Here is a 142,770-nt window from a genome sequence, read left to right on the forward strand (position 1 = left end):
TTTTTTTTTAAGTTCATTTATTTTGAGAAAGGGAGAGAGTGTCCACGTGCGTGTGAGTGGGGGAAGGGCAGAGAGAGAGAGAGAGAGAGGGAGAGAGAATCCCAAACAGGTTTAAAAAATTTTTTTTAACTTTTTAATTTATTTTTGAGAGACAGAGAGAGACAGACAAAGCATGAATGGGGGAGGAGCAGAGAGAGAGGCAGACACAGAATACGGAACAGGCTCCAGGCTCTGAGCTGTCAGCACAGAGCCCGACGCGGGGCTCGAACTCACAGACCGTGAAATCAGGTGCTTAACCGACTGAGCCACCCAGGGCCCCTGAATTTTTTATGTATACAGGACATTTTGAAATCGGAGCTAAAGTAGGAGATTCATGTAGAATCACTACCAAGGTGGCTCAAAAATATTCACTCTATCCCTGCGCCTCCATGGGAGAGGCGATTACTCTTACTTTTCACTCCTCGATGTTGGGCTCGCTAATGTAGCCCACTTTGGCCGAGTGGAATAACAGCAGGCTAGACTGAAATAAGGCTTGAAGTGTGCTGTGCAGGGGGGGCTTGGCCCCTTGCACCCCTGCCATTATCATGAGGTGAGATTCTCCCAGCCACCTGCCGTCCCTGCAGCCTGGCTCCCTGGTGAGACACATGCAGACGACCTGAGCCCAACCCAAGCAAGGAGCCCAGCCCACCTGACCAAGTTTGGAGCAGAACCGCCCAGCTGAGCCCAGCCTAGATCAGTCAACAACCCCCCCCTGCCCCACCCCCCGCTCACCCAAGATTCGTGGGGGAGAATGCTGTTTTAAGCCACGTTTTTCTGGACTGGCTTGCTCACCAGAAATTGCTGACAGATACAACCAGGACGACTGTGATGGCTATAAAGGCAGATACAGATGGGTTGTTTGGGGGACTCAGATACTCAGATAACATGGGCCACGTTGCTATAGGTCATGTGGGTTTCCCACAATGGTGCTCCAATCCTGCTTTTCCTTCTGGACAAAGCATAGTTTCCCCTTGATATACACAGCAGTGCATTCCTGGCATATTCAGATATTTTAAAATTCTATGCAAACACTTTGTGTTTGTGTAAATCAAAAAGTCTGGGTTCAAATAAGTATAGATTATTCGCCCACATAAATGTCTTTCTGGACTCGAAAAAAGCTGTGCGACCTTTAGTACAATTAATTCCTTTTGCAATTAATTCTTCATTGCACAGGACTGTTCTGTTACAGGCTATTTGGCATCTAACTCCTACCCTCCATATTCCAATAGGGCCCCTCAAACCCTGTGACAACGGAAGACACCTCTGCCCATTTCCAAAATGCTCCCTGGAAGGTGGTTTGGCCCTTACTGGAATCACCAGATGAGGTGACTCAGTGGTCCTTCCAGTCCAAATAGTCTCAGATTTTCTGAGTCTGATTTTGGTTGTCATTTAATCAGTAAATACGTATTAAATGTCTGTTACGCATCAACACTATGGGTATAAGAATTACATGGGGCACCTGGGTGGCTCAGTCGATTAAGTGTCTGACTTCAGCTCAGGTCATGATCTCACAGTTCATGGGTTTGAGCCCTAATTCAGGCTCTGTGCTGACAGCTCGGAGCCTGGAGCCTGCTTCAGAGTCTGTGTCTCCCTCTCTCTCTGCTCCTCCCCCGCTCATGTTCTGTCTGTCTTGCAAAAATAAATAAACACTGAAAAAAAATTAAAACAACAGCAACAACAACAACAAACCCCTGACGTGCATTCGAGCTGCTACAGGAACACGTAAGAAGAGCATCTGACCTAATCTTGGGGGCTCCTTGGAGGAGGTGATGGCTAAGCATTGCTGACGGAGGAACAGGCTCCCATGAGCAAACGGGTAAGAGGGAACAGGGGTAAGAGGGAACAGAGGAGAAGAGCAGGCGGCAGCCCCCCCCCCCCGAAACCGAGACTGTGGAAGGAGCTTGAGCACTGGGCTCCCACAGACCTTAGTTCAAACCCCACCTCAGCTCTCATCCGGAGACGTTAGAATAACAGCTTTACTAATTGTTCATTACATCCCAGGCACTCCAGTGAGTGCCCTACAAGGATTCTTTCCTTTAATCCTCCCGAGCGTCTTATTAGCCATCCCTCTGTTACAGAACGAGAAACTGAGGCACAGCAAGGTTAAGGTTGCCCGAATTAAAAGGCAGTGGAGCCAGATTAGAACTCAGACAATGTGACTCCAGGACTAACATTCCTCACTCCCACCTGCATGATCTGACCCCTGACCCTACTGCCTCCTGTGCAAAAGGAATACAACAATAATTCCTGCGAACTGGCAGATGGATGAAATATTTACATATTGAAGGCACCAGGCCCATTTGTGGGATGTTTTGAAAGTTATCATCCAAGTTCAATCTTTCCCTTTTTTAAGTGAGAAGCATCGTAATCCAGAGAGTATACAGTGTATATAATTTTAGTTACAAATCACATTAAAAAAAATTTTTTTTTTAGTATTTATTTATTTTTGAGAGAGAGAGAGACAGAGCACAAGTGGGGGAGGGGCAGAGAGAGAGGGAGACACAGAATCTGAGCTGTCAGCACAGAGCCCCACACAGGGCTCGATCGAACGCACGAACCGGAGATCATGACCTGAGCCGAAGTCGGACGTTTAACCCACTGAGCCCCCCGGGCATCCCACAAATCACATTTCTGAAACCTGAAGTGCCATATTCAAAAAGCCTATGTGAAGTTCAAGTTGGGTTACACAAACGAGAAAACATGAAACCCAAGTAGCTTAAATAAACAAGGGTTTATTCTCACATCAAAGACGTGTAGTTAGGTTGGTGGGAAAGCAAACCGGCACAGCCACTCTGGAAATTGGTGTGGAGGTTCCTCAAAAAAAAATAAATAGAAAATAGAGCTACCAGCGATTCAGTGACTGCACTGGTAAGTATTTATCCAAAGGGTACAAAAATGCTGATTCGAAGGGGCACGTGCCCCCCCGATGTTTATAGCAGCACTATTGACAATAGCCAAAGCATGGAAAGAGCCCAAATGTCCATCGATGGACGAATGGATAAAGAAGATGTGGTATATATATTCAATGGAGTATTACTCGGCAATCGAAAAGAATGAAATCTTGCCATTTGCAACTACGTGGATGGAACTGGAGGGTATAATGCTAAGCAAAACTAGTCAGAGAAAGACAAATATCATATGACTTCACTCATATGTGGAATTTAAGAAACAAAACATGAACATCGGGGAGGCGAAGGAAAAATGAGATGAAAAAAGAGAAGGAGGCAAACCATAAGAGACTCTTAAATACAGAGAACAAACTGGGGGTTGCTGGAGGGGGGGGTGCTCAATGGGTGAGGGGCATTAAGGAGGGTACTTGGGATGAGCACTGGGTGTCAAATATCAGAGATGAATCACTGGGTTCTACTCCTGAAAGCAATACTACACTGTATGTTAACTTAGTTGAACTTAAATAAATAAAGTTTTTTAAAAAGAAGTATATTTCGACCAGTTCCTCCTATCTTTTTGCCTTCTGTCTCACAGTTACCTCAAGGCCCAAGATGGCTGCTGGAGCTTCAGCCATTACATCTGCTTTCCACCAGAAGGGAGGACGAAAGATGAAGAATAAGGAGATACATTGTCCAGCGGAGTCAGTCCCTTGAAGGGCCTTCTGTGAAGTCCCACGGAGGATTTCAATTTAGTCTGGGATTAGGACTGACCGATGGTAGGGTACAGAAGGGCACCCCGAGACCAGGCAATGCCTCGGGACGGGTCACATGCCAGAGCTCCCTGTGCATCAGGCTGAGGACCCACTCTGGCTGAAGCATGTCTGCCTCGGCTCTACCCCTGCCCTTTCCTGCTCCTCTGACCTCTTTACAAGTTTCTCCTTCCAAACACCACTTGCAAAAGGATCTGCACCCCAGGCTCCATGTGTAGGAACCCCATGTTCTTTCTTAGCCCAAATCTGTCTTTTTATAATCTCATCTGGGGCTGGCCATGTTGAATAATCCAGAATAAATGGATTCTCTTCCTTAGAGTGGCCCCCTGACCTACTTGAAGGCAGCCGTAAAGGAATAACGCGACGACTAACGTGTACACGTCACTGGGCTGGTGACAAAGTGCTCTGTGAGTTTTTGCTCACGTACGCTGACCCTCCCAGTCCTTGAGGGTAGACGTGGTTATTTTTACAGGTGAGGACACCGAAGTTCAGAGAGTGACTTCTCCAAGGTCACTTGGAAGATAAAATAAAGAGCTGGGCTCTCCGGGAGGAGGATGTCAAACCCAGATGAGGCGTATGTTTGCGAGGGCTGCTGTGACAAAGTGCGACAGACCAGGAGGCTTCAAACAACAGAAATGTATCCTCTCTCAGCTCTGGCGGGGTCAGCAGCGTGAGGCTCCCGTCCAAGGCTCGAGGGCAGCATCTTTCCTCGTCTCTTCCTAGATCCTAGGGACCCCAGGCGTTGCCTGGCTCGTGGCGTCTCCATGTGGCTTTCTGTGTGTGTGTGTCTGTGTCCTCTCCTCTCCCCAAAAGGACACTCCCGTCGGATGTAGGGTTCACCCGAATCCAGCATGATATCTCCTCTATCCTTAACCGATTCTACCTGCAAAGACCCTATTTCGAGATCGACATTCTGAGGTTGCGGGGGGATATCAATCTTTGGGGGACACTACGGAACCCAGGGAACTTTGCTTTTAGTGGATTTATTGATCTCTGGGTTTCATTTCTATGTGAAGGAACAGTCACCTTCATGCACATAAATGCACGTTCTCTTCTGCACCTTGTTCCCAGCTCTCACACTGGAGGGGCAAACGCGGGCAGCATATTGACCGGGGGGGGGGGAGGGGGCGCGGCAGGGAGAATGGAGAGAGGGGTTAGCTGGTCTTGACCGGAAAGGAGCTTCAAGGCAAATTAGTAGAAGGTACATCCGTGCCATATTATGGCTGTGGCCATAGAGCCTCAGTTGGCATTCTTGTTGAAGTTTATTTATTTTGAGAGAGAGCGAGAGAGTGTGGGGGAGGGGCAGAGAGAGAGAGAGAGAGAGAGAGAGACAGATTCCCAAGCAGGCTCCATGTTGTCAGCACAGAGCCTGATGCAAGGCTCAAACTCACAAATTGAGAGATCGTGACCTGAGCCGAAATCAAGAGCGGAATGCCTAACGGACTGAACCACCCAGGAGCCCCAGTTGACATTCTTGGGTGTGACTGACAGAACGCATCTCATCTCAAACTGGCTTAAGGAGAAACTTATATGACCCACATAAGCGAAAGCTTCAGGCATGGCTGGATCTAGGTGCTCATGTGGTATCCTCATACGTTCCCATTTCCTAATTCTGCTGCTCTCCTCTTATTGACTTTTGGGCCAAGGCAGGTGCTCCTTAAGGGGTGGGAAACTGCAAAACCCATAACTACCACAAATACCAACAGCTACCTGGTTGCTCCAGTGAAGAGCGCTTCAGTGACAGATTGTGTCACTGGCTCCCCTTCTTCACCCCCTTCTGACCCACTGCCCTTTGCCATGTAACTTCGCAATGCTTGGCCGTGCAACTTGCCCGAACCAAAAGCCTACGGTGGAAGTAACAGTGGCAGCCCCAAGCCCAGGCTTCCCGAAGCTTGTCCCTTTGTCCTAACTCTTGAGCTCCGGCTGTTTCCATGAGAAAGACATGTCCAGACTGGCCCGCTGGATCCAGGAGGAGCACGAGAGCCACATGGAACAGAGCCGAATTAGCTCGGCCAACGCGACCCTAGACAAGCCAGTCACCTACCCCAGGCGAGATGGGAAAGCTGAACCTGTGCGGCACACGAGAAATCAACATCACGGATGCCACTAAGACGGCAACATTGAACTACTGTAGTTTCTTTCCCAACCATTCTAGCAGAAGCGCCCGGGCATTTGCCCAAACCCAAGCCAGTCCCCGTGGTTCTTCCTACCTCTCCAATCACGTGAGCTAAAGTTGGGGAGGGTTGCCGAGGGAAACTGGGGTTCTGGTACAGAAGACAGGGAAGTCGGTCAGGCATCACTACAAAACGCTCCTCTGCCTTCAACCCTTTTCTCTGCGGTAGATTTGGAGATTGGAGAGCTTCCATCCTACTGGCAAAGTGAGGAGTAAGACTTCCGGGTCCCATAGGAAGCTGGGCGGTTTGCCCGTGTCCTCTGGTGTGGGGGAGTCGCTGAACTGGACCCGTCTTAGTGGCCTGGTGTCAGAGACTATGCTCTGCGAGCCCAGGGTCCGGCTCTGCGCTCAGGGCTCAGGAGACCCACCTCCAGCTCTGCCACTGGTTTCCTTTTGAGCATCCTTCTCTGTCCCTCGGCTTTCTTCCACCCAAGGATTTTCCTGTACAGATTAGACGATAAGAAGAAACATCCCCAGCTTATTGTTGTGAAGTCAGAGTCTCGCCCCTCTCAGCAAATATTCAACACGCACGACTTTTACCAGCTATGTCTGAATATAAGGTGAGGGTTTTTTTTTTTTTTTTTTCCTTCCCAAAATTTTCCCCCGGAAAAGGGGGAACTGCCTTAATTTTGAAACCTTCCGATTCTCTCACACTAAAGGGTACTTTACCTTATTTGGGTCGACCTTTGTCATACTTGTACTGTTTGGGGAAGCTTACCCGTTAAGGCTGGAAATCCATACTGTCTTCGGCTGCTTAGAGAGGTCACCCCACAGAGTCGGGAGTTAAAGGGAGAATTAGAAAAATACGGATTCAGTGACTATTTTTGGTGATAGGAGTTCATGAATCCAACTGCAAATTTTGTAAAGAAGTGTTTTTAATATATATTTTTTTTTATTTTATTTTTGGGACAGAGAGAGACAGAGCATAAACGGGGGAGGGGCAGAGAGAGAGGGAGACACAGAATCAGAAACAGGCTCCAGGCTCCGAGCCATCAGCCCAGAGCCTGACGCGGGGCTCGAACTCACGGACCGCGAGATCGTGACCTGCCTGAAGTCGGACGCTTAACCGACTGCGCCACCCAGGCGCCCCAAGAAGTGTTTTTAAAGATCACAAATCTGTACCTGGAAGAAAAGTTTTTCCAATAAAAGTGTTAGTGTTAATGAAAATGGGTAGTTAGGTCTTGAGATGAAATTTCTCAAAGTATCGTCATGTTTGGATCTAGAGGGTTTTTTAAAATTTTTTTAAAGTTTATTTATTTATGTTGAGAGAGACAGAGACAGCGCAAGTTGTGGAGGGGCAGAGAGAGACAGAGAGAGGGAAAGAAAGAGAATCCTGATATGGGGCTTGAATCCACGAAACCATGAGATCATGACCTGAGCTGAAACCAAGAGTCAGACCCTAACTGACTGAGCCACAGGCACCCCTGGGTCTAGAATTTTCTATCCAAATGACATATAAGTGCAGATAACGTGCACTGGCAACCAGTGCTGGACAGCTTGAACAGGGACATCGTTATGTCAAAGTCCAGATGCTGAAGGTGCAGGTGAGAGAATCGAGTGAAACCGCTGTATGAAATGTGCATGAAACAGAGCAATATTTCTAAATTAATATGGCGTAGGACTAAATGTGTGATGTTAGATATGTGTATGTAAATCAATTCTTTAGAACTATAAGGAGAATTTTACTTTCCCACCCATAACCGTGCGTATGTGCGTGTGTATGCTATAATGTCTTGAAATTGGATAGACTGATTCTTCCTTCTTTATTATTTTTCAAAGTTCCTTTAGCTACTCTAGTTCCCTTGCTTTTCCTATAAACTTCAGAATAATGTCTTTACCTGCAAAAGTCTGGCTGGGATTTTGATAGAAATGGTGTTAAACGTGTACATGCACTAAACCTGGGGAGAACTGACATCCCTGCTATGTTGACTCTTAACATAGTGACACAGTCTCTACATTTATTTAGACCTCTGATTTTGTCATTAGCATTTTGTAGTGTTCCACATACAAGTTCTGGACATGTTTGTTAGATTTACACCTAAGTATTTCATTTATCTCAGCAGTTGTAAGTGGTATTTCATTTCTAATTTGGGCGTTCACGTGATCATTCCTAGAATATGGAAGTAGGATGGGTTTTGTATGTTTCCTGATCTCATATCTTGCAACCTTGCTGACCTCAATTTCAGCTGGAATTATTTTTGCAGATTCCTTGGCATTTTCTATGTAGACAATCATGTCGTATGCAAAGAGGGACAGGTTTATTTCTCTCTCTCTGATGTATAGATGTCGATGCATATGCAACGATAACGTTCAACTGTTAACAGTTGCCCAAGAGGTAGAAGATGACAGCGTGACTCTCACTTTGGGGAAGAAAGAAGAGGATGTTTCCCTCAAACGCGGTTGCTGCAGCTATTTCTATTGTCAGCTACTGGTGGTGGTGATGCTGCCTTTTGGTCTTAAAACCCCACCAAATCTTTGCTCCAAAGAGTCATCTCATCTTTTGGCTTTATTCTTATGAGAGGATGGTGCTTGGGGTGCTAAGGGTAGAGCAGATAATAGGTGAGCTTATTGCACAGGTCCAATAAATTGCGTGCAAATATCCTCACCCCCCCCCCCCCATTTCCCCAAACCCTTACCCTGGTCTGCCCGCCAGGGACCCCTTTGGGGGCAGCCAGGGGCAGAAGAGACTGCCTTTCGGGGCGTAGCCTCAGCCCCGGCGGTCTCAGCTCCTCCTAGACGCGCGGGGGCGCTGTGAGTTCCCCGTGCCGCGTGGCGGCACTCTTTCTCAGACTCCTTTGTTTGCACGGAGGCTTTCGGGACGGTGGCGGGAAGATGGCGGCCCCCAGGGACTGGCTGGGAGCGGTGGAGGAAGAGGGGAACTCGGGTCTTCAGGGGAGCTCGGGAGTGGAGGTGGTTTTTCCTTCTGATCCCGCCACGCCTGCCCCGCTGTGCCCTCACGGTGGGTGCGCGTTTGGGCTCTGCCGAGCTTTCGGGCGCAAGGGGCGGGGGTTAGCCTGAGGATGCCATGGGCTTCTTACGGCTCCCAGATTTTCATGCTCTCTACCACCATGTGTGATCCCTAGAAAACGCCCTTTCTTCGGGACGTAGTGTTTTCAGCTTATTTAAGACACTGTCATAGGAAGTCCTCACTGTTGCGGTTTTGGCTCCGTGGCTGTTACATTCCCTTCCCCCCCTCCCCGCCAAGGGAAGAGACAGTCTAAGCAAAGGGGATGCATGTTATTGAGTAAATCCGTTGCCAAGTACTTGTGGATTTCATTGGTTGTTTTGATATCTTTATTTTAAAAAGTTAGAAAGAGGGGCGTAGCTAGTCGACTGAGCCACAGACTCTTGATTTCCGCTCAGGTCTCGATTCCAGCGTGGTGGGATCGAGCCTCCCCGCCCCTCCCTCCGTGCGCTGATCATGGAACCTGTTGAGGAGTGTCTGTGTCCGTGTCTCTCTCCCTCCGTCCTTTCCCCCGTCTCGCGCGCTCTCCCTCTCTAAAATAAAAGATACAAATTTAAAAAGAAAGGGAGAAGAATAGCGTGAATTATTGCTTAGAAACCAGACCTAGTTTTTCTCTAACTTATGGAGAGAGGATGTGCCCAACTCCAAAAGTCCAAATTTTCACTGAAAGGATAACTGGGTGGAGGTGGCAAAATACTCAGTTCTTTGGACCCTGGCCATGTTTTAGTCTCAGGAGCCAGGTCATTCATCATGTAGACAGCAACTGACTACGGCATTTTCTTTCTGGAGAGACTAGTTTGTAAAAGCCATTTCTTCAGTCATCACTGTCTAAACATTGTGACGGGGAAAAAAAAGTAATTAAACAGAGTGTAGGTTTAATTATGACAAATTGTGCGTAAAACCAAATCAAGCTTTATTTAAGGGCAGTGAAAACGAAGAACTTGATGTAGATGACGATTGTTGATATGTTTTGTCCCTTTCTGGAACTAGGACCCACTCTTCTGTTTGTAAAGGTGAACCAAGGGAAAGAAGAATCACGGAGGTTTTATGCCTGCTCAGCCTGTAGAGATAGAAAAGACTGTAATTTTTTTCAATGGGAAGATGAAAAGGTATATCAACTTTGTGGACATATATGTTTTTATTTTTGATGTATGTGACAATTTGTTTGAGAATGTGTGAACCAATAAAAACGCAGTTTGAGCATTAAATGAGATAAATCTCTTTGGATAGATGAAGATATGGTTTTTGGGTCAAGGGACTGGAGTTTAGACCTACTCTCAACTCTGATTACTGATATTGTAAATAACTGTCTCAAAGACAGTTCCCTTTAAGATTCAGAGGTGTTAGTATAGATTTCTCCCTAACGAGTCTAGGTTGTGATCATTTCAGGCAGTGTTTTAGAAAAACTTTTTTTTTTTTTAAACATTTGAGTGAGCATCCTTTATACAGTTACTATATGACTGATGAAGGCACCTAGGGATGTAGTTATCAGCTTGGTATCTTCTTGGACTCAGCTCCAGTTGAAGTTTCTGAAAATTTTGTCTAGAAAAATTCCAGCTTTGTTGGGTTTCTTGGAACACAGTCTTGTATACGACTCTCCCGCACGTCTGTTAAAATCACTGTGAGATAATCCTGCAGGGCTTTAATATGTTAGGTATTGCTTCGTACTACTCTAGAACTTTACCAGTTTAATGTGCTTTGTTTTGTTTTCCCCTGAAACAGATGCTTGTTTACAACATTGAGCTGCTCTAATTGGCCTCTTAATGTCAGAATGTGATACCGGGTTTTCTAGGATGGTAGGAAGTTTGGTAGTTTATTAAATGTTTTTTTAATTCTTTTCCAGTTGTCAGAAGCTAGACTTGCTGCCCGAGAAGCTCATAACCGAAGATGTCAGCCTCCTCTATCCCGAACGCAGTGTGCAGAAAGGTGCTGATGTGGTGGCATTTCTATTTATTATTTTTGTTTTGTTTTTTTTCCTGGGTCCTTAAATTTACTTTCATTTTTTAAAAAGTTTTTATTATGGTAGAATATATATAACATAACATTTGCCATTTTAATAATTTTAAATGTACAGTTCAGTGGCAATTGTAGTCACAGTGTTATGCGATTGTCACCATTATATATTTCCAAAACCTTTTCGTCACCCCAAACAGAAACTCTCTGATCATTAAGCAGTAACTTCCCATTCCAGTTCTTCCCAAACCCTGGTAGGCTCTCATGTAATTTATGTCTCTATGAATTTGACTGTTCTAGTTACCCTATGTAAGTGGAATTATGTATTTCTGATTTGGCTTTTTTTGTGCCTGGTTTATTTCACTTAGCGTGTTTTCAGGGTTCATTCGTGTTGTGGCTTGTGTCAGAACCTCATCCTTTTTATGGCTGAGCAATACTGCATCACACACACACACACACATACACACACACACACACCCCACATTTTGTTGATCTATTCATTCATCAGTGAACACCATTTCCACCTTTTGGCTGTTGTGACGAATGCTGCAGAGAACATTGGCATACGAATGTCTGCTTGAGTCTCTGTTTTCAAGTCTTTTCTATATATACCTAGGAGTGGGATTATTGGATCATACGATATTTCTGTGTTTAGTGTTTTGGTGAACCACCAAACTCTTACCCACAGTGGCTGCACCATTTTACATCCCTACCAGCAACGTACAAGGATTCCAGTTTCTCCACATCCTTGTCGATACTTACTGTTTTGTGTGTGTGTGTGTGTGTGTGTGTGTGTGTGTGTGTGTGTATGTTTTAATTATCTTAGTACTTGTGAGGTGATGTGTCATTGTGGTGTTGAATTTTAGGTCCCTAATGAGTAATGATGTTGATTATCTTTTCATGTGCTTGTTGGCCATTTGTATATCTTCTTTGGAGAAATGTCTATTCAAGTCCCTCGTTCATCTTTAATAGGGTTGTAATTCTTGTTGTTGAATTGCAGGAATTCTTTATATGTTAAGGGACATCAGACCCTTATCAGATACAGGATTTTTACACACTTTTTCCTATTCTGTAAATAGCCTTTTCACTTTCTTGATGATGTTCTTTGATGCACAAGAGTTTTTAAATTTGATCAAGTCCAATTTATCAAATGTTTGCTTTTGTTTTCTTTGCTTTTTGATGATATAGCTAGGAATCCATGACCCTATCCACTGTTATGAAGATTTACCATAATGTTTCTATTTTGCAGCACTAAAAGAAACAAAACACTTTTCGAAAACTGTGGACATTTATTTTTAAAAATCTACATTGTTGAAATGTTTTATTGAGTGACTGGAAGTTGAATCCTGGATTTAATTCTTTGGAGATCTGTGAAAGGCCACTTCCTTCTGTGTCACAGGCCTTGTTCCTGTGTGCTGGGAGAAGCTCCTTGCGAAGCCCCTGGTCTGGGCTGCTGGTGACAAATAGGTTTTTACTCTCACAGCAAGTGCGCTGGCTCCCTGGGCTGCTGTGTTCAGAAGGATTCTGAGGTCTTATCTAGGCTAAGTGGAAAGGAGAACTAGGCTCTATTAAAAACATCTTTCTTGAGCTTCTTGGATTTTGAAGTCCTTTGATGGAGGAGGCTTTTCACAGGATAACTTGATCACCCCTAACCAAAGTACTTAATCAGTGATGACCATTTACTATATGAGAATCCAGTCAACAGTACAAAATATTTAAAAGGAAGTTAATGTAAATTGAGCACTACTGTGAGCGGGCTAGTGGGCTAAGTGTTTCACATGAGAATTATTTAATCTTGCTGAGGCAGTTTATTTACTTAGATGAGAAAATTGAGGCCTGGCGCAGATGAGGAACTTCATTAAAGCCATTACTACTGGAATGGCTTAGCAGTGACGCAGACTTATGCCCCTGATTCTAAAACATTTTTAAACATGAAAGCAGACGCAGATTAACATATGGTATGTGCTGATTTGATTTAAGGAGATCTAAGTAGATAAAACATGAGTTCTATAGAGATCTATCGTAATGACATAGAATACCAAAGATGCAGAAAGTACAAAGTAGAAAAATATCACCTGTGATTTCTCCCCTTGAGCCCCTCATTTTGTTCATTTTGTAGTATTTTCTCTCAGCCTTTTTGACCTGTGCTAAAGCTTGTTTTACAAGGTTGTCATCATAATGTATACATAGTCTCTTATACTTTGCCATTTCAATTTTACCTGATAAGCATCTTTTTTATATTATTACATAAGGATATTGGTGATTCAGTTAAACTATAAGAACATCTTGGTGACCTTGTTTCCTTGTATAAGAACATTTCAGTCTGGAGCTAAACCACTGTTCTGTCTTTGTGCTGCCAGAATATGGCTTTTTGATAATAATTTTTGAAATTCATATTTCATGTTAATTGGAATATAAAAGCATTGGCTAAAATATGAAGAATTAAAGAATTTTCAAAAGGTTATTTCTCAGAGGTCATGCTGTCGTTTGTAATCTAGTGCTGATTCTTTAGAACATGTCTTTTTAAATTTTATTATTTTTTTTAATGTTTATTTTTGAGAGAGAGACAGAGCCCGAGTAGGGGCGGAGCAGAGAGAGAGGAGACACAGAATCCAAAGCAGGCTCCAGGCTCCAGGCTCCAAGCTGTCAGCAGAGAGCCTGACACGGGGCTTAAACCCATGAACCATGAGATCGTGACCTGAGCCGAAATCAGACGCTTAACTGACAGAGCAACCCAGGTGCCCTGAGAACATGTCTTAATAAAATAATTTTCAACATCTGAGATCATCTGTAACCCATAACCTTGGATTTTGTTGCCCAAGCTTGCTTTCTTGTTTGCTTTTTTCCTTCTTTCCTTCCTCTTCCTTCCCCTTCCTTCCTTCCATCCATCCATCCATCCATCCATGCATGCATCCATATATTCATTCTTTGTTGAGGTCTCAAAAAGAACTTAAAATGCAAGTAATGGAGTTGAGATACACAAAGATAACATCGTGCTGAGAAGAATGTGTTAAATGTAGACAGTATTTATAGGAAAAAAAGCTGGGTGTTCTGGGAGGTCAGCAGTGATACAGCTACCTTGTGCCTTAGCTGATCAGTACCGTTGAAGGACATGGGACTGGAACAGGTTTTGGAGGATGGGTAGAAGTTGAAGCTTTTTGAAATGCACTGGCATTGATTTCACTGCCTCGTTCTGTCTGTGATTGATGCTGCATGCTTTCTTATATGCTTTCTGTGGAGTAAAGCATTTGAAATCAGTCATTCCTCTAAACATGTAAAATTTTGGCTTTTTAAAATCAAAGGCTTACTAAGTTAATTATTCTATGTTATTAAGTACCTGTTCTCTTAGAGTGTCTTCAGCTGGAAACTCGCAGTTCGTTCCTGTGTGTAAATGACCCAAAGGATGATGTACTGTTACTTGACGTTGTAATTGTTTTCTAAGTGAACTTTCTACAACTCATTTACAAATGGTCTTAGGAAATAACTACACCATTTGAAAGTATTAAAATGCATTTAAATGTGATTCCTATTCTATAAAGCAAACTTTTATCTGTTACTGTGGAGTAACAATAGCTTTTCATTGGCAATTTCTTTTCCAAATTGCTAGAAAAGAAATATGTAGCTAGCCATATAAATTAGCTTGTTATACTTGATTTTTATTACGGAACTGGCTGTCCTGCACAGATGGCTAGGTGCTACAGAAGAGGATTGGATATTTGTTTTTTTAACCTCACTCTTTGAGCCATGCTTTTGATTTCATGTGTTCAGTTGACAGATTTACATTTTGTGTCTGAGATTTGACTTTCCTTATAGTTTCTAGCTGCCTGTCATGCCCTGAAATGTTATTCTATTATGTAGTGTGCTGGCACCTTTATTGTGACCTATGAAGTCTTAGAGAAGATATATTTTAATGCTAAAATAAGCAATAATTTATGTGCATCCATATGGTTTTGTTTAGTTGATAACTTCATTTGGTTACGTTTTTTTCAGAGCTCATTTAAACTCAGATTTTCAAGGTCTGCTATTAGGGAAATGCCATAAACGTAATTTGTCTACTCCAGGAAAGGCAAATGGAACATCAAATGGAGATCAATAAAAATGACATTTGAAATGCTAGCCTGCAATTTGTGAATCATGCTGAGCCATGCAGCAGAATGAATTTCCTCTGCACCCCCCACCCCCAGTATGTGTAGAAAGTACCAATAAGGAGGGAGAGCTGAGTAATCTTCAGTTCTCATGTTCTCATGTTCTTCCTACCAAACCTCTAAAAAGCCTTGTGTCTGAATATTAAATTTAAAGCAGTATACTTGAATGATTATGATGTGATTTTGAATAGAAAGAAAAACGCACAAGATCTCAGTTTATCTTTTGTCAAGGAAAGGTTAACAAACCAGCAGTAAAACTTTCCGAAGAGCAATTTTGACAGGGCACAAAGATCTCGAGGTGGAGGTTCACTTAACAGTATTCTTCTTTTCCTTTGTTTACAAGTAATTAAACTCAGTGTCCTCAGTGCCTTCAGAGAGTCCTGTGTCATGAGCAAATTGTACACCGGTCATTCATGGTGTTTTTAAACTTTCATCTCTTCCTGGTGAATTTGTGTCTTCCTCCTTCAGTGGGCATCGCTTGGTGAGTGACAGGTGGTCCTTTGGACTGGGTTTAAGTAACAGACCCTGACACAGCTCTAGCTGTGGGGATCTTCCTTCTCTTTGTTCCCATAAAGCCCTCGATTGTAGTCGTCATTCTTTCAAGGATGGGTATTTATTTCCCTAATATCCAACGTATGCCCTGTTGTTCCGTTTTAGTTCCTGACTGCACGTGTCATACCCTTGCGTTTGGGGACCGAATCGTAGATGATGGCAGTGACACGTGTAGTTCCAGCAGTGCATTGAGCCGAGTTGAAGAGATGGTACCATGAAGGGCTGGGACAGTTTTGCACGTGGAGGGGGTGGGGAGGGACCATCCCAACCACATCCTGCCCTCCGTCTGGCTGATGGCGTTAAAAATCCTGTCTCTGTCGTAGTGAAAAAATGCGCATCTTAGAAGTGATGAACTGGGATGGCTGGATTTTGCTTTGTGATCCTGTCCGACTGGCTTTCGTTTAGTGGCTAGATTTATCTCATTTTCATAGCGGGTATAATAGATAACACTTGATCTTGGTTTTGCTGTATCACTTGATGCTTCCTGGTTTTCTTCTCTTTGTTCTCTTTCACTATGTGGCGTATGTTGGCTTTGCTTTGTTTTATTTAATGTGTGCTGCTTCTGTTTTTTTTGTTGTTCTTACGGTTGCTTTTCTAGCTTTTTATATCCTATTTAATCCTTTCTTTAGATGGTCTTCATCCATCTAAAAATGAGAGATAATGAACTATCCAATTTTGGTTGATTATATTTCTTTTTAGGAATACCCTTTATGCCCTTGAATATTGCTTATTGCTCTTTCGCTCGATTTTTCACTTTGAAATGATATCTTTTGGTCTCTGCCTCTAACACATAAGAGCACCAGTGTCCTTACACTGTCTCCCACTTTCTCTGGGACTTCTCCGACCTCTTGTATTGGGATTTACGTTATTTACATTTTATACTGTAACCATAATGCCCATATGGTTCCGTTTTTATTCTGTGGTTAAATGGATTCGGTGCTTCCTGGAAGCCCCTTTGCTGTACTTGCTTTATTTATCTCCCCTATGGCTAACATTCATATTCTCGTGGTTTTTACTTTTTAAGTAAAAGTCTCACATTAATCGGAAATTTTCAATAAAAATTCCTATATGGCTGTTGCATGATTCTGTTGATATGAAATACCCCAAACAGGCAAATCTGTTGAGACAGAAAGTAGAGGCATGCTTGCTAGGGGCTGGGGGTTGGGGAACGAGGAATGACTGTGGACAGGTTCAAGGTTTCTTTTTGAGGTGATGACAATGGTCTGGAATTAGATTGTGGTGATAGTCGCCCAACTTCATGAACACTCTAAAAACTGCTGAATTGTACACTTTAGAAGAGTGGTTGTACGGTATGAGTTAAATTTCAGTCAAACCAAAATCTTTACGTGGCAATGGAATCAAACAGTTCTGTGAGGTTTCACAAAGAACAACGCTCCTGTTTCCACCCTTACATTTCTCCTCCCCAGCAGCAACTACAGTCAGCCGTTCTGGCTAATTATTTTAGAATTTGCCTTCCTGTCTGTGAAATACAAAACATGCTTGCATTGCCACTTCCTGATTTATCAAGTTTTGGAATTATCTATTTCCTGTGGAAGAGGAGGGTTTACCTTTCTTCCTCTCCTCTCCTGCCCTCTCCCCTTCACCTCTACCACCCCCCACCTCAGAATCTGTACCTTTTCACTACCCCATTTGTATATGGTTACATCATAATTTTTGGGTTAGATTCATATTTTAGTGTTTGCATTATTATAACTGTGTAAATGCTGCTCATAGCTGAACCATATAAGAAATCATAGTAAGTTCTTTCCTACACAGCTTTTTGTTTTCTTTGGAGTTAAGAATAGTCTTGGATTTTTTTAGTGTTGTAGCTGCTATTTGCTTATTTATGTGCTTATCGCTGCTCCAACCGTGAACCCTCTGCCAGTTGTCTGAATCCTTTCAGAACATTCAGATGTAGCACAGTCTTTTAGATCTTAGAGAAATCTGTCCTAGGGCTTTCAGAAATGCTCCAGTCTGGAATGGTTTCCCTTTCTACCTGGCACCTAGCAGTCCTGCAGTTTCTTTAGCAAGGACTTAGATTATATGACTACATAACCTGAGTTCTACGAAGTCCTTTATTCTTTTTTTTTTTTTAAGATAGTTTTTCTCGGGTACTTTTTTATGTTTGTTTCTTTTTTTTTTTTTTTAATGTTTATTTATTTTTGAGAGAGAGAGAGAGTGTGCGCAGGAGAGGGGCAGAGTGAGAGGGAGACACAGAATCTGAAGGAGGCTCCAGGCTCTGAGCTGTTAGCACAGAGCCTGACGCGGGGTTTGAACCCATGAACTGTTGAGATCGTGACCTGAGCCGAAGATGGACACTTAACCGACTGAGCCACCCAGGTGCCCACCTGCTTTATTCTTGAGCGGCACTGACCCAACTATAAAATTATTCAGATTACATGTTTTCCTTGGAACAATTGCAGGATTGCATCATGTCCTTCAGAGCAGGACTTCTTAAATGATCTGTGGTAAAGGATCGGTCTTTTGTCTGTTTGCCTTTTTAGGTTCTTGTTTTTATTTCCTACCCATTGGGGTCAGATACTTTTGTAAACCTGATAAAGATAAATTAAAGTAAAATGAAAGGCAAATGAAGAAAAGAGAAGACATACAAAATACAAGCCCACATTTTTTATTGTTAATTTGAACAGACCTGAAAGTGCTCTAACGGGTATAAAAATTTCTAAATACATACTCTTGGTGTCTGTCTTTGTGTCATCAGGAACTGGTAACAGTTGACCTGCCAGCACCAGTTCGTGGCCACTTTGTGAGGAACACTGATCTAGAGTTAAATGTGGTGCTGTAGAAATCTGAGGCCAACCTGATTTTTACTGTCCAACAATTTTGGAATCTTGTGTTTCTGGAAATACCTTTATCTGTGCCGATACTTGATTGATACCTTTGCGGATGATGGAATTCTACGTTGGAAATATTTTTCCCTCAGATTTTGGAAGGCAGTGTTCCATTTACTTTGTCTTCATTTTAGCTGCTGAGAAGTTCAAGTTCAAGAAGTTCATTCCTGATCTCATAAATGATCTGCGACTGTTTGATCCCTCTGTCATTTTTTCTTTTTTTTTAATCTTTTTGTTCCTAGGGGTATGACATTTCGTGACTATCTATCTTGATGTGAGTCTGTTATATTTTATTTTGCTGGGTATTAGGGAAATCCTTTCAAACTGGAAACTCATGTTCTTCAGTTCTGAGAAATTTCCCAGCATATATTCCCATTGTCAACGAATGAAAAACCAAATCTCACATGATGTAGGGCTGATTACAATCCATTTTTGGTTTAGTATTTTTTGGGGTCATCTTTATTTTCTTTGAGTTTAATTCTTGCCTTTTCTTTAAAGCATTTTTAAAACTTTTTATTGTGGGACATTTCAGGCATATATAAAAGAGAGAACAGTATAAAGAGTCTCCTACACCCACACCCAGCTTCATTTGTCATTAATATGTAGTTAATTTTATTTCACATGTACCTTCTACTGTGACCTCCAGTGTAGATATTACATTTTATCCATAAATATATGCACCTCAAGAAATAAAGCCTTTAAAAAAACCGTAATCACAATACTATTAAAATGCCTAAACTATGAATAGTTCCTTAACGTAACATGCAGTTAGTATTCACATTTCTCTGATTAGCCCGTAAATACTATTAGCCATAAATACTGTTTTATAATTGGTTCTTCAAACAGGATCCAAACAGGGTTTATGCACTATAGTTGGTGGATATCTTTAATCACTTGTTTGTTGAAAAAAACAGAGTGATTTGTCCCATAGAATTCCTCACATTCTGGATTTGCTTGCTTGCATCCTGTAATGTTGTTTAACATTTATTCTATCCCTGTATTTCTTGTAGAGGTATCGTCAGACTCAAGTTCAATTTCAGGGGACAAAACTCTTTTGTAAGTAGTGAGGCATATTCCCTTTTGAATTACATCAGAAGATAGATAATGCCTTGTTATTCACTTGGTGTGACTTTAAGATTGATCATATGCAAAGTAACCAGTCTGTAAACAGTACAATTGATTTTGTGTATTAATCTTTTATCGTGTAAGCTTGATGAGCTTACTAGGTTTAGCAACTTCTAAAAATATTTCCTCAGAGCTTTCTACATATACAATCATGTTGTCTGTGAAAAAAATTTTTATGTTTCCTTTCCGATCCGTGCCTTTTATTTCTTTTTCTTGTCTTATCAAAGTGGCTAGAATCCCTAGTGAGTGTTGACTAGAAATGGTAAGCGTAGACATCTTTGCTTGTGTCCCAATCTTGGGAGGAATGTATTCATTCTTTTACCAGTATGGTGTTAGCAATAGGTTTTTCTCAGATGCCCCTTAGCAGGTTGTGGAAGTTTCCTTCTGTTCCTAGTTTTCTGTGAATCTTTCTCATGAATGAGTGTTTGATTTTGTCAAGTGCTTTTTTCCTGCATTTAATGAGATGATCATTTTGTAAAAGATTGTTAATTTGGTGAGTTGCACTGATTGCAACATTAAACATTAAAGCAGCCTTGCATTCCTGGGCTAACTAACACTTGGTCATGATCTGTTACCTTGTTTATACACTGTGGTTTTGATTTGCTAAAATTCCGTTAATAACTTTTGAGTTTGTGTTTATGAGGTTTATTGGTCTTTAGTTTTCTTACGATTCTTTTTTTCTGGTTTGGTGTTGGGGTCATCCTGGCCTAATGAATGAAGTGGGAACTGTACCTTCCTCTTCAGGGTACTGGAGGAATTTATGTAGAATTGGTATTGCTGCTCTGTCTTCTTTCTTACATTGTTCCCAGTGAGAAATCTGATATCATTCTTAATCTTTGTTCCTCTGTACAGTGTCTTTTTTTCTTCTGGTTTTAAGATGTTCTCTTTTTCACTGATTTTGAGTAATTTTACTATGTATGATGCACCTTGTAGTTCTCTTCGTGTTTCTTGTGCTTGAAGTTCTCTGAGCTTCTTGAGTCTTTTGATGTAATTTTTGGAAAATTGCAGCCATAATTTTTTCAAAAATTTTTCCATCTCCCCAACCCCACTTGGGGGCCCATTTTCATGTATTTTTGGTCCCTTGGGGTTTCATTTTGGGTAATTTCTAAGACTGTGCCTTCATGTATATGGATCGTTCCTCTGTCACGTCTAAATTTCTGTTACTCCCATCTAGGCTATTTTTCCACTCAGACAATTAAAAAAAAAACAAAACTTTAAAGGTTCAATTTGGGTCTTTTTAATATTTTCTATGTTTTTACCTAACAAGCTCATTCTTTTTTTCTTTTTTTTTTTTTTTAAACCTCTTGAACATACGGTATATAGTTACAGTAAATGGCTTTAATTTCTCTCTGATCATCTTTGTCATTTCTGAGTCAGTTTGATTTGATTGTTGTTGCTCTTGTTGTTTTTCCCCCTCGTCATGGGTCGTGTTTTCCTGTTTCTTTACATACCTGTTGGTATTTGATTCAGTGCTGGAAGTATCAATTTTACCTTGTATACTGGATATTTCTTATTCCTTTACATATTTTTGAGCTTTGTTCTGGAACACAGTTGTTACTTGGCTATAGTTTGGTATTCTCCAGCAGGATTTGGCATACCCCAGCGTGCAGACCGCCTCTAGTCATGCCTGTTCATTTACACATTGGGTTTGTAGTTCCTTTTGTGCTACAATCACAGCATAGATGTGACAGAGAAACCAGATGGCCTGCCAAGCTCCATATTTATTACCTGATCCTGTACAGAAAAGGTTTGTTGTTCCTTGCTTTCGAAGGCTTATCTTCAAGCTTTTGGGCAAGACTAGAGCATCTGTGGGGTAGGGCTGATTTCTCCCCGCTCCTGAAGCAGTACCCTTCTCAGGACCGCACCTGATGCTTGGGTTTTAGGAGGTTTCTCCCTCGGACTGCTTGGTAGACACCGACCCCGTGTCCTGTTGGGTGTCTGGCGATTATTCCGCCTGCTCCTTTCCAGTGGTTCTCTCCAGCGCTCTGGATGCTTCCTTTGCCTGCGTGTGCCGATCAGTACTCAGCTACGGACTCGAGGGGAGTCGTAGCAAACCGTGGAGCTCCCTCTCTCTCCGCGTCCTGCTTTCTGGCTGGGATGCCCCACATGTGCATTCACTAGTGCTCTGCCCTGTGAATTCTAGCCGCCCTGGCCTCCACGAGTTCCCAGCTCTGCTCATCCATTCCCTGAGCTCTGTTTGGGCTTTCTGTCCTCTGTTGCCAGCTCTGCGCAGGCGGCAAACTGGCAGCCGTCCTCCCCCTCAACCCTTCCCTTCTCTCACCATTCCCCATTTCGGCTGCCAGTTGTCCATTATGTTAAAGCCGCAGTTTCATGTTATTTTGTCTGTTTAAAAGATTTTTAAAAAATTTTTTTTTTTTTTTACTGTTTTTATTTATTTTTGAGACAGAGAGAGACAGAGCATGAATGGGGGAGGGTCAGAGAGAGGGAGACACAGAATCTGAAACAGGCTCCGGGCTCTGAGCTGTCAGCACAGAGCCCGACGCGGGGCTCGAACTCACGGACCGCGAGATCATGACCTGAGCCGAAGTCGGACGCTCAACCGACTGAGCCCCCCAGGCGCCCCGTTTAAAAGATTTTTTGAGGGCCAAGGTGGTCAGTCTGGTTTCCGTTACTCTATCATGGCTGCACGCGAAAGTCTTCAAAACTCTGCATTTAATAATGAAAGGGAAATAGTAGTGAATTCAGTGTTGCTCTTGCTGGAGAATGTACTGATTCTTTCTACGGCATTTCATGTCCCTTTCCTCTACCGACAGTCTTACTTTGAATTACTATAAAAGTTTCCTCTAATATCGCTTTCCCTTTTCTTTCCAGTCATAGATAAAGCTGTCAAAAGCACAGTTATCATGGAAATAGAAACATTTAAATTACTGGCACGATAAGCCTATTTCTTGCTGTAGCCATTCAGAGCATCGATTTGTCACTGCCGTGGGTGCTTTGAAGTGAAACTGTGCTTAGATATAAAAAGTTTTAAAACCCACTTTGATTCTGTGTGAAGTTCACAGTTTTTCCAGTGCAGTCCCGGAGTTCAGTTCAGTTGAAACTGTATGGCTCCGCTCCAACGATAAGAACCCTTTAGTGGACTACGCGACATGCTTAGATTCAGACATTTCTGACCCGCCATAGGCCTCAATAGTGTTATTTGGTTTTCTTTTGTGTCCCTACTCTGATTTCATAGCTGCTAGTGGCTATCCACCATCAGTGTTTAAAACGTACAGTGATTGTTTTCTCTCTTTAATTATCTCTAATAAAATGAAAGAAAAAAACCAAAGCAGTAACTTTGAAATCAGATAGGAGGATGATTTGAAGGAGACCAAATGGGCTATTGGTACAGTTTTTCAAGGCTCTGGGTATTGTCTTGCTATTTTGGGGATGAGCTTTTGCAGAGCTGCTTCCATCAGTACTGCTAAGAATAGAGGAACTTTGTGGGAACATTTTTTTCTTTTAGGAGGTAATTTTTCCCGCTAACTATGCCATAAAAAATTGAAGAACGATCTTAATTTCTCATTTTAAAATGACTGTCATAGCGAGCCAGACTGCTTAACACTTCAGCGTTGCAACCCATGGATTTGTCAATAAATTTAAGCATGATAGTAGTCTCCATTACTACTACGTTCTTTGAGTAATATATTATATTCACATTTTAAGTGGATATTGATCTTCATTCAGTGACTGAATCGGAGCATCTCAATTCTTACAAAACTGCTGATTCTTTTCTACTTTGTGGGTATGCAGCCAGACATAAATTCTAGCCAGCATTCCACACATTTTTCTTTCCTTTGCTTCTTTACACAGTACTCTTCAGGAAGTAATAATACTTTTGGCGGGGGCCCTGGGTGGCTCAGATGGTTGAGCGTCTGCCTTTAGCTCAGGTCACGATCTCACGGTTTGTGAGTTCGAGCCCCACGTCAGGCTTTGTGCTGACAGTGCAGAGCCTGCTTGGGATTCTCTCTCTCCCTCTGCCCTCCCTCTCTCTCTCTCTCTCTGCCCTTCCCCTGCTCTCTCTCTCTCTCTCTCTCAGAAATAAATACACATTTAAAAAATTAAAAAAAAAATAATACTTTTTGCATACTAAAAATAGCAAAGAGAGACTGTCTTTAAAACAGCAGACTTCCAACGTATCGCTTTGTGTTTTGTTATGTCCTGAAGGTACTTGAAGTTCATTGAGTTGCCCTTGCCTGAGAGGAAGTTTTGTCAAAGATGCCAGCAGTTGCTGTTGCCGGATGACTGGGAGAAGCACCGCGAGCACTGGGTGGTGGGCAACATCTCTGTCGGCCAGCTCGGAAGGCCCAGCCAGCTTCTCCTTCCACTGGAGAACAAGAAGACAAACGCCCAGTACTTGTTTGCCGAGCGTACCTGCCACTTCCTGGTAGACCTGCTTCCTGCCCTTGGGCTCACGAGAGTACTGTGCGTTGGCACACCAAGGTAGGTCACGCGATTTTATTTACTTATTTTTTGATTTACATCCAAGTTAGCTAGCATCTAGCGCAACAGTGATTTCAGGAGTAGATTCCTTAATGCCCCTGACCCATGTAGCCCCTCCCCTCTCCCAATGATTTTTTTTTTTTTAAAACTTCTATCCCCACTGTTGAAACTGTGAGACGGAATTATCAAGCAGCTGTGCACTATGTTCCGAGACATCGCACGCAGCTTTAAATATACAAAGGAAGTAGAAAGCATGGTCCTTCCCCTAAGGAGTTTGTATATGTCATTTGAGAGAAATCTTTTTTTTTTTTTATGTTTGTTTATTTTTGAGAGAGGGAGGGAGAGAGAAAGAGTATGAGCAGAGGAGGGGCAGAGAGAGGGAGACGCAGAATCTGAAACAAGCTCCAGGCTCTGAGCTGTCAGCCCAGAGCCTGACGCGGGGCTTGAACCCATGAACTGTTGAGATCGTGACCTGAGCCGAAGTCGGACGCTTAACCGACTGAGCCACCCAGGTGCTCCTCGAGAGAAACCTGTATAGATTTCTGTTATATGATGGAAGGTTCCTTCTGGTTTGATTCTTGACTTGTTTATAATTTTAGACTTCTCTTTTTCAAATAGGTTCTACCTTTTAAAAAACACTTGAAAACTGAAACAGTTATATTTGCCAAATTCACTTCAGTTGTTTCATTGAAATATTAGAAATACCAGGAGAACATTGGTGGGTTTTTGTTTGTTTTGTGTTGTTTTTTTGTTTTTTGGGTTTTTTTTTTTGGTTTATTTTTTTATTATCTATGGCATTTGTAATTCCTTATTAAATTTGCTTTCATTAATTGTTTTAGGTTGCATGAGCTGATCAGGTTGAAAGCATCAGGTGACGAGAAGTCTAACATTAAAAGCCTTTTATTGGATATTGATTTTCGGTAGGTTTACAAAGTATGGTATTTATTCTCATTTATTGTCGCCTTTCTTTCTTTCTTTCTTTCTTCCTTCCTTCTTTAATGTTTATTTATTTTTGAGAGAGAGAGAGAGAGAGAGAGAGAGAGAGAGGGAGAGAGAGGGAGAGAGAGGGAGCCCGAGTAGGGGAGGGGCAGAGAGAGAGGGAGACACAGAATCTGAAGCAGGCTCCAGGCTCTGAGCTGTCAGCACGGAGCTCGACCCGGGGCTTGAACTCACGAACTGCGAGATCATGACCTGAAAATCAGACGCTTAACTGACTGGGCCACACGGGCACCCAGTTGTCTCCTATTCCTTGTTAACGTTTTCCTCTTATTGTTTGTTACCGGTTGCATTCCTTTAACATTCAGAAGTAGTAATTGGTTAGAAGCCGCCTTTTTAGTCATATAAACTCCACTTGTAATCTTCCGTATTTCAAACACGAAGGCAGTGGATTCCTTCTTGCTGATGTGCTTCCTAAATTCATTCAACCAATGTATCTCATTGTCTTGGGCTTATAATTTAGAGATAAATTCTTACTGAGTGAAATTTTTTATCGTACACTTATTTTTCAAAGATAATTGTGAACTTCCTTCAGGATTTTGTTTCATCATGTTGGAAATGTGATAAGATACTTATTTTAAAAGATCTTCCCAGATGATGTGCCTGTTGTCTTTCACTGGAAATAGCCTGAAGTCAAGGGAGAGCTAGGGAAGAGACAGGTGTTAAAGCAGAGGATTAACAAACAGACAAAGTCTGTGGGAGAAGGCCAGAATTAAATGGCGTCTGATGTGTTGGGACAAGCGGAGATGAGACTGACAGAGGACCACGGGTCGTACCTCCCCTCAGGTGGTGATTTAGAAGCACATGTGTCCATCCACAGTCTCTGTGATTCTGTAAACTTGGACTACCCTTCCTTACTTGCTGTAATTACTTGGATTCCCCAAGATCAGGGTGATGCTATAAAACACTGTGTTCTTAGTATCTTTTACTTGTTCTTGACTATGTCAAAGGGAGCAGGCACTGTGTTTCTTTTTATGTAATCTGATAGAGTCTGTTTGGCTAATATTCCAGTATTTGTCAGAGAGAATCTGTGAAATTTCATGTGCTTTCTCTCTCTAAAAACAAGGCCAACAGATTTTTAAAGTGGAAAAGTTACAACAAGAAGTACAGCTTTTATCATTTATTATTACTGTTTTTAAGTTTTCCAGGTCAACTTTAGGTGGTCTAATAGAGGCAGCTACATTTCTCAGAAATAAGCCACAGTTTCTGTAACCTCTCATTCCGTATTAACAGGACTAGCACAGCGATTTCTGCTTAACATGAGCGTGGCTTGGCAAGATGTAATTCCGTAGGTGATGATACAGACTTTTGAAAGAGAAATTCAATTTCTTTTTCTTAAATTGAGATATAATTCACTTAAAACTCACCAAGTTAAGGTGTATATGCCTGTGGTTTGGGGTGTATTCATTATGTTTTGCAGTCATCACCACCATCTAATTCCAGAACATTTCTGTCACGCCGAAAAGAAACCTACTCACTTCCCCTGGCGGTCAGCGATCTGCTTTCTGTCTCCGTGGATTTGTCTCTTCTGTATGTTTTCCATAAATGGAATCATACAATGTGTGGCCTGAGTATGTGGCTTCTTTCACTTGGTGTAATGTTGTCAAGGCTTATCCAGGTCATGGCACCTCACGGTACTTTATTCCTTGTAAGGCTCTGTTAACATTCCATTGTATCGATAGAGCAGATTCTCTTTTAAAACACCACATTCCTTTCCTGAGGAATGACTGTTAAGTTATTGTAAACATGTTATTTTGAAGGTGGAAGTGTAACTTTGGGTTCTTTCGATAACGGTATTCACAATACCTGGTGCTTGCGTTGAGTGCCTGTCCTGTGTCAAACCCTGCTCTAACTCATTCCGTCGTCACATTCACCTCCCCGGTGAGGTCGGTGCTGTCCTCATCCTCATTTGCCAGGTGAGAAAGCTGAGGCACAAAGAGGTGAACGGGCTTGACCTTGTGGTTGTAAGCGGCCAAGTCAGGACTCAAACCCAGTTAGTCTGGCTCCAAAAGTTAAGTTACCCTCTGAAAATAACTTTGCTTTTGAACTTGTATATGAGCCTTTGTTCTGTAGCCCGTTTCTCTCTTGTCATCCTTCCATCTCCCTTTCTCCATCTGTCCCCGTGCCTGGTCCACGAAGGGACCTGGTTCCTGCTGGTTCGTCGGCAGTGGGTTTGCAGGCCCCTCACGTGTTTACAAGAAGGCACTCGTTAGTCGGGCACCTTATATTGGAGCCCTGGAAGTCTCTTTATGTCAAAGAGAACGTGTTGGCTCACGTTACCGGAGCCTGTGATACAGCAGGCCTCAGTCCAGGCAAGGTCCTGGGCGCTGTCCTGTATCGTTCGGGCTCCGTCTTTCTCTCTGCACCTCTCATTCTGTCTTTCTCCGGGTTGGCCTTATTCTCCAGACAGTATACATCACACACTTTGACAGCAGCAGCTTTGAGCCCCTGTAGTCTTAGCTTCACTGTCCAGTGGCCTGAGGCACTCTTTCCTGAGAGCCCCGATGGGGGAAGGGCTGGCTGGGCTGGGGCCATCTGCCCATTCCAGAACCATCTCTGTGGCCTGCCAGGTAGGGTGGCCCAGCAACCCTGACCAACCACATGGAGTGGGTTCACCAAAGGAAACCCTCTCTTACCATAGGTACATGAGAGGTGACAAAAATCACATGTCCACAGCTGAATTATCTAACATCATGTGTATCAGTAGGCAATAGTGCTCATGTCCCTGCCTTTGGGACTTTTACCTCCATGAAAATGGTACAGTGTTGTCTTTCTTTGGTACAGTCATGGTTCTTTGTGTTCTGATTCATTCAAGTCAAGCTTTTTCCAAGCCAGTTGTGGTGGACTGTCTTGTGCACAAACTAGAAAAAAATCAGTGATTCATTGTGATTTGCTCAAATTCCAAGAATCTCTGGTTTACTTTTAACAAATCTTTTTATTTTTATTTTTTTGACAGAGAGAGAGAGAGTGTGTGAGCAGGGGAAGAGGAGAGGGAGAGAGGGAGAATCTTAAGCAGGTTCCACTCCCAGCCAGGAGCTCAACACAGGGCTCCATCTCATGACTGAGATCGTGAGCTGAGCCGAAATCAAGAGTCAGACCTTAACCAACTGAGCCATCCAGGCGCTCCTATTTTAGCTCTTTTTTTTTTTTTTAAATTTTTTTTAACGTTTTATTTATTTTTGAGACAGAGAGAGACAGAGCATGAACTGGCGAGGGTCAGAGAGAGGGAGACACAGAATATGAAACAGGCTCCAGGCTCTGAGCTGTCAGCACAGAGCCCGACGCGGGGCTCGAACTCACGGACTGCGAGATCATGACCTGAGCCGAAGTTGGATGCTTAACCGACTGAGCCACCCAGGCGCCCCTCCTATTTTAGCTCTTTAAAGAGACAAGATCTTTAATCCCATCACCCAAAACATTCTGGATTTTGGCTTTTTAGGTCTTTTTTATGCATGTAAACATTTTGAAAAGAGAGAATCATAATCTTTTTTCCCCACTATATATCAGTCATATTTTCTTTTTTTAAACTGAGGCATGTTTCATGTAGGAAAAGCGGGGTTTTAGTATTATTCACAAGGTTGTGCAACTGTCACCACCACCTAATTCCAAAACACTTCCGTCACCTTTTTTTTTGTTGTTGTTTGTTTAAAATGGAAATTTTTTTTTTGTGCTCGGTACACCAGATAGCATGCGAGCACTGTCATGACGAAACACAGAAATATGCAGATCAACGCGAAACAGTAATTTAGTTTCCATGAAGTGCTTTGGCAACATAGTCCTACGAATCTTTCCTTCAGCTAATTTGACTATACATTTCAGTAAGGTAGAGGTAATGGATTAAGTGGAAGTTAGCTTGTGAAGTTTTCTTAGAAATAAAACTCCAACTTTATCCATCCATGCCAGTTAAACACTGTAACTAAAACTTCCAAATAAGTGCGAAAGGAGATGAAGGAGTTAGTTACCTTTTTTTGCTTAAACAGTCCAGAGGAAAATGGTGACTACAAATACAGCAGGCAAACTGTTAAGACTGACTGATCTAGGATACAGTGTTGCACTAAACTTCTGCCTCAAATTGTGCTAAATGCTCATCGTTAATAACATTTCCATCACTTTTTTTTTAAGTTTATTTATTTATTTTGAGAGAGAGCACGCACATGTGAGGAGGGGAGGGGTAGAGAGAGAGGGAATCAGGCTCCACTCTGTCAGCATGGAGCCCGATGTGGGGCTCGAACCCACAACCGTGAGATCATGCCCTGAGCCAAAATCAAGAGTTGGACGCCCAACTGACTGAGCCACCCAGGCGCCCCATTTCCATCACTTCTGATGGAGCTGTCTCTCCATTATCGTGGTCCCAATAAGTGATCTCTTTTCTCTCCTTCCCTCAGCCCTTAGCCACCACTAATCTGTTTTCTGTCTCTGAAGATTTGCCTGTTCTGGATATTTCATAAAAATGGGATCATATGGCATATGGTCTTTAGTATCTAGCGTCTTTCATTTAGCTTCGTATTTTCAAGGCTCTTCCGTGTTACAGCATGTATCAGGATACCAAATTTTGATCCACTCATCAGTTGATGGACACGTGCTGCTTCCATTCTTTGGCTATTTGGAATATTGCAGCTGTGAACATTTGTGTACAGTTTTTGTGTGAACTTAGGTTTTATTGTCTCTTGGGTATTGTGTTAATTTGCTAGGGCTGCAATACCAGAGTAACCATAGATTGGATGGCTTAAACAATAGTAATTTATTGTCTCAGTTCCGGAGGCTAGAAGTTCAAGATCAAGGTGTCAGTAGATTTGGTTTCTTCTCTTTTGTTTTTATTTTATTTTATTATTATTTTTTTAAATTTACATCCAAGTTAGTTAGCATCTAGTGCAACAGTGATTTCAGGAGTGGATTCCTTAATGCCCCTCACCCATTTAGCCCATCCCCCCTTCCATAACCCATCCAGTAACCCTCAGTTCTCTATATTTAAGAGTCTTTTATGTCTTGTCCCCCTCCCTGTTTTTATATTATTTTTGCTTCCCTTCCCTTGTGTTCATCTGTTCTGTGTCTTAAAGTACTCATATGAGTGAAGTCATATGATATTTGTCTTTCTCTGACTAATTTCGCTTAGCATAATACCCTCCAGTTCCATCCACGTAGTTGCAAATGGCAAGATTTCATTCTTTTTGATTGCTGAGTAAAACTCCATTGAATAGATATACACCACATCTTTTTTATCCATTCATCCATCAATGGACATTTGGGCTCTTTCCGTACTTTGGCTATTGTCAATAGCGCTGCTATAAACATTGGGATGCATGTGCCCCTTCGAAACAGCACACCTGTATCCCTTGCATAAATACCTAGTAGTGCAATTACTGGGTCATAGGGTAGTTCTATTTTGAATTTTTTGAGGAACCCGCATACTGTTTTCCAGCGTGGCTGCACCAGCTTGCATTCCCACCAGCAGTGCAAGAGAGATCCTCTTTCTCTGCATCCTCGCCAGCATCTGTTGTCGCCTGAGTTGTTAATAGCCATTCTGACACGTGTGAGGTGGTATCTCATTGTGGTTTTGATTTGCATTTCCCTGTTGATGAGTGATGTTGAGCATTTTTTCATGTGTCGGTTGGCCACCTGGATGTCTTCTTTGGAGAAGTGTCTATTCATGTCTTTGGCCCGTTTCTTCACTGGATTATTTGTTTTTTGGGTGTTGAGTTTGAGAAGTTCTTTATAGATTGTGGATACTAACCCTTTTTCTGATATGTCATTTGCAAATATCTTCTCCCATTCTGTTGGTTGCCTTTTAGTTTTGCTGATTGTTTCCTTTGCTGTGCAGAAGCTTTTTATTTTGATGAGGTCCCAATAGTTCATTTTTGCTTTTGTTTCCCTTGCCTCCGGAGATGTGTTGAGTAAGAAGTTGCTGCAACCAAGATCAAAGAGGTTTTTGCTTGCTTTCTCCTCAAAGATTTTGATGGCTTTCTGTCTTACATTGAGGTCTTTCATCCATTTTGAGTTTATTTTTGTGTATGGTGTAAGAAAGTGGTCCAGGTCCATTCTTTTGCATGTTGCTGTCCAGTTTTCCCAGCACCACTTGCTGAAGAGACTGTCTTTATTAGATTTGGTTTCTTCTGAGGCCTCTCTCCTTTGGTTGTAGTCGGCCATCTTCTCACGGTGTTCTCACGTAGTCTTTCCTTTGTGTGTGTACGGCCCTAGTGTCTCTCTCTCTCTCTCTCTCTTTTTTTCAAATTTTCATATAAATTCTAGTAAGTTAACATGTAGTATGATATTGGCTTCAGGAATAACATTTAGTGATTCATTACTTACATACAATACTCAGTGCTCATCACAACAAGTGCTCTCCTCAATGCCCATCACCCATTTAACCACCGCCCCTGCCCACCTCCTCTCTAGCAACCCTCAGTTTGTTCTAATCTTTAGTTAAAAGTCTCTTATGGTTTGCTTCCCTCTCTCTCCGTTTTTTGTCCTTCTCATATGTTCATCTACTTTGTTTTGTAAATTCCACATATGAATGAAATCATATAGTATTTGTCTTTCTCTGACTGACTTATATTTCACTTAGCATAGCCCCAGTTTCTCTTTGTATGTCCACATTCCTCTTTTATAAGGACACCAGTCATCTTGCATCATGGACTGCCTTAATGATCTCATTTTAGCTTAATCACCTTTTTATTTTTTTAATTTATTTTTTTTTAATATATGAAATTTATTGTCAAATTGGTTTCCATACAACACCCAGTGCTCATCCAAGATGCCCTCTTCAATACCCATTACCCACCCTCCCCTCCCTCCCACCCCCCATCAACCCTCAGTTTGTTCTCAGTTTTTAAGAGTCTGTTATGCTTTGGCTCTCCCCCACTCTAACTTCTTTTTTTTTTTTTTTTTTCCTTCCCCTCTCCCATGGGTTTCTGTTAAGTTTCTCAGGAGCCACATAAGAGTGAAAACATACGGTATCTGTCTTTCTCTGTATGGCTTATTTCACTTAACATCACACTCTCCAGTTCCATCCACGTTGCTACAAAGGGCCATATTTCATTCTTTCTCATTGGCACGTAGTACTCCATTGTGAATATAAACCACAATTTCTTTATCCATTCATCAGTTGATGGACATTTAGGCTCTTTCCATAATTTGGCTATTGTTGAGAGTGCTGCTATAAACATTGGGGTACGAGTGCCCCCATACATCAGTACTCCTGTATCTCTTGGGTAAATTCCTAGCAGCTTAGTCACCTTTTTAAAAGCTCTGTCTCCAAATAGAGTCACATTCCAAGGTGCCGAGGGTGAGGGGTTCAACAGACGAATGTTGAGGGGTTACAGTTCAGCCCATAATAGGCATTTATCTTAGGAGTGGAATTGCTGGGTCATGTGGAGACCCTACATTTAACTTCTTGAGGAAGTGCTAAGCTGTTTTCCAAGGTGACTACCATTTTACATTCCCAGCAGCCATGTGTGAGTGTTCCAGTTTCTCCATGTTCTTGTCAACTCTTGTTATTGTCTGTCTTTCTAATGTGGTATCTCACTGTGGCTTTGTTTTGTATTTTATTGATGGCTGATTATTTTGAGCATCTTTTCATGCGCTTACAGGCTTTTTGTTTATCTTTTTGGAGAAATATCTATTCAATCCTTTACCCATTTTTAATTGGCTGTCTTTTTATTGTTGAATTGAAAGAGTAATTAATAGATTCTGGATACTAGACCCTCATCAGATATATGATTTGTAAGTATTTTTTCCCTTTCTGTGGGCTGTCTTTTTGTTAGTGATTATGTGCAATTTTTCTCCTTTGGTTGCTTGTGTTTTGGGTGTCATATCTAAGAAGCGATTGCCTAATTCAAGGTCACGAATCTTTACACAATGTTTTCTTCTAAGAGTTTTATGATTTTAACTCTTACATTTAGGTCTTTGATCTATTTTGAGTTTTTTGTAATGTATGGTGTGAGGTAGGAGTCCAACTTTATTCTTTTGCATATGAATATCCAGTTGCCTCAGCAACATTTATGAAATGATTATTCTTTTCTCATTGAATTATCTTGGTACCTTATTGAAAACCAGAGGACCATAAATGTATGCATTTATTTTTGGGCTCTCAACTCTGTTTATTTGGTCTATGTTTATGCTGCTTCCACACTGCCTTGATTACAGTTGCTTTGTAGTAAATTGTGATAATGGAAAGTGGGAGTTTTCCAACTGTATTCTTTCTCAAGATTGTTTTGGCTGGTGTGGGTTCCATCTTAATATGAAGTCTTCCAGTCCATGAACATAGAGTTCTTTCCATTTATTTAGGTTGTTTTTAATTTCTTTAAATATTTTGTAGTTTTTCACTGTATAAGTCTTGCATGTTTTTTGTTAAATTTATTTAAAATATTTTATTCTTTTTGTTGCTATTGTAAATTAAATCATTTTTTAAATTTCATTTTGTATTATTCATTGCTAGTGCCCTAATTTACTTTTTGTTTTTTTAGATTTTATTTATTTATTTATTTATTTATTTATTTATTTACTTATTTATTTATTTATTTATAAGCAATCTCTACACCCAGTGTGGGGCTTGAACTCTCAACCCCAAGATCAGGAGTCTCATGTTCCATGGACTGAGCCAGCCAGGTACCCGGATGTAGTTTTAAAACAAAAACAAAAACAAAAACAAAAAACCAAAAACAACAAAACTGTGCTAAAATGCACATAGGTTAACATTTACCAAGTTAATTATTTAAGTGTACAGTTCAGTGGTATTAAGTTAAATACCTTCACATTGTTGTACAACAGTTCACTAGAACTCTTCTCACCTTGGCTGAATGACTTTTAATTTGAAAGATTTACATGGACTCTTAACTCTTCATTTAAGCTGTGTCTTACAGTTTTACCTCTCTCGAGCCTGTATGAAATCTCCTGGACGGGGTAGGTGATGTGGATAGTTATTTGGTAACTTATCAAATATATTGATTTTTTTTCTTTTCATATCTATACATTTCTGGGCGTGTGTGATGGAAACAAAAGCTGAAAGTGCTGTATTACTTAGCTTAGCTTCTTTGATGCTGAGTCAGTCCTGTAAAAGGTTGACATTGGGTATTGAGGGAGAACTCTTTTACTGAGACACATTAGTGGCCAGAATGAACTGAATCTGTTGCCTGTACTTCCGGTATTATGGGATGTGGAGTCTGTTTGGATTTCTCACAGGGACCACAATTAAAGCAGGAACAGAATCCTGTGTGATTCAGAGTGGCAGTGAATCATTACTTTTGGCCCTTTGACTTTGGTTCCTTGCAGCCCTACAAAAGGTCTGTCTAAGGCTTCAGAGAACTGCCTCAACCCCAGTGTTATATATGCTATAAATATTCTCTTCAGGAGGTCTAAGATATGAAGTTAACATTTGCTAAGATGGATTTTTACATGCTCCAATTTTAGCATGAAAGATGTGAAACTCTATTTGGCAAACTATCATCCAAATAAAGTTATATAAAAAAAAATGAATTTCTTAGGTTCATTTCATGGACTAATTTTATTCAGCTCTTGATTACATTTCCTGTGTATAGAGCATGTTTTACACTTGGTAACTGACTCTCATTTAAAGAGAATGAATGGCCAAATTAAATGAATGTCCTTCTGCAGTTTGCAAGTGCATGCATTTCTGATTGGTTTTGTTTGCCTTATTCAATAGAGAGAATAATTCTCTGAGGCCAATTTCATTTTAAGAGGGTAAGTTCAGTGATTTTTCATAATTTAGAATATGAAAAATTACGCTCCCTTGTTTGTATCTGATGGAAACTCAAGAGCTGAAATTTTGGCTTTTTTCTGTCTCTGACTCTGCCCACTGCTTCCCAGAATGTTTTGGACAAGTGTGCTGTGCTGAATTTTATGTAAATAAAATTTTCTTTTTTAATTTTTTAAAAATGGCTGTTGTGTCTTTTTGAAGCAATAAAAAAAAGGTGGAGGGGGGTAGAGATATATTTTAAAAGGGGTTGTATTTTCCTTTGCTCACCCTTACCAAGCTATGCAAGAGAGAAGAAAATCCGCAAACGATAGTTGATCTGCAGTTGTACTAGTATGGAGATATACCTGTATATAAAATAACTGATACCTATATTATCGGTTATTTGGAATTTACTTAAATAGGGAGACATTTGTTTATTAACGGTAACTGACATTGTCCCACAGTTTTTGGAAGGTTCATCAGGTTACAGTGTATAGCTTAAATACTTTTCAGTTATTCAGACCTTTTATTTCTTCAGTGCAAATTTATGTTTTATGAAATCAGCAGCTGCACTAACAGTATCTCAAATGATATTAAGGGACATTGTACTCAAAATGAACAGCTGTCCTCTCTCCAGAGAACAAGAAGAAGTGGGTTTAAATTATAGGAGGAGAAATTTTGGTTGGACATAAATGAAACTCCCTAATATTAGGGGAATTAAGATATAAATCTTTATAGCAGATATTTATTAAAACAGCAATGCCTTACATTTCATTATGTGCTATGTAGATGCATTGGATTAAGCCCTTTACGTACATTGTTTATACTTACCAAGTCCTATGAAGTAAACACTGTTATCTCTTCCGTTTTGTAGATGAGGAAACCGAGGCTCGGATAGGTTAAATAACTTACTAAGGTTACACAGGTAGTAAGTGAGAGACCCAGAGTTCGAAACCAGACCATCTGACTCTAGAGCCTGTACTTTTAACCACGTGTAATACAGAGAGGATAAAGCAAGGCTGTCCGTTGGGTTGAGCACTCGCCATGGGTGGTGAATCAGTTACGGACAGTAATGGAGAACCGAAGTAGAAATAGAAGCAAAGTGGAGCGCCTGGGTGGCTCAGTCGGTTAAGCGTCTGACTTCAGCTCAGGTCATGATCTCGCAGTCCGTGAGTTTGAGCCCTACATCCGGCTCTCTGCTGTCTGCGCAGAGCCCATTTCAGATCCTCTGTCACCCTCTCTCTTTGCCCCTTCCCTCACCCCCTCTGTCTGTCTCAAAAATAAATAAACATTAAAAAAAAAAAAAATAGAAGCAAAGTGCCACTATCACGATTTGGTCAAAAGTTGACCATGTGTCAACTTGAAAGAAGTGAGCATGTGTCCCTGATTTTTTTTCACTAGGTCATGAATCCTGTAGAAAAACAATGTGGTTCATATGTGAATTGCTTATGGCAAAATTTTGGAAGTTCAGAATCCTATTGCGATAACAAAGAAGTTTCTATATTATACAAAAAACTCAAAATTCAGCAAGAACTAACAAGACCTGGGGAAGATGCAGAGACAGACAGTACAAATACAATTAAGGAATAAAGAAAACTCAGTCTTGTAAGAAATCAAATCAATGCAAATTTAACCATCATATGCTATGAATTTTTAGTAAATTAGCAAAAATTTATAAAATGTTAATACCCAAAGCTGGTACTCTCATTCATTACTGATTGCATTTTAAAGTAGTATGTTAGCAGAATAAAATGGTTCAATCAGTAAATAAATATCTCTCTTTCCTGGCACTAATTCAGTAAATATGAAATGCACATACTTATTTTTCTTATATATCGAGAAGTATATTTTATTGAGCTAATCCGCAATACACAAGAAATGCTTTGTATTAGATATTTTCTTTGTTAACTACAGAAAAAAATAATTAACAGCTGCTGAGCAGAAATGCTTATTCAGTGTTTTTCTTCAAATTATTAACTATGAGAGATGTATTTTAATTGCCAACCCATCTCAAGCTTAAATTGCATAATAATCGGTCAGTAATCTCATTGTTTCTGTATAATTCTGTGGTCTGAAGGAACATGCGAATCTTATATATACGTATTCTTAAATTTGATATTTATTCTTTGCTATGGACTCCCTGAGACTTTGGGAAAGCACTCTTTACTTCGAAAAGTAAGGAATGATGGAATTGCTTTTATTAAAGGTGTGCTTTGATAGTTTTAAAATTTAGTTTGTATGTATTTACTGTATACATAACTGGACAGATAACTACAGTAATAAATCATTTTACAGGTATTCACAGTTTTATATGGAAGATAGCTTTTGCCGTTATAACATGTTCAACCATCACTTCTTTGATGGAAAGGTAAGAATTATTACCGTCATCCTTCTTACTGTGGAAGAACAAATTCGAGAGCACCTCCTTTCTTATTTTCTTTGAGTTCCTCAAGATCAGACTGTGGCTGTCCCACCGTTTATTGGTGTTTAGTTTTCTTCATCCACTGAGTGTGTGTTGAGCCCCTAGAAGCAATTGTACTCTTGTTCTTTTGTGACTTTTTGCTGCTTTTCAGATAAAGACCCACTTTCTTACCAAGGCCCACGTGGCTCAGCCTGAGCTGACCCCTGCCACCCTCCAGTGGCTCTCTTTGTTCCCTGCTCTGCTGTGTGTGTTCGTGTTCAGGATGTCTGACTTTCATCTCGGAGTGGCTTCTCTGCCCCGGGGGCTTTTGCCCACGGTGTTTCCTCTGCCTTCTGGGCTCATTTTGCCTTGTTAAGTTCACCTTATCCTTCAGAGCTCTTTTCCAAGCCACTTTCTCTAGCCTCCCCTGGCCCCCAGACAAGGTCAAGTTCTCCTTTGTACTTTGATACTATAATTAAATAATCCTGTGGTTGGTTGTTTGATGTCTGCCTCCCCGATAAATATTAAGGGGGTTTATGGTTTTATTAAACTAATTCTTTTTTTTTTTTTTTAATTTTTTTTTTTTTTAACGTTTATTTATTTTTGGGACAGAGAGAGACAGAGCATGAATGGGGGAGGGGCAGAGAGAGAGGGAGACACAGAATCGGAAGCAGGCTCCAGGTTCTGAGCCATCAGCCCAGAGCCTGACGCGGGGCTCGAACTCACGGACCGCGAGATCGTGACCTGAGCTGAAGTCGGACGCTTAACCGACGGAGCCACCCAGGCGCCCCAAACTAATTCTTAAAAATCAGACTGTGTCAGGAGTGAACCCTAATCTACGAATGGTGTGTCAGTGTGGGTTCATTAGTTGTGCAAATGTACCGCTCTGGTGGGGGATGGTGGTAGTGGGGAAGGCTGTCCATGTGTAGCAGGGGATGGCATCTGTCAGTACTATGATGTTAGTAACGTCACTATGAATAAACAACATAGCAGAGCTGATACTGGCACTCCTAGTTTGAGCTCTTTGTTAGTCTTATTACAATATAAAAACTATACCCAACCAAGTAATGACACCTGACAGGAAGTTGGCCACACTGTTTGAAATTATCAAGACTACTTGAAGCACATATCCATATATGTATGTATATCACTTTTTTTTCCAGAAATTCTGAACCATGTATACGTATATATTATGTTTTTAGATATTAACTGATGATAGAACAAAAACCAAGCCAAACTAAAACACTAAGCATCCAGGAAATGAAAGCACATTCTAAGTTGTTTGGGATTGAAAAATGAGTCTCCTGATTCAGTCTAGCCAGTGATGCACTCCTTCCACGAGACTCAGTCAGCATTGGGTTCTATATTTTTTAGCTATGATAGCCATAAAAACCAAGTATTGAAATAAATAGCAGTTAGAACTAGACATATTGCAGAGTTTCCCAAAGCAGTTATGTGGTCGATCATCTCCAGGATTTGAGAACTGATTAGATGAGTGTGAAGGAGAGAGAGGTATTGAAAACTCACTTGACAGTGGACGATGATGGGCTTCTCAACTAGGACAGTGGCAGGGGGAAAAAGAGAGAGGTGGATTCCGTGGGCTTCCACAGATGGAAACCAGAAGACTTGGTGGTAAGTATACTGGGGGAGAAGTCCAAGAGGATATGGTGGTCCGGCCTGGATTTGTATTTCATTCTTCAAAACAGAGGGTAGGGAAGTTTGGAAGGGAGATTTGGAAATGTCAAGTTTCTGGAGCTGGTGAAATGTGGATGCAGAGGTATTGAGTATGGCTTCTTGAAACTGGGGGGCCTCAAGCTCAGGAGTGTGGTCAGGGCTGGGTTCAGAGTTGGCGAAGTAATAACTGAGTCTGTGTTACTGCTTGATACCGCAGTAGTGGGTCGGGTTTGTTCATTTGCTTATTTGTTCTTAATACTATACCATGATTTGCATTCTATTTTGAACAATAATGGTAAGATAAGAGTGAAGTTACACTGAAATCGCTAACCGTTGGCTAACAGTATCTTATATGTTAAGAAAGTAGCATGTGATTCATTTCTGTAGGAAATTCTTTTGAACTTTTATTGAAAGCTTATGGAAATACCTTAAAAGTCTCTAGAATAATGGTTGGAATAAGCTGCCAAGACCGAGCTCCACTTTATCTTTCCCAGAAGAAAACAATCGTCTAGCTCAGGCTTTCCTCTCTCTATATTTTAGGAGCAGCCTCTAAATAGCACTGCATCTGTAGAGATTGATCTACAGAAAACTATTGTCTTGATGATTTTACCGTCTGCCCTTTTTCTGCCTGCTTCCTGAGTCAAAGGTTTTCAGTAGAGATTTACCATCTACTAATCCATCACTGAGTATTTAAGCATCTACCAGGCGCCTGTAAAGGTGTGCAGGGAACTTTCGGGGATAGAGGTCTCTGTCTCTGCAGGTAAGCACTTCACAGTCCACAGGATTAAAAAGCAGGTATTCCTTGTTTCCCAGAGAAAATCATATAGTCTTTCAGGTAATGGGAAGTGTCATATGCTTCAGTGGTCAAGGAGGTTGAAGCATGTCTAGAGGGAAGTTATTTAAAGTACCAGGCCCTTTTTTTAGTGATGATTAAGGTGAAGGGAAGAGTTAAGTTATGTCAACGTTGGTGATGTCAAGCATGCGTTTCCCATAGGTCAACAGCAGGACCCTCAGCAAGTCACGACGGGATGTCCGACCGTTGGAAACAAACATACTCCAATGGGCCATCCCGCCATTGGAGACAAATGCACTCTTTACTGGTTTTTTAATTTGGTTAAGAGCTTAGATTTCACTTACTTGTTCCTTTTCCTTTCCTACGTTTAAGCCTAAGGAATTTGAAGGTTTTTCAATAACATCATCTGTACTTTAAGTCCTTGTTCACGTAGGCAGGTTAAGGAAGTGCCAGGCACTACTTGAAAAATGATTAACCTTCCTGACATACCATCCATCGCCGTAGGACTTCGAGTAGGAAGTTAATAAAGACTCTCCTAGGGAAAGGGGATTAGGATGTTGTGGTTTTTCCTTTCATCAATTGGGTCTTCTAAATTGATTTAGTAGTAGAACAATATATATTTTATTATAAAGTATATATGGGCTGATTAAAGTTTAAAACGCCATTAAAGTTTAAAGTCTTAGGCCATTTTTATAGTGTGTTGATTTGCTTTTATAGATGAGTACTTGAAAACTACTACAAAGTCAGTAGACTGGAGTTAGTATCATAGGTATATTTCTTATTAACTTCTCCCAAAGCAAAAAAATAATAAATATCCTAGACAGTGGTTAATGTTAACTTTACAATGACTGAAAACAATTAGTCTGTTGGGAAAATGCGTTAATACCATGGTTTCACAGCCTTGATAAGCTTTGTTATTTGTCGTCTTTCATTTATTTACGTACCGTGCATGTCCGAATACATCTGTCATATACCCGGTGCTCAAGAACACGTGCATGGAAACTGGTGACGTGTAGCTCCTATTAAACTGAACTCATGGTGGTGGACAAACCAGATAGGAAAAGAGTCCGTCTTATTCGTCTTTGTGTCTCCAGTGTTTAGCTCAGTCCCTGCTTCTGTTTGTGGAATTGAATTTAGCGTTTTAGATAGTCTTCATGGGTAATGAGTTTTTCTCTTTTAGGTTACTAAATTTAGTTTTTTAATTTAACCATTTGAAATGTGTAGTCCTCTGATAGTGATGGTGTTTGAATTTGCAATTTAAAAAACCCGCTTATCAAGGAGCCCAAAGATAAAATCTTCTGGGGGCTGAATGAGAGAGGCTTCTGGATGTCACCGAGGGACTCTGAGGTGGCAGGATGGGTGAAGTTTCAGTACAAACAGGAGGACCGAGCCTAATACATCCTCCAGATAGGATGAAGTGCCTCCCTCTCGTGCTCATTTAGAAATGAATTTTTATTTGTTCCAGGCTGCCCTTGAAGTATGCAGAACATTTTTACAGGAAGATAAAGGTGAGGGAGTCATTATGGTGACAGATCCTCCTTTTGGTGGCTTGGTTGAACCTCTGGCTGTTACATTCAAGAAGTTAATTGCTATGTGGAAAGAAGGTCAAAGCCAAGGTGTGTAATTTATTACTTACTGCAAAACAAACATGTATCTGTGTATCTACTTCCTGTCAAATATTAGCAGAGCTCAGTGAATCAGAGCTCTGATAAAATATACATGTCTTGGGTTCTTGTGTTTTTCTAAAACGGGCTCATATGAGAATGTGGCACACTTCATTATCATGATACACTTTGTATTTTCCTAATCATGTGTTCTCAAAATGACTTGCAGGTGAGCATAAGGGGACATTATGAAGAATCGCAGGAAACCGTTGGCATTTATTTAATAGATATTTACTGAGTACTGGGTACTGTTTGGGTGCTGGGAATGGAGTACCATGCGAGATGGGCACATTTCCCCGTCCTCGCGGATCTTACATTCCATGTTCCTAAAGTCCTGCCCAAAGCTCCTGGAGGTCACCCAGCCTGTGGCCCAGAGCTCTAAACTGTGCCAAGATTGGGGTAGAAAGATCGGACGTGCGCTAGCCTTACAGTGGTTATCAGTGATAGATACCCACGTAGATAGAGGTGCGTTAATGGCGGGGGGTTATTATTCATTTTAAAGTGGCTTAGGCCTTTGAAGTATTTTATGTCATTATCTAATTAGTTGGCACATTTTTTAGCTTCCAGCTTGCAAGTTGATAAACTGTAAGAGCGCCAGGCTTCTTCGTTAATTGTGCTTGTGCTTTGGAGAGAGAATGCAAACGAAATCTAAAACATGACTTACAGTGTTAAGTATTCCACTTATTTTCAGATCTTAAGTCCACTTATCAGAATAGATAAAGTCAGGGTTATCGGGGAAGCAATAAAGAGCTCAGTGGTCTTGAATTTCAGTTCTGCCACTTATTGGCCACATGAACTTGAACAAAATACCTAAATCTTATGGCTTCAGTTGCCCTGGCTATAAATGGGGTTGTTAACATCTAACTGTAAGGGTTATTGTAAGGAGATAATGTATAGAAAGTACCTAGTATTGTGCTCAGCCTCTACTGGGTGCTCTGCAATTAACAGCCATATCCCCAGTCTGTCATCAAAGTTAATGTGGATAAAATTGTTTTTAAGAATCTTCCATGATTTGGGAAAGAATTGATTCACCCCGGAAAAGCACATAACGAGTTGTGGCAGAGTTGTGTTCTGCCTTCCGGCCTCTGCCTTCTGGCCCGTGCTTCCTGCCCCACAGCACAGCCACCTTGCTCCTCACGTGATGCTCCCTTTCATCTCCCACTTTACTGGTGATGTCTTTGCCTTTACTGGAATAGAGTGATATGTGTGTAAGGATTCCTTTTACATTTCCTTTATAGCTGTGTTTAGATCTAAAAGAACATTTCCACTGGCTCTTGGGAAAGATCAGGTTGTAAATGGCAGTCTGGTGAACATTCTCTTCTTTTGTATGATTTAAATGCATTGAATGTTTGCAATTTCTCCCAGTATCAGAAGTTTTTCAATTATAGCTGTTTTATTTTTTTTAATTTAAATTTCTTATTTTCTCCGCCCCCCCCCCCTTTTTTTTTTTGATCCATTAGATAGCAGTCACAAAGAACTACCTGTATTCTGGATTTTCCCCTATTTTTTTGAATCCCGAATTCGTCAGTTTTTTCCAAGCTTCTGCATGCTGGATTACCAGGTATAGTAAATATTCTGTTTTCGGGCATGACCGAGGAATGCTTAAGTAAATATTGTGATCAGACTATCTATCAGGTTTAGCATATGAAAATATTATAAGCTGTATTAAACACTAAAATTGTACCATATGTAGCTTAGTCCAGAGGTTCCTAATTGTAATTTTAGGGCACTGATTAAAAATATAGATTCTTAGGTACCAAAATAAACCAACTAAATCAAAATTAGAGAGTAAAGCCCGAAGAAACCATATTTTCCCAGGCTTTCCGGGTGATTCTGCAGTGTAACTAGGTTTTAGACCGACTGACCTAACCTTTATCATCACCAGAAGATGCCACAGAACCTCAGAGTCATTGTTAGGAACGGGGATTTTTGTCTGTTCAGAGGTTGTAGAGAAGTAAGTCGCTTTTCTGGTTGGTGGCATGTCATGTACACTTTACTGTGTCACTCAGAGGATGCCAGGAGCTCTGAAGGGAGGCGTATCCCAGGTAGCAGCATGTCAGAGAGGCAGAGATGCTGAGGTCTGTGTGTGGGGGTGAGTGTGCTGATTTCAGGGTGGAATTGACCAGCCCGCCCTCCCATCTCTGCCCTCAACTCCTTCTGCTTTAATGTCCACTTTCCTGTATTCATTCCCTTGGGTTCTGAAGTTAACCCGATTGTCACCATCACCATGTGTGGTCACCAAGTGGCCACTGCTTCCTCTTTTGTAGTGATATTTTTCTATTTGAGCTGCTGAGCAACGGACTACCTTTATGAAGGCTTTTCAGCCATAGAACTGAAAATATCTTCCCTACTTGTTACAAGCTAGTGCTTGGATCTGAGCTTTCTAATCTTGAAGACATTTATCATGAGAATGATGAAGATTACCATATGAAAAAAGTTGTTATGTTTCTTTCAGAAACAGTGTTACCAAAAATGAGAGGATAGACCCTACCTGTGATTCTATCCCAAATAGCAAATATCATAATTTTCCGTGTTTGTCATCATAGCAGACAAATCTGAATTCTGTTTTCCCCCCTGTGTCTTATGTACGTGTACATTTGTAAATGTAGCGCCATAGTTTTTATGCTTTTAATCACTTTAAATTATCTCATTAGCAAGTTATGTTATCAATTGTTATTATTCTTTTTTTTTTTTTTTTTTTGGACTCAGATTGCTTCCACCTTTAAGGCACTATAAATACCACTGCCATAAACACCTTTTATTCAAATAATTTTTTCCATATTTTACATAACGTCCTTAAAATAAATTTCCAAAACCGAAATAGAATTCCAAACATTATGTTATCGAATTTAGTGGACATTTCTATGGCTTCTGAACCATATTACCAGGTTCCTTTCCAAAAGCGTACATAGCACAAACCATTTTAACCTTGAATTCTCAAGCTCTGCTTTAGGCAAAGTCCATGTCATAATTCTTCCCGATTCCGGTTTACTTTCCTTTTTAGGACACACAGTTTTCTGTTTCTTGTCTGAGAGGTGCCTCTAGTGTGGACATTTGCAGAGCAGAGATAGCGGCCATATCCTAAAGATGTTAACCAAGGAAACTTCTCAGTTGGCAGGAGCGCCTGCTGCCTTTGACAGTGAAGAATCATGTGGCACGATGTTTGGCACAATAGTAGGTGCCTTATACACGTTGAATAAATAACTGTCTGAAAACCAGTGTGAACTCCAGAGTTGAAAAGGAACTGGGTTTTAATCCTGGTTCTGCCCCTTACTAGCTAGGCCTGTACATTTTATCTAACTCTCTGCAGCCCATGTGACCTGTTAAATGAGCAGAGTAATAATCTATCTGCCTCAATAAGGTTTTGAGAATTATATAACACACAAAAAGGCTTAGCCTCGTCCCTGACGCACAGCAAATGTAGATTAAAGGCTATTGGTCTCAGCATTGTTGTGACCATCACTTTATTGTCACCATTCAGACAGTCCCAAGGTGGGGGTAAAACTCTTCTTTCGGGCTTTTTTTTTTTGTTTTTTTGTACAGTATCTGAAACATTAAATTTGCAAAACATAAGGTCCCTCAGAAAACTGGTCCATTCATATTTATTTATTTTTTAATGTTTGTTTATTTTTGAGAGAGGGCGTGAGCAGGGGAGGGACACAGAGAGGAAGAAACAGAGGATCTGAAGCGGGTTGATTCAGCACTTGAACCCACGAACCGCGAGATCATGACCCGAGCCGAAGTCGGACGCCTAACCGAGCCACCCAGGCGCCCTTCCATACACTTTTAGAGATGAGTTTTCACTAAGGGCAGGAGTTTGAAATGGCAAGGAGCCCAAAGAAGGCAGATCAAGAGTAGAGTGGATGAGAGAGGTTACTGTGGAGAAACCAGTCATTGTTTGTTTTGACAGCCTGTGTTACTAGGAAGGAACCTGTGGGAATACTGGAGTCTCGCTGTTGAGAAATCGTTCCAAGGTCCAAGCTTATAAAAAATAATTATCCAGGGGAGCCAGGGTGGCTCAGTTGGTTAAACGTCTGACTCTTGATTTCGGCTCAGGTCATGATCTCACATTTCATGACATCGAGCCCTGCGTCCGGCTCTGCACTGACAGTGACGAGTCTGCTTGGGATTCGCCATCTCTCTATGCCTCCCCTGCACACGTGCGCTCTCTCTCTCGGTCTGTCTCTCTCTCCCTCAAAAATAAATGAACATTAAAAAAACGATAATTATACAATTCATTGTATTGGTGAAAAAGTTTCTAATTAGGCCATATGTATCAGGGTAAAAAGTAGTCTTTTTGGTAAAGAGAAAGCCAAACTTTGAAAAGGAAAATTAGAATACAATCTGTGAAACAAAGAAAAATCTTTGTTTTTCCTGATTTCTACTAAAGATCAGAACACTACTGCCCTTTATATGCTCAGATGGAGAAATTGTTTTCACCGTATCTCCCATTGTGTTTATAAACCTTATTTGTTGTATCTTACCTTGATGGCCTTTCTTTTCTTTTCTTTTCTCTTTTCTTTTCTTTTCTTTCTTTCTTTTTCTTTTTTTCTTTATTTCTTTCTTTTGATTTTTTTCTGGATTTACTGTTATTATCCTTTCTGACACTTTTATTTTCTTTCTTTTCTTTCTCTTGTTATTTTAACCTTACTTTGTGGTAATTTATTTTCTTGTATATTAGCTGCCTGCATCAAATGAAATTTTGAAAGTCTCTTGTCCTCCTTCCCAGGTCTTTTGCCATAGACTTTGATTAGACCTTCTTTTTCACATTGCCCAAGATGATTATAAGCTCCCAAACCATAATACAGTAAAAAAAAAAAAAAAAAATCACTAAATCTCTTTTTTTTGAAATACTTTAATACTTTCTGGGTAAGAAGAATGCAGAAATGCTGCAAATCTTCATAAAATATAAGTCAGACTCTTCAATGATAAAGCACTTGATGACTACAGAATAAAATAATCATCGAAGACCTAGAAAACTAAAAGTTCTATTAAGGGCAGATTAGAAAGGAAGGATGTGATAATGAAAAGAAATTTTGATTCACAGTCAGAAGTGTGAGTCCTAGCATACTGCCTTTTAGAGGCTCTTTAATCTTGGAAGAAGTCAGTTTATCTTTCCTGGTCTCTGTTTCCTTACCTATAAAATAAAATGATTGAATCAGAAAAGAGATGGCAGATAAGTTTCACTTTTAGTGCTTTAGTGGTAAGCCTGATAAATTGGTAGTGACTTCCTGGAGAATTTGTTGAGAATACCATGCCGAGTGGCAGCGAGTAGTGTGTGATTGATTAGTGATGTCTGCCACAGGGACAGGGTCAGGGAGTAGTGGCATTCGGGTCCTGTATTTACCGTATCTGAACTAGATCACCTCACTTCCCTTCCACTGCGAACATGCAACGATCTCTTGTTTCTCCTTCATCTGGGACATTTGTTTGGATTGTTATAAGTACAAACTTCGCTTTTTTTTTTTAAGCTATCTTTAAAAAAATCATCCTGTGTTAAACTGTGTTTTGAAATTTTTATTTTCATGTTCAGAAATGAAGATATTTTGACAGGAATTCCTGACAAATGATTGCAAATTTTACAGGATGGCAACTGAAATTCTTAAAACTTGTATGTAATAAACAAACATGTAAAGGGTTTGGAGTGACAAAGGGGATTATATGTATATATAACATATATTATAATATATATTGTATGTATATAATGTTTTATTTTATTAAAAATATTTTTTTGTTTTTTTTTTATTTTTGAGAGTGAGAGAGAGAGAGAGACAGAGACAGAGTGTGAGTGGGGGAGGGTCAGAGAGAGAGGGAGACACAGAATCCAAAGCAGTCTCCAGGCTCTGAGCTGTCAGCACAGAGCCCACGCGGGACTCGAACTCATGAACCATGAGATCGTGACCTGAGCCCAAGTAGGATGCTTAACTGAGTGAGCCACCCAGGCACCCCTATAATTTTAAATAAGAGGTACATGGAATATGGGGAATATGACTAAAAGACCTTATTGCTCTGGTGGAAATTGGTTGATGGAGCTGAAGAGTTCACTTCAGACCTTTTGAAACACTGAAATTAAATAAATAGATTATAGTCCTTAGGGAATTGGGAAAATAAATACAAGTACGGTGTCTTTTTAATCTTTGTTTCCCGGAGGGATGCCTAGGACATAGTAGGTGCAAAATAAATGTCTGGTGACTTGAACGTCTTGGTGTCTGTATAACCAGTTCCAGTCTCGTGTTACAGAAGAAATTTGCGTATAGATAAAATTAAAAGTTAAGAACTGCAGAGATTTTGTGCTTTCCCTCATTTCTATACAGTACTTCATCACATTAATCAGTTCCATGGGAGAAATTTTCTATTTGAAAATGCCTCTCATCATCATTGTGAGTGAAATGTCAGAGATAATGATGGGAAAATGGTGTATCAGCTCTACCACTAGTGATATGCAATTTGCAAAATTGTGTTTGCTTTACAGCGCTTCCTTCCATAGGACGTTTATTTGTGTGGATGAAGCTATGAAATATGGATGTATGTTAGAGGTACATTAATTTACCCTAGCAGCATGCATTTTACATACCATATGTTTATAGTTAATTAGCACAACAAACCCGCATTTAAAAATAATAATAATCTCAATTAGGTTATGCAAAATCAAGCAATCAACCACCTTCCTGACACATACATTCTCCAACTCCTGGGGTAGCCATAAAGAGATTGTTCTTTTTTTTCCCTCTCTTCTATCTGCCATCCGTTGTATTGCCTCGAATATTCCATTTCTTAGAAATTTTTCTAAGGTCCTCTTTTCCAACATTTGAAGATCTTCCTGAGGTTCTCTTGGGAAGGTTTTTTCTTTCTTATGATACTCATAAATGTTCAAAATATCTTTGTTGAATTTAATAAGGTATCATGTTTTTATTGAGTACATAGAGGAGTGTATTAGGGAGAAATTATGAATTTAAATAGGTTTAAAAGAAAACTACTACAGTAATATTTTAAGGTAATTTTGAAGTAAAACCTACTTTTGTATCTTAGCCTCTAATAGGTGACATATATTCATAGAATTTTAAAGTTGGAAAGAAACATGAGGGGTGTAACGTAGGCTAACTTTTCACCATAATAATCGTCTCTACTAAGTGAGTCACCGGCCTCACTTGAATGCTTTCAGTGAGCAAAGTCCTGCAGCCTTACAAGGCAACTCAATTTATTTAATAGCTCTAATCGTTAGAAAATTTTCTCATATTGAGATAAAATATGCTCCCTATTAACTTCTAACCATTGGTCCTACTTCTATTCTCCAGAGCAATAAAGGCTAAGTCTAATTTCGATTCCACTGACACCCCTTCAGTTATAAAACAGCTATCAGATCTTCCCAGTGTTCGCTTTTCTGAATAAACACCACCCCCAGTACGTTAAACTACAAATCCTATTCATTCATTCATTCACTACTTTTGGTAGAAATGAACTTGTTTTATCAGCGTCTCTCTTCATATGCAGTGACTGAATGCAGGGCTTCAAATGTAATCTAACTTCATCCTTTCCTTGTTATGATATTACACTTCTGCATAGGGCAGCTGTGAGCCCATGTCAGCTCTCACACCGTCACGCCAGACCGTGGACTTACCATGCTGATAGTTAACCAGAACCCCCAGGGTTTGTCCCCGCCCCCTCCCCAACTGTCCCTTGTTTAGCTGGGTCTCCTCATGTGTCACTTATTTTCCCCCCGCTGCTAAAGCTTATTGATGAGTCTTCCTGAACTTGTTCATCTGTTAGTCTGATAGCCAGCCACAGCAGGGCCATACAGAGAGCTCAGGAATTTCTCATTAAAGGCCCTCTCTTTCCATTGTCATTAAGTCTTTATATTTTTGTGATTTGTTTATTAAATAGCTAGCTTGCAAGCCAGTTCTTCTATGAAATTCTTAAGTGTATTCTTGTTTAGAATCCAAACAATTCAGTCTAACTTATTTGAAAGTTGGGCTCTGCCTGTATTGACTTTATAAAAATCTCATGGTATTCTTGCGGATAATCTAGAACAACGCTTCTCAAATTTTAGTGTGCCAGGAAGGCTTGTTAAGACTACAGATTGTGGAGCAGGGGGTGGGGGTGCCTGGGTGGCTCCATCGGTTAAGCTCAGGTCATTATTCGTAGTTCGTGAGTTCGAGCCCCACATCGGGCTCTCTGCTGCCAGCTTGGAGCCTGCTTGGGATGCTCTGTCCTCCTCTCTCTCTCTCTCTCTCTCTCTCTCTCTCTCTCTCTCTTTCTCTCTTTCTCTCTCTCTCTGCCCTTTCCTTGCTCACGTGCATGCTGTCTCTGTCTCTCAAAAATAAATACATACATACATAAATAGTTCCTGTTAAAAAAAAAAAAAGAGAATGCAGATTGCAGGCCCTGACCCCCAGAACTTCTCTTTTCTTAGGTCTTAGGCTGGGGAGAATGTGCTTTTCTAGCAAGATCTCAGGGGCGGTGCTGGTGTTGCCAATCCAGGCATCGCACCTGAGAATTACTGATCTAGAGAAAGATGGACTTAGTGACCAGGTGGATTCAGAGCAGGTTTAAAGCCAAAGAGAGAATGCATATGGATGACAGAGAGGTTGGAGAAGGAGGCGGGAGCAAGAAGCCTATTGAAGCCGTGCCTGTTGGCTTCAGCTTACTTTCAGGATGAGCTGCCAAGGCTGAAAGCCGAGTCAGGGTGTTGAGGAGACGTAAATGTTTGAAATAGTCACAATTATAGTTGTGACTTTCTCTTCATCTCCATCTTTCTCTGTCTCCACCACATGCCAGGCTTTGAACTCAGTATTTTACACACATTATCTCGTGTAACCTTCACAGCACCCCTGGGGCAGAAATCAGTAACCTCCTTTTCCAGGTGAGGATTATGTGAAGGTGCCTCTGGTCACAACAAGTGAGTGGCAGAGCCACTGTCTGGTCCCTGAACCTGTGCTCTACCAGGACGTGAGAGGTCGCATAGTGAATGGTGGAGGGCCAAAGTAAGGCTGGATTGAGACTCGCTGACCTGACACCTGACAGGCACGCGTCTTCAGGGGTGGAATTTTTTTAGTGCCAGAAGCCAAATTCTTAATTACCTAGTAGTCCTTCTCGTGAAGTCTGTTGTATTGGGTAAAAGATTACAGTTGTTCTCTCAATACTGGGCAATATGAACTTATCATAACAAAGTTTGCCTTTTCTGTAATGAAATTTCACTGCCACAGAGGCCTCTCTGAGGCTGTTGATTAATAAGTAAACTTTTGCTTTTAAGAATTTTTTCGTAAGAGCCCCCTGGGTGGCTTAGGCGGTTGAGCACCCAGCTTTGGCTCAGGTCATGATCTCACCGGTTCGTGAGTTCGAGCCCCGCATTGGGCTCTGTGCTGCCAGCTCAGAGCCTGGAGTCTGCTTCAGATTCTGTGTCTCCCTTGCTCTCTGCCCTTCCCCCACTCGTTTTGTCTATCTCAAAAGTAAACAAACGTTAAAAACAATTAAAAAGAATAGTTTCTTGTTAAATACTTTGGTTTAACTCCTATCTTGGCATCAGTTGTTCTTTTTTGGTAAAGAATCTTCATAGATGTTCACTCATTTGAGTAAATGTTCTTTTTCAATTTTTTTTTAACTTTCTAGGTAGATTATGATAATCACGCACTTTATAAACATGGAAAGACAGGTCGAAAACAATCTCCTGTGCGTATTTTCACCAATATCCCACCCAGCAAAATAATCCTTCCTAGTGAAGAAGGGTACAGGTAAGATCATAGTGGGACCTTGAAATACATGAGTCACTGAAAATAAAGTTCCATATATCTAACATTAAAATGATTCTCATATTGACTCATATAGTTCTTCTGTTACTTTTAAATTTGGTCTATATTTTATATTGAATTTCATTTGGATTACACCCAACCTCTGTAACAAGTGCCATTTATCTACTCTGTGAATCTTCATGAGAATATGCAGCTGAGTTAAGTCTGTTTCTTTCCTCCTTAGATTTTGCCCTTTATGTCAACGATATGTTTCCCTAGAGAATCAACACTGTGAGCACTGTAATTCTTGCACATCCAAGGTATAGGTTCCTATAGAATGCATTTTTATTCAAATATATTAGTTTTATTTTAGCTTACTAGCCATTACATTTGCTTAAGGTTATTTTGATAATATTATAATTTGTATTACCATATTATCATTTGCTAAATGTACATTAATAGAGTATTTTATGTCTAATTATAAAGTACAACAGCCTTTGCGTTCATCATCGTTAGTGGTTATTTGAATTCACTTTGCTATGGGACTGTATGACTGCTAAAATTAGAAGTATTTTAAATAAGGCGTGAGATGAGTGCTGAATTGTGTTGGGGATAAATTTAAGGTGTTTTAGGTAAAATACGGAACTATTGATGCCATCAGTATTGTAATGAAGTATTAATAACATACTGTGCACTTTTTATGTGCCAGGCCCTTTCCTAAGGGCTGTGCATGGATGAATTCATTTTTTTCTTTAATTAAAAAAAAATTTTTTTTTTAATGTTTATTTACTTTGAGGGAGAGAGAGACTGAGTGTGAGCAGGGGAGGGTCAGAGAGAGAGGGAGACACAGAATCCATAGAAGGCTCAAGGCTCTGAGCTGTTAGCATGGAGCCTGGTGCAGGGCTCGAACTCGTGAACCATGAGATCGTGACCTGAGCCAAAGTCAGACACTCAACCGACTGAGCCACCCAGGGGCCCTAGGTACTCTGCCAGTTTTTGCAGATAAGGAAGGACTGTAGGGACACACCTCCTGTTTATTGTTTTAAAGAGGTGGGATGACACTTAAGTTGGCCTATTTGTTTTAGCTAAATCCAGTCAGAAAGAACATAGGAAGTTCAGTTTGGGTAATATACACAAATCATTCTCCAAAGGAAAGGCTATATTTTTGTAACTATTATAAAGTACAGTTTTCAAAACTCCATAATTTTATGACGGGTTATACTTGTTTTTAACTGTGGCAGCACACCTGATTACATGTATTTTCAATCAGTTTAGAAATTCTCTGTGTTCTTTATTTAAGAGAAAAAAATTACACCCAGATCATATAAAGCTCAAAATGAGGAAGACCAAACTTTATCATTTAGAGAGGCACACATAAGTGGTAAAAAATAGACAAAAGCAAGGAAATGACCATCCCAGGAAGCGGAGTAGGTGTTACTCAATGGGGAGGGAGGGTTTGCTGGATTAGAAAGGGGAGGTGTCTCGGGGCTGACAGGATTCCATTTCTCAGCCTGTTGGGATTCATCAGTCTGTTCTTTATAATTCTCATTAAATGGGACATGTGCCTTATACACGAAAGTGTCTTATACATTTTTCTAGGTAGTTTTGTTTCCCGGATTTAACATTACCCAGACAGTACCCTGTAATCTCTATCTTTCTAAATTATCTAAAATTCTTAAATACGAATTTTATTAAGGATTACACCACATAGACATGTCAAAGTTATGAATCATTAATTCTCTTGAAATTTTCATTGAGTCCTTCTTTGTGCAGTATGGATTGCTTGAACTCAAGATCATGTAGATAAATCCCCTAGTTTTCCAGTTAAGGAAATTGGGGCCCATCAAGGCGGCCTTTGAGTTGAGTGGAGAAATGCATCAATTAAAATCAAAGTATTTAATTGGGAAGCCCAGGAAAGTGAGAAATATGGAGTGAATAATTTACACAGATTTTAATAAGACATTTTAATTTTTAATTGTGGAACTTGATTTTTATGATACATTAAACATAATTTAAAAATTATTTTTGTAGGATGGCAGGAAGTGGAACCATTGCTTTCTCTGCAAAAAGTGTGTAAAACCTTGTAAGTATTTAGACTTAGAGTTTGACATCCTATGAAAACATTTCAGCGGTTTTCTTCACCCAGATAGGGTTTTTATTTAATTGTATCTATAAGAGAAAAAAACTTAATATAGACACCTGCATTGATCTTACCTGCTTTGTAGTTTTTGCAGTTACCAAAATGCACACTCTCTCCTTTATAGGGAGATATGACTGTAACCTATTTCAGTGTGGCATTTGGTTTGGCTTATTTTATTTTATTAATTTAATTTATTTTATTTTTTTAACATTTTTATTTACTTTGAGAGGGACGGGGCGGGGGGGCGGTGGTGGTGGTGCAGTGGGGAATCGGCAGAGAGAGAGGGAGAGAGAGAGAATCCCAAGTAGGCTCCATACTGGCAGCGTAGGGCCTGAGCTGAAGTCAAGAGTCACATGCTCAACCGCCTGAGCCACCCAGGTGCCCTGGTTTGGCTTATTTTAATAGGGCTCTGTGTCCCTCGGCCAACCCCATGGTGTCAGTGGCTCCAGCTCATGACTCCTTGAAGGGCTGCATTTGTTGCCATGTATCAGAAAGAAGTTAGCTGGTTTATGTGGGATTCCGACTCTTTACCTTGGCCTCTTTAGCCAAAGTATGAACAACTATGCAAACCAGTCACGGTAATTTCAAGTAAACACTGTTCATCCTCTCTATCATAAAGAAATGAAAAATTACATTAAATGAACTTCTTCCAAAACTGAATTTTTATTTTATAGCCTGGATCCACTGTAGCATTTGCGGTCACTGTGCTCTTCCAGATCATTCCTGCGGGGCCCCTAAAGATGGCTGCTTTATTTGTGGTGAATTAGATCATAAACGTAGTACTTGTCCTCAGATCACTGCATCTAAGAAAGTGATCAAGTAAGTTGAATTCTTTTATTGACTAGAAACAACTTTTCCTTGTGTGATCCGTATAAAGCAGTCCACAAAGGTGAGCACTGGGGGATTCAGAAGTGCGAGATCGTTGGGTATTTTTACTGTTACGTACCTTTGTGTAGACAGTAGTGTGAGGACATGAAGATGAGTGAAAAAGCCTAACATTTAAGACATGAAAATAACCAAAATACAAGATAGAAACTGATCAACTTGATATCTTTTGTGGTTCATGTGAAATTATAATTTGTGGGGAGAGATTTCAAGCTTTGTTTTTTATATATATTTTTTTAATGTTTATTTTTGAGAGAGATTGGGAAGAGAGAGAGGTAGAGAGAAAGAGTGCGCTCATGCACGCACAGGCTAGGAGCAGAGAGAGGGAGACGCAGAATCTGAATCAGGCAACAGGCTCTGAGCTGTCAGCACAGAGCCTGACGTGGGGCTCGAACTCACAAACTGCAAGATTATGACCTGAGCCGAAGTCAGATGCTTAACCGACTGAGCCACCCAGACACCCCTGAGAGTTCAGGCTTTATCGACCGACATGATATTTAAGTCAGGGCAGCTGGGATGCAGACACGTGATAGGCGAGGCTGGAGAAGGTATTTCAGATGGAATGTGATTTGTAATCCCACAGTGAACACCTTGGAAAATGGAAGCTATCTCTTTAAATTCTGCAGACTTGGAAAAAAAATTTAGACGTATTAATATTTAAATATGTAAAATTTTAATTTTTACCATTTGTTTTCTATGATTATTTTCACTTCCGCCAATATTTGGTGTTGGTTATAACTGAGAACAAAGTTATCCCAGTGACCACAGTGTATTTAGAAAAACCACTGCTGTTTCAACTGGGCTGATTTGAATGATAATACTTAAGAAAACCAAAAAACCTAAAAGGAATGATAGTTATTGAGTCTTCTTCTTTTATTGTTATGAAAACCAGATAGCCAAATTTAACATTACATGAGAATTGGGATCAGCATAAAATTTTTGAGCTATCTTATAACTTGTGATAAAAAAATATTTCTTAGTATTAGAAATATCTGATGCTATTGTAACTGTTTATAATTGTATTAGAATTCTTGTCCATTTGTTTATTTTTTTGGACAGTGGCAATTATTTTTTTCCACTGAGGTCCAGCTATTTGAATTCTGCCTACTGTTTTACTTTTCCATTACTTTTTATCAAATTTACTTTGAACAATTATTTCCATTAAGTAATCCAGGGTAGAAATGGAAGTTTCTAAATTAAGAAATGTATTGAAGAATCTTATAAAAGAGTTTTTCTTAGAAACCTTTGAGAATTGAAGTACAACTCGGGGTGCCTGGGTGGCTCAGTCAGTTAAGTGTCTGACTCTTGATTTTGGCTCAGGCCAGGATCTCATGGTTGGTGAGCCCCATTTTGGGCTCTGTGCTGACAGCACAGAGCCTGCTTGGGATTCTCTTTCTCCCTCTCTCTTTGTCTCTCTCCGCTTGCACACACACACATATGCACACACACGCACGCGCACTCTTTCTCAAATAAATAAACTTTAAAAAGAATAAAGTACAACATAATAAACTATTGGTCTGGGATTGTTGCACCATTTACTGGGTAGTTCTGGTTGCAAACGGAGTTAGTAACATGCTCAGACTTTGATCTGTGATCTTATGATACATGGAAACTGAATTTGCATTTTAGTTATATATTGTAGGCTCTTTGTTGGCTCTTCAACAGCCCTGGCTAGTCTGCTTGGTAGTATTATATTGTTTTCGTTGAGGGAAACCATTTAGTATTTTTTAGTACTAGATTTTATCAAGTTTAATTCAAGGAGCAAATCCATTAGGATGTGGTATACCTGATAAGTCTTTCTTTTAAATATATTTTTTTAATGTTTATTTATATTTGAGAGAGAGAGAGAGAGAGAGAGAGAGAGAGAGAGATGGTTTGTGAGCAGGGGAGAGGCAGAGAGAGAGATGGAGGCAGAATCTGAAGTAGGCTCCAGGTTCTGAGCTGTCAGCACAGAGCCTGAGCAGGTCTTGAACTCATGAGCCATGAGATCACGAGCTGAAGTTGGACGCTTAACCAACTAAGCCACCCAAGGGCCCCAAGTCTTTTTTTTTTAATGTTCATTTTGTGAGAGAAAGAGCCAGGGAGGGGCAGAGAGAGAGGGAGAGAGAAACCCCAAGCAGCAGGCTCTAAGTGGTCAGTGTAGAGCCCCATTTGGGGCTCGAACTCACGAACCATGAGATCATGACCTGAGCCTAAACCAAGAGTCAGACACTTAACCAACTGAGCCACCCAGGCACCCCTACCTGATAAGTCTTAAATAGTATTACTTTTTTTCTCAGAATAGACTCCTAAACTGTTGACAGTTATCTTCAGGTATTTCTTTCAAAAATTTTTCATAATGAAATTGACAAGGTAAAATTTTTTCTTTACAATTGTAAAAAATAATTTTAATAGAGGCACCTGGGTGACTCAGTTGATTAAGTGTCAAACTTCGGCTCAGGTCACGATCTTGTGGTTCGTGTGTTGGAGCTCTGTGTTGGGCTCTGTGCTGACAGCTCGGAGCCTAGAGCCTGCTTCACATTCTGTGTGTTGTGTCCTCTCTACCCTTTCCCTGCTCATGCTTTCTCTCTCTCTTTCTCAAAAATAAATAAACATTAAAAAAAAATTTTATATTTTCGCATGTATGGCATAAAAGATATTTCATAGCTGTCTTATATTAATTTGTTTTTTTCTGAGTTTAATTTGCCTTTGCTCTTGAACTGGAATGATGCAAGCTCCCTCTTGTGGTTAATCGTTTTTATCATTACATAAATACCTATAATTTAGAGAACAGCTACTAGGTCAATTGAATTTTAAGGCAAAACAAAACAATTGATTTATACTCAATCAGTTCAGTTTATACTCAGGTGAAAAATTTATCTCCGGAAATTTTTGTTTATTCATATTAACAAGTGAACATATTCTTCTGCTTTTGTTAACTATATATTCTAGTGAGGTCTGGTTCGTGTTTAGTTCTTTTTGTAAGTGGATAAGCCAAAGAAAATTTGTTCAAATTCTGTATACAGGCACACACAGCTTCACTGACTTTGCCATCCAGACATTAGACTTCATTAAGTTTGCTAAATCATCCCTTGTCAGAACATTAGTCTACTTCAAATAATGACTGGAGGGAAAGGAGGTTTATATAACATGCACAAAACAGTGTATGACTGTAGCATTTGTTTTATTTTTGAACGGGTAGGCTATCCGAATCCATAATGCAAAATCTAAATATGGAAAAGGGGAAAGTTGTCAAGCAAAAGTCTGAATAATAGTCATGTGGCACTACTAACAACAGCTCATATTTGTTTAGTGCTTACTGTATGCGTAGCATTTTACATATCTGAATAATTTATAGCAGAGTACATAGTATCAAGGTAATTAAGAACACAGGTTCTAGGATCAGGCTGGTCTGCCACTTCTTCATTGGACGATTTCATAGCCTCAGTTTCTTCCCCTAAAAAAAAGCTGGGGGAAGGAAAAGGAAAGGTGACCTCAGCCTTGTCTCGGTCTCCCAGATCCTTGGAGTCAAAGATTATGCCCACTCATTTCCATCACTTAATAGAGATGTTGTGTGGACAGAAAGCGAGGCTTGAGTTTGCTCCACTGAGGGATTATATATTGTTTATGGAGCTTCTTTCCTAGGTTTTGGTCCTGGGCAGATCAGAAGGAAGCTTTTCCCTTGGACTTGTGGTTTAGGAGAAGTGCATCTCGTGACCGATACTGCCGGGTAGCCTTGGGGATTTTCCAGGTTAGCTGGTGCTGGCAGCCCCAGCGTTTTCCTTGGTTGGTAATGTGATAAATGGCATGATTCTGTAAGTTTGGAGAGAGAGAATGAACGGACAAGTAATCTTTCTTAGCTATAGATTGTCCGTCACTTAGTTCAGAGAGTACCAGAAGCTAAGGATCTGTTTTGTTCTGGTGTGCTTTAGTGTTTTTAGGGGGTGAGTTCCATCTCGTTTGTTTTGAAGCTAGTCTTTCGAGAAGACGGGGACCACAAAATACGGACATCCTGTGTGGCACTTGTCCAGACTTTTACACCCACTGAGGAAGGGAAAATTAGCCGTAGGGCTTATAAGATGGGCCTCTGTTAAGTGTTGTCAGTTTTTCCATCGTGCGATTTCATTTCTCCACCTCTGCTAACTGTCGAATGTATCGGTCCTTTTCCTGAAAAATGTAATGCAAGGATTTGGAGATTGAAGTGCTGAGTTGAGCAGTACAGACGTACCAAAACCAAAACGACAGCAAAAACAAACAAACAAACAAAAACAAAAAAACAAACCAACCAAACAAAAAAACCCTCCTAACTCATTGGCTTTACTGTTTTTAAAATTTAAAGGATCTATATCCCAAGTATTATTTCAATACATAATCAACGTAAACATTGACAAAATATTTTGCATTCTTTCTTCAACATCCCGTGTGCACTTGACATAGGGAGCACATTGAACTCGCCCTCACCACATTCCAAGTGCTTGGATGCCACATGCTGGCTAGAGGCCACCGGACGCTTTAGCACAGCAGCGGTTTTTCCTGGCTTGACTATTTACCTCTGTGGTGTGTTTGTCTCGAATAGATTGTTCTCAATCTGTAGTAACCGTCTGTCAAGGAAATTTCTTTACTCCAGCATATTGCTTAGTGAGGCCTCAGACTACGTCCTTGTTATTATGATTAGGGTTCTGAGGATTTATGCTTAGGATACAGTAAATTCTTTTCCTCCTATTTTCTTATTTGGTCAGCTGGTTAATTAAATCCCAGCATAATTACATACATCATGCTTATTCTACAAAATAATTCAGCACCTTCTTTTTCAGAGCTGTCAGAAAGCAGAAGCAAAGAAAAAGTAAGAAGACGAAAATGGAGACCGTTAAAGAGCAATCCATGAATCACACATCTGTTACAAGGAAGAAGAAAAGGAGAGAAAGAGCCCATCAATATCTTTGCTCTTAAATGTCCAGTGACTTGAGAATAAGAAAGATTTATAGTCCAACCTTTGATGCCATTTTCTGAAAGTGCCACACTGGACTTAAATTCTGTCGCTTTCAAAGGTATGCGCCTTTTGAAGCCAGAAAATAGGCAGGTGGCATTTGTTGGTGTCTGGGCCCCTCAGCAGCCTCTCTGGAGACCTGGGGAGTTGTCCTTAGCTGGTCTGCCAGACCTCTCCGTGTGCCTTCTTTCACTCTTCAAATCTGTCCCAGTCGTATCATTTTGGCCTCTTTTGAACAGTGGGCATATAGCATTCTTTTGCAGAAAGTGTCAGAAGAGGAATGAAAGGGGAGACTTGAGGTCTTGTTTATATTGAACACGAGTGTGTTAAATTAGACACAGGAATGTTGTAAGTCAAACATCAAAATAATGTATGATGGATTAAACCCCACTTGCAAAGGAAGGCACAATGAGCAATTATTTGGGGACAAAAACTGAAGATGATGGGAAGAGTTTTGACGAGGATAGTCTAAAGATATCAAGAGTATCATCATGGCTTTATGATTAAATATGGGTTTTTCAAGTACTTTTTACAGTGTCCTTTGATGGTATAGAACCACTTAACTGTTGCGGAATGAATGAGACATTTAGAATTATGACTTGCTCTGTCATCTCAATGTCTTTTAAACCAGGCAGTAATTTTATTTCTTTAAAAAAAATTTTTTTAATGTTTATTCATTTTTGAGAGACACAGAGAGAGCATGAGTGGGGGAGGGACAGAGAGAGAGGGAGACACAGAATCTAAAGCAGGCTCCAGGATTGGAGGTGTCAGCACAGAGCCCGGTGTGGGGCTTGAACTCACGAATCGTGAGATCATGACCTGAGCTGAAGTCGGATGCTTAACTGACTGAGCCACCCAGGTGCCCCAGTAACTTTATTTCTTTGTAAAAGTAGTAGCAGAAGGCAGCATAGTTTGGGGATTAAAACCTCTCATTCTTGTTCTGATGAACACTTCTTGACTATATGTCCTTGGCCAGGTCATTCACTCGCAGCCCGTTTCTTCATTATTATTATCATATAATTACTATATTATGTAATAATAGTTATACCACAGGCTGTTTTCTGTGATTACGTTAAATGAGGCACATGTGTCTGGCTCTCGTTCTGTTGGTGAGAAATGTTAAGTGCAGATGGGTGGGGTTGCAGCCCTAATGGTAATCATCTGGTGGTCCAGTATCAGCAGTGAAGGGACTGGGTTTGAATTCTGAGAACAAACAGTTCCTCTCCCTATTTCTCTCTAGGTATCTGACATGATCTCCTTAAGATCCCATAGTTTTGAATGGCTTGCATTTGCATAATGACTTTTCTCCTATTCCCAGATAGTTGCTTTAGAGCAGGTTTGGAGGCATGCTTGCTTGGGCTTAGCTAGAGCCCTGTGAGTAAAGGTACAAGAGCTGCACCCCATCTGGCATGGAAATTCCTTCTGGTCTTTAAGTTAGGGCTGTTGGATGCATGATGTGGAAGGCACAGCGTGGGCCCTGATCAGCTGATGGGGGTGTATATCCGGCTCATCAAAAGATGAGCTAAGCCCCTGGACTTAACATGCATCAGAAAACTCTTCCCTTGTCCCCTTTTTCCATGGAGGTTGCTACGGTGGTCAGAGGGGTGGATTTAGAGGTGACGGGGTGAGATGTGAACCTTTTGCCGAATCATTATGAGTGTTCCCTTCTCTGATTCAGCCATGGGTGTGAACATTGCTTGACTTTCACGGTGGCCCCTGATACCATGCTAAAATCTCTGGAAATCTCCTTGGAAACGCAGACACCTGAGGGACCATGATTCCTCAAGAATCAGGTCCTGCTGGCCAGGGGTTATTATCATCACCCCATTTCTTTAGTTTTAAGGTACCATCAATTGTAAAATGCACTATTGTGGGATTGTAACTTTTCAGGGGGAGAAACCCCATAGCTTATTAATTGTGCATGTTAGATTTTAGGTATATCCTGTTTCAGAAATATTGAAATGTGAAAAAAAGCACATCTTAGAATTGAGGAAATCAGGTATTACTTACAATCAGGAATTATGTACTTTAAAACTTGAACTTCTTAGGAAGTTAAAAATAAGAAATCCGGTGATTCTGTTCTTCTGTTCAATTAATACTAATTTTAAGGACTAACCGCTTCTTTCTTTTCTCAGGGAATAAACTAATAGGATGTAAAAATGTCTCTGGGAGGTAAAGTGTGATGGGAGATGAGGTCATTTGTTCTAATTAGAAATCTGCGTATCTGAACATTAAGATACCTACCCAAATCACCAATAGAGGAAAATCCCTAAATCTGACACAGAGCTTTTTAAAAGGGTGTTTTTCTTAAATTATTACAGCTAAATTTAATTCCACTTCTTGCTTCTATTACAAAATTTAATGACAGCCAGAGTCACTTTGTAGGCCCTGAATGATCGGATTTCAGGTTTTTTTCTTACATTTAGTTTGATATTTAGACTCATTTATTTCTCCAATCTGCCCCACTGTTTTCATCTCATTCCCTTTGCTCTGTTGGGACTATATCCCTCCATATGGCCCAGTCCCACTGTCTCCAGGGAAGTGTTCTAGGAGTCCCCCTACCAACCGCTACCTTCCTCTCTGAACACTTGGGAGTTCTGCAGCCACACCTGAGGCACCTTTCATGTATTGTTCTGCCATTATATGTACAGATTCTATTTCCCCAAAAGACTGCAGTTTCTTCATGTCACTACCCATTTTATACCATCCTCTGTAGGTGCTCAAAAAATTTGATGAAGGCATGGAATTTTCTAGAAGTTTTCAAATGGTAGGTGTGTTACTTTGCTAAGGCTGCCATAACAAAATATCACAGACTGGGCGGCTTAAATGACAATCATTTATTTTCTCACAGTTCTGGAGGCTGGAGGTCCAAGGTCCAGGTGTTGGCAAGTTTGGATTTCTGATGCCTCTCTCCTGAACTTACCTTCTTGCCGTGTCCTCTCACAGCCTTTCTTCTAGGCTTGTGAGTCCCTGGTATCTCTTTGTGTCCAAATTTCCTCTTCTTCTAAGGATATGAGTCAGGTTGGATTCGGGCCCACACTAATGGCCTCTCCTTCTTAAGGGCCCTATCTCCAAATATAGTGCCATTCCTAAGTACTGGGGGCTAGGGCTTCAACATACGGATTTAGAAGGTATGATTCAGTCCCTAACGGTGGGCCTGCCTAAGATCTGGAGAGGGCTTGGTCTTCTGTCCTATAAGGACTCAAACAAGGAAAACACACCTAAACAATATTGGGAAGTATTTAGAGTCAGTGCGAAGACTGTCCTGACACTGAGGGTTTAGATGTATGTTTCGGGTTGGGATGTGCTCTGTGAGCAAGATTGGCAGCCTTATCTAGACGGCTTTACACGTAGAATAATTCAGCTTTCAAAAAAATAATTAAAAAAAAAAAGAAGAAGAATTATTCAGCTTTGAAGGTGATTTTAAGGAAAACACTTAAGTTGACGTCTGGCTCCTTCAAAGTGATCTATAAAATAGTAGGCATCTATGAGAAGTTTGACTAATTTTTAAATATAAAATCATAGCCCACAAAAGATCCTGGTCTGGTGCTACCTCCTTTTCACAACATCCTTGCTGGTGTCTCCAGTGGAATATTTCTTGCCAGTGAAATAAAAATGTGCATGTTTGTGCATCTTTTCATTTCTCCTTTTAATGTACTTAAATTATGCCCTGCATTAGATCAACGTCTTTGGACTTAACTTCCTCTGTTCAGATTAGAAGCTTTGTTGGTAGCAATGGCCTGCGGACACCGTGGTGTGTGTTCGCTGGCTCCTTTCTGGAGCCGTGCCTTGCACCCAGTGACGTCAGAGACAGCCAACTGCTGTACATGTGACTTCACGAACCTTCCCTACAACCCCGGGAGGCGGGTGGCCGGGCTACACGTTTCCTCACCCACCAAGCGGTAGCTGCTCATAAATGCGGATTGAGTGAATGGAAGTGCCATGTAATATACTTACTCCTTGGTGCCTCAGAACCCTAACTGCGCTACATGAGTCAGAAGCTAATACGCTTAGAGCTGCCTAGGTAAGGAAAGCTTGAACAAAATGCAAAGAAAATCCAATTTCACCTATTTGATGCAATTTTAATTGAACATTAGGATATGGGTTAAATTACTTGAGGGTCAGCTAAGAAGGTCATTGCAATACACTGAAGATAAGATCTCTACAATTTGATTTCAGGCGATTCAGTATAAATGTTAACTCAGCAAGACTGAGGGGAAAAAGCACCCAAAGTGAGCAAGCAGATCTTGGAGCTCTGAGAGAGGAGTTTTATCCCATCAGCCAGACAGTCACGAGATTCTCACACTATGTAGTGGCTTCGTACCACGGCAGACTAGAAGCGTCACATCTGGTGGGCTCCAAGAAAACTGAGCCTCAGTAGACCGGCCCAGTTTCTTCACCTGTGAGCGCAGGGGTGAGGAGTAGGAGAAACCAGGGAAATCAGACTGAACATTTTATATGCTTCACGAGGACAAAAAGAGACAAAGGGCTTGCCTGTTAGCTTTGCAATTAATTAATTAATACACAAGCCAGGTAAATCAAAGAAATTGAAAAGAAACGTCTCCATTCCTACCTCTCAGAGATAACCACCCTTCCAAAGATAGGTTTTTGTATAAATAGCTACACAGACACACTCTAAAGTTTCCCCCAGGAGAATGGGAGTTGGGAATACATACTATTTTGTAATCCTCTTTTTTATCAGCATCTGGACATCAGTTTATACTTACAATAGTCTTATTCTTCAGTATGGATATAGTGTATTTTTTAACATCAATCTCTCATGGTTGGACATGTAAGTTGTTTATATGTTTCCACTCTTGTAAATAACCCTATGATAAACATACTTAATGACCAAATCTATTGTCTTAGGATAAATTCCTATGCATACCTACATATATACTTTTTTCTACAGATGGGAATCACGGGTTGGTCTCCGAATTTCTTCCGTAGAGACAAATGAAACACCACGAATAATTGGTACAGTGTAGACTCACTCTGCCAGGATGGACCATCTCCCAAATGCCTTTCATACTTAGAACTACCCTTTGCGTATTTGCGATTGGTTGTCATATTGAAGAGTGTTGATTGATGGCTTTGGCGGCGTCTTTCCCGCGCTCCCCGTTGTGTGCCTGCCGTGGGGTTTGGAAGAGAGATGACTGACATCCTCTCCAGCTCTTGGGGAAGACTTTTTATTGGGCATATTCCATACCTGTCACCTGTGACTGGTGTCAGATACGCTTGTGATAGGGGTTGGTCTAATCACAGCGGCAGCTCGGGACTTCAGTCTTGAAAAGAGCCCTTTGTTTTCTCTCTGAAGGCAGAAGCATGTAGATCCGGTTGCTGTGGGTGGCTTTCCACTGACCACAGGGGGAGCCAGCCTTATGATGAGGTCCACCCTGAGCTTGGTCCCTGGGGACACCAAGTGGCTGGATCTAGCCTGCCTTGAAGTTGGCCCTATTTCTGGACTTGTCATTTACAGGAAGCACTACTTTCTAGTTATTACTTGTGCCACTTTGAGTCAGTGTTTTTTTGCAGCCACGGAGGACAGAGTCTAACACCTATCTTCCACATTTATCTTTCCAGCAAATTCGGTCAATTTCTTATTTTATATGTTTCACCTATTTTATGACTTCAAAATAGATCTCTCAAAATAACAGTCACTCAGATGGCCTAGTTTAGTCACATTCCACATGGTTCCGTCTTCCGTTCCTGTATCCAGTGACTCCCACATATCTGCTCAGGCCCCGACTTTCCCCCCCTCAAACCTGCAGTTCCAGCTTCCTGTTGGCTACCACAGATTTTCACACCGGACCAACACCCGAGCACAGTCCTCACTCACTCAATCCTTTGCCCTGGTCTGCCTGCCCCGGCTTCCCCTTCATACTTCTCTCATTACCTCCTCCCTAAGCCGGCAATGACCATTTCTCCATCCCCGAGTCTGCATGCCTCAATATCCCAACCTTAGTCTTGACTAATCCCTCACTTTCATTCCTTCAGTCTAATCACTAATCAGTTCTTATTATCCTACTTCAGAAACGTCTCTGGAATTGTGCCTCCCCCGACCCCTACCTAGTCTTCCTGCCGTCTTTACCTTCTAACTCATCATCACCCCTGGCACAAGAATTAAGGTCTTGAGTAACCAATGAACCGGTGTGATGCTGTTAACAATATGCCCCCCTCCCGATCCGTTGGCAGCTGTCTGGCCCTTCAAAATTCAACCCTGTACCATTACAACACGTGCAAAGATGTCCAGCATGAGCTAGCCCAAGGGGTGCAGTGGTCAAACAGACTAGCTACCAAAATGTTCATTCAAAAACACCTAGTTCTTGCATTTTTTTTCCCCCTCGGGCACTAGGAAGAGGATGTACAGAGCATGGAAATTCTTCTTAGACTATTTTCTCTTCCATTTTCTTCACACGCACACACTCCCCCCCACCCCACCCCATGCATTTCTACCTCCTTAAAAAGCACCTGGGCATTCTTCCCTTCTCCTGTTGATGCTGTGCCACAAAAGCACAAGTAAACCAATTTGCCAAAGCAGTGTTTCCCTTAGACAACGGGGAAGGCCAAGAAAAGGAGTGGGTGAGACCCAAATCTCCTTTATGGGACAGTGAGAAAAAGGCTGGAAACACCGTTAGTGGCAACTTTGATTTCCAGCGCCCCCCACTCCCACGAGGACACGCGACGTGCTATGGCCACATAACATCGTTTGCTGTTTCCTGGCCACATCTGGAACCCCACACCTACACCGTTTCCTGTGCTGTAATACCTTCTGGGAAATTCTCTGGGAATGCTTCTACTCTCCTCTGTCTGCTAGCACCGAGTGACTCCTCCGCTGACAGTCCTTTTCATGTGCTGTAGGAGGGTTCAGAATCAGGATAACTTCAATTTTAAGAAATGGGCATTCAATTTTAAGAATGTTAAGTGGATAGATACTGCCCCCCCCCCCGCCCCCAGTAGCCAGATTATCTATCACTGCCACCCCAGAACGTTAACACCTGAAAACGCACTTCATGGATACCAAAGGTAAGTCCATTCTCACCTTCAAAATGTTGCCTCCAGAAGAATTTGGGGGTCATGCTAAACTGCAGCAAAGGCAAGGGAAAAAGCCTTACCTCTGAGAGGGGGCAGGGTAAGCATCAGATAGGAGTCAAGAACAGTGCCACAGAACCAGTGCTTCAAATCTTTGTTGCTGAAGGAATTAGTCTACCTCTGGTACTTCCCAGGGGATATCCAGAGAGAGGGCAAGAAGATAGGGCTTGTTAAAGTTGGAAGGTTCTATCGCTTCTCTCTCCTTCCAGCAAGGGAAAGAAGTGAAAGGTAGATGGGTTTTCTACCAGAGATTTTTAAGTTCCAGAATCACAGGGCGATCCGGTCACATTCTCTTAACCAGAGTCCTAACTTCCGTGAACTTTTTGAACATGCTGACCTTTAAATTTGTCCTGCACAGAGAGACATCTTACAAGTTGGCCAAGCTGACCGGTAAGCCTTTTAGGGCAGAGCCCATGCCCCGTGCGTTTGCGGATCCCAGATACTTTGTCCTAGTACATCCTCGGGTAGCTCCGAGGCCACAGCCCCCATTTTTTACGGTGGGGCTACTCCCACCAATAAACTGTAGACGCTTAATGCGATAATCGGGATATATGCCTACTCAGAGGTTTTGGAGCAGGGCCCTCCCACCTTGGCTGCAAACTGGGATCACCTAGAATTTTAATAAATATTGGGTCGCATTCCGTATCAATTCTCTTTTAGTTGGTCTGGGGTGCTACCGGGGCGGGGTTAAAAAAAAAAAATCTCTCCAGGTGATTCTAACCGGGACCGAAAACAACCCGTTTACAGGCTGTCAATGCAGGCACCGGCCGATGAGGACCAAAAGTTTGCGCTCCTTTTCTTACCCCCGCAGTCCCTGAAGCCTCACTCCCAAACCTACGCCTGCGCATCGACGCCGAGGGGCGAATTTCGGGGAAACGGGCCGGGGCCGGCGGGCGCGCGCGCACACGCTTGTGACCACGCCTCACCTACGAGCAGGCGTGCGGCCTCGGGGGCGCGCCCGCGCGCCCTCCGCCCGCGCCGCCTGGTCCTCTCGCGAGGAAGTCCGGGCGCCGGAAGTGCCCGGAGCGCGCGGCGGCGGCGCGGTGCGCAGGTTCGGGCGCGCGGTGGGTGGAGGGAGGGAGAGGGCTCCCGGGCCGCGTGGGCCGCTGAGGGGGCGGGTCTCGCAGGTACCGCCGGGGTCAGAGCTCTCCGGCGAGGCCCGAGGGCGGGGCGGCTGCGGGAGGCCCCTGCCGGCCTCCGACTGGGGTGTCCTTGCGGGGCCGCCCTCATGTTGCGTTTTCCGACCTGTTTCCCATCCTTCCGGGTGGTGGGAGAGAAGCAGCTGCCGCAGGAGATCATTTTCCTGGTCTGGTCCCCCAAGCGGGATCTCATCGCTTTGGCCAACACGGCGGGCGAGGTGAGTGAGCCCGACCTGACAGCGAGCGCGTTGCAGACTGCCCCAGCCTCAGTTTCCCGTTCTGTGGACTTGCCGGGCCGCCTGTGTACCACGCCCTTTCCAAGCAGCTGTGAACCTTAAGTGAAAGTGTAAGGGCCCCTATAAGGGAAGGATCATTGATGGGCCCATTTTCCGTATTCCATGGCAAAAACAGTTTTTGCACAGTGCTGCATTCCCAAGTGTCCTTGAGTCATTTATTTGTTAAATGGGCTTTTTAAAAGCCTATGATGCATCACTCATGAACCAGACATAGTAGTAGAGCCACAGACCTTACCCTAAATTTGCGTAGGGTTTAGTAACAGAAGAAAGAAGAGTTACTGTCATCCTGTAGCTGCAAATGTGCGTGCATGTAGCCGCCACAGAGGACGTGTTTCAAAATCTAGAATCTGTTGTCCAAGCTCTATACTGTGGGTCGGATAGCTACCTCCTGGTAAAAATACCTTTAAATTTAGCAAGAGAGTGAAAGGTCCCTGACTGTCCTCAGTGGGCATTTCTTGTTTGTAGCTTCATCAAGTCTAAATCCGCTGTGTCTGCCTTTCTCCTGAGACTTTTTAATTACCTGGCAGCCATTGTGTAAGGAAACCTTCAGCTGTGCATCTTTCCTCCTTTGGCCTTTTGGCACGTTTCCTGATGGTTGCCTGGCCAGGTGGGAGTTGTGTTGTGTGCAGACAAGCTTGGAAACTAGGTGGTAAGGAACACTTAGCAGCCTGCAAAGCTGCACCACTATAACGACTCCTAATGACTTCTCACCGGGTACGCATGTCTCCTCTCTCAGGTCCCTCCATGAAATCTTCTGGTCTCTCTCCTTTGCCACTGTCCCTCAGAAATCCTCATGGTCTAGAGAGGATTGCAGACAGTACAGCCACACAGCTCCTAGTGTAGGAGGGACGGGCGAGAATGGGGTCTGAGTGCGACTAGGTGTGTGGGTGTAATAGTGGGCACTTGTTTCCGTGTTCTCAGTGAAGAAGAAAGAGCGCTGTGTAGGATGGAGAAGAAAATATTGGAAGTTTGGGGAGAAAGGGGTATGAAAGGCTGACAAGGCAAGTGGACTAGGGAAGTGTAGTAAGATTGCTGGTCAGTATTAAGAGCCACGGGGTGTTGGTGGTCTTGTAGTTTGAGAGGGAACCTAGTGAGCATGGTTGTGTCTCTGCTGTTCTGTTGGACTGTGTGGGCGCAGGCATGGTTGGTTTTAACCAGGGTTGTTTTGCAAGTGTGACCTAGCAAGAGAGATGCAAGAGAGTTAAAGTTACACGGAAGAGGAGCGATTGTAATGATGAACCTTGGATTCTAACATGATTAAGTATGGAAGTAGCATGTGTGAGTGAGCGACAGTGAGTAAGTGGAATCAGTGGGTTGTATGACTTGGTTCCTACCTGGTGGAAGAATTGCAGTCGGTTATTAGTAGGGATGAGCTGGAAGGATAGAGGCAGCGATGAAAAGTGGGAGGTTTGGAACATTATGGCAGCAATTGTAGCTGAAATGATGACAAGGTTAAGGGCATGACCCTGGGAGTGATGGAGGTGAGTTGATGACGCCATCATTAGAAGAAAGGCAATTGAGAACGGAAAAGCCAGGGCGCCGTAGCTCTTGAAATCTGCAGGAAAGATGATGAATAGCGTTGGGGAGCATGAATGAGGCAGGGAGGAGTCCAGATCTTCCAGGAATGAGGAGAATGGCCTCGGGGTCTATAGATGACTGTAGTTAAGAGGGATAGTAGGTAGCATGATGTGACTGGGTCTGATTCACAGTTAGAGGATTTTAGAGAAGAAAAGTCATCCAGAAATGGCATTGGGCATCAAGGAGGAAACCTACTTCATCTCCTGGCCGGGTAGTACGGGGAACATGGGGTACAAAATGGCTGTCATCTGAGAATCCTGCAGGGAAAAGGTGTCCTTGGGTGAGAAGCATGTTTCAGAGAAGAGAATGAAGATGAGACCTTAAGGGTACCTGACCGTGAATTCCAGAGGGCACAGAGGAAGCGTTTCAGAAGTGGGGAATGGCAGAGATGGGCTCCAAAAAGCACTGAGCTTAGTGGATGAAGGATTCCTTGGGAGGCTTGGCTTCCCTGTGGGGGCCCCTGTACTGAGAGTGAAGGGCGTATGAGACAGGGCAGGGAGAGGGGAAGCTGTGGTGTGGGGAACTGAGACGGTGTGGAAGGGTCTTCGGGAGCATGTGCAGTTTTGAGGCCTTTTCTTCCTTCTTTTCAATGGTTGGATAGAGAATAGAGCAGGGGCAGCCTTAGTTTTGACTCAGTAGGCACCATCTTGACCCTCCATGGTGGGAATTTACCCAAGTGGAAGTGGAAATTTAGAATAAGTGACCTGTCCAAGCTCTATGACCATTAAGTGACACAGCTGAAGTTGGGTACCGAGGTGTCTGATTCCAAGTTTAGTGTCATTTGACCATATTACAGCTACCTTTCTAGTGCTGTTTATGTTATTTTTTTGTCATCATCTTCTTGGACAACCTCATTCCTTACTAAAAGATAAGTCTCCTGTTGACCTAGAAGATAGGAAAATGTGTAGAGTACAGGATCAAATTAGATCTTGTTTCACCCATCTTTTTGAGTAGACCTTAAGTTCATTTAGACCTTTCTAAATTCTAATTTCTTCTGATAGCTAAATATTATGCTTGAGATTGTTTTTTTAAATTGTTTATTTTTGAGAGAGAGAGAGTGTGTGTGTGTATGTGCGTACCCATGTTAGTGGGGGAGAGGCAGAGAGAGAGGGAGACAGAGGATCCAAAGTGGGATCTGCGCTGATGGCAGAAAGCTCCAGGAACCACGAGATCATGACCTGAGCCGAAGTCGGATGCTTAACCGACTGAGCCATCCAGGCACCCCTACTTGAGATTATTTTTAAAGATGTGATAGCAGGGATCTAGGTTTATTTCATCTTTGGAAATGGAGTTTTTATTTTTTGCCATTGTATCTGCTTTGTCTTAGGTATTACTTCATCGACTTGCAAGTTTTCATCGAGTTTGGAGTTTTCCACCAAATGAAAATACAGGAAAGGAAGTGACCTGCCTGGCTTGGAGACCAGATGGCAAACGTAATAACAGGATTATTTAAAAATACATTACTATTCACAAGAAGAATTTTGTAAAGGAAGCTTGTTTCCAGAAAGAATTTATTGTGCTTATTATATTTTTATTGTATACGTAATATCAGTTTGGAAACTTTGTTTTTTGGAACGCTTTAAAGTGTTTTCATAGAACTGAGATTAATTTTACTATGTTGTTTCTTGGCAGAGATCTCTCTAAAGAGAAATCTGACTTCCTGGCAAAGATAACTCCTAAAGTGAAATCTGATGGAATATGCAAAATACTTAGGTTTTATTCTTGATGCTGTCTTGTCCTGCACTGATGGCCCAAGCTTCATCTTCCATTCACTAGTCAATTCAGTGCCACTGTGGCCTTTTCTCCCAAAATTGTATGTTAACATTAAATGTGTGGCTCATAAATATTGTCTTCACGAATGCTTGCCTCACCCGAAGGAGTCTCAGCTCTGACCCCATTCCTTCCATTTCTGTATGATCTTTCTCCTGGTGCCCTTTATTTTGTAGCTTGTTATGGCTTTGACAACTGAACTCTCTCCTTCCCTGTTGTTTTACAATGACAGTAGTTATTTGAGCTGTTGTGCACATACAGTCCATACAGTAAGATGCTGTAAATTGTACAGCTTAAAGTTCATCTGTTACCATTGGTGCTTTAAGAAGAAAAGCTGAATTGTTTTTGTAAAATGATATGTATTCCACATCGCTCATTTCTTTTCTTGTACATATAAATGAGTATGCAAAAACACCCTGAAAGCCTCAGCTGTTTCTGGCTGTACTCAGTTTATTCAGCTCTTGTTTTATCTTTTATTTAAAAAAAAAAAATGTATGTGTAGAATTAGAGGGTTTTTATAAATAACATCATGAGATCTTGTACTATTCATGCAAAAACACTAGAATCTCAAATATAAATCATGAAAGTCAGTGTATGTTGATTACACTGTGTATGTATACACACACACACATATAGATAGATGATTTCTTAATCATTAAAAAATATGCCTTGTGTTTTTGGACAGTGAAATAAAGTTTTGTTAGGTAGTGATTATTTCAAGATTGCTTTGATTTGTTTTGAAGAGGAGACCTGGATTGCCTCACATCCAGCTAAATTGCATGTGTTGGTATACAGTGAAACTCAAAGCCGTCTACTTAGAAATTCCTAAATTTGGTTTGTTATGAAGATATCAATGACTTATGTGGAGAAACTGTACAATATAATTCAGCCACAGTGAAAGGAAGAACTCTCCTCAGTATTTGATGGCCTTGTTTCTCATTAAGGGTTAGAAACAAAAGAAATATAAAACCTTCTGAGAACCAAGCAGATGGAATTACTTCCAAGACAAGCAAATCTTGGTGATATGCTGTTGTTTAGCTGCTGAGACCTGTTCTGTATCTTCTGCTTGGTGTAACAGGGTTCCGGTCCAGAGGCTTTGAGGTGTAAGATGTTAAGTGCAGCACGTTTGAGCATTTGCAGATAAGCTTAGATAACAGCAAAACTATGTGCAAAGATATCTTTCAGTTTTTAAAATATTATTTAGAGGAAGGATTTTTAGGTTAAATAATTTCTATGATTATGATGCATTTGAAATAGTAAAACCGGACAAGAAGCGAAATAGCCTTTTAGTTTTCTGGAATGTTGCTATAATTTATCCTGATTGTTTCTTCTTGTTTCAGTTTTGGCCTTTGCTCTTGCTGACACCAAGAAAATTGTTCTGTGTGATGTAGAAAAACCTGAAAGCTTGCACTCTTTTTCCGTGGAGGCTCCAGTTTCTTGTATGCATTGGATGGAAGTGACTGCAGAAAGCAGGTGGAGTCCTCAACAGAGAACCCCGATAGTTACAGCAGGGCGGTCGTGCAGCTTCCGCTTTTTAACATGGAGACTTAAGACTATCTGAGTGTTGACCATGGACACGTTGCATTTAACTTTGGGTTTTAAGTTTATCAAGATGACATTTTTTAATGCTTTGTTAGATTTTTTTTCTTCTAAAAATGTGTGTTTTCTTTACTGGACCAATAGTGCCTGAGTGGCTAAGATTTTTCTTTGCTTTTTTATTTGTAGGAGTTTATATCAGTGATTTATACTTTCAAGTAATAGATGTTAAAATTGCTAATTAGCAAATTGAGGTTCTGTTTTCCTTTTCACCATCTGTTTTTGGCAGAGCTTTGTTTTTTTGCATCTTAGTAGATATGCTGAGTACAAAAAGCGCTAAATTGAGCACTCTGTTCTGATGCTAAATGAGTTCTCTCTGTATCCATGGTCCTTATAGTTTCCTTGCTTCATGAAAATAACTTTTTGCCTTAGTCTACAATCAAGTAATATTCCAGGCTTGCAGTAAAGATGGTGTATAGGATAAGTGGGTTTAGCTAATACTGAAAATAAAGGTTTTTTTTTTGTTTTGTTTAGGAAATACGGTAATTTTGTTTTCAGTAGCTTTTCCTTTCTAATTAAGTTTTGAGTTAATATCAGATTAACTAAGGGCGGGTCTGTGAAGAATTGGATAACAAGGATATAACGTGTTTGAAATTCACTATGGATAAAACAGTGAATATAGCAAATTTAGATATGTGCTACCCATCATCATCAGGGTAAGCAAATGGTCACATGAATATATAGATGCTCAGAGGAGCAGAGTATGCCGTGTCATTTCTGTGACATTCCAGGTACCTGCTAAGTGTATCCCTAACATACTTTCTACTAATAATTTAGAAATATAATATGGAGATTCCAGGGTCTCAAAGGGCACCTAGTTTGTATGAAAGTGGAAAAAAGGTTTGCCAAGTCACCACTTTTTCACCTTTTGACTCATTTATTACTAACCTTAATATGGAGGTAGAATTCAGAAGAGGGGATAAATAAGACTTATACTAAACCCTTGGTTTGCAAGGTCCAGAAACGTGCTTGTAATCCAAAGCACTCGTATATCAAAGCAAATTTCAAGAACCTTTGGCTCAGTTATGATCATGTGACATTTGGTGTCAGGTGCAGCTCGTATTGCAAGACTTCTCTCGTTTATCAAGTTAAAACTTATTAGAACTATTTGCTCCTCTGGCCGAACCCTTGCAGAACAAGTTACACTCAATCCAAGGTTGTACTGTATTTCAAAATACGTAGTATTATCTCATATACCTGCCAGGTTGTCAGTTCCCCAAATGTATATAAGCTGTTGAACCCACAGTTAAATGATATAATAACTGCGGTGTTCTCTAAAATTATTCTTGGTACTCATATGTTCATAAATATTATAAATTCTTAGTATCTAATACTGAATACCTAGGGAAAATTGTTTATTAATATTTGTTCCTCTAAGTATAAAGTGGCTGGGTTTTTTTGTTTTTTGTTTTTTTTGGGCAGAAATAAAGCCCCTTGTAAGTGAAGAATTTCCTATTTTTCTGTTTCCTGTTTGCGATTGCCATAATGACTATTTTACAATACTAAAATATGTGTGGCATCTGTTTACTTCATAATGTATAATATATAAAACTGAGTATTTCTTTTAAAAATACTATTTCTTAATGGAAAGACAGGTAAAATCTTTGGTATTTTTGTAATGCCTCTGCTTTTCTTTTCAGTGTTCTGACATCCTTTTATAATGCTGAAGATGAATCAAATCTTCTCTTACCTAAATTACCTACACTGCCAAAAAAGTAAGTATCAGAGTTTAATTTCATTGCGGATTTCTCTTTACTTTTAATACTGTGATACTTTTCTCGTGTGTTTTAAAAAATACGTTTCTGTTATTTTTACACCAGTCTCTGTTTTTCTCTAGTTATAGCAACACCTCAAAAATATTTAGGTAAGCTATGCCGTTTTGTTTTCAATTAAGATAATCTTTTATTAGTTGAAAGATGTAGTTGAAAGGTAACCTAATTTATTTTTATATTTTAGTGAAGAAAATTCTGATGAAATTATTAAGCTTTTGGGAGACGTCAGGTAAATCTTGCAAAGATCTTAACAAGTCTCATGTCTTTAAGTTGCTACTTGAGCCAGAATTTAGGGTTTCAAGGGCAGTTGCTTTACTTGTCATGGTATTTCATTGCTGACAAACCTCAGAACAGTATACAAGCATTAGTATCATTTACTTGTTTTTGTGTGGTCTTGGATCGTGTCAAGTTTAATAATGCTATACTGTACCTTGATTTATTTTAATAAGTAAAGGAGGTAGAAGTTACTGGAGTTTCTAAAATTTAAGTTTAAATATTCCAAATTTTTAAAGCCCCTTTAATATACATGTAGCATCAGAGCCATGATTCAGCCGATGGCACTTTGTGTTAGAAAGGATTGTGTTGTGATTGAGAGTATATAGATGCAGTGGTTGTGAAAATATCCTTATTTTACTGTAAACTGATGCTCTTCAGGCTAGAGCAAATTTATCTTCCTTTGAAAAAAGGAGTAAGCCTACTATGATGGAATATGAACTATTGGAGAATTTGGTGTTTCAGCTTTCCTGTAGGGGAGCCTCAGCTTGCAGATTATTTGAGAGCAAGGACAATTTCTGTCTCAGTTTAAGAACTCGATCTTCTCTGTTGTCCTCAGCTTGTTGCATTACTTTTAATTAGGCTGAATATTCTTGTCCTTGGAGGAAGCTCTGGATTTATTGAGCTTTATGCGTACGGAATGTTCAAAATTGCTCGAGTCACGGGGGTAAGTTTTCCTTTAAAATTTTCGATACCATTTCTCAGAATATACCACCTAGAATACACCGGCCAACTGATTTATGGAAAAAAAATGAGACACTAGCCTTTTTTTTCTCCGTTTCAGTTATTGGATTCTTCATTGTTAAATGTTAGGAGAATAATTTTCTTACTAAGATAAAATAGTAGTCCTGTGGTATCGATGAAGAACAGGGACTGTTAGTGGAATTAGTCAAGTTTTTCATAACGAAAAGATGGGTAGGACGCACTTGATGATGACTGAATGTTTTTGTAGCCTGTAGTCCGGGTGGGAGCTACAGTTTGTGATCGGAGTGTGAGGAACGTCACAGGAGCCATCTTGCCTTCGTACCGGGTCTGCCGTGGTTGTTAAGTCTCGGTCTTCTCTGTTAGCTTTTCTGTCCTCTTCTTGCCATTCCTGAGACGGATAGGAAATATCGTTGGCTCTCCAACACTTGATTTGGGACCTTGATGGAGGGGTGTGTGCGTGTGTGTCTCCTTGCGGACGAGGCGGACACATACCTTCGTGTCCCACAGGCGTGGGAGGAGCCAGGCGTGTGTGTTTCTGCTTTCAGAGCTCTGTGAATTTTTGTTTCCTGTATTGTAAGCAGATGCAGCCTAGCAATAATACTAAACAGAGCAGGGTATTTGACTGTTTTACAGATCGTCGGTACTTGTCTTGCATTATGTTTATCTAGTGATTTGAAATCGTTATCCGTGGTCACAGAGGTTTCTGCAGGTGGTGCCTCAGAGGTTTCATACTTCCAGGTGAGTACTGAAACTTGGTCGCAGCAGAGAGTAAATACAGATTTGTAAGGTTTTGATAGGTTTTTATTATCCTCGTCTTTGGATTCTAATGGTTATTAAAACAAAGCAAAAAAACGACAACAGCTTGGAGCTTCTCAATCTCATATTTAGAATCTTATTCTAGTGAACACTGTTATTACCGTGGCCCAGTATAGTTTTCATGGAAACAGTGTTTTGATGGTTGATTAATGACCATGTTAATTGGTTGCTAAACCAGTTTATCTATGTACCAAGTGTGTTCTTAGGACTCGGGTCCTAATAATAATAATAGCTAATGTTTATTAAGTGTTTAATGTGTGCCAAGTACTGAGTGATTCATTGTAGTCCTTTTGAATCCTCACAGCCACTTAATAGGTAGGTTCTGTTATTATCCCCACTTGATAGATAAGTAAACGGGCACGCAGAGAAACTGCAGCGCTTGCTCGGTGTTGTCCTACATTTAGGAAGTGACCCTGGGCAGCCTGGCTCCAGAGTCGGTGCTCTTAACCGACACATTTCCTCTTGTGGACGATGATCATTTAATGCTGGCAAAAACTTTTGTGCCGTATGCTGTTTGTATTGTAGATTGTGGAAACTGGGTCGACTTCTATGGAGTATTTAGACTGTGCCCTTGCCTTTAAGAAAATCTTCCCTAGATTTTCTTTTTCTTTTTCTTTTCCTTTTTCTTTTTCTTTTTCTTTTTCTTTTTCTTTTTCTTTTTCTTTTTCTTTTTCTTTTCCTTTTTCTTTTTCTTTTTCTTAAAGGTTTTATTTTTTTTTTTATTATTAAAAAAAATTTTTTTTTTTTAATGTTTATTTATTTTTGAGACAGAGAGAGACAGAGCATGAACAGGGGAGGGTCAGAGAGAGAGGGAGACAGAGAATCTGAAACAGGCTCCGGGCTCCGAGCTGTCAGCATAGAGCCCGATGCGGGGCTCGAACCCACGGACCGCGAGATCATGACCTGGGCCGAAGTCGGATGCTCAACCGACTGAGCCACCCAGGTGCCCCTAAAGGTTTTATTTTTAAGTAATCTCTACACCCAGCGTGAGCCTCGAGCTCACAATCCCAAGATCAAGAGTCGCACGTTCCACCAACTCAGCCAGCCAGATGTCCCTTCCCTAGATTTTTATACCAGATAACCCAGCCGCTTAGCCTCAGGATGCATGAATTCCCAAACAAAAGTAGAACAAAATGATGCAGAATGCGCTGCGTAGGAGGCTTTCCGGTATTCATCGTTCTGTCAGAGCCTGGGGGGACCCTGGACTTCCTGATTCCCTGGACTAGTTGTTGACATTTGCTCTTCCTCTTAAAGTTCTGTGGAAATAGGACTTCTAGGATTGCATTTGGTGCTATACTAAAATGATTCGTTATTTCTTTGAAGTTTGTAATGGATATTCTTTTGAACAACAGCTTTATCGATCGATATTTCTTGTACCATTGCAATAGATATTTAATATGTGTTTATCAGGAACATACAGTTTTTAAAAAACTTTTTATATGTATTTGTAATCATTTTTTAAATTCCTCATAATAGTGTTAGGAAATAGTGTGTAATCTTTATTTAGCTATGAAGAGGGGATTGCTAACCTAGAGAGGGTGAGCTGTGCCCGGCTAAACATGACAGATTAGAAAATCCTAAGGTTCTGTTCTGTTAGGCTCCAATGGAGCAGAATTCGGTCATCGTCTTTCTGATAATTTAGACCTCGACTCCTCTTCTAAACTGTAGGATTTTTTTTTTTTTTTTTTTTTTGAGCTGGGAGGGACTTTTTTTTTTTAATCTTTAAAAGAAGTGTGTAATTATAACTCACTTTATTTTGATTTTACAGCTTGAAACCAATCTGTTGTACTCTTTCTTACCTGAAGTAACGCGGATGGCTAGAAAGTTTACTCATATTTCAGCTCTTTTACAGGTATTTATTTCTGTCTCGTTTTATGTGAATATTTACTCTAAGTTTTTAACAGTTTATAAATAAAACACAGATTTTATTCTGTAAAGCTAACTATCTGTGGTGTAAACATGTCTATTTGATAATCTAATAATAAATATCCCTTAAAGCAAGAAAAAGGGATTTAATTGAAAATCTATTCCCACCCATCTCTTTTTCTCCAGAAGGAAAGAAAAAAGTAGTTTAAATCTTTTGAAAATATTCCTGTGAGTGAAATAACATTTTTGAATTTTTATTTTTATTGCAAATAAAGCATTATGGAAAACAGCTCTCATACCAGTTTGCTTTTTATGCATAATAAACCCACCCCATATTAGCTTGTGGTACTGTAGGTCAGTGTAGCCCAGCAATTTGGGCTGGGCTCAGCAAAAGGTTCTGTTGTTCTGGGCCAGGTATAGCTCATCTCAGCAGGGCCTGGTCATGTGTCAGTGGTCAGCTGGCTGGTCTCAGTGTCCCTTACTCATGACGGCTCCACATTTGTCATCTCCAGACGGCTCGCCCAGGCTTGTTTGTGACATGGTGGCCCCAGCAGGGATGTCGAGTGCCAGTGGACATGTGTGAAACCATTTGAGGCCTTGGACTCAGTGTCAGTTCTGTTTGTTGGTCATAGCAAGACACGAGGCCAGCCCAGATGTCTAGAAATGGACCCTCTATAGAGGAGCTACAAACAGTTGGGTCCTTCCTTTTTCAGTCTGACGCAGTCACTGACTTACTTGATGTGAAAGATTTCTGGAGATCAGTGTCTTTTTAAGGATTCTGTTTGAAAATTGAATAGCTGACTAAACCAGCATTTTGACAGTTAGTGTACATGAAACATACATAAAAAGCTGGAGGATGTCTGTTTTACCAGATAAAAATTTAATTTCAGAATGTTTGATGGTTAAGTGATTATCAAGCATTAGCTGTGGTCTTCTCTTTCTCAGGCTGAGTTAAAAATGATTGAAAGTAAATTCTGGATTTCTTTAAGATAGTTGAGAATAAAAAGCATATATTAGCACGTTGATTTACATACATATTTTTTTTTTACTGTTTTATTATTTTTTTCTTCTTGATAATAGTATATAAATTTGTCACTAACATGTATGTGTGAAGCGTGGGAAGAAATACTGATGCAGATGGATTCTCGTCTCACCAAGTTCGTTCAGGTACTGTTGGTGACGTTTTCCCTGAAAGGAGTGAAAGAGTGCACGATGTCCTCCTTTGCTTTATGAGATGCCAGGGGAGAACTGGTCCGATTTGGAAAAGGCTAAGGTCAGGATTTCTCGCAGATGGCTCGGTCTGACCTCACGCTATTTCCCGAGAGGACAGGCTTTCTCGCACTGGTACAGTGTAGGTGGGGACAGGTTGTGGAGTGGAGAGTGGGGCCAGGGGTGTTGGAAGAGCTGACCGGCCATTTTCCGTTAACTGATAATTCACGTAATCAGTTTAAATATGGATTTGAAGGAAGGTTAAGGAAAAGGAAGGGAGTCCTGCTCCTGTAATTTTAATTTTGAATCACACGTATGCTTATCATTTTCAACATACGCGTCATTTTTTTATCCATTTTGTCTAGGAGAAGAGCACAACCACTTCAGTGCAAGATGAATTCATGCACTTGCTGTTGTGGGGGAAAGCAAGGTAGTAAACTCACACTAGTTGCCCTTGCTTTTTCTTCTTTTTTTACAGTAGTTTTTTATTTCAAAAGTAATTCATATTCATTGTAAACAAAAGTAGAAAATTCTGGTGCACAAGAGTAAAAAATAGTATATATCTTTCTAGACTTTTCTATGTATTTTTTTACGTAAATGTAATCATTTTTGTGTCTGTAATATATATATTTCTAAATGTATAAAAACATTTAATTTTATATGGTCAGATCAGTCTTTTCCTTTTCAGTATCTGCCTTCATGTTATTCTTAAAAAGGCCTTTTCCATCTTAAGAGTATTCAAAGATCTGTATTTTCTTCTAGAGTGTTTTTACGGTTTATGTTATATTCTATTCTCATGTTTCAGATGTGATTTATTTGGTTATATGCTGTGGAGGACTGACTTCTTTTTCTCTTAAGGTTTAGATAATTGCCCAGCGTAATTTATTGAGTATCACACTTTGTCCTTAGGGGTTTGTTGAAATGCTGTTTTAGCATTCGGTACCTGTTAAATGTAGTTCAGTCTGTTTCTGGACTTTATTGTTTCATGTTTTCTGTCCTTTTGTGAGTGTAACAAAGTCGTAATTTTTGTTGGACTGTTTCTTTTTATTTTGTTTAAAAATGCTTTTGCTTTGAAATCTAAAAGTTTTAAGTGATGCATTCATATTTTGAATGGAGAAGACTAAAAATACTTTTCTTTTCATTGTAGTGCTGAACTTCAGACCCTCTTAATGAACCAGTTAACAGTAAAGGTGCAGATAAAGTATCTTTTTATGTAAATGGCTATGTTCACGTGCTTAATTTTTTTTAGAGAAGCATGCAATATCTTATATGCTAAATATATTTTTTTCTTTTAATTAGGGCTTAAAAAAGCTTGGCCAGTCTATAGAGTCATCATATTCCAGTATACAAAAATTGGTTATAAGTCACTTACAGAGGTATGAAGGTGGTGTCGAATTTTTGGTGTTGCATCTATATGTACGTGGTGTCGGTGTTCCTTCATCATCTGGCATTCTCATTTTGAGCCTTTTCTAGCTAAAATTGTTGCATTGGCACTTGAGGGGAATCTTGGAGTGCCCAAGATTTTTAAAGAATCAGTAATGGTAATGCTGCAAATAATTTTCAGACATCTTTTTACCAGTCTAGGCTCTCTGTCTGGGCTTTTCTCAGCCAGACAACCAGGAGGTATATTTTGAAAAAGGGATGTACCCTTTTTTGAGCAGTGAAGTTAAATATGTTTATCATTTTAGAGTTTACCAAGCATACTATTTGTGCATTTAACACCCTGACAAGGTATTGATAATTATTGTCCTCCTTTTTACACAAAAAGAAACTGAAATCCAGAATGGTCGTTTGGCTGGCCTGAAGTTACTAAGTGTCACAATTAGACTGTGTCTCTGACCTTTAAGTCTTGTTCTGTTTCTATCCCCAGCTCCCTTGGTGAAGCAGTTTGCATATGAATGTTCAGTGTTTCACTTAAATTTTGATAAATTCCTTTATGCTGAGTGCTTAGCCCTTTCTACGTCGCCTGTCCCTTGGATCACTGCAGTGCCCTCTGGCCTGGATTCCGGTCCACAAGGACATTCGTGCCCCTCAAATCTATTCCCCACAGCAGTTCTGATCATGTCACTCGTACTTAAAAACCTCCAGTGCTTTCTTGTGGCTCTTAGGACCTAAACCTTTGCATGGCCTTTAACATGCCTGGCTCTCTGCTTCATGCACACTGGTGACCTTCTCAAACTTGACATTTTTTCTTCCTACCCAGGGCTTCTCTGCATCTGTCTTGCCTTCTGGGACGCTCCCACCCAGTTCTCACTCAGACTCTTTAGGTCTCAGCTCAAATACCACTTTTTCCGAGAAGTCTTTCCTAATTCCCCAAATTAGGTTATTTCATTACACCTGCATCGTATGCATTTCCTCCAAGGCATTTATGGTAGTTGGAATGATACCCTGCCTGACCGTGTGGCCGTGACTGTCCTCCCCCTTAGACTGTCAGTGCCATGAGGTTTTGTTCACTATTAATGTCCCTAGCACGTAGCACAGTGCCTGACCTGAAGTCGGAGCTTAAACAGTATTTGTTAAATGTTACACTGATGGCTTTTGGGTGAATAAGATGGCCACATGACTGTCTTAAAAGTGCCAGGGCTGACTGTGGAACATAATTTGATCTTACAGAATTTAACCTTGTGGTCATATATTCATCTCAGTCACGATGACCAAATGATTCTGCTACCGTCTTAGAGAAAATTTTGAGAAATAATTACTTCTCCTAGAAAGAAAATTAAGGTTGCTTTCAGTTTTTATTTCTGGAAATTTAGACATGTTTAGGCAAGGTAGCTGGTGTCTGCCACCTTGATGATGGTAGTGACAGTAATTTATTTCTGCTCCATTTTGATAGTGGTTCCGAGTCTTTATTGTACCATTTGAGTGAACTGAAGGGAATGGCTTCATGGAAGCAAAAATACGAACCTCTTGGACTGGATGCTGCAGGAATCGAAGGTAACTTAATTGTTCCATAGAATACATTAAACACGCTTTCCTCATTTGACAAATGACATGTAATTATTTCTTTTTAGATGCTATTACTGCGGTGGGTTCTTTCATACTCAAGGCAAATGAACTTCTTCAGTAAGTATGAGGTGTTACCTGGCGTCATTGACCTGAGAACACTTTACTCTTTTTTAAAAGTAAGAACCCAGCAAATTGTCATGATTTTCTTAAAGTGAGTTTTTAAGTTTTTATCAAAACTGTATCTTTACAATTTAAAGATAATTAAACAAGCTAATAACAAGAGTCTCACCAATTAGAGTGGCATTTTACTCTCCCATCAGCCTCCCTCCGAGCCCCTCTGCAGATACAGAACGAGAGCAGATGCAAAGAAAACAGCAAATGTCTCTTGAGGGGTTTGGCTGTAAAGGAATGGCCAGTAGTTGGGAACCGCTGTCGGGTCTGTCTTCTTATGATGGGATAAGTTAGAGCATATTTATATATGATGCCATGTTCTCCTCAAAGGGGAACAAGTGATGCTGGCAGATTGAGGAGAGGATCGCTGGGGCAGGAGTGTGGGAGGGGATGGCCATGTGGTGCCTTGGGGAGTGGGCCGGAACAAGAGCTTATCCACAATTACAGGAGAGAAGGCTGTGGGAAGGGACCCAGATGCTAGTACATGAGCACGTGGGGCTTGGGGACCTTCGCTTCCCGTTGTCCTGATTGTCTTAATGAAATAGGAATGTTCTGTCGGCAGCTGAAGGTAAGGGTGGGGAGGTGGTCTAGGAATAAAGGAAAAGCTGTGACCCGGTTGTCTAGTGGGAGGGTGAACAGGTGGCTAAACAGGCGGCTGCTGGTGGTGCTGAGGGCCCTTGGTTAGTGCTTATGAATGAGTGTGGAAGTGAGAGCCGTCCCCACGGCTGCAGGGTTTCTCTGCTGGGGTCAGCTGACAGTGCTGGGGCACGGAGCAGGTGAGCGGTCAGATTAGGTAGGCCCGGTGACTGAGGGGAAGCGACAGGGGAGCGAGGGAATTAAAACCAGAGCATGATTAAAATGAACCTTGAATATAAGCTGGTTTAGGAGGAAGCGGGGAGCTGGTGTGGGTGGGAGGCAGGATGAGAGGTGGTGGAACCAGTAGGCAGTGGTCTTCGTGAGACGGAGGTTGGGGTCCTGGAGAGAGGTCACTGGGAAGATAGGTGGCTGTTGGTGAGTGGCATGCTTCACATTGAGATTTAGAGGGTTCCAGTTGCCGGTGACGGTGTAGGCTGTGAACTGGGGAATAAATAGTCGAGGTGTGGTGGAGGACGTGACTGTTACCTGAACCATTGCATTGAATGCTTCATCACGGCAGTCCTAGTTTTCCCATCCAAAAGTGTTTTCTTAGTTCTTTAATCATTTTCAAAGCCGTGCTCTTGTTTTGTAGATGACATCTTTTCACATCCCTGTGGACCTTAATTAGATATTTTTAGAAGTGTGCTGTTCCCCTGAAGGATTTCCACTTCCTGGATTTGTCTTGGTCTCCGGTTGCGAGCTTTCTTCAAATACCTGATGCTCAATTTCCTCCTCTTGATTCATGAGGCAGTTTAAAGCGCGTGGAAGGTCTGTACGCAGGGGCAACAGAAAGCCGGCCTGAGTGCGGAGCGCGAAGCTGGCTGTGGCCGCCAGCGCTCGCACAGAGCCACCTCCACTCTTCCCGGCTTATTCGGGTTCTTGGAAGAACCCCATTCGTTTGTTGTGGACCTGACATGTCCAGGGTCTGAGAGTCCCTGGGACTCTGCGGGGTGGATCGCTCCTTTCCGGGGTCCTCTGCATGGATTCTCTAAAATGCAGCCGCCTCTGCTGAGCCTCATCAGTCATGTGCCCTTTCTGACACTTCTGAAATTGATTTCTTTTCTGCCGTCCTCTTTGTTTTCGTGAGTTTATAACGCACCCCTCCCCACCGATCCATTACCATGTTAGCGGGGTTTTAGAAGGTAGAGGTTGTAGACACTTGTGCTAAGAATACAAAACGAGAGGAGAAATGACTTTGCTTTTCCTGTGTGTTGATTATTTTTTGGCTCACCATATTTACGGAGAGTAAATATGAAGTATCAAGCTTTCTGTGATCACTTTTCAATATGAACGAAAGGCAGTTCATTTTACTTCTTGATCCCTTGGATGAAGTAGCATTATTATTTTAGGTGATAGGTGGGGAAATTGAGGCAATGAGAACTTTGATGTTAGCCTGTAACAGCAGGGATTGCCCGCAGTAGGGGTCAGAGTATTGATTGGGAAAGGCAGAAAGGAACTTTTCTTTCTTTTTTCATTTTTGCCACAGGAGCGTTTTGATTACATTGCTTGGTCCCATAAACGTGGCAGTCTGTTTTACTGTATAGAGATAGGTTAATGATGCTGACCCACGTCTCAGTAGTATTATGGAACTTCTTGCTTGGAAGGGACTTCGAGACTTGGGAATGAATAATGCATATTACTTAGAGTAGTTATCTTGTAGATGTGGACTTACAGAGATTTTTTAGAAGTGATACCCATGTCCTTATTTAGAAGCCTTTTGATCAAGACAAAGATGGCTTCCACCTATAACATTGGAATTTGAGGGGTGCATTTGTGTAAAGCTCAAGGAAATTCAGTTTTCGGAGATCAGTTGCTGTAAGCATCAAAAATGCTTCCAACTTCCAAAAATAATGTCCACTGATACCAGAGGTAGTGACATAGTACAAATAGGTAATAATGGTTTTTTCTGTTGGCGTTGATGTTTTTTCTTCATACTGACCAGTGAGTATTTTTTTTAACTGAGAATAATGCTGAAAGTGTTTTTTTTCTGACTTCTTTTATTTGCAAAGTTGGAAAAGGATTTCATACTTGACTGAATGCTGGGAAAGACTATTGCACAGTTTGTGGCAAGGCTGTTATAACCAGTCAGAATCTGAGCTATTTGCCTTATTTTTGAAAAGAACCAGGATTTGCTCTCCTGAAGCTTTCTTTTTAGGTATGTGTTTGATTTATAATATCTTTTCTAAAGGCTTGGATGTCCTCCAGATGGTAAGGGTTATTGTATCCCACAACAATTGAACAGTGGTACATGAACCCTGTATAATAATTTTATTTCTGATTTGTTTTTTTATCTTTTCAGAGTTATAGATAGTAGTATGAAAAACTTCAAAGCTTTTTTCCGCTGGCTTTATGTGGGTAAGTTAATTGAATGAAACATTACTTTAATGCTTCTTTAAAAATTGTGGGAGTATCAATTTAGAATATTTAAGTTACTCTAGTAAAATGTCCAGTAACTATAAGAGAGAATGGTATAAATGAACCGTCTTCTACCCTTCACTGGTTCACCAGCTTTCAGCACATGGCCAGTCTTATTTCCTCTGCACACCCACCCGGCCCCAGCTCCCGGCAGATGTAACTTAGAGCTTTGATGGTTTCGCACATGATTAACCTTTTTTTTTTTTTTTTCTAATCTTGTAATGTCTGCTTAGGTTAAAATAACATATGTGGATCTCTACTATGTACTAGGCACTGTTTGGAGTTAGATTTTTTTTTAAAGAAAGGGGGGAAAAAAACAAAGACTAGCCTCTGTCCTTGAGTAGCTTGTTTCCTGTTTTATTCCTGATCTTGTTTCTAGATCTGTGCTGTCCATTATCATAGCCAATAGCCCCCTGTGGCTCTTTAAATTACTTGGAATTATATAAATTATATGTTCAAGTTCTGTAGTCATGCTATCCACATTTGAAGTACTCAGTAGTCATACATTGTTAGTGCTTATCATGTTGAACAGCACCGGACTAGAAAATTTCCACTGTCCTTCCTATCAGACGCTAATGCCCTAGCTAAATAGAATGCAGACCATTGGTAGCCTTTCTTTGTATCTCCACAGTATCTCTTTTCATTTGCAGGTAGTTAACCGGTATTTATTGACTTGACATTAAGTGTTTTAATGCTTACTCTACAGTGTATTTTATGTCGGTCCATTTGTACTATTTTTGTGACCCCTCTTAATATCTTTGAAATAATCCAGCATACATTCCCTTCCAACATAGGCAAAATTTAGTTATAAATGGGGTTTATCTGAGTTTGTTAAAACTCTAAAGGGTAAATAAAATGGAAAGTAAATTATCTGTAATGTGCTCACATCTTTTAAACAAATGTCTGACTCTTCAATTCAGATATCTTATAAACAGACTTGTATTTGTCAGCCTAGTATAATTGCATTTATGGAAAAAAGAATGTGATCTACAGATGTTGGCATTTAAAATTCTTTATTTTTTTCCTCAAAGCTGTACCAACGCTAGCCAGAATGGGGAGCCAGAGTGTTTATCAGGCCAGCCTGTTTAATATCAGAGATGTTAATTAGAATGAGTTACAATGTTAAAACTGAATGGGATCTTAGAAATGACTTTCTTTTACAGATGAGGTTGGGTTTTACTTATAATTGTTGGGGTACTTTAGGCAGTTTATGTTCCTACTGCATGTCTGAATTCTCATAAGAAGCCTGATTAGAGGAGAAATAAATTACTGCTTAGTCCTCCCCATTAGAGCAGGGCATTGTAGAAGGCACACTGGACTGGAGAACTGGAGACCTGATTTTTTTTTTTTTTTAATTTTTTAATTTTTTTAATGTTTCTTTTTTGAGAGAGAGACAGCACAAGTGGGCTAGGGGCAGAGAGAGAGGGAGACACAGAATCTGAAGCAGGTTCTGGGCTCTGAGCTGTCAGCACAGAGTCCGATGTGGGTCTCAAACTCACAAACCGTGAGATTGTGACCTAAGCCAAAGTCGGATGCCCAACCGACTGAGCCACCCAGGAGCCCCAGAGACCTGCTTATATTATAATCTCGGCTCTGCCACTGGTTAGGATGCTGTGCATCCTTGGTTTGCTCTTTTGTAAAATGTAACCTCCGTGAAGGCAGGAACGTCTTTTATACTGATATCTTCCTAGCACCCATAGTAATTTTTGGGTGAGTAAATGAATGAGTGAATGGAACTAGATTATGTCTTGTTTTTTAGATAATTAGAAGTTTGAAGTAACTAAGAACAGTTTCTAAAATAATCTGTATTTGCAGAATCACATCCAGCATGCTTATTCCTGACCAAAAGCAATTAAGAGGGATGTTCAAACAGTCTGTAAAAGCACATGCGGCATACTCCTTGACTTAGGTGGACAAAATAAAAAAACACAGCCCTCTGAAAGGACAATATGAATCGACCACAGATTAATTAAAGTATATAAATATACGTAAATGTATGTATATGCACGTAAATCTTAGTGCAAATGTTTTTGTGTAACAGAAAACCCAAGGGAAAGAAACATGTTTGTTGGGTATTCTAAGGCTTTTGGAGGCAAGAAGTGCTTGCAGATTTTATGAGAAGAAATATCATATGTTAGAAGAGGATTCCCTGCACAGTCTTCACACAAGGCAGCAGTCAGATTGGCCTGTCTGGAGTGGCAATGGGTTGAGTTGAAGGAGAAAATAAAAAATAATAGTTCAGGATCATGAGACCAGCCATTTTGAACCTGAAAATACAAATCAAGTTTAAATTCTTCACGCATTAGTTTTTAGAAGAAAAGTAAGTTTTCCTTGGTGATTTTCCTTGTTGAATATTGAGGATTTAGTCCAGTGAAACACATTTTGTCTTTGAAATGTATCTATAGTTATGTCTGTAGTTTTCCTTTAAAGACAGTTTTTTAACTTCTGTTTTCAGCGATGTTGAGAATGACAGAAGACCACGTGCTTCCGGAGCTGAATAAGGTAGTTCGTGGTAGTACGTTTTCCAGTGTGTTAATGTTGCTCTGGTTGAGCTCAGCTTTGCTGGTCACCTTGGTATTCTTACACGGTTACTAGTTTACAAGATGTGAGGCTATCGATGCTAAATATATCTTAGTAAGCCTTTTTTTTTTTTTTTTTTTTTTTTTTTTTTTTTAAGAAGTTTGTTTTTTCATCTCTCAAAATGCCTTTAACTGTGGCTGTCTAATTTTATAGTTCTCATATTTGTATAAAATTTTATAATTTGTATTATGTAGGGTGCTTGTATTCTTTCACTTCCTTAGGTCTTGAATGCCTTTTTATTTTCCTGGGAAATCTAGTACTTTAGATATTACTACCTATGTTGATGTCTGGTAAACAGTAGTTTCTCTTTATAAGGATTGAGACAGGTGGCAATGGAATTTACTTTAAGAAAAATCTTTCAGACCAGGGCCAAATTCCCACCTGATTTTTGCAGTTCACTCATTCTCCCCTCTGTCCAAGCTCTCATGCAGGTAGATTTAGGTCGTTTGGGTCCTGAAAAAATGGAGAACATTAAAATGAACCTCAGTGGACTAGATGAATGCAGGATCGCCATTCTTAGACTCTGACAAGAAGTAGATCTTTTACGCTGTGGGTGACTGGCCTTGCAAACCAGGGAGGTCCACGTTAGCTGTTTCTCTGATATTACTCTTACCTTTATTTGAGGAGATAAAGTGTGTTGACTGTTGGGGGGACCTCAGCGTGTTAATTTTTGAGGGCTGAAATGGAGGCAGGGTCACTGTAAGAAGTAGAGGCCGACCCCGAGGCATCAGCTCTTAGCTCAGGTTGAGGTTGCTTATCTGGGTCACAGTCTCCTCTCCCAAAGCAGGCACCCCGCACACCAGTCTTAGCACAATAATAAATCACTAAACAGTAAATACTAAGTAAATTACTAGATAAATTAGTATTTTATTTCTAAAATAATAAAGAACTTTAGGCCGTAAGAATTCTGTAGCTGTTGGGTTAGCTGATTGGAAAATGGATTTAAATGTTTAATGACTTGTTTGTCAGAGCTTCAAGATTTCATATTCTCACAGTTGCATAATCTTTTGGATTTATATTGATATTTCTTTGAAGGAACTTTGCCTCTTCATACCATAGCTTTTAGTAGATATTACATTACATGATACAAGATATTGGGAAGCTTTATCTTAATTTGTTTTTCTTTTTGTTCCTTTTTGGTTTTGATAGATGACTCAAAAAGATATTACATTTGTTGCTGAATTTCTTACTGAACATTTCAATGAGGTAGGAAATTGGTATTTGTATAATGTTTTTTTTTTAATAATTGCAATAAACCTGGGTGATAGAAGTAATTAACATTTAATCCAATTTAATTGACATTCTTAGCGGTTGTGCTGTTTATAAACTATTGCACTAATTAATGGCAGTACTCACCTTAGAGCCTGTAAATTCAACTTTTGTTTGTGTGTTGTACAATCCGTAAAAGAAAAGAATAGCTGCCTCTAATAGCTCTCTTAAAAAATAAGGGTTCTGGTTAAGTTTAAGAATATTTTTGGGGTGCTTGAGTGGCTCAGTTGGTTAAGTGTCCAACTTTGGCTCAGGTCATGGTCTTGTAGTTCGTGATTTTGAGCCCCATATAGGGCTCTGTGCTGACAGCTCAGAGCCCGGAGCCTGCTTCGGATTCTGTGTCTCCCTCTCTCTCTGCCCCTTCCTTGTTTGCGCTCTGTCTCTATTTATTTAAAAATAAATAAACATTAATAATTTTTTTTAAAAAGAATTTTTTCTTTTTCTTTTGTGAGTTGATGTAAGAGTTAAATTATGCTTATTCTTTCTAGGCTCCAGACCTTTATAATCGAAAAGGAAAATACTTTAACGTTGAAAAAGTTGGTCAGGTACGGGCTTTTGATTGAACTTAGTTGTTACTTTTTAAAAAAATTATTGAAAACTAATGTTAAAACTTTAGCAGTGTTAGTCTTTGTTATCCAGAGTTTCTAGAAAATAATACAATGCCAACTTGGATAGCAGCCCTGTTCTGATGGTAAAGTAACCGAAGAGTAGCAGTTTTTATAAACTTTTTGATCTTATAACTCTTTTACATTCTTAATAGAAGACCCCAAAGAGATTTTGCTAATATGGGTTATGTTGATCAATGGTAGATATAATTAGGTATTAGGAATTAAACAGAATACAAAATTATTTAAAAGTAACAGTAATTCCACTTACCATTACGTATTAATATAAATACTTTTAATGAAAAATAAATTTTACAAAACAGTTTAGAGAAGAGTGGCATTGTTTTGTAGATGTAATAGAATGCAGGTTCTCATAGCTGTTCCTTTAGTGTGTTGTGATGAGTTTTTTTTGGTTAATGTGTGTAAAGAAAATCTGGCCTCACATAGGTGTTAGAAAGGGAGGAGTATTGTAATAGCTTTTCTAGATAATTATGGATGTTTTTTGATATTCAACCAAGTCTTGCTAAGAGATAGTATCTTAAAGGTTAGCTTTAACGTGGAATCTAAAATTGCATCAGTGAACTTTTCCTACTCTGATACGTTAAAATCCATTCATCTGTCTCGTGCTTTGAGTGGATCGTTCACTAGTGCATGATTTTATAATATCATGTGTTGGTCATTTGGAAAACACTGGTTTGCTGAGTTGTGCAGATCTTCCAAATGCTGACGCCTTTCTCCACGCAGTATCTAAAAGTCAGGTTTTATGAATATCAGCGCCAGTTTCATCAGATGATCTTCAAGTGCTATGGCTGTCAAGCACACGGTGGCAGACACAGATTTTCCAAAATTCTAATTTTTGCATGAATATTTAAATGTTATCATTGGCAATAAATACTGCCAGTTACTCTGCTTACAGTGACAGGCTTACTTTATTTTCAAGAAAGTATCCACCAAATACCCATGTATGAATCATCATAGCCTATCTGCCAGTCATTCTTTCAAGGAAGAAAGGAATCCCATTAACAGCAACAAAGTGCCTGGCTTCATTCACAGCTAAGACAATTTCTTAAATGCTTTCCCTTGTGGTAACCATTGTACTTTGGTATCAGTGAAAGTGCTTTATGTATACTTCCCAATTCTGTGACACAGAATATTAAAAAGATCTGTACTCAAGGGTTGAGATCTAACTAAATCAATAATTTTAATAGCTTCATTAAATACTAATGGGAACCGTCAGTACGTGGCAAAAAGGAATACAGTGACCACTCGTGTGGTTCAAGGCCACCACCATGACTCCTGGCACCAGCAGTTTTCCCCACCTGTGCTTTTGACCATCCGTGCAAATGTCAACACAGTTGAAAGGGCAAATAACATTTTGCTACTACAAAAATAGTATCAGCCTCACTGACCCTTAAGGCATCTTTGGGACTTCCAGGGGTCCGTCCACCATCCTTCCCTGTGAAGTACTGCCCTAGAGTAGATTGACAGGTGATACTTCTAAAATTAATTTGTAATGTACACGTGCATACACACGTATAGATGATTTAAATGTACTTCATGAAAATGGAACACAAAATTTAAATTCAGTTTACGGTCCCTGAATCTGTAGTGTTCTAATCTTTCAGTAGTTTGTAGTTTGTTTAGTGTCTTGGCATTTAGCAGATTTTGGTCACTTCACTTGGAATAATACCAGTGTGATGGAACCACTTACTAAACAGAATGATGTTAAGGCGTGCCTGGGTGGCTCAGTCTGTTAAGCATCTGACTTCTGCTCAGGTCATGATCTCACGGCTCATGGGTTTGAGCCCCGTGTCGGGCTCTGTGCTGACAGCTCGGAGCCTGGAGCCTCCTTCGGATTCTGTGTCTCCCTCTCTCTCTGCCCCTCCCCAGCTCACACTCTGTCTCTCTTTCAAAAATAAACAAACATTAAAAAAATAATGTTAACTGTATAAAGTTTTTGAAGCCTGCTTCTTTGGTTTACGACATTTAAAATTTTAATTCTGTGTTTCTAGTACTTGAAAGATGAAGATGATGATCTTGTGTCACCTCCTAACACAGAAGGAAACCAGTGGTATGATTTTCTTCAAAATAGCAACCACCTTAAAGGTATTTAGTGAACCTAGTAGAATTTGGCCATGTTTGTACTTAATTTGAGACCAGTGTATTAGCTATGAGTGTTGCTGAACAGTTGTTGAATATGTATCTCAGTTCTTTAGATCTTTTGTGTCTATTGTAGTTGATTAGAGAAACAGCAGAATAGCAAACAGTATGATGTTCCCATGATAGAAAACACCCTGATATTAACTGTGATGTAGTAAGATTATTTATTCTCAGGTATTCTTTATATTATCTGTTTTGTACCATATAGAAACTAGGATATTGGGAAGAAAATTATAGAGCCTGCTAGTGAGAGCAGTCTTTTTCTGATTCCAATTTGTTAATTGCTGAAAGCATAATGATGCTTAACTGCTCTTCTGAGGTTGTAGGTTCTTGGTGTACGTGTGCCTTTCATACTCTAGGATCTTAAGATGTTGATATAGTAAAACTATCCAGCATTATTAGGGATGAAAACAAAATAGCAACCATTAAATGTCAGAACTTCACTATTTTACATGACAGTATTTGAAGCAGTATTTTTTTTGCTTTCTCTAAGAGTAATGTGATCACAGTCTATCAGTTTCTTAGATCTCTAGGCTGATAGCCACATATGTGTATTTCCTCCTTTAATCCTCACAGAACCTAGGGGGTAGGTACCTGTTATCCCCATTTACTGTCGAGGAGACTGAAGGTCAGAGAAGGCCCAAGATCACACAAGCTACCGTGCAGTGGAGCCAGGGTTCTGCTGACTTCAAAACCTAAGTTTTTCACTCGACTCAGGACTAATCTCTGCCACTTGTGTCTGGTTGCTGTTTATCTGAATCAATGAATGAATGAATGAGGATGGATGGGGGAAGGAGAGAATTCTTTGAGGCCCAGACCTCTGCTTATTGTTCTTTTGTTTTAACTCTAGAAGTCCAAATTCTTTTTCAGAGCAGGACATATTTTGTATTGCTTGAGATACATTGATGTCAGTTAGTTATCGAATGGAGGGAGAATAAAGGTACGGCCAACTCATCTCTTTGCTGTGTTTAATCAGGTGGCCCCCCCAGCCTGAGGAGCGCTGATGGCAACGTGCCGGCCGGGGTGGCATCTGGGCCCTGTCACTAGAGTGGGCTAATGCTGGTTCTGGGAACTCTGATGGGCTAAAAATGGGCCCTACCCTTTTTGTCTTGACATCTGTGACTGAACAGGAAGGCCTAATCTTAGCTACAGGCCTCATGTTTAACCAAGATGCACTTCAGTATTACTGACTCCATCTCCTAAATGCTCGAGGTTTTGCTGGTATGTGATTTGGGACAAGCTCGTTAATTCTCCAGTTTCTTAGTCTAGTGTGAAGAAATACCCGCTATTATTATGGAACTATTAAAACTTTAAGGAAACTTCTTTCTAGCACTTTGCAAAAATTACGTGCTAAGTGCTCTATAGAGGTGCTTTCTCAGGGTCCATGAGAGTCAGTGTTGTGTTGGAATCTGCTCTACGACTTCTTAGGAATGTGGCTGAGGGCGAATTGTCCAACCTCTTTGTACCCCAGTTTTCCCGTCAGTAAAATGAGGATGATAGTAGTGCCTCCCTCAAAATCTGTCGTGAAGATTAACTAAATGTAGATAAAGCAGTTTGTGCCGGCACATGGCTCATAAGCAGCCAGTGTGCTCGCAGCTGAGCTGTTTTTACTCAAAACACTTCTGACACCGGGGCGCCTGGATGGCTCAGTTGGTTAAGCATCTGGTTCTTGATTTTGGCTCAGGGCCTGATCTCACCTGTTGGTGGGATCGAGCCCCGTGTCGGGCTCTGCGCTGACAGTGGGGAACCTGCTTGGGATTCTCTATCTCCCTCTCTCTCTGCCCTTCCCTGTCTCTCTTTCTGTCTCTCACAAAAATAAATAAACTTAAAAAAAAAAACAAAACAAAACCTGACAAAATGGGAGCTTTTTCTCTCCTGAGACCAGTTCTCAGGTCAACTGGGTGCCCGATGTCATCAGTTCTCCAGGTTGCCCACATTTCTGTTGCTCCCCCTCTACCACCACCTTCAGGTTGATAATTTGCTAAAATGGCTCATGAAACTCAAGCACTTTACTTAGATTTACTGGTTTACTGTAAAGATACAACTCGGAACAGCCAAGTGGAAGAGATGCGTAGGGCAGGGTATGGGGGAAGGGCTCGGAACTTCCCTGCCTGCTCTGGGCATGCCACCCTCCCAGCACCGGGAAGCCCTCTGAAGCCCACTGGTTGGGTTTTGTATGGGGGTTTCATTATGCAGGCATGCTTGATTAAATCATTGGTTGTTGGTGATTGAATTCCACTCCAGCTTCTCTCCTGCCCTGGAAGTCGGGGGATGGAGCTGAAAAGTCCAGACTTCTCATCAGAGCTTGGTCTTTCTGGTGACCAGTCCTCATCCTGAAGCTTTCCTAGGGATCTACCCACAGTCGTCTCATTACAACAGAAGATGTTCCTATCACCCTTATCACTCAGGAAATTCTCAGGGTTTTGGAGCTCTGTGCCAGGAACCAGGGACAAAGACCAAATGTCTTTCTCTGCTCCCACAGCATCTGTTACCTGTGGGGAGCTTATAATGTTGACCTGATTAAAGCTCACTTTGTCCAGCATAGCTGGGACAGGAGATGCTGCAGGTGAGGGAGAAGCCCGCAGAACTCAGTAGAAGAGTGCAGGCCTGGGAGGCAGAGGGTTTGATTTACAGGTCTAGATTGTTAGTCATTTCCACACTGGGCAATTGCCCAGATCTTCTCTGTGCCTCATTTTTTAGTCTGTAAGTTGGAGAGTGAGATGCTTACTTTGCACAGCTGCTGTGAGCAGTAGGAAGAACAGATACAAAGGACCGGAGCGTAGTTGGTATCCATAAACGCTGAATCATACAGGACTGTCTCCTGGTAAAGTAGCCTTTTGAAAAGTAAAGAGCATATTTATACAGCACTAGTTTCTCGTCTCCTGTTTCTGTTTTTAAGTATTATACTCTTCCAGAACAGTGCTGGACTGTTGTCACCCCATTGTGGCAAAGAGTAGAGAAGAACAAACTTTATTATATGTCTTTTGGTTCCCAAATGATCCCCTCCTTATACCCAGTGGAAGCATACTATTTGATTTTGGTAGGGAAAACAGAATAAAGAATACCAAGCTGCTAGGACTTGGATTGTAGTTAAGTGCGGTGGTTTTTAGGGGGGTACTTAGGGGTGGCAGCAGGCGATGATGAAAGGCAGAAGGCCATACTCGTTTCCAGTGAGGTGGGTGTGAAGGATAATGAAAGGGCCAGGGAGATTTCCACTGCCCCATAAGCTGCGCGGGCTGGCTCTGACGAGATTGTTTTCTCCTAATCATTTGGTTTGCTATAGCTTTGTGTTTTTGTTTTTGTTTTTCTTTCTCTTTTTGTTTGAAACCAGAAAGTCCTTTGCTGTTTCCATATTATCCTCGAAAATCATTGCATTTTGTGAAAAGGCGGATGGAGAACATTATTGACCTATGCTTGCAAAAACCAGCAGTAAGTTTGAAAGAAATGCATGTCTTTGAGTAGGAATGAGAATATCTACAGTATGTGGCTCACTTATGCAAACGATCATGGTTATTAAGGTGAGCCACGTGAAAATGCTGATAGTCAACTTTCTGGCTAACAAAAATGGCAGTTTCATATGGTTTACCCTAACGTTTCCTTTTATTGTTAGTTCCTTACATAAATTAAAAGTAACAAATACAGGGTTACTGAAAGGGTTGGCATCATTATTATTTGTTCCCAGAACAAACTTTCTTCCTTCCTTCCTTCCTTCCTTCCTTCCTTCCTTCCTTTCTTTCTTTTTTAACGTTTATTTATTTTTTGAGAGACAGAGAGAGACAGAGCATGATCAGGGGAGGGGCAGAGAGAGAGAGAGAGGGAGTCACAGAATCCGAAGCAGGCTGCAGGCTCCAAGCTGTCAGCACAGAGCCTGACGCAGGGCTTGAACTCACGAGCACTGAGATCATGACCTGAGAGGAAGTTGGAGTTTAACTGACTGAGCCGCCCAGGCGCCCCCAGAACAAACTTCTTATAAACAGTCTTAGTTATGGGACTTTTGTGTTTCCAGCTGACTCCTGCAGGAGGGAGGATGGGTGTTCTGAGACGCGGGGCTGGGGTGGGGGTTCTTAGCCTTCCATGCACTTCTCTCCAACATCCTTTTCAGCTCAGAATTTCTGCTCTCTCTTTTCCTTACTGTTAACGACTGTCATTGAAGTTGCCTGTGAGAAAGCTTTGTGATCTAGATGGTTTTTTACTAGATTTGAACAGCGATGGTCAGGTACTTTGTGTAGAGTATCTGTGTGTGTGTGTATGTACATGCTTTAATTGTGTTTTTAAATCTGTTTTTATTTAGGATGTAATTGGAAAATCGATGAATCAAGCAATCTGTATTCCATTATATAGGGATGCTAGAAGGTAATTCTGTTTCCTTTTTGGATGGTAAAATTCAGCGGCCAATTTAATTTTTTCTTACCTTTTCTTCTTTTGTTTTAGTGAGGACTGTACACGCAGATTGTTCAAATTTCCTTTTCTGTAAGTGTGTTTCTCCCCATCTCATATGAACGATGCAGTTTTGTTCTCTCAATGATAGCTAAATATCATGTTTTGATATTAATTTTTTTTCCTTAGGTGGAATAATAAAACCTCAAATCTACATTATCTTCTTTTTACAATTTTAGAAGATTCACTTTATAAAATGTGCATCTTAAGGAGACATACTGATATTTCCCAGTAAGTATTAATCTAAAGTTTGAATTAGATAAGATTGTATTTTTTAAAAAATTTTTTAATGTTTATTCATTTTTGAGAGAGAGAAACTGAGTGGGGGAGGGGCAGGGAGAGAGTGAGATACAGAATCTGAAGCAGGCTCCAGTCTCTGAGCTGTCAGCACAGAGTCCAATGTGGGACTCGAACTCACGGACTGTGAGATGATGACCTGAGCCTAGGTCGAACGCTTAACTGAGCCACCCAGGTGCCCCTATTATTTTTAATAGTAAAACGTACAGTGTTCCTTCCCTACATTTTGAGGTTTAGTTAAGCCACCTTCTGACTTTAGGCTTGTCACTGAACTGTCCTTAGTCTTAGTTTTCACATCATTAAGATGATAATGCCAAATCAGGAAGCTATGTGATCCCTTCTGATTCTGGGTTATTAATTTTATACAGGTATAGCTATGACATGTAGGATTTCTTTAGGGTTAAGAAAAATACAACAGCAGAGCACTCAGGATTGTATCTCATGAATGTGTAGCAGTTCAAAACTGTGTTTTTGGTTCCTTATAGAAAGGATTTTTACCTCAGGCTAAGTTTGCCTTGCATTAAACAAGAGGCCTTGCCTGTAGAGACTTCTTTTGAGAATCTGAAATGAAGATTCTAAAAAAAATAAATCATATACAGAATACCATTAGTATCTCAAATAGCTTTTTTTAAAGTTTATTTTGAGAGAGAGAGAGACAGCACGAGTGGGGGAGGGGCAAAGAGTGGGAGACAGACTCCCAAGCAGTCTCCATACTATGAGCACAGAGCCCTCGAACTCACGAAACCATGAGATCATGACCTGAGCCGAAACCAAGAGTCGGACACTTAATCAATTGAGCCACCCATGCGCCCCTCAAATGGTTTTTAATCTGAATTTGAAGGAAGTTTTTTGAGGCCAAGATGAGGCCAAAGAGAAATAATTTGGTTGTTCCAAGTGCCCTTAATTTTTTAAGGTATCTAGCTACTTTAGTGACTAAGATTTTATTTTTATTTATTTATTAACGTTTTTTATTTATTTTTGGGACAGAGAGAGACAGACAGAGCATGAACGGGGGAGGGGCAGAGAGAGGGAGACACAGAATCAGAAACAGGCTCCAGGCTCGGAGCCATCAGCCCAGAGCCCGACGCGGGGCTCGAACTCACGGACCGCGAGATCGTGACCTGGCTGAAGTCGGACGCTTAACCGACTGCGCCACCCAGGCGCCCCGAGTGACTAAGATTTTAAACCAAGTTGTCGTTTTGACGTAGGTTTGTCTATTTAGGCATTTAAATTAGTTGTCAGTGTTGAAGAGTGAACATAATGGTATTTTGGTCTGGGGCTTGCTGTTCAGGTAAATATACTAACGCTGACAATCCTGTTCTTTCAAGCATTTAGATTATTGGCTATCCGGGTTTTTCCATAGTCTTTTTTTTTTCCTCCTTCTTTCTTCAAGATCTGTAACTAATGGACTGATTGCTGTTAAATTTGGGAGCTTCACCTACGCCACAACTGAAAAAGTGAGAAGAAGGTAAATCTTGAATCTTGTTTGGATGAGATTGTATATATATATGTACGATATGTGTGTATGCTTAATAAATGCAATTTTAGAAATACGGTTAGACTCAGTTACAGCGTTGATACCGTCCTTAGGAGGCCTTTGTAACTTGCAGCGTAGGGGACAGGATTGCTTATGTGTGTTATGCTTTGATTTGACTTAACAATTGAATGGAACGTATAATTGAATGGAATGTATAAATTCCTGCCCTACAGGAATTTATACAGCTGTGGTTTCCTGTAATTAATACTTCTGTGCTCCCCTGGCTGTTAAGAAAGGGTGGTCGTTCCAAGGGGTATATGGCTGGAGTTCTTGTTACAACCAATAGTAATGTGAGGTGGTGTCGTTCTCACTATTCTGGGAGGTCCTTAGGATATAAAAGGGTAACGTTACCAAAGTCACCCCTGAGTGTGTGGAATGAACACTAATCATAGGCCAGTCTTTTTCTCGTTCTCTTTTCCTTACATAAAAGGAGTTTTTAATGATGACGTCTTTGAAGTTGTTGTGACTTTTCCTGTGTGAGTCTTATTTTTACTTTTCAGTCTAGTTAGCCCAGTTTCTTTACTCAGTATACCGGCGAGGTGCCATTCATAGAATTTCCACAGGCTGAAGTCCTAACTCTTGATTCCAAGAGTTTTTTGGAACTGTGAAGCGACCTCACCCTCACAGACTTTTCTTTTTTCATGATGACCTGTTTTTAGGGCCTGGTTGTATTTGTGAATACGGTACAATAGATAACTGAGTTGAGTGCAAACTAATGATATATTTTAGTATATGTGCTGCCGAAGCGAGCACTAACGATATATTTTAAATGTAATTAAATAGAATGTCACTGGGTTTTGTTTCATGAAATATGTGTACAGTATTTTCTCAATAGTCCGGATCGTCTCTGACATAAAAGAATGTGCTTTACTTGTAGCACCTACAGTTGTTTAGATGCACAGTTTTATGACGACGAAACCGTAACGGTAGTTCTTAAAGACACAGTGGGGCGCGAAGGAAGAGACAGACTCTTGGTCCAGTTGCCGTTGTCTTCAGTGTATAACGGTGAGGATTCGGCAGAATATCAGTTCACTGGGGATTACTCGACAAGGTAACCACCTCCTTAGTAAGAGTATCTCTCTGTCATGACAGTTAAATGTTTTTTAATGTGTATCGCACATTTTAGTACCTTAGGTATGGTAGACAGTGGTTACTAGGAACAGTGGTAAAGTCAGCTGAGCAGAAGTACTATATTTTATTTAAGAAAACACGGACTTCGGCAACTCTCCTACCCTTTTGCTTTACTAATAAATCAAGAAGCATTTGCTAACATAAGGTGGGGAATTACCTGGAGTGGAGAATAGGATTTCTGTTAGTTCTGTTTTCAAGCATAGCATTAATCTCAGGTGATAGTAGAATTAATTATTTTAGATTTGCTCTTAGTGTCTTCCTACCAGAATTAGGACCTCGGTAGCCACATGGAGGGTACACAACCAATTCCAGAGATGGTTTTAGTTTTCTTAGATTTAAGTGAGTAGATCCCTCCCCTAATTTAAAAATGTGTCCATTTGCTTTCCTTGAAAAGGGATCAAAAACCGTAGTACGATGACATTCTGGCTACTTGGAATGGCGGAATTTTCCTAGAAGATCGTATCATAGCTTTTTCGATCGTGGCTGATAGAATTCTATTGGAAATGGGAGTATTGGTAGAAATGAAACCCATGGTGGATCCTGTTACTACCCCTTGTAAACCAGGGAGAAGATCCCCTTCTCATTCCTGGGTTGGTTTCTTTCCCCTTCCCAGGCTAGATGAACAGCGTAGTGCTGTTCCCACACGTACCATGCATTTTGAGAAGCATTGGAGGTTACTGGAAAGTATGAAAGCACAGTACGTTGCTGGGAATGGTTTTCGCAAAGTATCCTGTGTGGTAAGTATTTACAGATTGTTTACGGACTCAGTAACAGGAAGAAGCGACTTTGGATCTATGAGGTCCTTTCAGAAAGTGTAAACATTTTGTGATGTATTGCTTTTATTGATTATGAGCGTGTTGTGGTCTTAGCTGTGTACCTTTCTTGTTCTGAGAAGTCTTACTGAGTAATAACAATTGTAGATGTTATTTATTTATTTATTTATTTATTTAAGTAATCGCTACACCCAAAGTGGGGCTTACACGTATGTCCCCGAGACCAAGAATCGCATGCTCTTCTACCCGAGCTAGCCAGGAACCCCTGGCTTTTAATTATCATGACATTGTCACTGTTACATGTAGAGATCCTTTTGCAGCAAATGAGGCTGAGTTTAGTGGTTTTGTTGTAAATCAATGAAAAATAACTTTCGTATAAGACCATTCTTCAGATTTCTGATTTCTTATGTATCACGTATTAGTTAAGCCATTAATTTAAAAACTCTTGAACCTTTTCTTCTCCAGTTGAGCTCAAATCTCCGTCATGTAAGAGTATTTGAAATGGACATAGATGATGAATGGGAGCTTGATGAGTCTTCAGATGAAGAGGAGGAGGCCAGTAATAAGCCTGTGAAGGTAAAGGAGGAAGTGCTTTCAGAGTCGGAGGCAGAGAACCAGCCAGCCAGTGCTGCTTTAGCTCCAGAGATCGTCATCAAGGTGGAAAAACTTGACCCTGAGCTGGACCCCTAATCTAGCTTGCCATTATTTTGTACATTCTCATCATGTCAGGAAGGACATGGGAGATGGACTAAGATGTTTTGGACCATTCTTAATTTTCTTTGTGTAACAAAGAAATAAACCATAGATTATATTTTTCCTTATTCTGCTTCATCTTCTCTTAGTGGTGTAGTCACTATGATAGACTTTCTTCCTGCTGAGATTTCTTTTTAATACTGTGTGCAGAATTCATGTTTAAAGTAAAGGTAAATTGAACGGGAAGAGAATTTCAGTCTTTTCTGTTAAAAGATAGGTACTAGAAATCATTCCTATATCAAGAAGAAATTAAATTTAAACAATCAAAACGTAGATTACATTTATTCCTGTTTTTTCCATCTTCTTCTTTCTAGTTTATTCCAGGTCTCCAGAATACTTTCAAAATTATGTTTTCAAAGTAAATTACACTGCTTTACTGTAATGCTAAACAAGCCAGAAGATGGATACTCCCTTTACGATCTAAATAGCAAAAACACTGTTTGGCGCCGACGTGATTATCTTCTCATTTTGTTGCCATATTTGAGCTCTGAATTCTTTGAATTGGCAGCATTTAGATGTGTCTTTTTCCTCTGTTTAGAATTGGTCAAGGACACACAGTGGCTTTCTGTGTAACGCCTTGGGAATGCTAGAAATGTGGATCAGCTAAACCTAACTTCACGTTGGTGCAGATGAGCTGTTAATTTCCTGATGCTCATTCCTAAAGTTGAGTGGTATTGTCATGTGGCTTTCAAAGAATTTCTATTTTATATATGAATTGTAGTATCAGTTCACCAATAAATGAAAAGAATGACTTTTTAAAGCTTTAAATATCTTTGGGTAGGAAAATATACTATAATCAGAGGAGTGGGTAACTGCAAGATTTTGTGTCATTTGTCTGTTTCTTTAAATAGTAGCTGTTACACTTGGATTGTAGGTACATCATGCTTTAGACACTCCAGGTACCTCAGTTGGTCTGGTCTGTGTTGGTTTAAAGAGAAAACTGAAGAGAAGCCACTATTGTGTGCGTGAGCTTGGAATTCAGAGCTGTGATCTTCAGGAGACCGACTGCTAGCATACAGCCTTGCACGTAGCAGGCCTTGAACAGGATTAATATATAATTTACGTAAATGCTGATTGGTGGTTGGTCAGTTTCATGGCATAATGCAGAGTGTCTTGAATTAACTTTTATAAGCAAGAAAGGTAATCTGTCAGATGACATTACAGCTTGTTAGAATGAGTTACAGTTTCACAATGAGCAACCAGTTCTTTATTAGACAGTAATCTGCCCCCATGTGACTTCAGTGTGAAATTTATAAAGATTTTTGGATACGTGCACATTTGCTTCCTGCAGTTCCAGCCTAGGGATAAATCGAAACCAAGACTCCCAGACTCTGCCTTCATCCTGAACCAAGAATCAGTACTGTTGATGTATAAGCTATCCCATAATGTCAAGTTAAATTAATATGTATCATCCTTAATCTTAGGAGAATTGTTTTTTCATTAATTCTTTCATTAATTCATTAATTATTTTAATGTATATGGTAAATATTTAGGAACTAGATTTGTATGATATCAAAGTGTAGGAAGTTTTGAACTGATACCTGAATTCCTTTTTAAGGTTTAATAAGTAGAATGCAGAAATCTGTTTAAGTTTAGATATAAGCTATGATTTCCACACCATTGGACACTTTGCTTTTAATGTTTAGGAAGAATTTGACTATTGTAGACTATCATTTTATTTCCAGTTTATTTAACAGCAGATGCTAAATTTGAGTTTTGAATTTAGTGAGTAACCAGCAAAGTGGGCTGTGGAGGACCTTGGGCAGTGGACTTTTCCAGATGCAGGCTGTGTGTGGAGCTCTGGGCCCTGACCTTCATACAGTGGGCATAAGCGAGTACCTGTCTAAAGGTTTGAGGGCTAAATGGGTGTTTGTAGAGCGTTGTGGTTGGTACCTGAGACACCTGATGAAGATTAGCACTTATTGTAATTCCCGCTTCTCTTTTCCAGGATAAAATGTGTTGATTTTTTAGAAATTTAAATAGCCTTTGTTTTTTCTTTTTCTTGTTTTTCTTCTTCTTCTTCTTCTTCTTCTTCTTCTTCTTCTTCTTCTTCTTCTTTTTTTCTTGGTGCCTGACTTAATGGGACTGTGACAATAGTTTTCCTCTAATTCTCTGGCTTTGTAGTTTTTTTTTTTTTTTCATTCTTGATTTTTTTTTCCAAAACAAAAATTTTACACTTATCAAAATGCTAAAATATTTTATCTTTATTCAAAGCATTTGAATTTAAATGTGAAGAAAACTGTTATGTTCTAGTATAACCTTGGGTTATATGACACCATAAACCTTGGGTTTATGACACCATAAACTAGGGAATCTCTCTTAGATACAGATACCTGAGTTAATCTAAATACTTCCCATTCTTATGGAAATCCAGCAAGCAAACATGTGCTAAATACTTCTGGAGAATGCTGTTATTGAAATCATGGGTTGCATGAATTCTCTGGACAGATCAGTTTCTTTGGCACCTGTTGAAGTTGTGGCAATTATTATAGACTGATTGCACTTATTAGAATATATATTTGTCCAACATATCATTTTTAGTTCTCGCTGAGCAGAGAGATGGTACTTAGAATTATACTAAGTCAAGATCACAAAAACCTTACAGCATGAGAGTAAGGATTATGTTAAAGCAGGAAATAGTGTTTGAACTCTTAGGAATTGTCAGTTCAGAAATTCTCAATTGTTCAAGGGTTAGTTCTATGAAAATGAATTGTTAATATGTGGGTAATCAATGTTTTTCACTTTCTGAGCTCACTAGAACAGGATTTTCCATGAAGCAGATATCACCACATCAAAATTGCCTGGGCTGTTGATTAAATATGCAAATTTATGCCACCTAATTTTATGCCCACTAAAGCTGAGAACCTTTATATTGTGTGGAGGCTATTTTTTAGTGATCAATGCTTATCATTTTTCAATTAAAAGCAGTTCCCTGGGGCGCCTGGGTGGGTCAGTCTGTAAAGCGTCCCACTTCCGCTCAGGTCACGATCTCACGGTTTGTGAGTTCGAGCCCTGCGTCGAGCTCTGTGCTGACAGCTCAGAGCCTAGAGCCTGCTTCAGATTCTGTGTCTTCCCTCTCTCTGCCCCTCCCATGCACACTCTGTCTGTCTCTGTCTCTCAATAGTAAATAAACATTAAAAAAAAAAAAAAAGTGCTCCATTAGGTGCATTGAAAACCGTATTTTTTCCCTTACAAATGACCCCGATGCGAATTTTACATGCAACATGTGCCCAGTTACGTAGGTGTGTTTAAATGACGGTGGGCCTAATTGTACCCTGAGTCTGTGCACTGGAGCATGTAGAACTGGATCCAGTAAGGCCACATTTTAACCTTAAGCTCATGGTCAGCTGAGTGGTAGACGCTGAGGTGGGTCTGTATGGGCCAGCCAGGTTGGTTAACAGGCCATTAGGACTCATAAATGTCACCTTTGCTCTGGTGCGTGCAGTCCGACTGAGCACACAGCACCCTGAGACACTGGGTGTAGTGATGATAAGTGCATCCTGCATCATGACTAAATGATACGGTGTTTCCTGACTTGGCGGATGTTTTAAGTGTGAAAGCAAGGAGACAGGTTTGTAATTCACGCATCCTGCGCTTCCAACTTCCAGTGTTCTCGTATCCTCCCAACCAGATTGGGAACTTCAGGAAGCCTTTGTGTTTTTTTGTTTTAATTTATTTTGCGAGAGAGAGAGCATCTCAAGCAGGCTCCGCGCTGTCAGCACGGAGCCTGATGTGGGGCTCGAACCCACGAATTGTGAGCTCATGACCTGAGAGGAAATCAAGGGTCGGACACTTAACCGACTGAGCCACCCAGACGCCCCAGGAAGTGTTTTGATTCACTCCTGTATTCCTCATTCCTGTTGCACAGTGACCGTTATTGTTTTAATTTGTATGTTTTCCACCTTCAGGTATTAGAGCTGGGTCTTTAGGAGCCCAGCTACGTACTATAAATTGGTATCCGCGACTGTAAATGTGTTAAATGATGCTGCAAAATCTATTAACGTTGATAACGTGTTCCTTACCTTTTTCCCTTCCACCACTGTGTCCTGCCCACGGCTGCGGGAAGAGGTGTGAAGGATAAGTGTATGTACATACGATGTGGTTTGTTCTCTTAGGCTGTAACGCCAAGATCTCCGAGTAGCAGAGTGGACATGGAAGGGGCGAAGACCGTTGTCGTGGGGTCGTACGGGGTATAGAGCCCATTTCCCCCCTGCTGCAGGAGGAGCCGTCAGAGGAGACTTGGAAAGAGTAGCCCCGGAGGCAGGAGGAGACCCAGGTGACGGGTTTAATGGAAACCCAGTCAGGGGAGCCGTCAGTCACGTCAAGTGCTGCCGAGAAGTGGAGGAAGTGAGTGATGAGGATTAGCTCTTACGTCTGAAAAATTGAGGCAGTGGTGGTTGCCGTTGGGACAACTTTCAGCCTTGTTAGCATGTTCTGCAAGACTCTGCCCCTGCAGTCCTCTCAAGGCTTCCCCCTGGCAGACTGGCTTTCTTTCCTTTTCTTGGAAGAACTGAATTCTTTCTACCCCAGGGCTTTGGGACGTGCTGTTTGCCAGGAATGCCTTTCCCTGACGTTTCACAGGCTTAATTCTCTTTCTCACTTCCTAAAGCCCACTGTTATTTTAGGAGTCTCTACCCCTCCCCTTCATGCCACTTGCCACAGTTAGCACTTATGTCCTAACTGGGTGCTTATTTTATTGCCTAAATTAGATTACAAACCCTGTAACAGAGACCGTGCCCATTTTGTTTACCTCCCTACACCCAGTGCCTGCTGTAGTGCCTAGCATGCCGTAGGTGCTCAAGAAATACTTGATCGGATTACCGAACATGCTGACATACAGCAGAGTAGACACTGGTTTGAGGGTATGAAAGAGAAATTATCCTGAAGTTTGAACATTACAGTGCATTGAATTCGTTCACAAATTTGTTGTGCCCCCAAATTTGCAAACTGACCGACAGATTACATTCCTCACGATAGAAACTTATTGTTGGTCCAGCCCGTGCCTGCTGAAAGTGACAATGAGCAGTCTTCCTCGAGCCACCCCCTCTATCCAGAGACTGGTGACCTTACACCTAGATTTCCCAGTCGGGATTCTGAGTTTTCAGCCTCCATATCATTTTTAGGCCTTTGTTTTTGTGACTTTCAGAAATGATGGGTTTAAAAGATGACTTGTCGTTAAAAAAAGACTTCAGTCGTGATGCCAACAGAAATGGGTTCCAAGGGTGGAGGGTGATGGCGGGAGCCCGGTGGGAGTGGGTGTGTGGAGCGGGTGTGAGTTGAGGAAGTGGGGGGCCGCCGATGGGGGCAACGTGTGAAGAATTTCGCTGCAAGAGTAGGAGGGGGCATGGATGGCATCAGGAGCTTTTTAAAAAAAGATGATGATAGGAAGGCATATTTATACATCCACAGCAGTGATGCACGGAACGGGGAGAAACTGACCGTTTCTCGAGAAAAGAGAAGCGTGAGTGCAAGTGAAATCCTTGAGAAGGCAAAAAGAGCGTGAGACCCGGTGACCGAAGGAAGGCCCAGCGTTGGGCTGGAGCACAGTGTCCCTTGCATCCTAACAGGAGCCTGTGGGGACACGGGCGGCTGGTGCAGTTTCCCCTGTGAACTAGGGGTCACGGTCTCCGGAGAGTGACAAGCAGTGACTTCCCCCCAATCGCTGGGAAAGCGGGGGTGTCAAGGGTGCCCTGGAGACATGTGGTGTCAGTTTAAAGTGAGTCCACTTACTGGGATCATTTTCTCTCGCTGGAGCATTGGTTTTTTGGGGTTTTTGCCAAGCCGTTACAAGCAGGCAGGGAAGGGGAGGGGGTGGGGAAGTAGTAACACAGTGACAGGGTCAGCGGATTGGAAGGTGGAGGATTGTGGGATTTTGGAACCAGAAGACAGGCAATGGCTGGCGAGGGCTGTTTGCAGTCACTATGCCAGAGGTGGCGAAGCTGACACCTGTCCTGTATGCCTGCCTGTGGTGCTGGTGGCCGCTACTGGGAAAGGAGGGAACCCCTGGAGCTAGAGGGTCAAGAGCAGAGTGTCCAGCCAGGGTTCTGGATGGCTCGCGCGCGTGGCTGTTAAAGTCACCAAACGATGGCAGCAGTGATGGTGGAGGAGGTGAGAGGGCGTGGGTGCTGAGGTCACCTACGAATGAGGAGACGTGGCCAAGCAATGAATGATAGTAGCAAGGGTGACAGAAGAGAACAGGAAGCTGTGTGTATGTGCTTTGAAAGGAAAGGGTGCCTTGGGTGGCTCGGTTGAGTGTCCAACTTGATTTTGGCTCAGGTCACGTTCTCACAGTTCGTGAGATTGAGCCCTACGTTGGGCTCCGTGCTGACCGCACTGAGCCTGCCTGGGATTCTCACTCTCTCCCTTTCTGTGTGTTCCTTCCTCCACTCATGTGCATGCTCGCTCTCTCTCTCAAAAATAAATAAGTAAAAACATTAAAAATTAAAATTAAAAAAAGGCCTGGAGGGAGTCAGCGACTGACTCACCGTCACCTGGTAGGTAGTGAGGCCGAGGTTCAAACCTGGGCAGGCTGAGGCCACGCCATGCTCCTAAAGCCCTGGGCAACTGCGAGGAGCTTGAAACAGATACCCATGCTTCTAGGGATACGGTGCAGAATAAAATACTAAACCAGCACGGAGGCATGGATAGTGTTTGTAATTCCTGTATCAGCCGTAAGTTAGTACTTCTTTCGTCTGGGCCACCCAGTAAAGGCTGTAATGAATATGGGGGTCTGCTTTGATTTGATTTTGAAGCTGGACGCAGCAGCCCTCCCTGTTGGCTTTGGGAGGCGGTGTCTAGGGCTGCTGTCTGGCCTAATCATGCCTTTTTTTTTTTTTTCTTAATCCAAGTTAGTTAATGTATAGTGTAATAATGATTTCAGGAATAGAATTTAGTGATTCATCACTTACGTATACCACCCAGTGCTCATCCCAACAAGTGCCCTCCTTAATGCCAGTCACACATTTAGCCTGTCCTCCACCCACCTCCCCTCCAGCAACCCTCAGTTTGTTGTCTGTATTCAAGAGTCTCTTATGGTTCGCCTCCCTCAGTTTTTATCTTATTTTTCTTTCCCTTCCCCTGTGTTCATCTGTTTTGTTTCTTAAATGCCACATGTGAGTGAAATCATATGATATTTGTCTCTTTCTGACTTATTTCACTTAGCATGATACACTTTAGTTCCATCCATGTTGTTGCAAATGGCAAGATTTCATTCTTTTTGATCACCGAGTAATATTCCACCATGTGCATTGTGTGTGTGTGTGTGTGTGTGTGTGTGTGTGTGTGTGTACACACACCACGTCTTCATTCATCACTTGATGGACATTTGGGCTCTTTCCATACTTACTTTGGCTATTGTTGATAGAGCTGCTATAAACATTGGGGTGCATGTGCTCTTTTGAATCAGCATTTTTGTATCCTTTGGATAAATACCTAGGAGTGCAGGTGCTGAGTCATAGGGTAGTTCAGGTTTTTTTTAATGTTTATTTTTGAGAGAGAGAGACAAAGCACAAGCAGGGGAGGGGCAGAGAGACAGGGAGACAAAATCTGAAGCAGGCTCCAGGCTCCAAGCTGTCAGCACAGAGCCTGACACAGGGCTCAAACCCATGAACCATGAGATCATGACCTGAGCTAAAGTGGGATGCTTAACCTACAGCCATCCAGGTGCCCCTATTTTTAATTTTTTGAGAAACCTCATACTGTTTTTCCAGAGTGCCTGCACCAGTTTGCATTCCCACCAGCAACGCAAAGGGGTTCCCTTTCTCTGCCTCCTCGCCAACATCTGTTAAAATGAACAACTCCGGCCTAATCCTGTCTTTAGTGCACTGCTGCTCACGGAAACGACTGTGTGGGAGAGCAGAGAGGCGTCCCAAGGTGACTGCTTAGGACGGTGGGCTTTAGTGAGCCCTTGCTCAAGGGCCAGACAGGACCCTGGAGGGGCTCAGACTGAGCCATCCGCCTTTCCCACTGTGTGAAGGGACACTTCAGGGCCTGGGAACCTCTAGATCTGCCAAGTTGTGCATGAAAATCCTGAGGGCTTGGGGCTGCAGATGTTCTAGGGCCAGATCTGACGCTGGTGGTGATCAAAGGGTCTCTTCGTGCACCTGCTGCTGCCCATCTCCCTTCTCCTTGTCCACGTTTGGCTTGTCACGCTTTTCCTAGGCAGCAGTCTGTCGTAGAGGAGAGCATGGGAGAGACCGCGAGGTCTCATACAATTCTCGGAATAGCTCTGCGACCAGGGAATTGCTACCCTTGTCTTCCAGAAAAGAAGTTCAGAGAGTTTCGCTGTCAGTCACACTCGTAGGTGGTAGAACCAGGATGCAGAACAGATGATCTGACCCCAGATAATAATAATTGCTAACAGTGCCTGAGTGCTTACTGGGAGCCGGGCACCATTCCGAGCACATCTCATGAATAACTCCTTCACGCCTCACCACAGTCCTACAAGGCAAGTGCTATTATTGGCATCCTCCCTATTTCACAGATGAAGAAACTGAGGCGTCGGGAAGCTTTCTAGCTTGTCCACGGTAATTACATGAGCAGCAGGGTGGGATACGGATGTGAGGCCAGGCAGTACGGTGCAGGACCCTTGGGTTTAACCACTCTACGTGCTGCCCTTCTGGGGTCTGTGTTGTTCCACGACACTGCCCTGCGCCCCCTTGCCAGCTGCCTTGCCCACGGCCGTCTCCGGAGCACCGTCTTCTGCAGTGGCATGGCCACCATACTGTCTGTGTGGCATGGATCATAAGGTTTCAGTCTTTGGACGCTCCTTCATCTGTGATTACTGTCAGCCCTGTGAGGAAACAGGCCGTGAGGGGGAGTGATGCTTTCCCCTGCAGACGGGGTGGCAGGCCATAGAGCTGGGACAAGAACCCCAAATCCTGACCCTTACGATGAGTGTGGTTTCCTCCCAGACGGTACTGCCCACCAGCCAGTCGCACATGTCCTCTTCCTGTGCCTCCTGAGGAGGTGTGTGTGTGTGTGTGTGTGTGTGTGCACAAGCACATGTGTGCACGTGTATGTTCAGGTGTCATAGAGCCATGGTTTGTGTGTGTGTGTGTGTGTGTGTGTGTGTGTGTGTGTGTGTGTGTATTCAGGTGTCATAGAGCTGTGCTTTCTTCCCCAGAAGGGTTACAGAGGGGCAGCCGCCCGCCTGTATTGTGCTGTGAGTGTTCTCTGTCCCATTTTCCAATCCATCAAGATTGTTTCGCATTTTGTTGGTCTACAGGCTTGCAGCGGGTAAAGGCGCCCACAGAGAAAGGAAAGCAGGTGGGCTTGGGGAGAGGCAGAGAACTCATCTTCAGAATGAAGCCTCGGGCCAAACGGGGCAGATGTGCGGTTTGCAGCGGGAAGGCCAGTCAGAACAGAACGGTCGGTGGTGGACACCGAGGAGGACCGTGAGACTCAGTGACACACAAACCAGAAAAACACACTTGGACCACGAATCTTAGGCTAGAAACCATGATAATGCAGCGCCGAGGAAACAACAGTTATGACTTGTGTTTTTTACACAAAGTGGCTCAGAACATCACACGTCAGGGCACCTGGGTGGCTCAGCCGGTTAAGGGTCTGACTCGATTTCGGTTCAGGTCATGATCTTACAGATCGAGCCCCGCGTCAGGCTCCCGGCTGTCAGTGCCGAACATGCTTGGGATTCTCTCACCCTCTCTCTCTCTGCCCCTCCTCGTCTCGTTCTCTCTCTGTCTCTCTCTGTCTCTCTCTCAAATAAATAAACATTAAAATACAAAAGAACATCACACGCCAATTATCCCATTTACTCACTCGACATGTAAGGGGGGCTTGATGGGGTGAGACAGTCTGGGTGGGGAGTGGGGGAGCAGAACGTGAGCTAATGTAGCTTCCATTTGAGAAGTGGGAGTTGAAGGAACAGATTTGCAGATTGGCGCAGCCATGCCACTCACTGAAGAGCTGTGCCCTGTGGGAAGCCCAGTCCCTGAAATTCATGGTGTCTGGGCACCGAGTCCTATTTGGGAAGCCATGGCGCCCCCTGGTGCCTGAGAAGTCTAACTCTAGCCCCAATCAGGCCAGCACCCAAGGCTCCCAGCCCACAGGGCTAGGTCTGCAGAGCTGAGCCGTCTAAGGTAGGAGGGAGCTGCTCCCTACGGCCACGGCCACGGCCATGTGGGTTTCTGAGGGGGCTCTGTGGGAGTGCCTCCACCCAGGAAACCCCGCCACAGCATAGGCTTTCTGGCTAATGCAGGGTCACCAGACAGTGTGCTCAGCTAGGCCCAGCAGCCCGGGAAGGACACCCCAGAGAGGGTGACTGTGTGGGAGGGTCCCCATCAGGAGAGGGGGTTCCTGAGGTCTTCTGGGCTCGCCAGGTGGAGGATGGTTGGAAATCCCTGCAGAGGGCAGCAGTTCACTTGTTTGTGCAGTTCCTGTGTAAATCGCCTCCAAGACGTCAGTGTGAAACTGGGCCTCATGCTCTGAAGAGCCAGGCTTAGTTCAAGGCTTTCTGGGGATAAATGGAGACCCACCAAATGAGCATAAGCAAAGGTGGTTTATTCTCAGTTTGCAGGGGTGTCGGCTGCCGGCAATTGTGGGTCGGCAGAGACTCAAAGCAGGCAGAGGAGTGGGAAAACTTTATAGGGGAGAAGAGGGTAGCCCCAGGTTTGCCCCGGTTGGAGGCTGCTGGCCCCGGGAAGCTGGAGGCGGGTTAACTAGAAACTGGGGTGCAGGGTGGGCTTCCTCTGGGTCGTCCTAAGTTGGAAACCGGAACAAAAATTAGGGAAGCTGTCAGTTATTGATCAAGTCCTGGCCACTTGGGGCTAGTTGTTACCAGCTTCCCGGATGGTTACTTGAAATAGCAATGTGACTTCCTGCAAGAATGACCTCTAGCAGGCTGGCTTCTTGGGCTGGGCATGGTAGATAAGGGGTTGGTTTCCTGGGCAGGCCGCCACAGCCTGTGGGGCAGACTCCTATTTTTGTATGCGGTCTGGCCGTTGACCATCTGTATGTTTCGTCTCTCACTCTGCTGTTGCTACCTTGAATTCCGGACGGGGGTTTCCATATTTTCATTTCGCACTGGGCCCCTCAAAAGATGTAGCCATTTCTGTGTTCATCTTTGGACTCATGACCAAGCCAGCTTTTGTGTGGTTTTGAGTGGAGGCTGATTCAGCTGCAATTTTCAGCTTTTACTCAGAATGGGAGACTGTAATGTCACCAGGTACCTGGTGGGGCCCAGGCCCAGGCACCCAGGAGGAGGCCCTCAGGGCCTGGCCAGTGTGCCGTTTCCTTTTCCAGCTGGAAGCTTCTCTGGTGTGTGTCTTGCATCCTGGCATGGCCAGGGTCTTCTGGGCAGCGGGAGTCATGAGTGTGGGCCGAAACGATCCGTCTACCTTGGGTCAAATCTCACTAATTCAGACCCTGTTGGTTTTAAGCAGACCGGTTTTGGTCTCTTTTTGGAAAAAAAGAAAAAAAAAAAAAGATTTGCTAAGCAAACGCACTGTACAAAAATTTGCAGGGAGAAGGGCAATATTAACGTGCTGAGAGCAAAATTTTCAAGGACCTCATAAGCACTGTGTTTTACAAAACCAGTGAATTACCTTCTGAGTGTAAAATGTAATTTCAGTGCATTCGTTGCTATTCCTGTGTTGGAAGAGGTCATTAAGAGGATGTGATCGCCGGTTGACCCATGAGCTGGACTTCGGGAGATCTGAGGCTCCCCTGTTCTTGAAATGTATATTCTGCCCACAGTTTTCACAGTGGGAGCTGTTGAAAGGATGTAGCCTTGAGAGAGTAACATGGCGTTGAGACTGTCTGGCTGGTATGTGTAACTAAGCCACATTAAGGCCTCCACATGAAGTTTTAAGATTCTGGTCGCTGCAGGTGGTGGGGGCAGAGCTACTGGTCTCGCAGCCCCCAAGACAAGCCCCTTGTTTTATGACACCTGCCACTTACAAGTCTGGAGTGACCTGCCTCTTTCTTCCAGAGCCAGCTCCCAGGCCACACTCTGTCCCTTCGCGGCCACAAGGCCTTACCCAGTCGACTTTACCTCTGTGGGCCTCATCTTCCTCATCTGTGAAATGGGACAGTGATCCTGCACTGTGGGGGCCCAGTGAGGCTAAAGGAGATCATGTTCACATAGAGGGGTTAGTGTGGGCTGGCCCAGATCCACACTCAATACACCCAGCCATCGCTGCCCTGGCTCGCTTGTGGGGCTAGCCCTAAGATCATCACCATCACCTTGCTGCTTTGGTTAAGGTTTTCTTTCTGGTCAAAGAAAATGTTCCCATTGAATGTCCCCTCAGACATCAGCTCTGGCTTGGAATGCCCTCCAAACTCTCAAAATATGACAGTCTTTCTCCACTGAAGGTATTTGAGAGAATACACCGCAGGGGCTCTGGGCAGCCGACAAAGAGGTCCTCCCTAAACTTTTGGAAAACCAGTGGTATGGGCTGGAATAGAAGTATGGCCTCCGGCGTGGCCATGTTCATGAAGGAAGAGCTCGTTTGCATGCAAAGGTCTGAGGGTCGTTTTGGAAGAAGCCCCCTGTTCTGTAGTTACACCTCCAAAGCAGAGCATTGGGGATGGGCTGGGGACACAGTAAATGGTGCGGATGAGTAACCAGCAACCATGGCAGTGCTGCCTTCCTCCACACCTGGGTGTCCTCCCTGCTCCCCTGTGACACTAACAGCTTCAAGACTGTAGCATCTGACTGGTCCTGGTGCGGGTGACTCCTGGGACAAGGCGGCCATGATACTTTGCAAACACCTGGTGCTTACCTTGGTTCTGAGTGGCCAGAGGAACACAGTCAGTACTCCCTAGATCTGGCCATCTGCCCACTGCCCCAGTTTCTTGGTGACCTCGATCCCACCTGCCCTGCCTCAGAACTTTGTAGTCTTCACAAAGTCTCCAGGAGACCTAGGGAACACCTGAGTTACAGAAAACAAAATTCAGATGCACTTCTTTTGATTGAACCAAATCCAAGGGTTTTTGACCCAAGGGTTTTTCAAAAACAAGTACCAGGCTTCTTCTAATTGACATGGGAGGTGACTGTCAAAAAATGTATTACACAAAACAAGACGAGCCTTGTATCTTGCTCAGGTTCTCCCAGAGCTGTCACAGGCAGAGTCCACACCAACTCCATCATCACCCCTGCTTCCTGGATCTCTTACCTCCCTAAGTCAGGGCCCTGTTTGCAGGGAGCACATTTTCCAGAAGCGTCCTGAGAACGGGCACATGGGAGTAGACTTTCTGAGGTATCTTATCTCTGAAAATGTCTCCCACATCTATGGACACCTTGGCTGGGTGCACGTTTCCAGGTTCCATTTCCCCTCGGGGTTTGGAAGGCACTTCCCCTTACCCTGCAGCTCTCTGTGGTGCCAGTGACCTGTCCTTCATATGAAATGACCTGATTTTCGGTTTTGTGTCTGTTTTCTCCTCTGGATATGTTTGGGTCATCCCTTCCCCCCCCCCCCCCCCAGTATCCTGAGATTTCACAGTGATGTGTCCCTATGTGGGATTCTTTCCATTCATTCACTGGGATCTTCAGGGGCTTTCATCTAGAAAGCCAGGCCCACAATTTACAAAGAATAATAAATCATGCAGTAGCCTTTGCTGTAGATTCTCAGAGAGTACTTTCCTTGTTGTGGCTGAATTCTTAAACTGTAACTGACTGTTCGCTGCAAATCAGACGTGATTTGACAAAATCAGACTACCAGTCAATACCCGTTTCCTATCCAGTTCTGCAAAGAGGGTGTTTGTGTCATTGATGAACATGTGTACCTTCGATATGATTGTTGGTTGATGTTTCCATTTATGTTAAGGAGTAAGACAGACAACAAAGATGTTGTACCTCGCAGACACAATAGGCATAAACAACCTCAAAAGCACGGATAACAATAGTGTGTCATAAAATGGTGCGTAGTTATGAGAAGTAAGGAATTTTGAGTGTTCATTGCGTTTGTTTTTAATACAATTTATTTAATTGTAAATCTATAGACTGTAATTTATAGAATCTACTTTTTAAATTCTCAGGAACTTTTCAAACTGGTTGCCTCCGAACCAGAACAAGACAGCTCCAGATCAGCTCTGGAATCCGTGTCCTTCAGCTCTGGGGCTTTTTAAAAGAGATTATTATTATCTTGATTTTTTTTTCTTCACTTTATTTTTCTCTGTTCTCTTTGTCTGGAATTCATGTGAACTCATTCTCTTACTTTTACAATCTTTTTTCTCTTTCTTTTTAAAAGGTCGCATTGCTTTTTTGCTTTATTTTCTGAAAGGTATCCTCAGCTTTGGCTTCCAGTCTTTTAATTAATTTTAATTTTTTTCTGGCATATTTTAATTTCCAAGAGTCCTTTCTTATTCCTTGATTATTATTATTTCCCTCTTCCATCTCCTCCTCCTTCTTAGAGATCCTGTTCTTGTCTCATGGGTATCTCTGTCTATGTATGATGTCCCTGAAAATGCATGTGATTTCTGTGTATGTATTTAGTTTTTATTTCCAAGCATTATCTGTAGCTTGACTTTGGGCACATGGAATTAGAGGTGCCTTTGACGTATCCAGGTGTGATTGTTGGCTACCTGGTGTGTTCAAAAGAGTGTTTTAAAATTGCAGTATAGAGGGGTGCCTGAGTGGCTCAGTTGGTTGAGTGTCTGACTTCAGTTCAGGTCATGATCTCACAGTTTGTGAGTTTGAGCCCTGCATCAGGCTCTATGTTGACAGCTCAGCGTGCTTTGGATTCTGTGTCTCCCTCTCTGCCCTTCCCCCACTCGCTCGCTCTCTCTCTGTCTCTCTCAATAAACATTAAAAAACATTAAAGAATAAAATTGCAATATAGGGACACCTGGGTGGTTCAGTCAGTTAAGCATCCAACTCTTGGTTTCCACTCAGGTTATTGATCTTACAGTTCATGGGTCCGAGCCCCACATCACATCAGGCTCCATGCTGACAGTGTGGAGCCTTCTTGGGGATTCTCTCTCTCTCTCTTTCCCCATCTCTGCCCCTCCCCCACTCATGCTGTCTCTGTCTCTTTCAAAATAAATAAATTAAAAAAACACAACAACTTTAAAATCGCAATATAGGGGCACCTGGCTGGCTTAGTCGGTAGGGCATGTGACTCTTGATCTTGGGGTCATGGGTTTCAAGCCCCATGTTGGGCCTAGCTTACTTAAAACACACACACACAACAACAACAACAACAAATTAAAACTTAATAGTCAAAAATAAAATTGGAATATAACTTCAGAAATTGGCCTGGGTGTGATGAGGTCATCTAAGGAGGGAACAGAGAGTAAGACAAGTACAGGGTCTTGGTAGAACCCGGCCATGGGCCTTCCAGATGTGAGGACCCTGCAAAAGGGACCGACTGGCAAAGGAAACCGAGAAGGAGCAGCTGGGGAGGCAGGAGGGAGCCCAGGTGTCAGAGAAGCCAAGCTTTCGAGAGGGAGGGGTGGTCAAGTGTGGAAGATCCTGAGAGGCCCATAAGTTGGGAGTGAACACTCTTCAGGTGAGAAAGCCCATGGAGTGGTTTGTGGCTCATCCTTTAGACCCAAGTGTCCGCCTCTAGTCTTCATTTCCGTTTTATTCCGTGACTTTCGAGCTCATACTCCCGAGATGCAGTGTTTCCACATCAACACGTGCTTTCATTTCTTGCACCTCCTACTCTTCCTCTTCATGCTCATTTAATTAGCACCTACTGCGTGCGGCACTGTGACCTGCATTATTTCATCACTGTGTTGCCCTTGATAACGTGTGCGAACAGCCTCCTGGGTGACAGACGTGGTGCTTCACAGACACCGTCGTTACGCCTGGCAACAGCACTGTGGTCATTTCACAGCGGAGTCACAGGCTCAGAGTGGTGAACGGACGTGCCCAGAGTCATACCCTGGGGAGGGGCCCGCAGGACCCCCAGCCTCATCTGAACAACTTCGAAGTGTTCACAGCTCTTTCCTTTTATCTGCACGTTGTCATTAACAGTGAAAACAGTTACATCTGCTTAGAATCTTCTGTCCTGCTTTCCGAGGAAATGTCAAACACGTGGCAAGACCCACTTTAACTCCTCTGGGGGTCTATAACAGGGGTAAGAAGCCACAGGTCTTTAGTCTTGAGGTAATTCCAGATTGAAATAAAGAGAGACCTCAGACCCTTCTTTCCCTTCGATTCCTTTCCCTAACTACAGACGCAAGAGTCTCATTGACCCTCCTCCCATAAAAAGTTGGGTAAACACATTGAGCCCCAGGCTTGCTTTTGACATCCCGCCACCTGGACAAGTGTTACCCAAAAGCCTGCAGACATTGGGTGGGCCTGTGGTGTGAGGGCGGGCTGGCTGGCTGTGAGTCCCGGGAGATGAACCCTCCTGGGAGGCCTTGGCTAACTCAGGAAACCTCTGCCCCTTCCACTGGATTTGGGGACAGATGGGACCACAGAGGGTGTCGGAGAAGTGGGGGGAGCCAATGGATGGAAGCATGAAGCTCCCCATGCTCTTGGAGAAAGCACTCAGAAATGTGAGCAGCTTCTGCTCCTACCTGTGGGCAAGAGAAAGGGTGAGCATTCCAGTCTGGACCCTTGGGTTCTACCCTCCTCTCCCATGCGATGTCTGGTGACCTTGAGCAAGTCACTGAATGTCTCTGTGCCTCAGTTTCCTCATCTGTAGGTTGAGAATTACCATGCCACCCGCTGCGGAAAGCTGTTGTCAATACGAAATGAGTTAAAACACACAAAGTGCTTGTAACAGTGCTGGCCTTGGCCGGATACCCCATGTCGGCTGTTGGTTCTGTAACAGTGATGCTGATAATTTTGTAGACAGGTGTCTTCTGCAGGTGGCCCTCCGCTGGGCGTTCTTTGGAAGCCGTAGCCCTCACATTCCCTCTCCCAGAAACTGAGGAACTACTGTAAAATAGAGGCTAAGCTATGATAGGGATTAAATAAATAACACATGCTTAAGTCTTTTTATCATTTATGTGAGAGCCTAAGTACCTTTAGCTAGGAACTGTATGTTTTTTGTTTCGTTTTGTTTGTTTTAGAGAGAGAGAGTGCAAGGGAGAGGGGCAGAGGGAGTGAGAGAGAATCTTAAGGAGGCTGCATGCCCAGCATAGAGCCCAGTATGGGGCTTGATCCCACAAACTGTGAGATCATGACCTGAGTCAAAATCAAGAGCCGGATGTTTAACTGACTGAGCCACCCAGGCACCCCTGTATGATTTTTATATGCCTTCTGGCCAGGAAGGGATCTCTCTCTCTTTTTTTTTTTTAATATTTTTTTGTTTTGACAGAGACACAGAGAGCACATGTACTCATGCATGAGTAGGGGGAGAGGCAGAGAGAGGATCCCAAGCATGGTCTGTGCTGTCAGTACAGAGCCCGACACGGGTCTTGATCCCGTGAACTGTGAGTTGAAACCAAGAGGCAGATGCTTAACTGACAGCCACACAGGTACCCTGATCTTTTTAAAAATAATTTACATATTTTTGCCTAAATTTCCAAAGTAATATGTATATTTGTGATAGAAAATGTGCAAAATACAGAAAAGTTCAGAAAAGCAAATAATAAAATCACCCACGACCCTATCATCCAGAAAGAACACACCTGAGGACGTATCCTTCCAGGTTTTTCATCCACATACACTTATTTTCGCAAGACTGAGATTATCCAATAATCTTGCATATAATTTTGCAAATGTTCTTTTATTCAACATTATATTGTGACATAATTTTCAAGGGACTCTTACATATCTTTTTTTTTAAATTTTTTTTAACGTTTACTTATTTTTGAGACAGAGAGAGACAGAGCATGAACAGGGGAGGGTCAGAGAGAGAGGGAGACACAGAATCTGAAGCAGGCTCCAGGCTCTGAACCATCAGCACAGAGCCTGACGCAGGGCTTGAACTCACGGACCGCGAGATCATGACCTGAGCCGAAGTCAGACACTTAACCGACTGAGCCACCCAGGCGCCCCATACCTTTGTGTCTCTTGTTGATTTTTAGGACAAGGTTTTGAGCCTCTTGCTCAGGATTTCCGAAACGGAAGTTATTTATGGTCTCCTTTATAGGAAAAATTTCATGGGCACCCCCAAGAATCATCCATCAGTGAACCTTTGAGGTATCCTTGGGACCCAGTCTGAGAACCAGTACATGAGATGGATTGATAAATGAATAGAAGATGAATTAATGGATGGATGTGGCCAACAACACCTGCCGTGGCCGATACCTAACAGGGTTTATTGAAAAGGCTTCCTTTATGTGGGGTGAGGGTGCTTGTGGAAGCGATCCGTATCTGTTTAAGTGCAGGTCTGGTCTAGACCAACAGCCGGCCACACTCGCCGTCCCTGCTACTTGCCATCCATTCTATCTTTTGAGTCTTGTTCAGACTCCTATTTTCATATTTGCAGCACACAGCTACTCCATCTGTAGCTGTTTCCAACTATCTATGACTCTAATTATCAACCTGCTCTGCCAGCTTGAAAATATGTGAGATTGTCTCCACAATTCTAACCCACCACCATTTAAACATATATGTGTCCTGTATTCCTATTAAACTAATAGAGTCTTAAAGTCCTGTATTGAAGTATTACACACATTAAGGACAGTAAGCAAATTATCACTGTATAGTTTGATGAATTATCATGAAGTGAAAACTTCCAGGTAACCCGTCCTCAGATTAAGAAACCAGACATTGTCAGAGTCCCAGAAACCTACTTTATGCCGCCTCCCCAAAGGGTAACTCCTTTCCTTACCATCCATTACTTTTGCCTGCCTTTGAACTTCATAGAAGTACACCTATATGCACTACACATGTATTTTTTGTGATGTGTTTAATTTCTTTCTCTCACCATTATCTTTGTGAGATTCACTTGTGTTATGTGTAGGGACAATCAAATATCTTCATTGCCTTATCATATTCTATTGTCTGCATATACCACAATTTATTTATGTATTCTATTGTTGATATACATTGAGTTGTTTTCAGTATAAGGCTATTAGGAATGAAGCTTCTATGACCTTCTTGTACATATATTTCGTTAATATACGTAAACATTTCTTTTTTTTTTTTTTTTACATTTATTTATTTTTGAGAGACAGAGAGAGACAGAGCGTAACCAGGGGAAGGGCAGAGACAGAGGGAGACACGGAATCTGAAGCAGGCTCCAGGCTCTGAGCTGTCAGCACAGAGCCCGACGCGGGGCTCGAACCCACGAATTGTGAGGTCATGACCTGAGCCGAAGTTGGATGCTTAACCAACTGAGCCACCCAGGCGCCCCTCCCCCCCTTTTTTTAAACAGAGAAGAAGATGAACCATAAGAAACTCTTAATGTTTACTTATTTTTCAGAGAGAGAAGGCGAGAGTGACCATGAGAGGGTGAGGTGCAGGGAGAGAGGGAGACACAGAATCAAAGCAGGCTCTAGGCTCTGAGCTGTCAGCACAGAACCTGACGTGGGGCTCAAACCCACGAACCACCAGATCATGACCTGAGCTGAAGTTGGACACTTAACCAGCTGAGCCACCTGGGCGCCCCCATATGTAAGCATTTCTGTTGGGATATACCTAGGAGTGAGTCATGAGGTGTATGCCAACATTTTTTCAAAGTAGTTGTACCAAGTTACCCCCCCCCCCCCCCCCCGCAGTGTAGGGACATTCCAGTTGTATCATCTCTTTGCCAAGACTTGGAATTTCCTGTCTCTTTCACCATAGCCATCCTGTTGGGTGTGTAGTAGTATAACATTGTGGTTTCACTTGTATTTCCATAAGGACTTGTGAAATTGAACATCTTTTCATATGTTTATTGGCCATTTATAAACCATCTTTTATGGAGAGCCTGTTCAAGGATCTTGCCTGGGGAAGGCGGAAGCGATTGAGTCCAGAAATGGACTAGGGTCAGGCACTGAGAACTCTGGGCCACCATTTTATTGAAAATTCTGGTATCTGTAAGGACTCACTCCAGGGTCACTGGGAAACAGTACCTCGTTATTCTGAGATGTCCGCAGCTGCAAAATGATGAGATGTCCATCATGTGACATGATGCCTGCCAGGAGACTCTGTGTCTCACATGAGCTGGAATACGTAAGGCAGGTGATAGCTCATGAGGAGTGTGTCTTCAGCTGACTCATGAAACAGCCGTTGTTTGCCTGGGCCTTTGGAATGTCAGGCTCCCTCCACCAGTTGGAGCAGAGCTTGACCCTACCTTCAGCCGTAGACTGCCGCGCTACTGAATCTAAATGAATCAGCCCCACAGGGCCCAAGTCCTATACGGCAAATCCTTGGATTGCGAGTAATTTGTTCTGTGAGTGTTCTGCAAGACGAGCAGGCATTTCGAATAAGTTTTAACTTGATAAATGAGCGATGTCTTATAATACAAGTAGTACATGTACAAGTAGTACAATGTCACAAGATCACAACTGAGTCAATGGTTCTCTCTTTCTCTCTTGCTGGGGGATTGTATGTGATTGTCTCCCATGCTCAGATGCTAGGTATCAGGCTGCAGTGTTTGGCAGAAGTCAGTGATTTTTCATAACGTTGGAAGATGCCCACAATAGGCACTAGTGTATTTTTGGTCACTTCAAAGCACCTGTGGACAGTCCTTTGCTTTTCCATACGAGAGTAAGCGTAGGAATGCTTTGTTTCATTCTAGGTCAGGCAGCCTGCAGATATAGACCCTTTCCTCTGCTGCCGTTTTGCAAGTTACATTAAATACAGTATATGACGAGAGTTTATTAATACTATACTGTAGTCAACATCCGTGCGAGCATGTACAATGGTCCCCACGCAGAAAAAACTTTCATGGAGCCGGTAGACAGCAGTGATTGTGTCAGTGATAGTGAAAGTCGTCCTACACAGTAACCCTCTTCTCTTTTGTCTCCGTCACACCAGCCATGAAGGTTTTCAAAGGTAAGTGCAGGTTAATTTGTTTATTTCTCTTTATATTTTGTATTTTATTTATTATTTTGTATTATACTACAGTATTGTAATCATTTTTATATGAATATTTTTGGGTTGTGGGACAAGTCATCTGAGTTTCCATTATTTCTAATGGGGAAGTTCGCTTTGATATACAAGTGCTTTGGATTACAAGCATATTTTTGGAGGAAATTATGCTGGCAACCCAAGGTTTTACTGTATCTGCTTAGATGTAACATGATCCTTTCTGCCGTGTCGAGTTTCGCTTTAGTACCTTTCCCACCCTGTGATCCTTGTTAAAATGAGGAAATTCCACACCTCTCTTATTCTTCATTTCTTTTTTTTTTTTTAATTTTGTTACGTAAGTTAACCCATTTATTATAGGCTAGCAACGTTTCAAATGGTGGAGTTTCTACTGGTCTTTCAAGTCCTTCAGTCTGATGGCTGACTTTACGGTAACGGAACACGCAGTGTTGTAGGGCCAGGAGCCACGGGCCGCCGTTCTCATGCAGGAACCACAGCCAGATCCCCACAGCTCGTCTTCCATCTTGGTGGTGCCACAGAAGGAGCAAGTGTACTCAGTGTGCTGGCTTATTTCAATCTCTCTCGCCATTTTCCTGTGGGAGGCACCATGACGGGTCCCTATTTACCGAGGCTTCCAACCTTCTAGGTGCATTTAGCCATGTCTCCGCAAACTAGGTCCGAGCCCAGAGAGCTTCTTCTCTGTATTTCACATTAGCCAGAAAATTTCCCCCTTTGGAGGTCTGTTGTAGTGTAGCTGGAAAAGCTCACGCTTCGGGTTCAGACTGGACGAGGGCTTGTCTCAGCGTGCTAACTAGCTGTGTGATTTTGAGTGAGTCACTTCTTTGTACTGCTCAGTCTGCTCACCTATAAAATGGGTCTCTTGGGGCACCTGAGTGGCTCAGTCGGTGAAATGTCCGCCTCTTGATGACTCGGGTCATGAGCTTGAGGTTTGTGAGATCAAGCCCTGCATCAGGCTCTGTGCCGACAGCGTGGAACCTGCTTGGTATTCTGCGTCTCCCTCTCTCTCTCTGCCCCTCCCCCCCCTCGGTCTCTCTCTCTCAAAATAAATAAATAAACATTAAAAAAGGGGTCTATGCATGTCACAGGGATAGGGTTCAATCAGATAATTGATGCAAAAGCAAACCCTGAACCTTAGGTTACTGGGCAAATGTCATTTATTATTTACATTGGAGTGTGGACTTCATACATCTGGTCAGGCAAACCAATGAGAGGGGAAGGACCTTGGCCAAGCATCAGCCTTGGGGGCCAGAGGCAGGGACAATGGAGAGGGCAGGAAGAGTGACATGAAGTAGACTCTGGCAAGCCAGTACCCAGATGTCCATTGCTGGCTGGCTGGCAGGAAGCACAGGAGCCTGAGTGTCTGAGTCGGTAAAGCAGCCGGTGTAGAATGTCATCTGACCTCTAGAGGGAGGAGATGTATTGTTGGGTACTGGATGGTCTTGGGTGGTTTTAGCTGAGCCCCTCGTGGCGCTTGCTGCTTAAATTTCACACTTGTCGGGCTGAAAGAAGCACCAGGATTGATATGACTTCTCCTGCTTTTTAATTTAATTTTTTTATTTTTTAAAATTTACATCCAAATTAGTTAGCATATAGTGCAACAATGACTTCAGCAGATTCCTTAGTGCCCCTTACCCATTTAGCCATCCCCCCTCCCACAACCCCTCCAGTAACCCTCAGTTTGTTCTCTATATTTATGAGTCTCTTCTGTTTTGTCCCCCTCCCTGTTTTTATATTATTTTTGTTTCCCTTCCCTTACGTTCATCTGTTTTGTCTCTTAAAGCCCTCATCTGAGTGAAGTCACATGATTTTTGCCTTTCTATGACTAATTTCACTTAGCATAATACCCTCCAGTTCCATCCATGTAGTTGTGAATGGCAAGATTTCACTCTTTTTGATTGCCGAGTAATACTCCATTGAATATATATACCACATCTTCTTTATCCATCCATCCATCGATGGACATTTGGGCTCTTTCCATACTTTGGCTATTATTGATAGTCCTGCTATAAACATGGGGGTGCATGGGTCCTTTCGAAACAGCACACCTGTATCCCGTGGATAAATGCCTAGTAGTGCAATTGCTGGGTCATAGAGTAGTTCTATTTTTAATTTTTTGAGGAACCTCCATACTGTTTTCCAGCGTGGCTGCACCAGCTTGCATTCTCACCAGCAGTGCAAAAGAGATCCTCTTTCTCCGCATCCTCGCCAACATCTGTTATTGCCTGAGTTGTTAATAGCCATTCTGACAGGTGTGAGGTGGTATCTCATTGTGGTTTTGATTTGTATTTCCCTGATGATGGGTGATGTGGAACATTTTTTCATGTGTCAGTTGGCCATCTGGATGTCTTCTTTAGAGAAGTGTCTATTCATGTCTTTTGCCCATTTCTTCACTGGATTATTTGTTTTTTGGGTGTTGAGTTTGAGAAGTTTTTTATAGATTGTGGATACTAACCCTTTATCTGATATGTCATTTGCAAATATCTTCTCCCATTCTGTCGGTTGCCTTTTAGTTTTGCTGATTGTTTCCTTTGCTGTGCAGAAGCTTTTTATTTTGATGAGGTCCCAGTAGTTCATTTTTGCTTTTGTTTCCCTTGCCCCCGGAGACGTGCTGTGGCCAAGATCTAAGAGGTTTTTGCCTGCTTTTTCCTCAAGGATTTTGATGGCTTCCTGTCTTACATTTAGCTCTTTCATCCATTTTGAGTTTATTTTTGTGTCTGGTGTAAGAAAGTGGTCCAGGTTCATTCTTCTGCATGTCACTGTCCAGTTTTCCCAGCACCACTTGCTGAAGAGACTGTCTTTATTCCATTGGATATTCTTTCCTGCTTTGTCAAAGATTAGTTGGCCGTACGTTTGTGGGTCTGTTTCTGGGTTCTCTATTCTGTTTCATTGATCTGAGTGTCTGTTCTTGTGCAAGTACCATACTGTCTTGATGGTTACAGCCTTGTAGTATAGCTTGAAGTCTGGGATTGTGATGCCTCCTGCTTTGGTTTTCTTTTTCAAGATTGCTTTGGCTATTTGGGGGTCTTTTCTGGTTCCATACAAATTTTAAGATTATTTGTTCTAGCTCTGTGAAGAATGCTGGTGTTATTTTGATAGGGATTTCTTTGAATATGTAGATTGCTTTGGGCAGTATCGACATTTTAACAATATTTGTTCTTCCTGTCCAGGAGCATGGAATCTTTTTCCATTTTTTTGTGTCTTCTTCAATTTCTTTCATAAGCTTTCTATAGTTTTCAGCATATAGATTTTTGACCTCTTTGGTTAGATTTATTCCTAGGTATTTTATGTGTTTTTTTGTGCAACTATAAATGGGATCAGTTCCTTGATTTCTCTTTCTGTTGCTTCATTGTTGGTGTATAGGAATGCAACCGATTTCTGTGCATTGATTTTATATCCTGAAACTTTGCTGAATTCATGAATCAATTCTAGCAGTTTTTTGGTGGAATCTTTTGGGTTTTCTATATAGAATATCATGTCATCTGCGAAGAGTGAAAGTCTGACCTCCTCCTGGCTGATTTGGATGCCTTTTATTTCTTTGTGTTGTCTAATTGCAGAGGCTAAGACTTCCAATACTATGTTGAATAACAGTGGTGAGAGTGGACCTCCCTGTCTTGCTCCTGACCTTAGGGGGAAAGCTCTCAGTTTTTGCCCATTGAGGATGATATTAGTGCTGGATCGTTCATATATGGCTTTTATGATCTGAGGTATGCTCCTTCTATCCCTACTTTCTTGAGGGTTTTTATCAAGAAAGGATGCTGTATTTTGTCAAATGCTTTCTCTGCATCTATTGAGAGGATCATCTGGTTCTTGTCTTTTCTTTTATTGATGTGATTAATCACGTTAATTGTTTTGTGGATATTGAACCAACCCTGCATCCCAGGTATAAATCCCACTTGGTCGTGGTGAGTAATTTTTTTGATGTATTGTTGGATTTGGTTGGCTAGTATCTTGTTGAGTATTTTTGCATCCATGTTCATCAGGGAAATTGGTCTATGGTTCTCCTTTTTAGTGGGGTCTCTGTCTGGTTTTGGAATCAAGGTAATGCTGGCTTTATAGAAAGTTTGGAAGTTTTCCTTCCATTTCTATTTTTTGGAACAGCTTCAAGAGAATAGGTATTAACTCTTCCTTAAATGTTTGGTAGAATTCCCCTGGAAAGCCATCTGGCCCTGGACTCTTTTTTTTTTTTTGGCAGATTTTTGATTACTAATTCAATTTCCTTACTGGTTATGGGTCTGTTCAAATTTTCTTTTTCTTCTTGTTTCAGTTTTGGTAGTGTATATGTTTCTAGGAATTTGTCCATTTCTTCCAGATTGCCCATTTTATTGGCATATAATTGCTCATAATATTCTCTTATTATTGTTTTTATTTCTGCTGTGTTGGTTGTGATCTCTCCTCTTTCATTCTTGATTTTATTTATTTGGGTCCTTTCCTTTTTCTTTTTGATCAAACTGGCTAGTGGTTTATCAATGTTGTTAATTCTTTCAAAGAACCAGCTTCTGGTTTCATTGATGTGTTCTACTGTTTTTTGGTTTTGATAGCATTAATTTCTGCTCTAATCTTTATTATTTCCTGTCTTCTGCTGGTTTTGGGTTTTATTTCCTGTTCTTTTTCCAGCTCCTTAAGGTGTAAGTTTAGGTTGTGTATCTGAGATCTTTCTTCCTTCTTTAGGAAGGCCTGGATTGCTATATACTTTCCTCTTATGACCGCCTTTGCTGCATCCCGGAGGTTTTGGATTGTGGTGTTATCATTTTCATTGACTTAGATATACTTTTTAATTTCCTCTTTAACTGCTTGGTTAGCCCATTCATTCTTTAGTAGGATGTTCTTCAGTCTTCAAGTATTTGTTACCTTTCCAAATTTTTTTTTGTGGTTGATTTCGTTTCATAGTGTTGTGGTCTGAAAATATGCACGGTATGAATTCGATCTTTTTGTACTTACTTAGGGCTGATATGTGTCCCAGTGTATGGTCTATTCTGGAGAACGTTCGATGTGCGCTGGAGAAGAATGTATATTCTGCTGCTTTAGGATGATATGTTCTGAATATATTTATTAAATCCCTCTGGTCCAGTGTGTCATTCAAATCCATTGTTTCCTGGTTGACTTTTTTTTTTTTTTTTAATTTTTTTTTTTTTTTTTTAACGTTTATTTATTTTTGAGACAGAGAGAGACAGAGCATGAACGGGGGAGGGGCAGAGAGAGAGGGAGACACAGAATCGGAAGCAGGCTCCAGGCTCTGAGCCATCAGCCCAGAGCCCGACGCGGGGCTCGAACTCACGGACCGTGAGATCGTGACCTGAGCTGAAGTCGGAGGCTTAACCGACTGAGCCACCCAGGCGCCCCCCTGGTTGACTTTTTGATTTGATGATCTGTCCATTGCTGTGAGTGGGGTGTTGAAGTCTCCTACTATTATGGTATTACTACCAATGACTTTCTTTATGTTTGTGATTACTTTATTTATATATTTGGGTGCTCTCGCATTTGGTGCATAAATGTTTACAATTGTTAGGTTTCTTGGTGGATAGACCTCTTGATTATTATATAATGCCCTTCTGCATCTCTTGATACAGTCTTTATTTTAAAGTCTAGATTGTCTGATATAAGTATAGCTACTCCGGCTTTCTTTTGTTGACCATTAGCATGATAGATGGTTCTCCATCCCCTTATTTTCAATCTGAAGGTGTCTTTAGGTCTAAAGTGGGTCTCTTGTAAACAGCATATAGATGGGTCCTGTTTTCTTATCCATTCTGTTACCCTGTGTCTTTTGATTGGAGCATTGAGTCCATTCACGTTTAGAGTGAGTACTGAAAGATATGAATTTATTGCCATTATGTTGCTTGTAGAGTTGGACTTTCTGGTGGTGGTCTCTGGTCCTTTCTAATCTTTGTTGCTATATATATATATATATATATATATATATTTTTTTTTTTTTTTTTTTTTTTTTTTTTTCCCCATCTTTTCTACCCTCAGAGAGTCCCCCTTAAGATTTCATGCAGGGCTGGTTTAGTGGTCACAAACTCCTTTAATTTTTGTTTGTCTGGTAAACTTTTTATCTCTCCTTCTATTTTGAATGACAGCCTTGCTGAATAAAGAATTCTTGGCTGCATATTTTTCTGATTCACCACACTGAATATATCCTGCCACTCCTTTCTGGCCTGCCAAGTTTCTGTGGATAGGTCTGCTGCAAACCTGATCTGTTTTCCCTTGTAGGTTAGGGACTTTTTTCCCTTACTGCTTTCATGATTCTCTCCTTGCCTGAGTATTTTGTGAATTTGACTATGATATGCCTTGTTGATGGTCGGTTTTTGTTGAATCTTAGTGGGGGTCCTCTGTGCTTCCTGGATTTTAATGTCTGTGTCTTTCCCCAGGTTAGGAAAGTTTTCTGCTATGATTTGCTCACATAACGCTTCTACCCCTATTTCTCTCTCTTCCTCTTCTGGGACCCTTATGATTCTGATGTTGTTCCTTTTTAATGAGTCACTGATTTCTCTAATTCTTAAATCGTGCTTTTTTGCCTTAATCGCCCTCTTTTTTTTCTGCTTCGTTATTCTCTATAAGTTTGTCCTCTATATCGCTGATTCTCTGTTCTGCCTTATCTATCTTTGCCGCCACTGCATCCATCCGTGATTGTAGCTCAGTTATAGCATTTTTAATTTCATTCTATTTTTTACTTCTTTTATCTCTGCAGAAAGGGATTCTAATCTATTTTTGACTCCAGCTAGTATTCTTATTATTGTGATTCTAAATTCTGGTTCAGACATCTTGCTTATATCTGTGTTGGTTAAATCCCTGGCTGTCGTTTCTTCGTGCTCTTTCTTTTGGGGTGAATTCCTTCGTTTTGTCATTTTGAAGGGAGAAAAGGAATTAATGATGTAGAAAAATTAAAATAAAAAAATTAATATTCAAAAAATATTAAAATTAAAAAATTACACACACACACACACACAAATCTAATAAGTGATGCTAGATCCTAGGTGTGTTTTTGTCTGGGTGTTGAAAGTGGTTTGACAGATTAGAGAAAAAAAGGGGGGGGGAGAGGAAGAGAAAAAAAATCGTTTGAGAATTTGAAAAAATGAATACACTGATATAGACTAAACTGAGATGATGGGAGTAAAATAGAATTTGAAAAAATATACACAAAAGTAAAAAATATAGTAGAAAACAATTAAAGAAAAATATTTTTAATAAATTAGAAATAAAAATGAATTTTTCTTTTTCTGCATTCAAGAAAAAGAAAAGAAACGAAAAAGAGAAAAAGAAAAAAAAGGAAATCATTTGAAAATTTGAAAAAGTGGATACATTGTAGTAGACTAAAATAAAATGATGGAAGTAAAATAGAATTTGAAAAAATTTACATAAAAGCAAAAAATATAGTAAAAAAATTAAAGAAAAATATTTTTAATATAAATTGAAAGTAAAAATGAAGCTTTTCTCTTTCTGCATTCAAGAAAAAGAAAAGAAACAAAAAAGAGAAAAAAGAAAAAGAAGAAAAAAAGAAAAAAAAGGAAATCGTTTGGAAATTTGAAAAGGTGAATACACTGAAGTAGACTAAAATACAATGTTGGAAGTAAAATAGAATTTGAAAAAAATTACATAAAAGTAAAAAATATAATAATAAAAATTAAAATATTTTAAATAAAAATTGAAAATAAAAATGAATTTTTTCTCTTTCTGTATTCAAGAAAAAGAAAAGAAGTGTAAAAGAGAAAAAAAAAGAAAGAAAATTGAATAAATGGACCTGCTAACAGATTGAAGTAGGACTGAAATTGCTTCGTTTTCCCCTAGAAGTCAGTCTATGTAGCGCCTTATAGTCCATAAACTAAGCCCGCGGTGAGACTTGTGTTCTTGAAGAGCAAGGTTGGCCCAGTTGGGCGGGGCTCAGTGTAACGGCTCCGCTCTCCACTAGATGGCGCTGCTAGCCTACTGGGGTGGATTGTTGCGGTGCTTGTAGGTGCGTACGCGCGTGCGCGGGAGCGGTGAAAATGCACCACCCAGCTACCCAGCCTGTTCTCCCCTATCAGCAATCGCGCACCCGTACTCCGTCTTCAGCTCTTGTCCTCTCCCCACTTCTTCGCTCTCCGTGACCAGGCCCCAGGCAGCACCTCTCTCCCGAGTTTTGTCTCAGATGCGGCCGTTTTCCCCAGTCCCTTACTTCCGAAGGACTGCGGCTTTGACCCGTTCCGCCCCTCTGCGGGAGGGTCTCACCGAGCAATGGCCGAATGAGCAATGGCCGAATGTCGGCTGCACCCAGGAACGCCTCGCTGGACCCTGCTGCTGCCGGTGCCCCGAGACTGTGGCCAGGTGCCAGCCCGACCCAGAAAAAGTTCGCAAGAGAGTGTAGCAGCAGCATTTCAGGGATTATGGAAAATCACAACACACATCTGGCACCAGGCTTCACCCTTAACGACCTTGTTCCAGCACCAGCGAATATGGTTGTTTTCTGGGGTCTGCTGGGACCAGGTGGCTTCAACAGTCTCCACCAAATGTCCTTCCAGCAGTGGAACCGCTTTTCCCCATGTGACCCGAGATCCTCCCGGACCCCACTCTGTTCCTGGGGATTCGCCTTTCCCACCAGAGCACCGCCAGGTATCGAGCTGCGGAGTTGCAGCCTTTGCGCTCCCCTTGTTTACAGTCTTAATGGAATTTAAACCCTCTCCTTTCTCCTTTCTCCCTTTTTAGTGTAGCCCTTGTGGCTGTTTCCAAGTTTCCACTTTCTTTCCAGCTGCTTTTGGGGAGGGGTGCTTTTCCCGTATTCTCGGCCCCCCCGCCCAGTCTCCATCCTCTCTCTGCTCGCAAAACCACCTCCCTTCCTGCTCCTTCTCACTCCCCAAGTTCACCTCTCCGCGCCGCGTACCTGCTGAATTCTGTGCTTCAGGTTGTGCAGATTGTTGTGTTAATCCTCCAATCAGTTTTCTAGGTGTGTAGGATGGTTTAGTGTTGGTCTGGCTCTATTTCGTGGACGCGAGACGCACAAAAAACTTCCATGCTCTTCCGCCATCTTGGCTCCTCCTCTTCTCCTGCTTTTTAATTTTAATTAAGAAAAAATTTTTTTTATTTTTGAGACAGAGAGAGAGCATGAATGGGGGAGGGTCAGAGAGAGAGGGAGACACAGAATCCAAAGCAGGCTCCAGGCTCTGAGCTGTCAGCCCAAAGCCCGACACGGGGCTCAAACTCATGGACCTCGAAATCATGACCTGAGGCCAAGTCGGATGCTTAACTGACTGAGCCACCCAGGCGCCCCTAATTTTAATTTTAATTTTTTAATGTTTATTTATTTTTGAGAGAGTGAGAGAGAGAGACGGGAAGAAGGGGCAGAGAAAGAGGGGGACAGAAGATCTGAGGCAGGGCTCTGTGCTGACAGCAGAGAGCCTGACGCGAGGCTTGAACTCACAAACTGTGAGATCATGACGTGGGCCAAAGTTGGACGCTTAGCTGACCGAGCCACCCAGGTGCCCCTCTCCAGCTGTTTTTAAAGAGCATCTTCTAGGGGTGCCTGGCTGGCTCAGAATCTTGCTTTGGATTCTCTCTTCCCCTCCCCCACTCATGCTCTGTCTCTCTCAAAAAATAAATATTAAATTTTTTTTTTTTTTTAAATTAAAGGGCATCTTCTTCAACATCACCGCCACATCATGGGCATCACCATCCTGCTCATTGCCCGCCAGTCCAGCAATCTTGCTATCTCCTTGCTCTCTTAGGAGTGAAAAAACCGTCTCTCAAAATCACAACTTACAATGAAAAATGCAATTTTTGAGCAGTCCGGAGACTTATGTCTGCCAACCAGGGGCATCGTTTCTCTGAAGTAGAATCACGTGGGATGTCAGGTCTTGAGCCGTGAGTCGGCTGGCTCGCCAGTGTCCGCCAGAAGGACAGGCTGGCTTGGAACGGCTGTGTGGGCCTGGCTGCAAAGGGGCTTCCATGGCTGCGTTTGATTTCTGCAGAAGGGGAGCTCCCAGGCCGTGGGGAGGGTCCAGGTGGAGAAGGGATCTGTTTGTTTCCAAAAGGAGGAAAAGAAAAAGGAATAGAAAGGCTGAACATTCAACAAATCCATTTTATTGATACCAATGTTGCCAGTTTCTCTGGGAAGTTCTAATGTAGGCAACCCCAAAGTGATAAGAAAGCATAATCTGCACATTTGGTATTTTTGTTTTTGTTTTTGTTTTTTTTTTTGTTTTGTTTTTGGACTGGGGGAGGGCAGAGGGCATCACAACTTTCTTGTAGAGGAAGGGGTCGACCCTGGAGTCAGCAGGCTCAGCCTCAACCTCCTCACCGGGGGGCTTCACTCCCACTTCTGCTTCGCAGATGCACAGGGGACCCAGCTAGGCCGCAGCCAGGGGGTCCGGGCGCAGGCTTCTTTGCCTGAACCGTCTGGCCATCTGCCTGGGCTTCCCCAAGCTGGAGAGGAAGAGCCTGGGGAGTCAGAAGCAGCTCAAGAGAGAGTCCTGAAAAAGCAAGAATTTTACTTTTCCCTGTATATGCATATTTGGGCATTTGCACAAAAATAATTAGCATGTATTGCCTTTGTAATTTTAAGAGTAATATTAAGAAGAATAAAAACCCAGGAGATTTGGCTGATTCTCTTACTGAACCAACATTCCCTGGGCACACGCTATATACCAGGCTCTGTGCTGGCTCCCGCCGATGCAACATGGAGACCCTGGCCTTGCCCTTGAGTGGCTGGAGGAGGACACAGACGGACAAGTACCTAAGTGAGTTAAGAGGTGCAGAGGCTGGGGTATGGGAGGAAGCAGACGAAGGAGTGTGAGGGTAGCTTGGCGTGTGGGAGCCTGGGAAGGCTTCATCAGGATGTAGTGCTCGAGCTGAATCTAGAAATAAGAGTAAGTTGTCCCCAGACAGACAAGGTAGGGAAGGGCATGCCAGACAAATAGCACAGCCTGTGCAGAGGCTCGGAGATGTCAACGACTGGGTCACCTCCCCAGCCCTTAAGTGTTCAGTGTGGTTAGAGTATTCTTGGAGAGAGGGATGGGACATCTGGCTGTAGAAGTGGGTGGAGGTCAGATCGTGGAGAGACTATGTGTCATACTAGGAAGTTAGGACATCATTTATTTATTCAACAAACAGTGATTGAGCACTTCCTATGTGCTCTCACCGCTGTGGGCATTGATGATACATGTCCATTGACACTCCATTGTTGCCCTTATGGTCTTACATTCTAATGGTGGGAGGGAGAGACAATGAGGGAAACAAATAAATGAGCAAGATAATGACACTACTTATAAAAAAAATGTGAAGTAGGTTAAGGAGCTAGAGAGGAAGGAAGGAACAGGGAAGAAGTGGCTATTTTAGGTTAGGCAGGGCCTTCCAGAAGAGAGCTGAATGAGGTGAGAGGGGAGGCCAGGTGAATATCTGGGATAGATTCACTCCTGATGGAGGAATCAGCATCTGCAAAGGTCCTGTGGTGTATGCAGGGGAGCAGGCAGAGGGCAGGCAGAGGTGGCTGAGGCCTAGATCACAGGGTCTCGGGGGATATGGCAAGGCCTATGGGATTTATCCTGAGATGGGACACCACTAGAGGACGTTAAGCAGAGGAAGAACATGATCTGATTTCTGTTATGGAAGAATCACGCTTGCTGCTGTGTTAGGAACAAAGTGTAGGGGAGAAAGAAAGGGCAGAGTGAGGCAGACCCCTGAGGAGACCCTCGCAACAGTCCAGCGCGAGGTGACTCCGGATGGGGCAGGGGTGGCTGCCGTGGAGGGGCGAGAGGTGGTCAGATTGCACACGCCACACCCCCCAGGCCAGTGGTTCTCAAAGTGGGGTCGCTGGGGCATCACCTGGGAACTTGTGAGCAGCACAGTCTCAGGCTCGCCCCAGACCTGCTGAGTCACAGATTCAAGGGGTGTGGACCCAGCAATCTGTGGTGTGTATACCCTTCAGGTGACTCTGGGGCAAGCAGAAGGTCACTGCCCACGCACGATGAGAGGGGTCCTGAGGAGTCTGGGGCCAGAACCTAGACTGGGTGATTTATCCGCTGACAAAGTGGGTCTGGGGGCACCGGGGAGGAGGAGCGGGGTGACAAGGATGCCATGAGGGCCAGGGAGACTGGGTTGGACACAGGAGGAGAAAGGCCATAAAGTAGAAAGCAGCTAATACTTGCTGGGTGTCACTTACGTGCCGGGCCCTGTGCTGTTTCAGGTGGCTTGTCCTGTTTAACCTTGAGGTGACCCTCAAGGCTGCGCCTTCTTATTATCCCCAGGGAGGGGTGAGGGGACGGAAGTTTACTGAAGTTAAAACAGAAGCGCGACAGGCACACATTGTGAATATGATTAACGCCATGGAATTGCATGCTTGAAAGTGGCTAAAAAAGGCAAATTTTATGTCCTATAGGTTATCACAATTTAAAATCTTTCCTGTTTTAAAAATGTTTTTTTGATTTTTTTCAAGGTTTATTTATTTATTTTGAGAGAGAGAGAGAGAGAAATAGTGCAAGAGGGGGAAGGGCAGAGAGAGAGGGAGACACAGAATCCGAAGCAGGCTCCAGGCTCTGAGCTGTCTGTCAGCACAGAGCCCGATGCGCGGCTCAAACTCACGGACCACGAGATCATGGCCTGAGCTGAAGTCAGATGCTTATCTGACTGAGCCACCCAGACACCCCTAAAATATTTCTTAAAAGAAAAAGCCAGCACCACAAACCCAAAGCACAGTTTCACCTGTGAGATTGCCAGAGTTTGAAGGCAAGTGGAGAGAGAGCCCAGGCCTGAGTGCTCCAGCACCTGTGTGTGTGTGTGTGTGTGTGTGTGTGTGTGTGTGTGTGTGGCAGGGGGTAGGGGGGGTATACAGCTGGCGGGAGGTCGCAGGGCAGGTCATCCAAAGGGTGTTCATGTCAATGTATTAATTTTTGTCATTTTATGAATGTGCACACAGTCTGCGTTCCCAGATCAGAAACTTTTGCCTTGTCTTTCTTGCTTTCCTTTCATTGATCCACTGTACTCAGTCTGGATTATACTTTTGAAATATTTCCTGGGTTTCATGCCCCACTCCTCATCCACAGTGCCACCATGTGGCTGCTGTAGACCAGAACTGTCAGCAGTCTCTGCACCGGCCTCCCAGGCTCCCTCCCAGCTCTTCTCCAGACCATTTTTATTGTCTTAAAATCCTGCGGTCACAGTGGACCTCTTTTTCTCAGAGGCTTAGAGCTCAACTTAGTTCCCCAAGCCTAATGATTCTCACGTCCTAGAGACGTCAGAGTAACTCTTCTAACCAACAGGCTCGTCCTGCTTTTCTGGTCCTGCTTTTCTCTCTCTCTTTTTAATGTTTATTTATTTTGGAGAGAGAGAGAGAGAGAGCACATACGTGCACGCATGAGTGGGGGAGGGGCAGAGAGAGAGGGAGACACAGAATCCGAAGCAGGCTCCAGGCCCCAAGCTGTCAGCACAGAGCCTGACGCGGGGCTCAAACTCACCGACTGTGAGATCATGACCTGAGCCGAAGTCGGATGATGAACTGACTGAGCCACCCAGGCATCCCATGCTGTCTCTTTTTTTTAATGTTTATTTAATTTTGAGAAAAAGAGCGCCAGCAGGGGAGGGGCAGAGGGAGAGGGAGACAGAGGATATGAAGCAAGCTCTGTGCTGACAGCAGCGAGCCCGAAGCGGGGCTTGAACTCACGAACCGTGAGATCATGATCCAAGTTGAAGTTGGACTCTCAACTGACTGAGCCACCCAGGAGCCCCTGGTCCCACTCTTCTCAAACCCTCAGACGTCTCCTCTTCTCAGAGGAAAACACAAAGCGGTAAGTGACCAGCCCCTGAGTGATTCTGCACCCCACCCCGCCCTACGCCAACCACTTTTGCACACATTTACCTGCTCTCCTATCAGTATATTCATTCTGCTCCAGCCTCCATGTGGCGCTTGGAACTTGCCAGGAACATTCTCCCTCCAGGCCTCTGTCCTGGCTGTGCCCTCTGCCTGAAACACTCTCGCTCAGGTTATCAGATGGCTCCCTCCGTCTCCTTAGCCTGTTGGCTCAATTTGCTACCCCCTTTCAAACTGCAGCTCCTTCCCCAGGCACCTGGGCTCCCTTACTTTGTCTCCGCAAGGCACCCATCGCCTTTGCACATGCTATTTTGAATCCAAGCGTGACTCCCGTCTCCAGTGACGACAAGGACTTCTGATGTTTTGTTCACAGATGTATCCTAAACTGATGGGACATAGTAGGAGCTTGAGAAACTTCTGAAGAATGAATGAGTGAATGGATGAATGAATGAATGAATGAATGGCTATTTTCCCAATCTCCCAAGGAAAACCTAGGGTTCATCATTTCCTTCCTTCTTCTGTGGTCATTTGATTCTCGGGGAATATTAAAGCAGGCTCAAGTGGATGGATGCCTGGGTGGCTCAGCTGGTTAAGCATCCAACTCTTGATATCAGCTCAGGTCATGATCTCACAATTTGTGAGACTGAGCCCCGTGTTAGGCTCTGTGCTAACAGTGTGGAGCCTGCTTGGGATTCTCTCTCTCTCTCTCTCTCTCTCTCTCTCTCTCTCTGACCCTCCCCTGCTCTGTTTTTCTCTCTCTCTCGCTTTCTCAAAATAAATAAATAAACATAAACAAAAAAAGGCAGTCTCAAGTGGAGACCACAGACTCAGCTTCCACCTGACCTTGGGTGGGGACGATGGCCAATGCCTCTTCTCCAATCCTGGCTCTTCGGCCCAGGGCCCTCAGCCTCACTCTGTTTCTGGCCTTTCCAAGGGGCTGAGCAGAGGAGAAAGGGGGCTACGGCAGAGTGGGGAGGAAGTGCCCAGGGAGGGGCTCGGAATTGGTTTGTGTTTCTCGGTAGGGATAAGGCAAAAAGACCAAGGCTGCTTCACTAGGGTGATTTTTAATTGAAAGAAGGATGCTTTGTGGGGCATGTGGGTGTCTCAGTTGGTTGAGCTTCTTACTCTTGGTTTCGACTCAGGTCATGATCTCATGGTCGTGGGATCGAACCCCACATCGGGCTCTGTGCTGACAGTGTGGAGCCTGCTTGGGATTCTCTCTCTCTCCCTCTCTCTCTCTCTCTCTCTCTCTCTCTGTCCCTCCCTTGCTAGGACATGCACACTCTCTCTCAAAATAAATAAATAAACTTAAAGAAAGAAAGAAAGATGCTTTTTAATCTCACCCAACTCAGCCTCGCAAGGACACAACAAGAAGGGTAGAAACGAAACTTCTCATTTTGGTGGCCTATTTTGTACAGCACGGCTTTCCCGTCGCCTTCTCTACCCGGGGATTTGAACCTCCACATCACTGTTCACCTGCGTATTGCCAGCAGCTGTTTGGCTCCTTTCCTGGGGAGGAAGTTGGCGCCCCGAGCGCTGGACTGCCCTGGCCGCTCATCCCATGGTCTGGGCCGCGCCACCGTGCGAATGTGGGTGACCTCGTTTCCAGCTGGCTTCTCTACCCCTGTCTTCACAGAGTGTCATTTCAGAGGTTATAACACTGTGCCCCCGATGCTTTGAGTGGAAATCCTAAGGGCTCTGAAAACCGAAAGTTGTTGATTGATTTGGGTCACTAATTTGGCACCAAATGTGGCCTGAATTTGATGTCAAAACCTCCCCTGAACAGAGGCTCTTCACAATTCTTACTTAGCCCACTGACCATGAAGATTAGTATGTTTGACTGTCGACATACTGATGTGTTTAAGTGCGGTGAGCAATGTTCAAATGTTTAATTGCTGTGTGCTATCCCAGATCTCCTGGGGCTGTCACAGACCAGGCCGTACCTGCATGGCATGAACTTTATAAAACCAGTCCCTTCTGGATTTTCACCCACAGCTGGCCACACAGATGTAGGTCTGTGTGTACTATGGAGGGGAGGCAAGAATGACGCCTCTGGAAGTCAGGCGCCTGGCTTCAGCTGGCACATACTGGCTGAGTGGTCTTGGCAAGCCCTGTGAGCTCCTGGACCCTCTGTTTCTTCTGTCAAACGGCAGCCATGACATTGAACTGGGACAAGGGCTGCCCCTAGCTATCTCGGTACCTGCATCTCTTATCGCCCCCTCACAGGCCCCTTTTCTTGGACTGCTTCTCCCCCAGATGTCTCCATGCCTGGCTCCTACCCTGTATTCAGAGGTCAAGTCACCTCCCTGATCCTGTGGGTGAGCAGCAATCTCCCTCCCACGCCTCCTGCCTCAGTCCCCGCTGCTCCCACGCTCCCGCTTGCTTTTCTACCTGCAATGATGTTGTGTGATTGTTTCCTTGTAAATCGCCGGTCTCCCCCACGAGAAGGTGAGTTCCCAGGAGGCAGGGCATCACTGCCGGGTTCACTGCTGCCTGGCCAGCACGTGCTCGGTGTGGGAGCCCTGTGGGGGGTGCAGCACCTTCCCAAAGGCCAGATGGATGGACTCAATCCCCTTCCAGAGCTCCCAGAGTTCTGCTTGTCTTCCCGGAATGCCACCTGGAGTGAGTGAGTTCTCATTCTACCTCTAGAAGGGGTTGGGGGCCAGAGACCTATATGTGTGGCAGTGGGGGGTTCCAATGTAGGAAACAAAGGACCAGTTTGGTTTTCTAGCCAGGACCCGAGGCCAGCTGATTAGATATTTCCTTCAATGCCTGTTTAATGTGGATTTGGGGAAATAACTTGGAGGGTCATTGCTTTCTCCTCCAAAGTGAAATTCTTGAAACCCTGGGGGTTTGGTCTTTGCTTTTGGCAAAGGCAGGCGACAACCTTCCCAAACCTCCTGCGGGTGTAGATCCGCTGAGGGCTCAGAGGGGAGCCAGGCCTTCTGGGTGTGACAATTACTGGAAAAGTCTTGCTTCTGCACGGTTGTCCTCAGGCTTCCTGGAACCGGCACTTCCTTGAGTTCCCTGGTGAGGAAGATGATGTTTTCCTTACTCCTTTTGTAGTGCTTGAAGCCTCTCCAGTGATTACACAGAAATAAGTCAAGTGTTCTTGGAGGCAGACTGTGTACCAAATGATGCTTAAAACAAATCGAAGGGAACACTGGATTTAACAAGGGTGTGTTCTCCAGGAGTCCAGGGCAGGCTGGGGAGGGTCGGGAGTGCAGGGGTTAGAGTAGATTGGAAGTGTTTAGGGACAAGTGAGGCAAGTTAGTTAATTAAAGGGTGATGTAAAATATTCAGCCCAAGGGCCCCAGAATGAGATTCATGAAATATTAGAGACCTTGAAAAGGTATGCTAGAGTCTAGCGAGTAGAATAGCAAGTAATATAATGAGCACCCATGTACCTGCTACCCAGGTTTATAAAATTTTAACATTTGCTTGCTTTTCTTCAGATTGTTAAAAAAGAAAGCGATACAGACACAATTGGAGTCCCCTATGTACTCTTCCCTGATTTTTTTTCCCTTTTCCCCTCCCTCTGAGTTTAGTTATTATTCCCAGGCATGTTTTTATATTATCAATATAAAAAATTATCTCCATAAGTAATTATACTACTGTATATGTTGTTCAAGTTTACATATCATAAAGTTCTTATTCTATAATAATCTATAATATGTATATGTATAGATATAGATATAGATATAGATATAGATATAGATATAGATATAGATATAGATATACCTTGTGAACCGTTACACCAGCACATACAGCCTAGAGCAACTCACCATTTTTTGTTGTTCAATACCGTGCTTCGGAGATTTGCCCAGTGTTGATATGCATGGTGGTAGTTTGGTCACGTCGGGTGCGTAGAACATTCCGTCGTGTGGTACAGGGCAAGTTATTTATGCCTTCTTCTGTCGATGGGCTTTTAGTCTGTTTGCAAGTCTCTGCTGTTACAAACAATACTTTAATTAACATTTTTATACAGCGTCCTCGTGTTCTTGCTAGAGTGTCTCTAGAGTATGAATCTCGGAGTGGAATTCTAGTCCAAGCACTCTGCAAACATCCAGCCTTATTTAGTATTGCCGGATTGGTCTCCAGGTGGAAAATACCATCTTAACCTCTCGGCAGAGTGTAAGAGTTCCTGTGTTCTGCATCCACACTGCCTCCTTAGTGCTGACAAAATATTTCATCCCCATGAGGCGAGGGTTCCAGGCCTGGGTACCGCCGACAGGGGCTGACAGCTGAGGACAGGCTGCTGGCAATGCTCCCGGACGCTGAAGAGGTTCCTTCGGTTCTCAAGGGGAAGCAGAGGCACACGATTCCCTCCCCACTCTCCCCTCCCCCCTCCCCACCTTCTTCACTGAACCTGTGCCAGGCAGGCTGGTGTCTATGGGTTGCATCACCTGGGCTCCTTTGTCATTTGCCTTCCTGTTGGCTTTGACCTGAGACAGGCGCAGACAGGAGGCAAGTGGATGAAAGGAGAAAGAGGTGGGGTGTTTATTCCTAGCCACACCCCTCCTGGCAGAGGAGGGGTCCTCTCTGACCTGAGTTCCTACTGGGCCAGCTGCAGCAGCCCGGGGTTCCAGGGACACCATTGTCTCCTCTCGCCCCTCCAGGCCTGGGCTGGGGGGGGAGGGGGTGATGGCTCCTCTCTGGGGCTTCACCAGCCTCCTCTGCTCCCTGAACTCACCCACTTGTTGTAGATACTAGCTACAGTCCCTTTAGTAAACTAAACACTTGGGGCATGCCCTGTCTCTCCTTCCCTGAGTGATACGCTTCTTGAGGTTTTAAAAAGAATTCTAGTATTTACGAATAATGCTGTCCTCCATTGGGCGTTCCCCACAAAAGGGGAGCAGTGGGGCACAACAAAGTGACACAGATCTGGACGAGGCCTGCGAGCTGCTGGTTTCTCTCGCCAGCACAGAGAGCAGCCCACAAGGATGCGAATGCCGGCCCCGGGCAAACGCCCAGCCTCCATACCACAGACCTGCTTCGGGGTCCCTGCAGATGACCCCAAATGTGGATTCCTGCAGGTGACCCAGATATGTGGATTCCAAGGGGATACTGTACCCCCCTGAAGGGGATCTGGGATAGTATCGGTCAGTGGCAGAGGCCAGCAGCCCATCCAGCCCCTCCGTCTGGGGGCTCCTGGCCTACAGCGGGGGCCAGGCAGGCAGGGCCCTTCCCAGAGGGGGGGGGGGTGCCCGTCCACTAGCCCGTCTAGTGTTTGCCGGGTGTCCTGGGTATCCTGACGCAACAGTGGTGACGATCCAGGGGACCCTGGATTTGGGAGATCTCGGCTCAAGCTCTGTCTCTCCTAGGTCTACCCCAGAAGGTTCTGTGGCCCAGACTCTTCAGGTGTTCACCGAGGGTAGAAGACTTGGCTCCATCACTCTTGCTTCCAAATGTCTAGCTCCTTCCTTGAAATTGCTCATCATCCCTCTCCCCTCCCACCCTCACTCCCTCCCTCTCCCCTTCCTCTCCCCTCCTTTCCCCTCTGCTCTCCTTCCCCTCCATTCTTCCATCTCTTCTAAACCACCACAGAGCCGCACAGGCCCAGATGACCAGCGCTGCCCCGGGGCCCAGGGCACTTGGGAACCTCAGTCCCATAGGACTCAGACAGAGGGGTCACTCCCGGGGAGGTCTCTATCTAAGGGGAGGGAGAGCTTCTCTGGATTACGGCCTCACTTTGGGGGGTTACGGCAGGAGGGTTTCAGAGGGAGAGATTCATCTCAAGCAGCAAGCCAAGGTCCTCCAGCTGTAGAGTCTGGCTCCTGACCGAATGCCGGCTGGCCTCTTGGCTCTCCTGGAAGGAAATAACCACTGGGCCCTTTAATGGAGGCTGTGGCCTCCCCAGCCCCTGTCCAGCCTCTGCCCCGGAGGGAGAGAGTTTAGGGGAGGCGGAAGAGATGGTGAGGAGGTCAGGAGAATGTCCCCTACTTCCTCAAACCCAGAATCAATCTTCTGCCCCCAGGGTGGGGGTTAGGTCAAGGTCCCCAGAAGGGGCAGTGGAGAGAAAACCCAGGACTCTGGGAGGACATGAGGGCCTACTGGGCCTAACTGGTGAGCACCCTCTCGGTTAGGTAGCTGACTTGGCTCAGCATGGCATCTGTGCACAGCAAGTCCCCAGACTTGGTAAACTTTGGTTTTTGAACTTGTATGCTCATACAGATGTGTTGGTTTCCCGGTGAACACTGTTTTAGAAAGATCGAAGCCATGCGGGTTTGCTAAGAAAGATGAGTATGTTCCAAAGCAGGCTTGTCAGAGAAAGAGACACAGAGACAGAGAGAGAGAGGCAGAGAGGGGGAGACAAAGAGATAGACACAGAGACAGAGAGGGAGATAGAGACAGAGAGAGAGGGAGGCAGAGAGACACAGAAAGGCACAGGGAGCACGAGAGAGAGGAGACACAGAGACACATGGAGAGACGGAGAGGAGAGAGGAAGAGGAGGAGGGAGGAAGTGCCTCCTTCCAGGGGACAACAGTGGTGAGAGCATCACACTGGAACAGGTACTGACGAGGGAATTAAGAGGTGGAGAGATGGCCCTGAAGAGCCACAGCCTTGGCTTATTTCCACCCCTGGGAGTCCCTCTGCATTCCCGCCCCGGGCTCCTGTGACAGTTGAGCACCTGTGCCCCACGGTACATTTGAACAAACACTCCTGTGTATCAGACCCTGAGTACTTTCTCAGCAGAAATCCATTTAATTTCATAACAACCCTGTAAAGTAGGAAGTATTGGCCATGTTTTACAGAAGAAACAAAGGCACAGAGAGGTTAAGTAACTTCCCCGGGAACACACAGCCAGGAAGGAGAGAAGCTGTGATACAGGCCAAGCTCCATGGGCTGTAGAGTCTGGGCCCCAACCATACGCTGGTGGCCTCCGGGCCTCAGGCTTCTCCAGGCCTCTTGTGTTTGGGCCCTGACGGGAACACCTCCACCGTCTCCCTTATCACCCGTGGAGCTATGGTTGCCCAAGGCCTCTATTATCCCATATCCTTCGTCTCACCAGCTACTCTGCAGAGTCAGGCACAGGCGCTGCCACCATCTCCTTTGTGCAGGTGGGGACACGCAGGCTCAGAGGGGGACAGACTGGGACCAGTGCCGCACAGCTGCTAAGGTCCTCTTGCTCCTTCCGCCACCGCCTCCCCCCACCCCCCCCCCCCGGCCTCCCCTGGGGTCACCCTCAGAGGCCCTTCCTGCCTGGGAGGCCCTCTGCTCCACCACACTTTGGGCGTCCTCTCTCTGAACCAGTTACCTCGCCCCCTCCCCCACCCCAGCGTCCTCACTTTGCTCTTGCCCGTGGCCCCTGTCCACCCTCTGAAGTCACTTCCACCGCACCATGGCCCTGGCCCCCAGATGTCTGTTCCTGACGGGCTTTCTCCTTTACCAGGTTCTCCACGGACTGTGTTGACCCGGCCTTCTCCCTGTCCGTCTGGCC

The 142,770-nt window shown here is 42.4% G+C and overlaps 2 protein-coding genes, 3 long non-coding RNA genes and 1 pseudogene across 8 annotated transcripts; 2 read left to right on the forward strand and 4 right to left on the reverse strand.

Annotated features, from left to right (window-relative positions):
- The first annotated feature begins 8,681 nt into the window (after nt 1-8,681).
- ZCCHC4 (zinc finger CCHC-type containing 4) lies at nt 8,682-59,235 on the forward strand. The gene is made up of 13 exons (XM_060655314.3): nt 8,682-8,829; nt 9,826-9,944; nt 10,679-10,761; nt 23,627-23,902; nt 24,742-24,822; nt 36,885-36,957; nt 40,923-41,073; nt 42,582-42,682; nt 50,728-50,849; nt 51,091-51,166; nt 52,878-52,929; nt 53,661-53,805; nt 58,665-59,235. Exons 1-13 carry the CDS (start codon nt 8,703-8,705, stop codon nt 58,798-58,800), a joined length of 1,542 nt encoding a protein of 513 aa, XP_060511297.3. The 5' UTR covers nt 8,682-8,702; the 3' UTR covers nt 58,801-59,235.
- A 3,047-nt stretch (nt 59,236-62,282) lies between these two features.
- Nucleotides 62,283-66,724, reverse strand: LOC132692649 (uncharacterized). Its single transcript, XR_009616499.3, has 3 exons — nt 65,880-66,724; nt 65,607-65,692; nt 62,283-63,237 (listed from the first exon to the last, which is right to left on the reverse strand). It is a non-coding gene; the product is annotated as an uncharacterized LOC132692649 (long non-coding RNA).
- Nucleotides 66,725-66,986: 262 nt separating this feature from the next.
- ANAPC4 (anaphase promoting complex subunit 4) lies at nt 66,987-100,730 on the forward strand. 2 transcript variants are annotated; one of them, XM_060655312.1, is made up of 28 exons: nt 66,987-67,286; nt 70,270-70,375; nt 72,053-72,185; nt 73,949-74,023; nt 74,146-74,172; nt 74,265-74,309; nt 74,936-75,020; nt 75,692-75,796; nt 77,643-77,726; nt 78,821-78,907; nt 79,315-79,379; nt 80,097-80,139; nt 80,249-80,325; nt 81,786-81,886; nt 81,964-82,015; nt 85,005-85,060; nt 87,576-87,625; nt 88,850-88,906; nt 89,458-89,514; nt 91,587-91,680; nt 95,066-95,163; nt 96,026-96,087; nt 96,166-96,204; nt 96,301-96,402; nt 97,862-97,936; nt 98,883-99,056; nt 99,750-99,873; nt 100,375-100,730. In XM_060655312.1, the coding sequence occupies exons 1-28, from the start codon at nt 67,158-67,160 to the stop codon at nt 100,597-100,599; spliced, it is 2,427 nt and encodes an 808-aa protein (XP_060511295.1). In that variant the 5' UTR covers nt 66,987-67,157; the 3' UTR covers nt 100,600-100,730. The 2 variants fall into 2 exon arrangements, with proteins under 2 accessions (XP_060511295.1, XP_060511296.1); XM_060655313.1 differs by having other exon boundaries at nt 87,576-87,622.
- A 21,147-nt stretch (nt 100,731-121,877) lies between these two features.
- On the reverse strand, nt 121,878-122,579 carry LOC132692646 (large ribosomal subunit protein eL43 pseudogene; annotated as a pseudogene).
- Nucleotides 122,580-126,707: 4,128 nt separating this feature from the next.
- LOC144616198 (uncharacterized) lies at nt 126,708-131,387 on the reverse strand. The gene is made up of 3 exons (XR_013555329.2): nt 131,289-131,387; nt 130,413-130,578; nt 126,708-127,362 (listed from the first exon to the last, which is right to left on the reverse strand). It is a non-coding gene; the product is annotated as an uncharacterized LOC144616198 (long non-coding RNA).
- A 46-nt stretch (nt 131,388-131,433) lies between these two features.
- On the reverse strand, nt 131,434-139,629 carry LOC144616197 (uncharacterized). Of its 3 annotated transcripts, XR_013555327.2 has the most exons (5): nt 139,115-139,629; nt 138,227-138,356; nt 137,721-137,946; nt 133,686-133,795; nt 131,434-131,542 (listed from the first exon to the last, which is right to left on the reverse strand). It is a non-coding gene; the product is annotated as an uncharacterized LOC144616197 (long non-coding RNA). The 3 variants fall into 3 exon arrangements; XR_013555326.2 differs by lacking the exons at nt 131,434-131,542; nt 133,686-133,795 and adding an exon at nt 136,138-137,027 and having other exon boundaries at nt 139,115-139,614; XR_013555328.2 differs by lacking the exons at nt 131,434-131,542; nt 133,686-133,795 and adding an exon at nt 136,139-137,027 and having other exon boundaries at nt 138,292-138,356; nt 139,115-139,609.
- Between the last annotated feature and the right edge of the window lie 3,141 nt (nt 139,630-142,770).

Source organism: Panthera onca, chromosome B1, assembly GCF_046562875.1.
Source record: "Panthera onca isolate mPanOnc1 chromosome B1, mPanOnc1 haplotype 2, whole genome shotgun sequence".
Lineage (NCBI taxonomy): Eukaryota > Metazoa > Chordata > Mammalia > Carnivora > Felidae > Panthera > Panthera onca.

Bases quoted from the DNA above. Each gene is read 5' to 3' on its own strand.
- ANAPC4 (XM_060655312.1), top strand. From the start codon at position 67,158: ATGTTGCGTTTTCCGACCTGTTTCCCATCCTTCCGGGTGGTGGGAGAG. The intron at 80,140-80,248 runs GTGCAGATAAAG...TCTTTTAATTAG, and splicing joins TGAACCAGTTAACAGTAAAG to GGCTTAAAAAAGCTTGGCCA. The intron at 96,403-97,861 runs GTAAGTATTAAT...TCTTTCTTCAAG, and splicing joins AGACATACTGATATTTCCCA to ATCTGTAACTAATGGACTGA.
- ZCCHC4 (XM_060655314.3), top strand. From the start codon at position 8,703: ATGGCGGCCCCCAGGGACTGGCTGGGAGCGGTGGAGGAAGAGGGGAAC. The intron at 41,074-42,581 runs GTGTGTAATTTA...TTGATCCATTAG, and splicing joins GAAAGAAGGTCAAAGCCAAG to ATAGCAGTCACAAAGAACTA. The intron at 50,850-51,090 runs GTAAGATCATAG...TTTCCTCCTTAG, and splicing joins CCTAGTGAAGAAGGGTACAG to ATTTTGCCCTTTATGTCAAC.